The following is a 144,179-nucleotide window of genomic DNA, read 5'->3' as shown; positions in this document are numbered from 1 at the left end:
CTCAGATCTTGCTGGGGCTCAGCTTGCACTGTCAGGGAAGGAGGTTTATATCAGCAAAAAGGCGCCCAGGTCAGGATTTAGAAGGGCTCAAATTAAACTGACTTCCTCTAAGCCACTGCAGTGGAGTGGGGAAAGACCTTCAACTCCAATAGAAAGTCAAGAAATAGAAACCAGCTGGGTGTGTCCTGTGTGCTCTTGTCACTGAGATGCCAAAGGCCCATGAGGAACATTGATTGGCACCTGTTGGAGCAGGATTTTATTTGTTTGGAAACCAGGAAGCTTGATTTCATCTCTGCATATGGTAGGCGAGGGTAGAAATTTGACTTGGAGCAGTGATTCTGAAACCTAACTGCACATTCCAACCCCCAGGAAGCTTTAAGCACTACTGATGCCTGGGTCCAGCCCCAGGGATCCTGCTGTGGTCCATCTGGGTGCAGACAGCACATGAGGGTTTTTTAACTCTAATGTACAGCCTGGTGAGTCTTCCGTGCAGGCAGGGCTGCAAACCACTGGAGAGGAGAGATGAGCGAGAACTCAGTTTCTCATCCTCTAACTATTCCTAATGTTAAATTTCATTGATGCCAAGACGCAATTTTCTTTTCACATTTTAGCACCTCTGAAATAAGAATGTCTTTAGAATCATGATGATAAGACAGGACTGCATTATAATTTAGTTGACAATGCTCTTCCTGTCTTAGCGGAGTATGAAATAATGGTGTGTCTCATAATCAATGATGTATTTGTTCTTCTTCTCAGGGAGGAAAAGCAGTGTTCCTAAACGTGAATGTGCGTCAGAATCACCTTGAGGGCTCTTAGAACTCAGATAGCTGGTCTCCGCCCCCAGAATCTCTGATTCAGCAAGTTTGGGGTGAGCCCCAAGAATTGGCATTTCTGGTAAGTTCCCCAGTGCTGCTGGGCAGCTGGCCACAGCCCTCATTTTGAGAAGCACCTGGTTAGTGAGCAGACCTGGGTAGAGACAAAGGTGGCAGTTGACACAACTTTTGAGGGACGGGCTGTGCTAAGCACTGGACACTTATCCTCACAGCAACTCCATGAAACTGGTGCCACGGTTCCCCCATTTTTCAGAAGAGTAAACTGAGTCAGTGAGGGGCTAGGATAGCCAACACATGGCAGAGGAGGAGTGCTAGAAGATAAAGAAACAGTGTGGTTGGCCAGAAGGACTGGTGAGGCCACTGGAGCCAGGGTGATCAAGCAAGGCTTCTCTGAAGAGGTGGCATGTGAGTTGAAAATTGAAATAAGTGTGTGAAGAACTCGCAATGAGAGGAGACTAGCTTTTTACTATTTATGTGTGCTGAATACTGTGCTAAGTTCAACTAATGCTTACAACGGCCTTTGAAGTAATTACTCTTATTATGTCTATTTTCTACATAAGGAAATTGAGGCTTGCTATAGAATGAATGTTTGTGCTTCTCTCAAATTTGTATGTTGAAATCCTAACCCCCAAAGTGAGGGTATTCAGAGATGGATCTCCGGGAGGTGATTAGGTCACAAGCATGGAGGCCTCATAAATGGGATTAGTGCCTTTTTGAAAAGAGGCTCCAGAGAGCTCCCTTGCCCCTTCCACCACGTGAGGATGCAACGAGAAGAGCGCCATCCACAAGCCAGAAAGCAGGCCCTCACCAGACACTGAATCTTCTGGCCCCTTGATCTTGGACTTCTCAGCCCCCAGAACTGTGAGAAATAAATATCTGTGTCATAAGCCACCCAGTCTGTGGTGTTCAGTTATAGCAGCCTGAACCAACTAAGACATGGCATAAAGAAGTGAAGCAACTACCCCACCAGAAAGTCAAGGGGCCAAGATACAAAGCCAGGAGGTCTGATGCAATAGTGCCTGCCTTCAGCCACTGCATTTACAAACTCCCAGGCTATAGAAGATGGGAGTGGTCACAGGAGGCACTGCACTGTAGGGATGGTGTTGGCTCTGGTGTCAACCAGTTCTGGGGTTGAATCCCTGGCATGGGACCTTGAACAAGCCACTGTACTTCTCTGATGTTCAGATTCCTTGCCTGTAAAATGCAGAAAGGAACAGCAACTCTGTACACTGTTTTAAAGACTTAGTCAGTTGATATGTACTTAGTCCAGTTCCTGGCACATATGAAGCACTCAGAAAATGGCAGTCATCGTCACTAGTGCTTTGTGTTGTGATGGCTTCCAGCGTAGCCTTTCAGCCAGACACTGGAAGGCACCCAGGGTCATCAGAATTGCCCATCTGATGTAAATCCAGGTTTCCCCACCAGGACATCAGCCTCCAGCAGTTTCACTAACGCTCACTCCATCTTTCACAGCCTTGGAGGAATATCAAACAGATCCATCCTCTACCAACGGCTTCCTGTCCCTCGGCTATGAAGTCTTTCTTTCCTTGTGACTGTGCTTGAGTGATGGGGAGTGGATGAGGGGCTGGGCTGTTCCATGTGGGAAAAGGAAGCTGAACGCTTCTCTGTTCTCGTCTTCCTTAAACCCAAACTTCTGCTCGGTTGGGAATGCCTTAGCAAGGAAAACACAAATTTTCTTTTCATCCTGTAGCTGTTTCTTTTTGGCTTTGGTCAGAGTTGGCAGAATTGCCATAGGTTTCCAGCCAGAATCACAAGGCAGTTATCACACACGAACACACACACACAGCTTTGTTACTGAATCGTTTCAGCCACTCAGCTTATAAATTCCACATCCTCTAGCTTTGCACCACCTGCCCTCTTCCTACCCACAAGGAAACCCAAATCCAGTTCCATTTGACAGATATTCACTAAATGAGTGAGTTTCCAGACCCAGGCCTGGAGCTGCTGCAGGGAGACTCAGGGACAGTTCCAGAGGAGTCCCTGCACCTGAGAAATGCAGTCTTGTGCAGGTCACACCTGGTCACTCTGCTTTCAGCCTTCCGTGGTGTGATGGAGACAGCTAGCTGCTCATCAAACGTGTCCTCCTCCTCCAGTCACACAGCTGAGACACATCCCCAGCCTCCTTCACAATGAGGCATGACCCTGTGTTATGGGATTACATTCTGGGTCACAAAAATTTATATGTTGAAGTCTTAACCCCCAGGACTTCAGAATGTGACTTATTTGGAAATAGAGTCTTTGTAAATGTAATTAGCTAAAATGAGGTCAAACTGGAGGAGAGTGGGCCCCTAAACCAATATGACTGGTATCCTTACGAAAAGGGGAAACTTAAAGACATACACACAGAGAACACCATGTGAATGTGAAGGCAGAGATTGGGGTGATGCTTCTCCAAGCCAAACCACGCCAAAGATCACCAGCAAAACATCCAACACTGGGGAAGAGGCATGGAACAGATTCTACCCCAGCACCCTCAGGAGGAGCCAATCTTGCCAACACCCTGATCCTGAACTTTCCAGCCTCCAGAACTGTGAGACAATAAATTTCTGTTGTTTAAGACATCAAGTTTAGGTGACGTGGAAGCCATATGTTGAAGAGGCCACGGCCTCCATCAGCCTGGGTCTCTGCGTGACTGCATGGAGCAGAGCCACCTACCCCCAATACCAGCTGGATTCAAATTACAGACATCGACTTTTATTTAGTAAGCCACTGAGACCTGGGGATTTTTCTGACCATCTTGTTTAAAGTGGCCAGCCCTTATTTCCTTTCATAGCATTTATCACAATTTATAATAATGTTTTTGGTTTGCTTACCTACTTATTTTCTGCCTCTGCCACTAAGTAGTACGTTTTACAAAGTTGGGAGGCACTCCTATTTGTTGACTGTGGCTAGGCCAGGGCACAGCAAATGGCCTAATGCCTAGCAAGTCCTCCTTCCATATTTCTGGATGGGATATTCCTTTTGGTTCCGAAATGGTCAGGGAAGCAGGCTATGGCTACTCACTGTGACATAAAATGACCAGGTTGTGAGCAGGCCTGGGGGACCACTGTCTTTGAAGGGAAGAAAAGAAGAAGAGAAAACCTCAGCAAGAGAATGATCCCCAGGCAGAGTCTGAGAAGAGAAACTGGAGTTTCAGTGGGGCAGAGCAAGTGTGGGAAGGCGTGTGGATAAGATCACATTCCAGCAAAAGACAAGGCTCAGACAAGGGCAGGAAGGAGCGGAGGACCCTGTGTGTTCTGAGAACAGGAGGACAGATTATGTGACCATGTACAGGGAGAGGTAATACCAGGCAATACAGCTGGAGAAAGTTGGAGGAGCCGGACTTCGAGGGCCCTGAAAGCTCAGATGAATTTTCACTTAATCCACCCACTGTTGAACCTCTGAGATCACACCTCATAGAAAGAAACACATTGCACATCACAATCCAAGGCACACCCATTCATGTCTTAATAGAAGAGAAACAGCAGTCTCAATAAATGGCACAGGCTCTTATCATTAGAAAACAACCTGTTTGGTATTTTCTATTCTAATCCACACTCCATATTTTTAAATGCTGATCTCTTTCACTAAGTGGATTTCACTATAACTATGGGTTATGATCCAGAATTGGAAAAATCACTGCTGCTGGCCGTGGAACTGAGTGCTAAAGCTTGAAAGGAATGAAGAGTCCTTTGGGTGGACTCTGAGCCAGGGAGGGAGCCAAAGAGACCATGGACTGAGGGCAGTGGGGCCAGCCCAAGGGAGGTGAGCCTGGCACAGGGCAGTGGTTACGGAAGGCATATCCCAGAGTGACATCCTGTGAGCAGGGGTAGGTCTGGGGATTTGCAGGAACTCAAGTGCAGCAAATAGCTATCTCGTTATAAGGGTTTGGCTGAGCAATGTTGGGGAGTCCTAGGCCAGGCCACAAGTAGCTGTGTGCCCTCCTGAGGGAACTTGCTGATGGATGCTTGGCTGGCATCTTTAGAAAAGAGGGTTTGCTGAGGTGATGGGTAAGACCAGAGGTGTAGAAGGGAGGTGTATGAGCACGTCAGCCTCAGGAGTGGCCAGTGTCTCAGCACTACCCTCAAGGGGACTGGCAAACCCTCAACACAAAGAAGGGCTGGTGTGTGTGTGTGTGTGTCTGTGCACACGTGCGCATGTATGTATCTGTGCATGTGTATATGAGTTATGTGTGTGGGTGTGTAAATGTGTGAGTGTGCATGTGACTGTGTAAGTGCGTGTGTGTGTACGTGTGGGTGTGTGTGTCTGTGTAGGGATGACACATATGAAGGCGGCACTCCTTCCCACCACAGGTGTGACATCTTCAGGAAAAGATGCCCTCCCTTAATTACCCCTCAGGTGGTGGCCTGGCCCCAGAGCATAGTGGGAGGCTTTGGAGTCAGACAGAATCATCAGATCAACCCCTGACGTTGCTCTTTACTCACATGTGACGAGCCAAGTTACTTCTTTCTGAGCCTCAGTTTCCGTATCTGCAAAGTGAGTTTAGCAATTCCTTCACTGCAGGGTGGTTCTGAGAGGTCCTTCACGGTAAGGTATGGAGGCTTCCAGAAGGAAGAAGTTCTGAACTTAACTTAATTCCCACTGGGGCCACTTGAGATGCTCTGCCTCCTTCTAAGCCTCTTTCACTTGTGGACACTGCTGTGGTAGCCATCCACTGCCCTACAGGTCTTTCCTCAATCTCCCCTGTGACCCTCTTTCTACCTTGGCTACTGACAGATTTTTGAATGACAGAACAGGGCACTAAAGTTCACCTCTGCTTTTCCAAACATAGCCCCTCTGAGTCTCCACATCTGCATCTGTGCAATGGGCACAAGATTCATCATGCCTTCCTTGGCAGGGTTGTTGTGAGGAGCTGGAGATTTAACACACTTGGAAGGGCATGGTCATCTGCAAAGAAGCTCAAGTAGTGACAGGATAATGGGGAACTGCAGGGATGTTGGTGACTCAGGCAAGATGCTGACAAACTCCCTGCAAAGAATCGGGCACCCAAGACAGCTGGGGCAGCTCAGGACATCGGGTGTGGATGCAGTCTGCCAGTAGCTATAGAGAGTTCCCTCTTTCCTTCACTCCTTCCTGCTCCTCTCCCATCTCTTGCCCATATTTAGATTTGGACGTGATTCAAAAAAGGGGAACAGAGATTGCCCCAAAGAGGGCCCTGGATGCTCCCAGACAAAAGCCCTGTAGATCATGCACCTTACGGCCTCCTGTCACCTCCTCTGCCTCCAGGCAGGGCCCATGGCAACACCTAAAGTAAGGTCTCCACCATCCCCACCCCCTAATCTTTGCAGCCAGCTCTGCTCCCTGAGCAACGGGGAATAAATACACAGCCTTCAAGGGTTAGAATTCTCTTGGATTCTTGCTGGCACCCAGTTTCCATGGCAACCTGAAACTCTCCTTTGCCATCTTCAGGAATGTCATTAGGCTGTGAGGGGGAGGCTGCAAACAAAGCCACGATGTGTCAAGCTGCAGCAGATGCCAAGGAGGGCAGCGCTGGGGGGCAGGAGCCCTTTTTGTGGCAGGTATTTTTTTTTCCTTTGAAATAAAATACATAAACCATTCCATTCCATCAAACCAACTAAAGCTTCTGTTTTTCTAAGGAAAAAAGCAACAAAACTAATAACATGTGCCTCAGTGCCAGTTAAGGGATTGGAAAATATATGCTCATATTTCAACACAGACACTATAATAACCATAACGATCCTGCTTGCTTTGTCACATTAAACCCTCCCAACCACCTATTCTATGGATGAGAAAACTGAGTTTATGAGAAGCAGAGCAACCTGTCTAAGGTCACAGATTAATGTGCGGGGCATGGGGATTTGCAGTCTCCTCTAACACTGAGTTCCATCCTCAGAGCCTGCTCAGTGCTATGGTCCACTCCCCAGAGTGGCGCTTACAGGAGATAGTGGCCATGTCATAAGCACCTGATTCAGGACCCAGGTGGGGAGAAGGGAAGGGGTGCTGGATGCCTTGTTCACTTTCCATCCTCAGGCTGTGGTGCTGATGCAAACCTTGAAGAAGCCCAGGGACACAGTTGTCTCTGGAATCTACTCTCACACAATCAAGATGACTTGAACCTCCTCTACTTTGGTCTCCCTAGCTTCCATCTCTTCACCCCAAACCCCCTCTTTACTGAGGGCACAGGGTCCATCCAAACATGCTCTGGCCACATCATCCTGCCTTTGCCTCGACAGCACAGGGTGAAGTCCAGGCTCTCAAGTCTCATCCTCAGAGTCCCTCCTGGGGGTTCACAGTTGACTCCCTAGTATCATACCCCAGAAGTATGCCCATTGCTTCAGCTAGCCAGCCTGAGCTTTGCATGATTAACCAAACACCCCGTGCTTCTTCTTACCTCTTTCCCTGCAGCCCTTGGACACTCCTGGTTGAACACTCACCTTCAGCCTGTGCCACCTCCCTTGGGAGGTCTTCCCTCTCCATCTCCACACAGATGTAAGAGCACCCTCCTCTCAGCCTTTAAAATATTTAGGCTTATAGCACTTACATCATTTACTGAAATTATTTACTAACATATTAGTCCTCCACTAGACCGGGAATGCTTTGAGGGCAGAGGCTGCAGCTGGTTCATTACTGTGATTCAAGCATGTAGCAGGTGCTCAGGGATTTGTGAATGGTTGACTGGCACATGCACCCACACACATGCAGGAGGACAGTGAAAAAAAAGAAAGCATGCAAATGTGAGCAAAAGTTGTTTAAAGCTAAGCCAATGAGAGATGGTACTGGGATGGGCTATTTTTCTCTGAAAATCTCTTTGGAGTTTTTGGAACATGATTTGCATGATATAAACAAGTCTGATCTGTTGTTGCACCAGTGACCAGGCTCATAGCATGGCTATCTAGGCATGCTCAAGGACTGGAGGCATCTTGTCTTGTCTTGTTAAGCACCATTAACATCTCTGGATAGTCTACACACTTAGAGAAAAATCTATGGCCTTAAATGCATTTATTAGAAAACCACAGAGGTTGACAAGAAGGGGCTTTAGCATGCATCTTTTAGAAAAAGGCAGAAAAGAACAAAATAACCCACTCTCTAAAGCAAGGGTCCCCAACACCAGGGCCACTAGAAACTAGGCCACAGAGCAGGAAGTGAGTGGCAGGTTAACGAGCATTACAGTCTGATCTCTAACTCTTGTGAGATCAGCAGCAGTATTAGATTCTTATAGGAGTGCAAACCCTATTAGGAACTGTGCATGTGAGGGAGCCAGGTTGCACATGCCTTACAAGAATCTAATGCTTGATGATCTGAGGTGAAACAGTTTCATCCCAAAACCATTCTTTTCATCCCCACTCCCCACCCCATCCATGGAAAAATTGTCTTCCATGAAACTGGTCCCTGGTGCCAAAAAGGTTGAGGACCACTGCTCTAAAGGGAACAATTTAAAAGGATGAAAGCAGAAATTAATACAACAGAACACAAGCAAAACAAAATCAGTAGATTTGATCAATACAACCAACGATGGCTCTCTGAAACGATTAATATAATAAACAAATTTCTGGCAATTCTTATTAAAAAAAAAAAACCAGAAAGACCATATTAAAAAATAGCTTAGAAGTGACAGAAGGACAGGAACCCTTACAGATAAGGGTGATATTAGAAATATATGTAAGAATGCTTGGTACAACTTACTGTCAATAAATGTGAGCATCTAGATAAAATGAATTATTTCTTAGGAAAATATAAATTATTAAAATAATTTTGGGAAGAGGTAGAAAACCTAAATCAATTAATAAACATAGAAGAAATTAGAAAGTTAGCCAAAGACCTACTCTTTTAAAAGCAAATAAATTCAGATAATTTATGGCAAGCCTTACCGAATTTTCCAAAAAGTTGTTACTTATGATACATAAACTGAACATCAAATAAGGTGAAATCATTTCTCCGTCATCTCTGAGAAAAACTCTTGACATCAAAATTGAAAAAGGAAGTAGTAGGCTATATTCACTCAGAAACATAGATATAACATGACCAATCAAATATTAGCAAATTAAACCTAGCAATATATTAAAATAATAATGCCAAGGATATTTTACTATGTAATATTTTAAAAAATTAACATTGATACAAATGTTAATATTAATACAAATTCTCAACTTACTAGATTAGAGAAGAAAATATCCAAGTTAATACAAAATATTAATATTAATACAAATATTAATATTAATACAAATTGCCATCTTAATAGACTAGAGAAGAAAATACTCAAAAACACTTGATCAAATTAAACACCTAAATAAAATCATACCCTAGTAGTTAATGCTTAACAAACATCAGATGTACTGGTGAAATATAGAAGCATTCTCTCTTAGGACTTGAACAAGTAATGATGTTTTCTGTATCATTCTTGCTATATAACATTGTTATCAATATCTTAGCCAATGCAATAAGGCAAGAAAAAATAAAAGAATAAAACTTCAAATATGGAAAATTGTCATTATTTGTAGGCATTAATATTATCTTCCTAGAAAATCAGCTAACAAAGTAACAAAACTAATAAGAGAAATCAGTAAACAGGTAGTAGATACATGCACAACATTCAAAAATCAGTAATTTCTGTTACTACATAATAATCAATTAGAAAATCAAAGTTTCCATTCATAATAAAAACAAAGAAACATACATATATTATCTAGGAATGAACCTAATAAAAACTATGCAAGAAGAAAATTATTAAGCCTTATGAAACAAACGTCACAACCATTTTAAAAACCTTACATAATAAAGATTCACGGCATAATCCTAGATGAGAAGACAAGTTGTAAAAATGTAAAAATTTTCTCCACATAATCTTCATATTCAATGCAACCCCAATCATAATTTGAGCATGACTTTTGATAAACTTGACAAGTTGATTCCAAACTTCCCATAAAATGAATACATATTATTAGGGAAATTGTCAAAAGGAACAATGATATGGAACTTGCTATACCAACATATAAAACCATACTACAGAACGGGCACAGTGTCTCATGCCTGTAATCCCAGCACTTTGGGAGGCCGAGATGGGCAGGTCACCTGAGATCAAGAGTTTGAGACCACCCTGATCAACATGAAGGAACCTCATCTGTACTAAAAATACAAAATTAGCCAGACGTGGTGGCGCATGCCTGTAATCCCAGCTACTCGGGAGGCTGAGGCAGGAGTACTGCTTGAACTTGGGAGGCAGAGGTTGTGGTGAACCGAGATCTTACCCTTGAACTCCACCCTGGGCAACAAGAGTGAAACTCTGTCAAAAACCAACCAAACAAACAAACGACAAACAAGCAAACCTGACTACGAAGCTGTAGTAATTAAAAGTGTGTTTACTGACTCAGAAATAGACAACTGATTAAAAGAACAAAATAGTATAAAAACAGATAAATACATTGAGGAATTTTTTATGCTAAGATATGGCCTACTCAACAATATATCTCAGTAGAAAAAAATGAGGGTGATCATATGGCTATATCATGTGAAAAATAACGAAATAGTTACTGACATAGATAGATTTCCAGTACATATTGTAAATTGAAAAAAGGGAAAATCATGGAGCAAGGTGCACACTGTAATTCCATTTCTGATTTAAGATGTGGGCACATTTGCACAGGTTCGAATGTAAATGCATAGAAGAGAGTCCAGAAGATGGATGCCAAATTGTTTACAGTGGACACATTCGGGGTGCAAATTGGGATGGAAAGGGAGATGTAAAAAAATTCTCACTCTGCTTTGTATTCTTTTAGATTATTTTAACCTTCCACACTGAAAATGAATTCATTCATGATTTGGGTATATTATGCATTAAGTAACAGCTGTTCAGGAAAAGAAAACTAGAGAACAACAATGCCTACAGAATACGGCTGGAGCTGTGACGGCTCAGGAAGCTCTCCGAGCTGACCCTCTTCCTCTTCCTCACGTGTCCGGCTGTGCACAGGCACAGTCCTTCCTCTCTAAAGCCAGTTCTGGCTGCCCCCACTGGAAGTGGCCTCGGATGCCCATTCAGTTCCCAAGCCTGCCTTCTCTCCTGGACATCCCTTAGCTGCATCTGCCCCACTCCTACTCTGAGCGATGGCTCAACCAGCCCAAGGGGGATTCAGGCCCTCCCATCTGAAGTGCGCAGAAATCGGATGCCAGGGCCCCTGTTTCAGTGCCCCTGAGCAACGAGCATTCCTCCCCAGAAAGTGAGATGCCACGTGGCCACCTCCGGACCACCAGGTTCTGTCATCTTTCCTCCTCATTCCCTGGCCTTCTGTGTCGTAATTATCTTCGCTCATCAAACTGTGTTTGCCACTAGAATGAGGAAGAGCAGGAAATTGGTTTTTGTTTATGGTTTGTTCTATCTCCGGCCCCTAGAAGTGTGCCTGGCCCCTGGTAGGCACTCAATAAATACTTACAGGCTGAGTTCAGGAAGTCACATGACCTATTTTAAATTCACCAAAATGGGGTCAATTGTATTCTCTTTTGGGAATGTTGGTATGGAGCAAATATAAAGAGAGCAGCTTCCTCGGCCCAGCCCAGGTCTGAGTAACTGTGCCCCGGAGGGGTTGAACCCTCATGTTTAGAGCTCCGCTGTGGACACACCTCTCTGATTTCTGACCCCTCAGGGCTGGGTGCAGGATGCCCTTCTCACTCATGGTAGGCCCTGTCTCCCTTCTTCTCCCCAGAACAACGTATCTTGTGGGCTTCGGGCCTCTAAGCTATAGTATCCACTTCCCGAATAATGTAATCACCAAATCCTCACGTGAAGACAAGTCAGGACTAGGGCAGCCAGCCCCATGAGTGGCTCCCAGGACAGCAGTCACGGGATGTGCATTTTTTTCGTGAGCTTCATCTCATAAATTTCCCCTGTACACCCTGGCCAAGGATTCATCAGACTAAAGATTTTCTGTATCTCCTTTCCACAACCAAACTCAAGGAGAATTTCTAATTTTCTTCCCGTCCCCTGTGCTCCGTGGCTTTCTTTCCCTGGGTTTTGTGTCACCAAAAATATTGATTCCTTGAGGAAAAAGCCACAATAGATCCAGCCCTTCCAGAGGTCTTAATGAGGAGAGTGCCTGCCAGCTGGAGCCACTGTCATCTGAGTCTCAGTAGGAGTCCAGGAGGACTTTGTCAGAGAACACAGCCAAACACAGCCCCCCGGGGGAGACTCTGACAGGCACCTCAGGAACTGGCCCACCTGGCTCTGCGTCAAAAGCTCTAAGCAGGGCAGCCAGCAGCGTGGAAAAGCCAGCAAGCTTATGTAGGGAGGAGAAAAGCAGTCACTTTGAAATCTGAGACTTGGGGAAAGAGAACAAACTCTGCTGGGCCTCAGTCATCCCATCTATGCAATGGGCATAATCACCCTTGTGTGCCGCAGTTCTGGGCCTATCATCTAAGACCATAACAATCGTGAGTGTGACCAGCACAGACAGGGAGCCTCAGAACCACTTCTTCCCTCCAGACTTCTCCTATAACCCGGACACTAATCCCTCCACCAAGAAAATGAGCCTCACACACAGCTTTGGTTGTTTGGGGGTTCTTTTGTTTTTTTGGTTTTGGAGGGTTTTTTTTTTTTTTTCGTTTTTGTAATCCTTGGAAAGTGTCCGTTCAAAGGTCAATTTTGAGCACAGACTGTGTGCTTAGCACTGGGCCAGAGCAGCTTGGGAGATGATAAAGAAACCTAAGAGGTGTTTGCTGCCTTGTCAGAGTTTACCATTTGCTTCAGGACATAAAATTGAGTATTTGCCAGCAATGAGTGTTCGATCAAGGCGGCTTTTACTCAGAACCCCTGGGAACAGGGTCTCATGCAGCCTGCCACCAGCCGTGTCACATGGCTGGTGACAGCCTCACAATGCCTGGTCCTGTATCTGTAGAAAAGGCATATTAACATCCACCCTCTTGGATCATCATGTGACTTTTAAAAAGCATCCACAAAATGATGTTGGTGAAACATTTAATAACGTGCTGGGCATGGGGCAAACACACAATAAATGCTTTTTGAAATTTATGACCAGATAATCCAGGAATAATTATGTGCCACCGCAGTCCACATACAGTGGAGCCGTACTGGAGGGAAGCGAATGTGAAATGCTGAGAAACCCGGCCACTGCTGCGCCGTCCTCACGTCTCCATTCACCTCGGCTTTTACAACTGTCCTAGATTCCTCCATGGCCAGGAGGCAGGGAACGCAGTTAGGCCGATGGAGATGTGCGGGGAGCTAGACACATTTGGGTTCTAAATCCAGTTTCACAAGTGGCCTGCAGTGTGACCTTGGCTGGTGGTCGACCTTCTGCATCTCTACACCTTCCTTGTCTATAAGACGCCAATAATGACAGTCCCTTCCTCACAGGGTGGTGGCAAGGATGAAATCATGTAGGATGAGTGAGACTAGAATGCATGGGCATCCAGAGATGGGAGCTAATTTCGTCGGGAAAGCTCCGGTCCCCAGACACATGGTGAGAATGCCAGTTCTGTTCCTCCTTAGAAATGGGAGTTCCCTGGGGTGCTGGGGAGGGGCAGGGAAGAGAGGCAGGGGAGGGAAGGAAGCAAGCAAGGTGAGAGACGCTCACACATGCAGTGTGAAGGGGTCTGGGCGCGGGAATCAGCATCACACTAAGAACAGGAAAGAGAGAAACGAGGGCCAGGAGCATCCCAGAAATCCTTCAGTCCCTGGCAAGTTGGAACAGCCAGTCATGCCAAAGGCATGACTGCAGTAGCAGAAATGGCCCAGAGAGGCTGGGCGCAGCCAAGACGACAATGCGGGAGAAGCAAGGGGAGCATCAGAGGGCCCTGGAGAAGAGAGTGAAGTCCCAAGGATAGCATTTCGCAGATCCTGAGCCATGACTCAGAGAAGAGCTCAAGACATGGGCATTTGCTTGTAGGGACAGCTGATCAACCACCTCCCTAGCTCTACACAACCCTAGCGTCGTGCCTTGCTGGTGGCGTTGCACAGACATTTCCCAAATCAATGAAATAGGCACAACAATGTCACCAAGAGAAGAGATGCTGGAAGAAGTACTTGCCGTTCAGCCCAATTCATGAGAGCCTGGAAGAAAACTGAGAAGCTCAGAAGAAGGCAGGGCATAAACACTAGAGGACAGGCATGAAGACTAAAGGACAGGGCAAGAAAATGGAGGCATGTGCCCAGCCGCCAGGCAAGGAGGGACTGATGGTTGAAATCCTCAGAGGGATTTGTAATAACTCACATGTGCTTAACTTCACAGTTTAAAGAATGTGACTATGGGCCAGGTGCAGCGGCTCACGCCTGTAATCCCAGCACTTTGGGAGGCTGAGTGTGTGGATCACAAGGTCAGGAGTTCAAGACCAGCTTGGCCAATATGGTGAAACACTGTCTCTACTAAAAATACAAAAATTAGTTGGTCGTGGTGGTGGGCACCTGTAATCCCAGCTACTTGGGAGGCTGAGGCAGAAGAATTGCTTGAACCAGGGAGGTGGAAGTTGCAGTGAGCCAAGGTTGCACCACCGCACTCCAGCCTGGGTGACAGAGTGAGACTTCATCTCAAAAAAAAAAAAAAAAAAAAAACCAAAAAAGAATGTGACTGTGATACCATGAAATATATATTTGGGCTTCAACCCGGTTTCCTGGTATACGACTCCTAAAATCCTTAGAAACTCCAAAGTGTTATGTTTTGTTTGCTAGTGAGTTGACTCTTGGCTGGGCACCCCTAGATAACTTCACGATGGAGCTGGTCACCAGAAAAACCAAGGCAAGACTAGAGGGTTGGGACTTTCAGCCCCACCCTCCATCCTCCACAATGACCATTGGTTTATTCAATCCTGCCCACATAATGAAGCCTCCATAAAAATCCAAAAGTACTGGGTTTTGAGAGCTTCCAGATAGATGGACACGTGGAGGCTGACAGGATAATGAACAAGAACTCATTCATGTGCTGGGAAGTTGGTGCACCCCAGCTCCATGGGGACAGAAGCTACTGTACTTGGGATCCTTCCAGATTTTGCCCTATGTATCTCCTCATTTAGCTGTTTATTCGTATTCTTTAAATTATCCTTTGTGATAAACTGGTAAATGTAAGATTTCCCCTGAGTTCTGTGAGCAGTTCTAGCAAGTTAATGGAACCCAAGGAGGGGGTTGTGGGAACCCAAGTTGAAGCCAGTCTGTCAGATGTTCCAGAGGCCCAGACTTGCAACTGATGTCTGTAGGGGGACAGTCTTGGAGACTGAGCCCTCAACCTGTGGGATCTGATGCTGTCTCCGGGTTGATAATGTTGGAATTGAATTAGAGGACACCCAGTTGGTGTCTGTGGCAGAACTGATTGCTTGCTTGCTGGTGGGGAGAAATACACATACACATACATTGGGTCTCAGAGGTCTTCCATGTGTCATTTTGGTGTGAGAACAGAGGAGAAAGTTTGAGTTATTATCATTATTTGAGACGGAGTCTTGCTCTGTTGTCCAGGCTGGATTGCAGTGGTGCTATATCAGCTTACTGTGGCCTTCACTTCCCAGGGTCAAGTAGTTCTCCTGCCTCAGCCTCCTGAGTAGCTGGGACTACAGGCATGTGCCACCAGGCCTGGCTAATTTTTGTATTTTTAGTAGAAACAGGGTTTCACCATGTTGGCCAGGGTGGTCTCGAACTCCTGACCTTAGGTGATCTGCCCTCCTTAGCCTCCTAAAGTGCTGGGATTACATACGAGCCACAGCACTCGGCCAAAGTTTGAGTTTTTCCACTTTCAGAGACTGTAACTTCCTAAACCGTGACAAGCAGTTACAGTTTTGACGATAGCTTTAACATTTCCAAGCACTTTACTTCTATAAAACACTGACAGCTTTTATCTTATTTAAGGCTCACAGCAATCTATTGTACAGGTGCAATCTCTATGCATATTGTACAGATTAGGAACCCGAGGCTTAGAGAGATCAGCTTACTTGCCCAGGAGCAACAGAAGAGCTCAGTAGTTGGTTATGTCCCAGGTTCCCCTCTTGATGTCCAAGAGGAGTGTGTCCCACGTGAAGATCAGTCTATTGGCCAAAGAAAGGGGAGTAAGTGCTGGGGAGATCAACACCCAAGTCCACACTCCAGGGCACCTCTAGGTACACACTATAATCAAACACTTGCCTTTAGCATCAGCTGCATTCAATGAAATCCAATCTAAAATTAAGCCTTGACTAAATCTTTTCTCATTTTGGTTATAGAGTCATTAAAAGTAAAAACCGTTCTAGATGCAAAGTCATTGGCCATACGCTCCATATGCCCCAGCTCCCAAAGGCATGTTTTTACATTTCACATTTTCCCCAGTTCTGCTAAAATAGCCACTTTTGACCATTAGTAAAGAACTCTCTCTTGCAACTCACAAAACCAATTTTTTCTTTCTATGCCCGAGAAAATGGGGTGTGTAATTATAAGAACCTAATTATCAGCTCTTTCAAAAGAGTCGGGATGCTTGGGCTCTGTTTGTGGTGTTGGACCCAATAGCAGTGAAAACTTTATTGCACAATATTATAATTATTGTAATCAATCATGCTACCCTCGCAGTACTAAATGGTGACCTTTTTTTCTGGAAAGAAAACAAAGTGAACTCCTTTTCTTTTTTATTTTATTTTTTAAGTTCCGGGATACATGTGCAGGATGTGCAGGTTTGTTACATAGGTAAACGTGTGCCATGGTGGTTTGCTGCACCTGTCAACTCAGCACCTAGGTATTAAGCCCTGCATGCATTAGCAATTTTTCCTAATGCTCTCTCCCACCCAACAGGCCCCAGTGTGTGTTGTTCCCCTCCCTGTGTCCATGTGTTCTCATTGGTGAAGCCCTTTTCAATGACAAATAAGTAGCAGGATGGGAACCAGTTAATTTAGCAGTCTGAGTCATACAGGCGAGAGTTCCCCGTTTTGCCCTGACTAGCTGTGTGACCTTGGGCAAGTCACTTAACATTTCAGAGTCGTAGTTTCCTCATCTGTAAAATGAGGTTAAAATGACTTCCCTCACTTGGCCATGTGAAGTCAGCAAAATAACACATGCCAAAGCAAGTCCCAGCGTGTCTGGCACAAAATAAGCACTCACTAAATGGTAGCGTTATTCACATTTAATGTATTTAGATTATTTTATTGAATGAGGATGACGGATTGAGAATGCTCTTAGTAAATTGTAAGCTCCTCTCCTTTTTGTCCAGCTAAGAAGTTCACTTCTTAGACTTGAGGAAATCACCTCCTCTTCCCCCTTCATCCTAGGGAAGCCCAGATCGTAAAGCTCAAAGAGATATGAAAAGCCCATCAGCACGACTTCCTGAGCCTCAGTTTCTCCGCTGTAAAACTGGCTGATCCCTACCTCACTGGATTGTTGTAAATATTGGTTCAGGGATATAAAACGTCCTCCTCCATGACCAGCACATAGTTGTTGCTCAATAAATGACAGTTTTCTTCCTTTTGGTGCCTTCTGTGCCAGCAAGAATCCTGTCCCTGCTGGAGCAGAGGTGAGCTGACCTCTGTGAGGTCACTCTGCTGGATAAAGCTGGAATGTAAACTCCGCCTCGGGCTCCACTCCTGTACTCCTTCTAATGGTCCACAGCCATCTCATTCATTCACTCAACAAAAATCTACTGAGTGCTTCCCACATGCCAAGCTGTGAGCTGGGCTACTGCAAAGGTCCAGGCTTGACTTAATGAAGGCCAGATCAAGGCCGGTGGCACCAGTAAAAGCTAAGAGGCAGCTCCTGTCTCTTCTTTCTGTGCCTCCTCTCCCTTCTTCCCTGCTTATTCTCCCTCTCATTTCTTTTCTCCAGGGCTTCACCACCCACTCACACAGCCAGCCACATTCAGATGAAGTTAATAATCAGAGTGTCAGCTTTAAATATAAGTTAGCTCAAGGGGGAGAGAGCCAACCTACTCCCCCCTTCCCCCCAACAAAAAAAAAAAAAAACTGACAAGAGGAATATTCCAATTGAGCTAACGCATGACCACAGTCCATGACGCAGTTGTAGGACACCAGTTCATCTGCTGGTTCTTGGAAGAAGTATTTATGAACGTCTATTAGGTGTCAGATTGTTCTTTTTCTGTAAATGACAAGAGACTGAATATTTAAGGCTTGACAGCTGTACAGCTTCTATTGCAACTACTCAAGGCTGTTCTTGTGACATAAACAACATGAAAACAAGTGGGGTGACTGTGTTCTAGCACAACGTTGTTTATAAAAACAGAAGGTGGGCTGCAGCTTGCTCACCTCTCTCTAAACTCCAGGACACAAAAGAAAACAGGGCCCAGGCCCCTTCCTCATGGAGGTCAGAGTCTGGAAACGAAGATAGACAAGGAACCTGCACTGGCATCAGAAGAAGATAAAGGCACGATGATAATGATAATTAGTAGTTCGTGATATATCAAGCGCCTACTCGGCACCAGACCCTGTACCTAAGTCACTTCATGTATCTTTCCAACAACACTTTGAAGACAGTATTCTTTATTGGCATTTACAGAAGAGAAAAATCAGAGTGACATGACTTCCCTGAACCACATGGCAGTGATCAGTGTTCACTGAGATTTGAACAGGTGTGTCTGACTCCAAAGCTCACGCTCTGAAATGTTGCCTCTCTATGGAGGCACAAGGGAGGGAGGTCTCTAACTAGGTCACTTGGCTGGAGCAGGTCACTAACCAAGGTGATGATTCTTAAGCTGAAACTTCAAGTTCTTATCGAACTTTCCCAGGCAGGAAGCGGGAGGTGAGACAGCTTTCAGAGGCTGAGGAGGGAGAGCAGGCAGGAGAGCCCCCCACACCCCACTTCTGGCCCCTGGACAAAGCCAGCATTGACAGGAGGAAGCCCTGCTAAACTGGGAGAGCCTGAGGGCAGGGCCTGGGTTTTGTCCACTTCGTCTCCCTGGTGCCCTGGAGAAGGCTCTAGAAAGCCTGCCGAGTTGCAGGCCAGTTGCCTCACCAAAGGACACACAGGGTATGTGACTACGTGGGGCAGGACTCTTCAAATTCTTGTCCCCGCCCTGCCCCTCCCACCCTCCTAAGAGTGTCTCAGCCTGGACACTCACTCTCACTACTATGATCCTCTACTTTCTAGTACGTTCCAGTCCATACTGTGACCCCAGCTGCCACCCAGCCTCTTGGTCACTGAGGCCCCAGGACAGGGAGCCCTCCACAAACCAGAGAGCCCCATTCTGCACTGCTCATGGGCAGAGGACATTAGCATCCATGGGGTCATGTGACCGAGGACAATTCCTCTCCAGGGATTCCTACTCCAGGAGACAAATTTTGAGGGATGTAACAGTCCCCGGGGCCAGTACAACCTCATTGAATAAACGGCTGCCTTGTCAGTTAGCCCAGACCTGGAGTTGGCCCTGGGCAACATTGCATGGAGTCCCCAGTCCCTGTGTTGAAGTTTTGCACCCATCTGGCTGCTGCCACCAGCTGCCACTCTGGGACCCACCCTCCTGCCCTGCTCTGGCCTCCAAGACAGAGCACTTGTCACCACCTGACATACTGTGTTTTTACGTGTTCATCGTGTGTTCCTCAAGAAGAATGTGAGCTCCACGAAGGAAGAAACTTCATTTTGTTCACTGCCATATTCTTTAAATACTACCTGGTACATGGTAGGTATTCAAAAAGTATTTGTTGAATGAAGGATGGATGGAAGGATGATGGATGGAAGGATGATGGATGGATGGATGGATGAATGGATGGATGGAGTGTGATGGATGGATGGATGGAGTGTGATGATGGAGTGTGATGGATGGATGGATGGATGGATGGATGGAGTGTGATGGATGTATGTATGTATGTATGGATGGATGGATGGATGGATGGATGGATGGAAGGATGATGGATGGATGGATGGATGGATGGATGGATGGATGGATGGATGATGGATGGATGGATGGATGGATGGATGGATGGATGGATGGATGGATGGATTGTGATGGAACTGCTTTAAACCCTGACTCCACACCAGATTTACTATGTGACAGACAGTGAGGCAGTTCACCTCTGAGTCTCCTCAATTATCAAACTCAGGGGGTAATAGCGTTTAGCTCCCTCACAGGACTGGAGATAAATGCTTCACAGATCATTTTCAGTAGGGCCTTCAACTAATCAGGACAGCTGTTGGGCCGATTGGAACTGACTCGGGTAGGCCAACCCAGTGCCAGTCTTGCTCACAGATAAGACCATCCACATAAGGTGCTGGCACCCTTTCCATTGCATGGTGGTAAGTGCACAGTAAAATGCATCTGTAACACGACGATGCCCAGCATATATATTCACTCAAAGAGTAAAAGCTGTTTTCACTCACATTATTTGTTTTATGGAACTCTCCCCATTCTGTAAAGGAACATAATTCATATTCCTATAACAACTTGTGAGGTAAGTGTCACTAATCCCATTTTATTTTTAACTGTTATTTTAGGTTTGGGGGTACATGTGAAGGTCTGTTACATAGGTAAACTCATGTCACAAGGGTTTGTTTTATAGCTTATTTCATCACCCAGGTATCAAGCTTAGTACCCAATAGTTCTTTTTTCTTCTCCTCTCTCTTCTTCCACCCTCCACCCTCAACCCTCAAGTAGACTCCAATCTCTGTCGTTCTCTTCTTTGTGTCCATGTGTTCTCATCATTTAGCTACCGCTTATAAGTAAGAACATGTCGTATTTGGTTTTCTGTTCCTGCGTTAGTTGGCTAAGAATAGTATCCTCCAGCTCCATCCGTGTTCCTGCAAAAGACATGATCTCATTCTTTTTTTACAGCTGCATAGTATTCCATGGTGCATATGTACCACATTTTCTTTATCCAGTCTGCCACCGATGGGCATTTAGGTTGATTCCATGTCTTCTCTACTGTGAATAGTGCTGCAGTGACCATTTGTGTGCAAGTGTCTTTATGGTAGAATGATATATATTCTTCTAGGTATCTGCCCAGTAATGGGATTGCTGGGTTGAATGGTAGTTCTGCTTTTAGCTCTTCGAGGAGCTGCCAAACTGCTTTCTACAATGGCTGAACTAATTTACACTGTTCCCATTTTAAAGGTGAGTAAACTAAGAATGAGTGCAATCAAGACACATGGCAAGTCACACTTTATTCATTTGTTCAACAAATTTTTTGAATGCTTGCCATGCCATGTACCAGGCACTGTTCAAAAGGCAAGGGATATAGCAGTGAACAAAACAAAGTCCCCGTTCTCAGGTAGCTGGCATTCCCATGGGGAGGGACACACAATGAATAAACAAAAATATAAAATATCAGGAGATGATCAGAGAAAAATAAAGCTGGGATGGACAGAGACTGTGGCCAGACAGGACTTCTCTAAGGAGCTGGCAGTAGATGAAAGAAAATGAGGGAGTGAGACATGTGGTCCAGCCAGGGAAAACAGCACATGCAAAGGTCCTGAGGTAGAGGTGTGTTTGGGTGATGTAGGAGCAACAGTAGTGATAGAGAAGAGCTCCAGGAGGTTGCCGGGAGCCAGATTGTGAAGGGGCCCAGGCATCCTGTCCAAGGACCTGCTGGCTCAGCTGGGCACAGCTGAGAATGAGAGTGGCCCCAGTATCCCCATGCTCACCCCTCCACTGCCCATAGGGTGGGCTTTCCTGAGCGGAGCAACCTCCACAGAAGCCCAAAGCAGAGAAAGGCAGGTCTGAGTGCCCTGCCCTCAGGACTAAAGACCACCTCCTGCCTCCCACTGAAGGAGCAGTGGCAAAAGCAGAGCTTCTCACCCACATAGGCTGCTGCAGCATCAGGGTCAGCTGTCACCAAAAGAAGTTAAAGAGGGAAAAGAGCTTCCTTTAAAAGAAACAACTCACAAAGAAACATTTATTTCCTGGTAAATCCTAATTGGTAAAAGCAATATCAGTCAATGCTTCCATAAATAAAACATCATATTCATCTTTTGTGAATCCATTCTGATTTCGCTGTTTGCCAATACTATGAGTAGATGTGTGTAGAGGGGAAAAAACATCTAGGTTTACTTATTTTTTTTTTTTTAGTGAGTTAAGTTTTTGCCTATTAAAAATGTAGTTTTCAGAAATTGTTTCAACTAATGTCAGAAAAAAATGCATGGCTCAGATGGAATACATTATCTTGTATTTCTTCTTTTCACCCTATAATGGTACCTTTATGAGCTTCCTAGGAATCAAACGTAGTAGCCTTTGATCACATTGTGGAGAGTTCCGGCCCACAGCACTGATTCATGTGCAGATTGCTTTCCTGACACATGTGCCATGCTGGGGTGGGAGAAGGGATGAGCAGAAGAGGGGTCCAAAGGGGCACACATTCTAAATCATTGACACTGAGCTTGCTGCCAATCTGTTTCTAGATAAATTTATGGATGTGCCACAAAAATCTGCAAGGCATTTTAAAGAGACAGGAAAAGATATATTCCTTTTGATGGTATCCAGAGGCCAGAAATAAGTTTCCTGACATCGTCTCAAACAATGGGTCCAAAGCGTGTCATTGCCCTTCAGGGCTTCTAGCTGAGGGACTGTGTGGAAGACAACATGGGTGGTAGGATTTGGTCTATATTCAGAAACTCAGTTATTCTCTCAAGGGAAAAAGGCAGGCTGTAGAGATGCCAGAAACTGTAGCTGTATCTGTTGGCAAGACTTTTCTCTTGTATATTTATTTGAAGGAAAGATATCATAAGAGAAGCCTGAGCTTATGACATTGTTTCCTGCCTTCATGCCTTTATCGTGCTGATCCTTTTGCCTTGGATGCCCTTGCCCATAATTTCTGCAAAAAGAACTACTTTTTCTTTAAGAATAAGCTTGGAATTCTGCTTACAGGATGGTGAGTTAAGTCCTAGCAGACATCAATCCTCCCAGAAATAACAACTATAAACTATGGACAGAATATAAAAAGCAACTACATTAAAGACTCTAGAGAGTGATTAAAAGCAGGCAAATTTTGGAGGGAAGCCAAAATGTTGAAAGGACTGGCATCGGGTGAGTTCCCAGTTTTGCAGCTTTGTCTCAGGGAGGGTTGTAATCTCAGAGTGGGGTAAGGCAGCTGAAGCTCTGACAGGAAACCCACAATCTTTCTGCGGGAAAAGAGGACAGAGGTTAGCGTGGCCAGGGCCACCAGAAACTAAGGAGGGGAGTGAGGATCCAGGAAGGGAAAGATGCAGAGAATGGGGAGACCCAGGTTCGATATGTAAACTTTATCCAAGTATCTGGCCACGTCCCTGAACCGTGCATGAATGCGACACACTCAAAGTAGCCCAAATAAGGATTGAATCCAGACCAGGGAATTGAGCTACCATCCACTACCATCCACTGCAGGCAAGTGAGAGATCACAGTTGGAATCTAACTATCTTCTAAAACAAAAACATTAACATTCTTGGGGGGAATATAACAGAAAGCCAGAGTTCCTGTTATATTCCAGAGTTTATTATTGCGCAATAATCAAAATGTTCGGGATAAAATCAAAATAACTCACGATATGAAGAACTAAGAAAATTTGACTCATTTGCAACAGAAAAACTCAACAATGGTGAACAATATGGTGACTCTGATGTTTGAATCATTTTTTAAAATTCTAATTTTGCTCAAGGAGGTAAAAGAAAATATATCAATGAATAAAAAGATAGGGAACACCATCAGAGAAATAGAATGTGTCTGTATGTCTGTGTTTACCACGTAGAAAATCAAGACCTGAAAAATAGCATGTCTGAAATCTAAAATACACTTGCTAGGTAATGATGAACTTATAGCTTTAGCTTAGAATTCATAAAGCTAGAAAGAGCATTTCTCTCACCTTTATAAAAACGACAAAATTTTAGGCAACCTGAAAAACACAAAATGTTTTTCTTGAATTTATCACATCCAGACACTGGGCATACTATATTCGAACTGCTAAAAACATAAGAAAAAGACAATGTGTATTCTGAGAAAAACCTGAGTAACCAAAGTAAACAAGTAAATAAAACAAAACAAATGAATAAGAAAAAGTCAATATATTTAAGATAGCCAGGGAGGAAAGAGATAAGACTAACTCACTGCAGACTTCTCAGTAGAAGCTATGCAATCCAGTCAGGTAGTGTGATGCCTCCAGCTTTGTTCTTTTGGCTTAGGATTGTCTTGGCAATGCGGGCTCTTTTTTGTTTCCATATGAACTTTAAAGCAGTTTTTTCTATTTCTGCGAAGAAAGTCATTGGTAGCTTGTTGGGGATGGCATTAAATCTATAAATTACCTTGGGCAGTATGGTCATTTTCACGATATTGATTCTTCCTATCCATGAGCATGGAATATTTTTCCATTTGTTTGTGTCCTCTTTTATTTCGTTGAGCAGTGGTTTGTAGTTCTCCTTGAAGAGGTCCTTCACATCCCTTGTAAGTTGGATGCCTAGGTATTTTATTCTCTTTGAAGCTATTGTGAACGGGAGTTCATTCATGATTTGGCTCTATTTGTCTGTTACTGGTGTATAAGAATGCCTGTGATTTTTGCACATTGATTTTGTATCCTGAGACTTTGTTGAAGTTGCTGATCAGCTTAAGGAGATTCTGGGCTGAGACGATGGGGTTTTCTAAATAGACAATCATGTCATCTGTAAACAGGGACAATTTGACTTCCTTTTTTCCTAACTGAATACCCTTTATTTCTTTCTCCTGCCTGATTGACCTGGCCAGAACTTCCAATACGATGTTGAATAGGAGTGATGAGAGAGGGCATCCCTGTCTTGTGCCAGTTTTCAAAGGGAATGCTTCCAGTTTTTGCCCATTCAGTATGATATTGGCTGTGGGGTTGTCATAAATAGTTCTTATTATTTTGAGATACGTCCCATCAATACCTAATTTATTGAGTTTTTAGCATGAAGGGCTGTTGAATTTTGTCAAAGGCCTTTTCTGCATCTATTGAGATAATCATGTGGTTTTTGTCTTTGGTTCTGTTTATATGCTGGATTACATTTATTGATTTGCGTGTGTTGAACCAGTCTTGTATTCCAGGGATGAAGCCCACTTGATCATGGTGGATAAGCTTTTTGATGTGCTGCTGGATTCGGTTTGCCAGTATTTTATTGAGGATTTTTGCATCAATGTTCATCACGGATTTTGGTCTAAAATTCTCTTTTTTTGTTGTGTCTCTGCCAGGCTTTGGTATCAGGATGATGCTGGCCTCATAAAATGAGTTAGGGAGGATTCCCTCTTTTTCTATTGATTGGAATAGTTTCAGAAAGAATGGTACCAGTTCCTCCTTGTACCTCTGGTAGAATTCGGCTGTGTATCCGTCTGGTCCTGGACTTTTCTTTGGTTGGTAGGCTATAAATTTTTGCCTCAATTTCAGAGCCTGTTACTGGTCTATTCAGGGATTCAACTTCTTCCTGGTTTAGTCTTGGCAGAGTGTATGTGTCCAGGAATTTATCCATTTCTTCTAGGTTTTCTAGTTTATTTGTGTAGAGGTGTTTATAGTATTCTCTGATGGTGGTTTGTATTTCTGTGGGATCAGTGGTGATATCCCCTTTATCATTTTTTATTGTATCTATTTGATTCTTCTCTCTTTTCTTCTTTATTAGTCTTGCTAGCAGTCTATCAATTTGGTTGATCTTTTCAAAAAACCAGCTCCTGGATTCATTGAATTTTTGAAGGGTTTTTTTGTGTCTCTACCTCTTTCAGTTCTGCTCTGATCTTAGTTATTTCTTGCCTTCTGCTAGCTTTTGAATGTGTTTGCTCTTGCTTCTCTAGTTCTTTAATTGTGATGTTAGGGTGTCCATTTTAGATCTTTCCTGCTTGCTCTTGTGGGCATTTAGTGCTATAAATTTCCCTCTACACGCTACTTTAAATGTGTCCCAGAGATTCTGGTATGTTGTATCTCTGTTCCCATTGGTTTCAAAGAACATCTTTATTTCTGCCTTCATTTCGTTATGCACCCAGTAGTCATTCAGGAGCAGGTTGTTCAGTTTCCATGTAGTTGAGCGGTTTTGATGAGTTTCTTAATCCTGAGTTCTAGTTTGATTGCACTGTGGTCTGAGAGATGCTTTGTTATAATTTCTGTTCTTTTACATTTGCTGAGGAGTGCTTTACTTCCAACTATGTGGTCAATTTTGGAATAAGTGCGATGTGATGCTGAGAAGAATGTATATTCTGTTGATTTGGGGTGGAGAGTTCTGTAGATGTCTATTAGGTCCCCTTGGTGCAGAACTGAGTTCAATTCCTGGATATCCTTGTTAACTTTCTGTCTTGTTGGTCTGTCTAATGTTGACAGTGGGGTGTTAAAATCTCCCATTATTATTGTGTGGGAGTCTAAGTCTCTTTGTAAGTCTCTAAGGACCTACTTTATTAATCTGGGTGCTCCTGTATTGAGTGCATATATATTTAGGATAGTTAGCTCTTCTTGTTGAATTGACCCCTTTACCATGATGTAATAGCCTTCTTTGTCTCTTTTGGTCTTATCAGAGACTAGGATTGCAACCCCTGCTTTTTGTTTTGTTTTGTTCTCCATTTGCTTGGTAGATCTTCCTCCATCCCTTTATTTTGAGCCTTAAAGTATAATAAAAAATAAATAAATTGTTACAAAATATATGTTAAGTTATATGCAAAGAAGATAGCTTATCAACTACCCTTGTTAAAAAAAGAGAAAAAAAGAAAGAAACCACGCAATCCGGAAGATAATGGAGTGGTGTTAAAAAGAGCTGAAATAAAAATACTGTCAACACAAAATTTTATACCCAGCAAATATGTTTTTCAAAAATGAAAGAGAAATAAGGGTTTTCAGACAAACAAAAGGAGAGAGAACTCACAGCTGGGTGATTTACATTACCAAAAGAGAATTAAAAGATCTTCATCAGGCAGAAGAAATACGATACCAGACAGAAACTTGGAGCTGCAGCAAAACAAAACAAACAAACACTGGAAGTAGAAGCAAAGTGAAATATAAAAATTAGGGTTTTTTTTTTTAATTTTTACCTGCCTCAAATGACAACTGACTACAGCAACAAGAGTAGCAATGTATTGTGTGTTTATAATACGTATAAAAGTAAAATGTACGGCAACAGTAGCACAAAGGATGGGAGAGAAGAATTGGCAGTATACTGTAGTAAGGTCCTTCTACTACAAACAATTTAATATTGAGCAACATAATATTTGAAGATAGATACTTCTACTACTCTTTAAAACTATTAAAAGAATTAAAAGACAAGCCACAGAGTGGAAGAAATTATTTGCAAATCACATATCTGATGAGGAACTTGTATTCAGAATATCTAAACAACTCTCAAAATCCAATAATAAGAAAACAAATAATCCAATAAAAAGCATATAAGAATTTACATAAGGGAAATGCAAATTAAAGCCAAAATGAGATACCACCGCACACCTATTAGAATGAATAACATTAAAAATTTTGTGAACTTACAATAATACTAAATATTAGTGTGGATGGGGAACAACTGGAACTCTTATATACTACTATAAGAATGTGAAATGGCACAGTCGCTGTGAAAATAGGTTGGTAGCTTCCTATAAAATGAAACATACACTCATCAGAGGACCCAGTCAATTTATTTCTAGGTATTTACATAAGTGAAATGAAATGTATGTGTAAATGTCTTAGTGGCTTTATTTGCAATCAACAAAATCTAGATACAACCTTAAATATTCTTTTTTAAAATTTTAATTTCGTTTTATTTTATTATTTATTTATTTATTTTGAGATGGAGTTTCGCTCTTATTGCCCAGGCTGGAGCGCAATGGCATGATCTCGGCTCACTGCAACCTCTGCCTCCCTACAACTCTAAACATTCTTCAACTGGTGAGCGAATGAACAAACTCTGAGACGTCATACAGTGAAATATTACTCAGAAATAAAAAACAGCTAACTATCGATAGATGGTTGAGATTCCACAGCATGAATGAATCTTAAATTCATAATGCTAACTGAAAGGAGCTAGACTCATAAGGCTATATACTGTATAATTCCATTTACATGGTATCCTGGAAAATACAAAACCTGTAAGGATAGAAAATACATTCATAGTTTCCAGGGGCTGAGGGTGGGACACAGATTGACTACAAGAAGGATGGAGGAATTTGAGGAGTGATTAATGGAACTGTTCTACATCTTGATTGTCTATCTTGATAACCTTAGCAGCATTATATAATTGTATACATTTGCTAAAATTTACAGAACTGTGTACTAAAACAGGTGACTGTTACTGTATGTACATTCATGACTGTATACTTCTGTCAAAATTCATTGAATTTTACATTTTTTCATGGATGCAATGTATTATCCATAAATTATAACTCACTAAAGTTTTTTTGTAATCCAGCTCAAATTTTGTGCCTTCTGTAAAGCCCTCCAAGCTCCTCCCAACATTGTGAATCTTTCCCTCTCTGGACTCCACTGATATGTTATACAGGTTCCTTTTACAGTACTGCTGTGTGGTTCTGAAACCATCTGTCTCTCTTCCTAAGCCTGTCATGTCTCATTTTCTCCAACTCTCCCACAGAGTCTGGAATTCATTCTTTCAACAAATACGTGATCTGCACCTATTGTGGGCTAGTCAACAGCTGTGCCTTCATGAAGATTGCAGCATAGCTGGAAAGAAGAAGAATAATCACGTAAACAAATGAATAAAGGTAAGTTCTCAGAGCCTCATTTCTTCCTCTATAAAATGGAGATGATAATAACCATCGGGTTGTTATGAGGTTTTCATGCAGCAACAGAACAGTGTCTGACACACAGCAAGCACTCAATAAGTGTTCACTCATATTGTTATTACTGAATATTAAATTGTTAAACGTAATTGCTGCTGTGACAATAGCTGGGAAGAAAGTTAACCTGATTCGGTGATAGAAATAATGAGAAAGAACCTACTTTAGAAAGGGTAATCGGGGTGCCCTCTCTGAGAGTGGACACGGAAGCTGGAACCTGAAATAGGAGAAGGTGTCGGCCAGGTGAAGTGTACTTCCGGCAGACAGTACAGCCAAGATGAAGTCTCTGAGACAGGGAATTGAGGGACCCCTTGGAGGAACCGGAAAGAAGCTGGGCAGCTTTAGCCCAAGGAGGAAAGGGGCGAGTGAAGGAGGTGAGAGAGAAACAGAGGCCCCTTCACCAAGGGTTTATGGGCACTGGCATGGCTTTGGTTAATATTGGATGGATGGAGGATGGATGGATGGATGGAAGGGTGGATGGATAGATGGACATATGGATAGATGAATGGAAAACCACGCAATTCAGAAGCCACACAGATGTGGGTGTGAACCCTCTTTGTCTCTTGGCACCTGTGTAATTAAAGGCAAGTAGCTTTCCCTAGCACAGTTTCAGCTTCCATATCTGTTATTAAAACAGTGTTAATAATAGTAGCAACCCCACATGATTATTGTAAGAATCAAGTAAGATCATGTACAGAGTCTACCACTTAGTAAATAATTTCACTTTTTTTTTGAGATGTAGTTTCACTCTTTTTGCCCAGGCTGGAATGCAATGGCGCGATCTCAGCTCACTGCAACCTCCATCTCCTGGGTTCAAGCGATTCTCATGCCTCAGCCTCCCAAGTAGCTGGGATTACAGGCGTGCGCCACCATGCCTGGCTAATTTTTGTATTTTTAGTAGAGATGGGGTTTCTCCATGTTGGTCAGGCTGGTCTTGAACTCCCGACCTCAGGTGATCCACCCGCCTTGGTCTCCCAAAGTGCTGGGATTACAGGCATGAGCCACCGCGCCCAGCTAATCTCACTTTTCTCCCTCCCCACCGTATGTAAGCATGTGTGTATTTCTCTCTCCCATTCCCGTGTGTGTGTGTGTACACACGTGTATGTGGGTGCATGTGTGTATCTCCCTCCATGCTTGGTATAACCACCATGGTCAAGAGCTATGCCTCAGCTTGGCCAGACCAGAAATGCAACTTGGTGAGGGCCCCTGGAGTTGACTGGGCTCAGAATCTGTCAGCCTTGCCAGACACGGATGCATGAACCAGAAGTCACATTTTGTCATTCCCCGAAACAGAGAAAGGCTGGGTCATTTGGTGAGGCACTCTTGGGAGTCATCAGCAGCTGACTGAAGGCAGAACAGGGCAGGAAACAGACTGGTTTCAGTTGCAAAGCAAGGGGAGAGAATAGACAAGAATAGTGAATGTGCATTGAGTTATTCTTATGGAGGAAGCACTTGGCATCAATTTTCTCTCTCTCTCTCTCTCTCTTTTTTTTTTTTTTTTTTTTTTTTTGAGACAGAGTCTTGCTCTGTCACCCAGGCTGGAGTGCAGTGGTGCGATCTCTGCTCACTGCAACCTCTGCCTCCTGGGTGCAAACGATTCTCCTGCCTCAGCCTCCTGAGTAGCTGGGATAGGTGCGTGTCACCACGCCCAGCTAATTTTTGTATTTTTAGTAGAGACGGGGTTTCACCATGTTGGTCAGGCTGGTCTCAAACTCCTGACCTCGTGATCCACCCACCTCAGCCTCCCAGAGTGCTGGGATTACAGGCGTGAGTCACCATGCCAGGCCTGATGTTCTCATTTTATCCTCACCACAACTCTAGAAGAGTTCTATTTTTATCATCATCTCCATTACACAGATAAGAAAACTGAGGCTCACAGACGCTGTGTTATGCTTCCCCGCAAGGTGCTCCTATTGGATGAGGTGTGTGCTGAGATAGCCTTGATGCCCTCAGCACTGGACATAGTCAGCCCCTGACTATGAGCAAACTCATCTGCTTTCTCTAGGGTGACGAATACATTTGATAATTTGCTGAATGTGTCTTGGCAAATGGTGGGACACATCAGGATAATCAATTCACTCCAGAGCCCCGCTAGTCAATGGTGGAGGGGATTCGAGTCCCGGCAGTCAGGCTCTCAAGCCCACCCTCCACGGTAGGGAGAGCCTGCTATGCACACACCCTGGGCCTGAGTTCTAGCTCTGTCCCCTCCCTGTCCTCCTCTCCCGTGGCAGGTTGCAGTCAACCGTCACCCTACTTAACCCTCTCTCAGATCTGATGAGGAGAGTGATTCCATCCACTGTGCAGATGGAAAAGTTGGAGTATCCCTCATCCCCATTTCCCCTTTGTCAAGCCTTATTCAGACTGTGCCATCTCTGCCTGCCCAGGGCAAAGACATTGAGTTGGGGTAGATGGCACTTGGGATGGGGTCTGTTCTGTTTGTAGAACTGAACACTAAAAGGTCCGTTGGAAAACTGCCCTTCCAGAGCCCTGGAGCACGTTCCGGAACTTTCTGAGGCTCTTGGTCAGCAGTTCTTTTGTAGGCTTTGTGACCACCTCCTCAGCCAGCCTTCTAGGCTCAGCTCCAATGTCACCCTTTTGTCTCAGTCCAGAAAGAACTAGTGGTTCTCTCCTCCTCACACCCACAGCTCCCTTACAGAAGCACCCTCCTGGAATTACAGCTAGCTGTGTGTCAGCTGCATCTCATGCTGGTAAAAACCTTGTGGGTAGGCACACCTGGGAAGTGGAGGGCCATACACAGGTCTGGGATTTATGCGGAGACAGAATTAACAGAACTTGGTGATTAGGTGGATGCGGGGAATATGCTGGATGAGAGAGACGTGAATACTCTCAGCTCCAGGTTAAAAGCAAAAGGGGGAAGATGGTGCCATTTGCTGAGAGGGATGGAGGAAGGCAGTTGGGGCATCTGTGGAGGGGTGATTAAAAATCTCATTAGGGGGAGAAATCCCAGCACCAAACCTACAATCTCTCAGGAGAGCAATCTTGACATGCAGTTAAGACCTTTGGAGACCGAGTCTTCCAAGTAACCCCTTTGTCTCAAGTCACTGACATTTCAGGGTCTTTATTTAGATGATGGAAGTATCTAGAAAAACTGGGTCCATTTTTGCATTTCTTTTAGTTCACCAGCAATTTTCAGTGTGTCTAAGTTCAACAGGGCTCAGGTTGCTGGAAAATCACCCTCCCTTTCAATTCTATCCGACATCTAGGGAATGTCTCCATTGGTCGTTGGGATGGGACAGAAGAAAGTCAAAATCATCCAGGGTTCTGGGCTAGGGAAAGGGTCAGGAGGCCCGGGTTATGACCCCAGGGCCACTTCTGATGATGGCACCAAGCATGGAGTTCTGTTCTCCAGGCCCACCCTCTGAGATGCCCTGGCTTGCTGGGAAATCTTCCTGCTTCTGCTTCCAGGCCATTCTTGGTGACTCTTGTCCCTCTCTGAACAGAGCAAAACATTCTCCTCTCCCTTCCTCAGCATCCAGTTCACTCCTCAATTACAGCAGCTGCCACATTTATCTACCATCATTCCTGGTCGGTGTCATGAAGTGCCATGAAAGAACTTGAGACTCAGACGATTTAGGGTCCCTATCCCAGGCTCTGACTCTTCACATGTGTGACTCTGGAGAAGCCTCTTTTCCTCTTTGAGTCTCTATCCCCAGTTGATGTGACATTTTAAATGTGAGAAGAAAAAATACACATAACTGTTTGTCATCATGATAGGCACATGGTAAGTGCACAATAAATACTAGGTCTTTGTCCCAAGAAGACAGAGAGCTCCAGGGGACAGGGACCCTCTGCATCATGCATTTCTGAGGACCTAGACTTTGCTTCCAGATTGAAGTGTGTCTGTGTCCTGGCTCTGCCTCTTATCAGGTGGTTAAGCTTAAGGCAGATCATTTTACTTCTTCGAGCCTCAGTTTCGTATTCTCTAAAATGTAAAATTTTATAATCTGTAAAATAGTGACGTTTGTTAGGAAAAATGTGAATGAATAATAAATGTGAATCATGTGACAGTATCTGGCACTTACTCTTATAAAAGGCTCAAATTGTTGAGCTAAGCCCTTGAAACCTCTATGAAGTCAGGAACTGTTTCTATCTTGCTCAGAACTTTATCCTCAGGTCTGCCATGTACAGTTACACAAGTTGTGCACTATACTATTCCAGAGCATCCTTCATACAGACTTTGGTATGAATTGTGCCCCCTGGAGTTTGCAGTGTATCATCCCTGCCAGCACAGTGCCTGGCATTGTTCCGGGTGCTATGAACAGGACTAATTCCTGCTTTCATAGAGATTATACTATCATGGGGAAGGGAATAATAAACAGGAAAATAAATGTTACCAATCAATAAAATAGGGTGATGTGATAGAGAGTGAGTGACTAAGAGAGGGATGACCCCCACATAGAGAGTGACATGAGCTGACATGAGTGACATGAATGTCGGCCATGCAAAGATGGAGAACACAAAGGACAGAAAAGCAAAGGGCCTGGGACAGGTACAAGGGTGGAGAGAGGTTGGCAGAGGGCAATTCATCTCGAGTAAGCAGTATTGGGTAGGAAGAGCACGTCCTTCAAGGTCCTCTGGGAAGCCACGGAAAATTTCCATCAGGAGCTGGACATGATCCAATGTGTGATTTATAAAGGGGAGAAGGGGATCAGGGAACCAACCAGGAGACTAATGCCCACACCCTGGCACAGAAGGGCCACTGAGACCAGGGAGGGGATATTAGAGTTCGGAAGAAGTGAATCTAGTCTGTCATGTCAGAAGAGGAGGAAGTAGGAAGGCACGGAAGTGTAAGATGTGGAAGAGAATAGCGAAGGGCTGCCCTCAGGGGTGGACAGGGAGTTACCGAGAGAGATGGGAAGACTGAGAGAGGAAGAGGTTGGGGAGGTTCCAATGCCAGTTACGCATCCCAGTGGAGATGCTTAGTGCTGAACTGGTGCTCAATAAAACCTGTTGGATGAATGAAGAAATTAATGAATGAGACCCCAGGTCCTCCGTAATGTGGAAGTCATAAGCCTCGCTTTTGTGAAAAGAACATGAGACTGCAGAGGTCATGGGTGGAGGAAGTTGCTCTGCTGCTGCCCTGGAGAGGGAGAAGTGGTCTCCCCTGCCTGCCCCTGAGCTGCCCCTGAGCTGCCCTGCCCTGCCCCAATGCCTGCCCCTGCCCTCCCTGCCCACCCTCCACTCTGTGTTTAGAGATCTCTGACTTCCTTCTTCAAGTGTCTCCTGCCCCTCTTCCTGAGAAGAGCCACTGCAGTCCAGGGGTCCACAGCCCCTCTCAGCCCAGGGACACCCTGCCCAGCTCCTCGGGGTGCAGGGTTAGAGTGGCCAGCCTGCTGAGGGTGCAGAGGTGAAGGCAGTGGTGCCAGTTCCCTGACCTATGAAGGAGCAATGTATTTTGGTTGGGGCTTGGTTTGGGGTCGGTGGTCCTGCTGAGCATGGTGTGGAAGGAAGAGGCTCCTGGTGTCCTGGGCAGAGGCCAGACCCATGCTGGGCAGGGCTACAGCTCACTCTACCTGCTTTTCCCATAACTCCTCTCCCCCACAGTTCTCCACACACCCCTGCGCCCATGCTCTCACCTGGTTGGCCTTTTCTTTCTCTGGCAGGTGTTGTCTCCAAACTGAAGGTGTCTGCGAACACCATGGAAATGTGACTATGTCAGAGCTCTTATTTCTGTGCAGTTTGATTTTAACTGCCCTTCAAAGAGACCTGGGGCTTCCTAGCAGAGCCATGGCACCAGATGGACTCGGGCTTGGATCCTGGCACCGTGATCACAAGCTGTGCCACCTGGGGCAAGTCACTTCCCATCTCTGAGCCTCAGGTTCCTCACCTGCAGAATGGGCTGTTTGTAAGACCGGAGTGCTTGTTTGATAACATGCACTAGATCCTCAGCTAAATGTCTGGCCTGGAATAGAGACAGAGAAATATTAATCACCTGCTTCCTCCCAAATCAGTGTAAGATCAAAGACCCCAGAAGGCTCACTTCATGAATTCTAACACTCACTTTTCAGATCCTCATTCATTCAAAAAGTACTAAATGGCCTCTCCCCTCTCCTGTGTGCCGGGTCCTGGGCCAGGTGTTGGGGTAGATAAAGGGGTGAGCAAGACTAGAACCTCAGTGCCTGATAGAGGAGAGCCCTGTGAATTGCAGAGGCTGGTGGATGGAGTCCTGGGAGCAGAAAGACCCCACAGTTTCAGGGTAGGAGGGTAGGCTGTGGGGATGAGGGAGTTCTGAGCTGAAACCTGAAGGAGGGGGAAGAACAACCAAGGTCAAGGCAAGGAAGTCACCTGCTCTGAGGCAAGAAGATCATGACATTCAGAGAACAGGAAGGAGAAACGGTAAAGAAGGAGTGAGGGTATGGAGATGAAGGAGTGTGATGCCCGAGGGTGGGCCATGGCTGGAGCACAGCGTGATGTGCTTCATGTTTTCCAAACAAACCCCTGGTTGTGTTTCAGAGAACGTGTTACAGTGGACAATGGATGGAGCCGGGAAGAAATCAAAGCCGAATTCCTCATGCTCTCCAGAGCCCTGGAATCAGACAGGCCTAGGGTTCCCTCTCAGCATTACCACTTCATGTTTAAGTGGACGTGGATAAGCCCCCTTTCCTCTCTAAGTCCTGGTTTCTTGTCCGTAAAATGGGAAGAGTTTAGAACATGCATCCTGAGGCTGTTAGATGTTAAACAAAATGAAATGTGTTAACCCATGCAGTGACTGGCACGGAACAAGCCCCCAGTAAGTGGAAGTTGCTATCATTGCTGCCTTTCTCTCCCCATCACACACAGATGCGCTCCTTGCTCTAACATGCCCATGGACTCTCATAAGAACCTCTCCAATTTTTCCAGCCAGTTCCAAGTCAACCACTGTCAGCAGCCCTGGGTTGGGGGTGAGCGGAACAGAGGCCTCTCAGGATTCGTGCTGTAGCTCGGTTGCCTAGCAACAGCATCAGCATCTGCATCATTGCAGAGCCAGGCTGCATCAGGCACCAGTCAAAACAAAGGCAGAAGAAATGAGTCACAGCCAGGCTGTGGGAACTGGTGGGAGCAGGGCCTTGTTTTTGGCAAGAATCAGATACACCCAGAATCTAACTCTGGAGGGAAGCCCCCCAGTTCTAGCTTCCTCTGCTTCCCTAGGGAGACCCACATCCCTCCCAATTATCTGGGCCTTCAGGTATGAGGAGGGGACTTAGAGTGGATCTGAGTGGTATGCTATAGCCCTCTGCATACATTGTACATTCAAGGTTTTCAGAATAATGTTTATCCCCAACTTACAGCTGAGAAAGATGAGACTTAGAAAAGATTTAAAGTTCAAGTCTTTCTTTCCCCATAGACCATGCTCAGTTCCCTCGTCCACAATGGTACCAATGCCTCCCCAGCCTTGCTCCCCAGCCCTGACTCTACTGAGCTCAAGACACAAATAGTCAAATGCTCATCGTCCTCTCCCATGAATGAACTCCAGGCAGCTCACTCAAGAGCCTCAAAGCTGTACTCTTCATCCTCCCCCATCCAGCTCCTTCTCCTTCTAAGTCCTCTTCTCACAAGAGCACCAGCAGCTACCCATGACTCGCACCTAATGAAGCAGGTGTCATCCTGGATGCTTCTCTTCCTTGTCTACCTCAAGGCCAATTTGATCCCAAATCCCAGCAACAGTCTTCTCCACAGGCCTCCTCTCCATTCTCAGGACCAGACCTGGCCATGGTGTCCTGGACCTGCATCCACCACCTGGTGCGCAGACTCAGCCGCCCATCCCTCTCCACCCTGCAGCCCTGTCTAAAGGTTGCATCTGCCCTCATCATTCCCTGTGATGGCTCCACCTGCCCGCAGTTTGAAACCCGTACTTCTTACCAAAGCCTTCAAGGTCCTGCACAGTCTCTATGCCTGCTGCCTACAATAAACACACACACACACACACACACACACACACAGGGACCCCCCCACCCTTAACTCCTGACACTCTGAGTGACTGTGCTCCTCAGTGTTCCCTGACAACAGGTGAGCAAAAGACACCTGATAACCTTAGCCACTGAGGCCCGTCTCTAACCCACCAGTTTTCCAGTAAAAACATCCTAAGTTCTAGGTCAGGTGCAACTCATCCCTGATTCTGGATGCTCCAGTCACCCTCAGGTGGTGCCTGTTTACACCTGAGACTGACCAACAATGTCACGTCACTGCTGAGGGTGTAAGGTGGCCCGTGGAGGCAGCAGGAGGACCCCAGGCTTCTGGACCAAGATGACTTAGATTTGAATCCTAGCAAGGAGTCTTACTAGGTCCACGACTACAGTGGTTTTAAAATGTGTCCATGCATTCTTTAACACTTCCTTCAAAACTTAAAACTTAGTTCTCCTTCCTTTGGGTGTCTGCTGGATTTAGTGATCCACTTCTAGCAAACAGAATAAAGTGGAAATGATGGCACGTGACTCCCAAGACCAGGTCAGAAACTTTGACTTGGCTGTCTGTCTCGGATCACTCACTCTGGGCAAAGACAGCTGCCATGTCATGAGGATGCTCAAGCAAGCCCAAGAGGAGGGTCCCATCGACAGACAGCTAAGCCCTGAGGCCTCTTGCCAGGAGCCGTGTGAGTGAGCCATCCTGGACGCAGGTCTTCAGCTCCACCAAGCCTCCAGATGCCTGCAGCACCAGCCAACATCCTGATGACAGCCTCATGACAGCCCCTGGCCCAGAGCCACCCAGCGATTCCATTCTCCAATTCCTGACCCACAGAAACTAGGAGATAATAAGTGTTTGTTGTTGTAAGTTGCTAAGTTGCTGTAAATTTAATACACAGCAACAGATGACTAAACAGTATCCTAGAGCACATCACTTCACCTCACCATGCCTCCATCTCCTCACCTGTAAAACAGAGTTCATAAGAACATATGTATACTGGTGTTCAAAAGATTAAAAGAATTAGTAACTGGGAAACACTTAGCACAGTGCCCGGCATGTATTAAACTTTCGAAAAATATCAGCCTTCATTTTGTTTACTATTGTTTATTATAAAGGATTTATTATTTGTTTCCAAAGACTCCAAATAAAGCCAAACTCAAGAGGCTGGTCCTCCATCCAAAATGGTGTTACCAGCTTATTGCATCTGCCACCAGAAGCCTAGATACTGATACTGTGATTGCTGAAAGCCATTGCCATTATTTCTTCTCTCTCTCTCTCTTTTTTTTTTTTTTTTTATTTCCATGAGATTGAGTCTTGCTCTGTTGCCCAGGCTGTAGTGCTTGGCACCATCTCGGCTCACTGCAGCCCCTACCTCCAGGGTTCCAGCGATTCTCCTGTCTGAGCCTGGAAATCAAATAGTGACCCTTCGAATGGTTATTGAAAACCCCATCATCTTGTTTGTTTGTTTGTTTGAGATGGAGTCTCGCTCTGTGGCCAGACTAGAGTGCAGTGGTGTGATCTCAGCTCACTACAACCTCTGCCTCCTGGGTTGAAGCAATTCTGCTGCCTCAGCCTCCTGAGTAGCTGAGACTACAGGCGCCCGCCACCACGCCAGGCTAATTTTTGTATCTTTAGTAGAAACAGGGTTTCACCGTGTTGGCCAGGATGGTCTCGATCTCTTGACCTTGTGATCTGCCCACCTCAGTCTCCCAAAGTGCTGCGATTACAGGTGTGAGCGACCGCACCCGGCCAGAAAACTCCATCATTTTTATAGCCCTTTGTCCTAGGTCTTATCAGTGTGGGGACAACAGAACATGGGGGAAAGGCTAGGGCACCCATGTGAGGCTCAGCACGTTAGATTTTGAAGTTCACGCAGCAAAGCATGGGCCAGCTTTCACACACCCTCGAACCTGGCAAGCAGGCTGGCAGAGCTCTCAATGAGAAGAAGGTGGGGCTTTCTTGCTGATGTCAAGGAAATGAAGAAATGAAAGGCCTCCTGTGCACCTAAAAATGTCTTGTTCCCATGGTCTTACAATGAGGAGTCCAGAACCTGAGAGGGGACAGCAGAGCCCCACATCCTCCCTCCCATCCCCCAGTCTCCTCTGTCTCCTTGCCGGGGAGGCAGGATGCTCAGCCTCTCCTCACCTATCTGCTGATAGAGCTTACTATTTCCCAAGACAGCCCTTTCCGGAACCTAGATTTGGGAATGAGAACCTGGGGTTGGATATTGGGTTCAGCTGTGTGAACCCGGAAAGCCACTGCACTCCGTGGGTTCCAGGTGCCCTTCCTACAGACAGGGCTCGTGATCTCACAGTGCTGCGGAGACTCAAATACGGCATTGGCTACTAATACACTTTAGAAACGGCAAAAGGCAAAGCAGCAAAAGGGAAGGCGAGGGTTATTTTTGTCATAATTACTGTTATTATGAGGATGTCACATGGCACTCATTGTTCTGGAGCTTCCCCTGATATTGAACCCACATTTGTTCCCCTCTGGCACCTACTCACCAGGTCTCTCCACCCGTAGGGTAATTGCAGTGGTTGTGGTGAGAAAGATAAGCATTTGTCAGCTTTGTTAAGACTTGAATCCAATCTGAGAATGACCATTCTGGAAAACATAAACCCAGGGGCACTCACTTATGACCTTGCTACCAGTCACAAGGCCACATGCATCAAAGAGAAGGAAGTACACCCGTCAGTCCTTCCCCTCCTCCTTTCTGTCAACAGGCATTCTAGTGTCTTCTATGACAGATACAGAGAGACCTCCTCAGACCACCCAACATGCACCCAGCACACACCCCCAGCATTCTCTCCCTGCTGGTTTCCTCCTTTCTATAGCACTCATCACCAATGGATAGTATCTCCTTCATCTATGTGTTTGCCTATCTGTACTGTCCTGCTAGAGTGTGAGTCCCTTCCAAGCAGAGACCTTGTCTGTCTTGTTCTTCACTGAGTTGTCAGTGCCAGCCGGGGCCCTGGCAAAAGAGACACATGCCTGTAGAATGAATTTATAAATAAATTATAACAAGGTGCAGCCTCTGCACCCAGAGAACCTCTGTATGGTGTAGAACAACCGACAAGCACACAGGCGATAGGAATTCAGTAAGATTAATGCCGTGACAGCAGTTGAATAAGAAAAAATAGAGACAAAACAAGATGAGGGAGGAACTCTGTCTCAGCAGTGGCCAAGAAGGCTTCCCTCGGGAGAGACTCGAGATGGGCTTTGAGAGATGAGCAGGAGTTAGCCGGGTGGGGGAGGACATTGTGCACGTAAAGAGCCAGGGGGTCAAACAAGGAGATGTGTTTGCAATTGGACACATCATTCCTTGTGGCTGGAGCATGGGGTTTACTGAGAATCTGCTGAGCAAGGGCTGGCCCTGAAATGCAAGGTCAGGATGAGTGGCCCTCATCTCAAGAGCAGCGGGAAGTTCTGAGAGCTTCTGAGCAGGAGTGTGGTGAGGTCAGATTTACAGTTGGGAAGATCGCTTTGGGGCAGTGGGGAGGAGAGAGGAAGAGAATGCAGGCAGGAGATCAGGGTGGGAGTAGGGCAGGAGAGGGGTGGAGTGTCCTGAACGAGGGCCTGGGAAGGAAGCTAACAAGACCTGGAAATGAGGAGGCAGGAATGAGCTTCCAGAGTCAAGGTGAGAATGAAATCATGAAAAAGAAGACCTAAGAAAAATTTAAATGAAAAATTTGACTGTATGATTTTAGCACAGGCCTAGATTCCTAAGGAAAAATGGGAGGGGAAGAAACAATCACGTGTGGATACCTACTATGGGCCAGGTGGTTCCCATGCACTGCCCAGTCAGTCCATGAGTGGGGCGTCCCTACCTCCATTTTACAGATGAAGAAACTGAGGCTCAGAGAAGTTGAAAAATCCATCCAAGTTTTCACACGTAGGAAAGGGGAGAGCCAAGAATCAAATCCGGTTCCTTCAGACATCAAAATCCAAATCCCCTACACTATACCACCTACCTCCCAGATCAAATCTGGTTCCTTCAGACATCAAAATCCAAATCCCTTACATTATACCACCTACCTCCCAGAAAACTCAAGGGGACGAGTGTCAGAAGAAAGGGAAGAGAGGAAAGTAGCAGGGGAGAAAGCCATGCTGCTTCGGAGCTTGGCCTCTGTGAAATTCTTCCTTTCTCGTTGCCAAGCTCGGTCTTGTCTAAATGTCAATAGTAAAGAGAACAAGTTGCCCTTTTTCTTCCTTGCTAATTATCTTCACATTAAAAATTTGTTTAATCCTTCTCCATTCCTGGATTCAGGCACTATTTTCCTTTTTGTTCATATAAAGTGAGATTGTGGAGGCCTAAACTCTGACCTATTTTCTCTCTCTCTCTCTTTTTTTTTTTGGCACCAATTGTTGGCAAACCTTGGCTTCAAAAGTGAGAATTTCTGAACAGATAGTCTGAGCTCTTAAAAGGAAAAAGAGAAAACTGTCCACAGTGGCTCACGCCTGCAATCCCAGCAACTCAGGAGGCTGAAGTGGGAGGATTGCTTGAGGCCAAGAGTTTGAAACCATCCTGGGCAACATAGAGAGACCTCATTTCTGAAATAATTTAAAAATTAGCCAGATGCAATGACACCTGGCTTTATTCCCAGCTATTTGGGAGACTGAGGTGGGAAGTTCACTTGAACCCAGAAATTCAAAATTATAGCAATCTGTGATTGTGCAACTTCTCTTCAGCCTGAACCACAGAGTGAAACCTGTCTCTGTAAAAAAAAAAAAAAAAAAAAAAAAAAAGGTGGCCAGGAGCAGGGAGATGGAGTGGGGAGGGAAGAAAGAGCTCAGATATTAAAACCCAAGAAAGGGCTATTCCTCCAGGCACCTTATGTGCAAGATTGTTGAATCATAATTTATCACCATTCCCATTTCACAGGTGAGAAAACTGAGAGTCAGAGGTGACACTATTCACACAGGATCACACTAGTAAGTGAAGACCAAGCCTGTCACATCCATCATGAAATATAGCCCACATGGGCTTTTCATGTGATAGGGGCTATGACCATTGAGCACAATATGGAGACTCAATAAATGTTTGCAAAATGCAGTCGATGGATGAATGTAATCTTTTTCACTCTAATGACAACTTTTTATTTGTATTTTCGTTTCCAAGTATAGCACATTATACCTAATGTTTATTTCATCAAAGTTTGTTGAGAAGAGTAACAAATCATGTTGTAACTGGTGCAGAAAGGTGGAACAGTTTCATACTGTATCCCAACATTACGCCCACAAAACAGGGCCATTCCAATCCCGCAGACCTCAGTTGACAAAGGGTGGACGTCATGAAGGCGGGCTGGCACAGAGCCACCATGGAGAAGACAAGCTGCTTGCTCACCAAAGCCATCTCTCTCCCCAGCTAGGCACATAGGAAGACTCCATTTGGACCCAGCTGAGGCCACGTGCCTGGTAAAGGGAACAACAAGGACAAAGCCCTTGAGGCAGAAATGAGCAGGGTGAGCATTTGAGGAATAATAAGAAAGATGTGGTATAAACACACCGTGAAATATTATGCAGCCATAAAAAGGAAGGAAATCCTGCCATTTGCAACAACACGGATGAATCTGGAGGACATTATGTTAAGTGAAATAAGCCAGACACAGAAAGACTTTATAATTTATAATTCCACTTATATCTCTATCTAAATACTTTATAATTCCATGTAATGGAATACTTTATAATTCCACTTATATCTATATCTAAAATAGACAAACTCATAGAAGTAGAGAATACCATAGTGGTTGCCAGGGGGTGGGGGCAGTGGAAAATGGAGAGTTGTTCAATGGGTAAAAAGGTTAAGTTACGCAAGATGAACAAGTTCTAGAGTTCTGCTGTGCAACGTCGTGCCTCTAGTTAGCAATACAGTATTGGGCCCTTCTGATTTTATTAAGAGGGTAGATCTCATGTGAAGTGTTCTTACCACAAAACAAGAAAAGCAAACAAAAACAAAGCTACACGTGAAAACTTTGGGCTGGGCTATGTCAGTCACCTTGACTGTGGGGATGGTATCACAGGTGTTCGAAGATGTCCAAACTCATGAAATCATACACATTAACTATGTGCAATTCTTTATGAAGAGCACCCCAATAAAGCTGTTTTTGAAATGCATATTTTTGTGTTTTGGATCCAAAACAAACTGCTCCTTTTGCTTTGGGGGTAGAATAATCTTTGCAAATTACAACTGGTGTTCTACACCCATGTTACTTTCCCTGGTCTCTGTCCTCCCTTACCCCTTCCCCTCAGGACTGTTCCGGAGCTTAAAGCAGAGAAAATGGAAAAACCTAAATTCTTAGCGGAGGGAAACCCCTTACAGCACACAAAACATTTAGGAGAAAACATGAGGCTCTACAAGCGAGACCTTCCCCTCCTTTATAGCTTGCCACCCCTCAAGTGCCCGCAGATTTCTCCAGACTTGGAGCAAGAAGGTATCAGAGGAGAATCAAGACACTTCAGGGGAGTCTTAGAGAAAGTGCTTTGATCTCTGCTCCAGACAGCCCCAGGAAGAGATAAATATCTTCAAGAGGTTTGTGGGATCCCAGGGCAGAGACCTCACAGGAGTACAAGGAGGCTGAAAGAAACCACAAAAGCCAAAATGCATGGTATGTCTTGGAAACAAGGCCCCAGACAGGCTCACACAGATGTGCTGGTGGCCAGGGGCTGCAGAAGTGGTGAAATGACATCCAAGCACCCTGCCAGCACCCAGCAGAGCCTGCACATCTGAGAGGGCAGCCTTGACCCATTCTCTCTGAAGAATCAGCAGATACCGGGCTGGTCCTTCACAACCTAAGTACAAGGGAGATGCCCCACTAGTGTTGCTCTTTCTACTTTTATGTTTCTCGCTATCCTTATACCCTGGACCTAGCCACCACCTCTCCCCTGAATTGCCACAGCAGCCTCCTAACTTACTCCCACCCTCACCCTGTTACAGCTGTTTCTTCCCATAGTAGCCAGAGTGATCCTTTCAAAACATAGGTTAGGTCATGTCACTCCTCCTCTGCTCAGAATCCCCCAGCATCCCCCTGGTCTCACTGAGCCCAAAAGGCCAATCCTTTCTGTGACCTACAAGGCGCTACCTGCCCACCCCTTGGGCCTTGTTTCCCAGTGATGTCCCCCTTGCTCACTCAGTTCCAGCCACCCCACCCTCCGGGCTGTCCCTCCAACATACGGAGCTCACACTAGGGCCTTTGCACGTGCCCTGGAGTGCTCCTAGGCAGACCCGGGACTCACTCCTTCAGTTCTTTCAGATCTTGGCTTAAATACCACCTTCAAATCCTGTCCATCATTGCCCCCACTCATTCACTCTCCACACTCTGATCTCCATAACTCTTGTCATCTGACAGATGTTTACTGGATTTCTATCCTCCATCTTCACCCCTATCAGAATGTAGCTCCAAGAGCATGATTTTGTCTGTTTCTTTCATGTCTGAATCTCAAACACCTAGGACAGTGCTTGATGCTTCAGATGTGATCAATGAGTTTTTACTGAATGGACAAATGGCCCATGTTGACAGATAATCAAGGGCCAGTGGACTGGGATCCCGAGTCTTGAGTGAATGTTACCAAAAACCAGAGAAGCCAGATCCTCAAGGTGTGTGTAGTATTTGAGACCTCTAGATCTTAGATGTCAACCTAGGAGAAAGTAGGGGAACATTTGATTGTGTCCACCACCCTAACATGGAGGCTAGAAGTAGAAGTCATGTAAGTTATACAAAATGAGGCCGTGTTTCTTGCGCTGTCTGTGGGCTGGGAGCCATAGCAGGGGCGCTTTCCTGGAAGCACAGCCCCCAGCCAGTTGGTGGTGACCCATCGACAGTCCTGATGGCCTTGCTCTTGGACGAGCTCACCTGTTTCCCTCCTTCCAGCACACTGGAAACAGGACTCAATCCTTACTATGTGTTGGCCCCTGGGCTGGGAGGGCACTAGGTTACTCTCAATAATAATTATTAGACTTTATGGAGCATTTACAGTTTCAGAAATTGTACTAAAGACCTTTACTAGATTATCACCTTTAATCTTCCCAATAACCTTGTAAAGTTTGTACGGCTTTCACTGTTATTAGCCACACATTACAGATGGTCCCTGACCTAGAAGCACTCCAAGTTCCACGGGGGAGACAAAGACATGAATCCGTAATAACCATATGATGGGAGCTCATGCAGAAGGAAGCACAATGCTGCAGGAACACAGATGGAAAGCTGATTAATTCTCTTTAGGGTGGGGGTCAACAATTCTACCTCCTGCAGCTACTACAGCTCTCCCAGCTCCTTGCTTTTAAGGGCCTCTGAGCCTGCTGTTCCCTGTCTTGAAGACACTCTGCCCTTGGTTTTTCAAATGGCCAACTCCCTTTCATCTCCAATCACCCTCTCACACCTCCACCAAAAGTAAAGCCCCTTCTCCCCATCTCCATTACTTCCCAGGACAGTAGTTGGTCTGTTTCCTAATCTTGTTTGTGTGGATCTCCTTCACTAGAATGTGAGCTCCCTGGGGCAGAGACCCTGCCTGCCTTATTCATCACTGTATCCTCAAAACCTGATTGAGTGATTGACACAACGTAGGTGCTCAATAAACATGTATTGAACAAAGGCCTGCATAAGCGTGTGAGCAAATTAAGTAAGTGAAATTATAAGAGGCTCAGTAGGCTGGGGGAAGGCAGAGAGGGAAGAGGAGAACATTCCAGATAGAAGAGAATGCTTAGGCAAAGCTGGAGAGAGTTTGCCAGAACTCTGCAGAGGGGGCATAAGGCCTTTCAGAGGTATCCTCTGCATCACTCCATTCAGGGAACCTCATGGTCAGTATCTCATCACCTTCCTGGCAAACACATCTTAGCAGAGTTCTTAAAACACTCTAGATTCTCCTTGATGTGTGATGAATGAATGAATGAATGACTGGGAATCATCCCAGCTGAGCAAATGAGTAGCTGCATAGGGTGGTGCTGCCTCTCCAGGCATTCCTTTCTCAACAACCAGTCTCAGTAACTGGTTAGTTCATTCTTTTTCTCAGTAGCCTGTTCACTAGAGGTTCTAATGCCAGGCAGACCTGGTTTGGAATCCCAGCCCTGCTACCTACCATGGGCAAGGTGCTCAGCCCCTAAACCCCGTTTCTGTACCTGCAAATGGAGTTAACAATACCTAACTGGTTGCTGTGAGGATTAGGTGAGATGAGGTCTGTGAAGTTCTCTGAATAATGGTTGGTACAGAATGAGGGCCTAATAAATAAGAGATGGATGGATGGATGATGAACGGATGGATTGATGGATGGAAAATGGATAATGAATGGATGGATGGATGATGGCTTGATAGATGATTAATGGATGGATGGATGATGACTTGATAGATGATTAATGGATGGATGGATGGATGATGGATTGATGGATGATTAATGGATGGATGGATAATGGATGGATGGATGATGAATGGATGGATGGATGGATGATGGATGGATGGATGGATGCATGGATGGGTGGGTGGGTGAATGATGGGTGAATGGATGGATGATGGATGGATGGAAAATGGATGGATGGATGGATGGATGATGGGTGAATGGATGGATAATGGGTGGATGGATGGATATATGATGAATGAATTGATGAATGGAATATGAATGGATGGGTAAATAATAAATGAATAGTTATTTTTGATGAGATCTTGGGATTTAGCGAATTTAGGACAGCTAGATGCAAGACAGGGTGCACATCCTCCTCCCCAAGCATCCTGAGAGGTAGTGCTTTTTAAAAGCATAGATGTGAGCTGAGAAGGAGCCTTACCCTCACACCTACCCTCTTGGCATAACTAAAGCAGGAGTTTGGAGCGCACAGGCCAAGGATGTGGGTGTGATGATCTCCATCCCCCTGTCCTGTCCTCACCCCAAAGTGGAAATAGCCAAAACAGCCATAGGGCTGTCTGCCCCACAGGGGCAGGGGACTTGAGGCTGGCCCTCAGAGAGCTTGTTATACCTTTGCAGATACAGTTTAGTAGCTGAGAGAGTGGGCTCTGGAGCCCAACTGTCAGGGTTTGAAAGTCAACTCTGCTTTTTATGGAGTTCCTTGAGCAAGTGGCACGACCCCCACATCATGCCTTGGTTTCTGAATCTGTAAATTGAGAATAATAATGGCACCTGCCTTATTGGGTTGTTTTACGGATTAGTGAGTTCACACATAGAAAGCATGAGAATGATACCTGGCACACTACAGATACCCAATAGATACCAATAGATGTTGGCCAAGAGTAAAAATGAAAAGATGTGCCATTGGCCTGGCACGGTGGCTCACACCTGTAATCCCAGCACTTTGGGAGGCTGAGGCGGGTGGATCACAAAGTCAAGAGATTGAGACCATCCTGGCCAACATGGTGAGATCTCGTCTCTACTAAAAAATACAAAAATTAGCTGGGTGTGGTGGCACACACCTGTAGTCCCAGCTACTCGGGAGCCTGAGGCAGGAGAATCACTTGAACCTGGGAGGTGAAGGTTGCAGTGAGCCGAGATCGTGCCACTGCACTCCAGCCTGGAGACAGAGCGAGACTCTGTCTAAAAAATAAAAATAAAAAGATATGGTATTATATACCTAGCCCTAACTTAGCATCCACTCTCTTCTAGGTCCTGAATGTGGGAGATAGATAACCAAGATGTGATTGCAGCCTCCATGTGGCTGCAGCATAGGGAGGGAGGCAGCTGGGTAAACAGACAGTGGCCCCTACTCACATGGCTGCCATGATGGGAGAACTATTAACAGGGTGTGAGTACCCATGGCAAGGGCACTCAACTCAACCAGGCAATCCAGAGACCCTTCCTGAAGGAGGTGATGTACCTCAAATGGCAAGGGGGCTGAACCAGGAAGAGGAGAGGGGAAAAGCATTCCAGGCAAAGGCAATGCATGTGTAACAGTCCAGAGGCACACCCAGGACCTGGGAGGAGGAGAAATACACAGGCAAGTTGGGAAGTGATCATTGATAGGACTTTGCAGACACACCCCATGGAGTACAGGAAAAGCAGACAGCAGCAGGAGTAAAGGAACATACAGTGTAGTAAGAGAGATGGAAACCTAGATAAGCAATAATAATACCTGGGAGGCAGTGGGAGGAGGCTGCGGCTCAGGTACACCCAGCAGCTGGAGGAAATCCTGGGTAAGCATGTGAGAAGAGTTGGCAAGAATTCTGAAAGGACACAATGACTGTGACAGCTTTCTTTCCTTCCACCAAGAGGTAGCATGGCATGGTGGCATGGCAGTTAGCAGTGCTGGTTCTCAATTCAAATCTTAACTCTGCCGCTTAGCAGCTGTGTGACCTTGGCCAAGTCACTAAACCTCTCTGTGTTTCTCATGCGATTGCAAACAAGATTTAGAAAAACTTTAGCATATTTAAAGCACTTAAACCAGGCCTAGCACAATGCTCTACCTGCTATATGTGATTCTCCATTTATTTGGCGTACCTGCATTAGGCTCTCCTGGCTGCCAGACCCAGTTCTGATCACTGGAGACATTGTAATAACTCAAACAGACAAGATTCTTGCCTTTATGCACCTTATGCCCTAGTGAGGGAAGACAAGCAATAGGCACATAGACAAATAAATGAACGTGACAGATGATATGTGCTAGCAATAAGTGCCATGATAGAAATGAAACAGGGTGGCAGGGCGGTGAGTGATCCAGGAAGAGTGGCCTGGATGGTGTACACAGCAAAGGCCCTTTAGAGGTGACATCTGAACTAACTCCTTGAGGGTGAGGAGAAGCCAGCTGGGGACAGAGTTTTGAAGGTTGTCAATGGCAGGCACAGTGACCCTGGGGCAGTGCTAAAAACTCAGCTCAAGGCTTCCCACAAGGAAATCTTCCAAGACCCTCCCTAAGATGGGAACCCACTTGGCAAGATCAAAGAGGAGAAAGAAGATAAGTGTGGCTGGAGCACAGTTCACATAGAAAACAAGGCAGGAGAGAATGGTGGAGAGAAAAGATATTTGAGTTTTATCCCAAATGCAGTAGGAGCCACGAGACGTTCTGCTTTGGGGAGTGACGTAGTCAGACGTGGTGTGTTAGAAAGACCACTGTCCCATGCAGCTGTTCAGTTGAGTACTGCATGGGTTTCTAAGGCTGCTGCGACAGCGTGGCTTAAAACAGCAAGAACGGATTGCCTCACAGCACTAGAGGCTAGAAGTCAGAAATCAAGGTGCCTGCAGGGCTGCAGGAAATCCCTCTGAAACCTGCAGAGAAAGTTTCTTCCTGGTCTCTTCCAGCTCCTGGCTACTTGCTAACAATCTTTGTCGTTCAGTGGCTTGCAGCTGCCACACTTCAATCCTCGCCCCCCATTCTCACGTGGAGCTCTCCTTCCCGGGTCTGTGGCTTCCTGTGGCATTTTTCCCTTCTTAGAAGGACACTAGCCCTTTTGGATTAGGGCCATCCTAATGACTTCATTTTAACTTGATCATGCGTAAAGACCCTCTTGCCAAATAAGATGATATTCACAGGTGCCCGGGATTAGGACCTCAGCAAATCTTTTTCGCCGGGGATGGGGGGGACACAATTCAACCTGTGACACGTGTGTCTAATATCAGAGTTGCTTTTGACCCAAATTAGCAGGAATCTGTAGGCCAAAAGATACAGTCTTGATGCTGGCCGGGAAGAAAAGTTAAAGACCTATGAGAGTTGCTTTTAACATATTCTAAGCACAAGCATTCGCCTTTAAGGCCTTCTCAAAACAGTACCTGGTGGGGTTTGTTGCCTGAATCCAAACAGCTGCCACCTTCCTGCCGATTCTTATGAATCAATGATCTTTACTCAAGGACTGTAAAATCCCTGAGACTACACTTTCCTACGATACCCAATGGTCCCAAACTGAGGGAGGGGTTTCATGGGATGTGGTATTTCCAGTGTTCAAACTGGGACAGTCCCAGGCAAGCTGAGACAGCTGGTCACACTAAGTCTTACCTGTGCAGTCTTGGGAGTTGCTTTCTTTCTGAGCGCCGCTTCCTTCACTTAGAAAGTGAGGCCCAGCCCTGTACGCGCTGCCTGCAGAGTGCAAGTAAGGCTCCTTGGGACAGCCCGGCATCTTCCTGATCTATTTCCCAACTACCGGACCAAAAGGAATATCGGTGCCTTCGAACGCTACTGTTATCTCAGCCATATCATTGAGCACATCAACTACCGTTTACCTCACACTTTTCAAAAATGGACCAGAGAGGTTTACTTAAAACTTTTTAAATAAAAAGTTTTATTTTATTTAAAGAGGAAAAGATGAAGGACGTAATGATGAGGGGTCCGTAGCGATCGGGAGTGGGAACGTCTTTGGTGAAGAATGGCACATGGGTAAGAACATGTCTGTTTTAGAACATGGTTGCAGAAAACAGAGGCTGGGACAGAGCAGAGTATTGGAATCAAATAGGGAAAAAACTCAGAGGTCTTATCATTGAACAGGCTTATTTTATCAATGAAGCAACAGAAGAACCCAAGGGAGGTACCCAGAGGTTACTCCCCCAAGGTCCCCCAGTGAGACTGTGGCAGAACTGGAACCCAGGCTTTTTGGGGGGGAGTTCAGTGCCCTCCCCCACCTTTCATCTCATTTTCAGTCTCTTCTGCTCAAACCTCTAGTGAGACCTTGTGGAGTTCAGTATAACATCTAAAGATGAGTCTTACTCCTCTCTTGAGCCTTCGTGTAGGGCAAATAGATACTTTCCCAGCCCTCAGTCCTTGCAGTGGCCGACTGCTACGTGAATTGAGAGTTTGGGAGAGGAAATCTTTGTTGCTGTCATGAGTATTTATTTTCTTCAATAAACTCTGGCATTGCATTATGAAAGCCCTAAAGTATTGATATTCATCACGATTTGGAGTCCATAGAGAATCAAATTGTTTGCACAAATCCCAGTTTATAACTTAGAGATTTAAAAATAAACTGCCGTATTTTGGTTCAAACTCCAAATGAAAACCTTTTATTCAGTCTGGGGTGACCTGAATTCTGACCTTCACTGAAATGTAAATATTATTTACTTTCTTCTTGGGTCCAGAAATTCATTTCATTAAGTCATCCTAGCCATTTTGAAAAGGCTAATTTAGCATGGCAGCTTGTGTAATACTAGGGAACCTGCTCCAACGTGTTGCCCAAATGTTTATTTGCAGTAAAACATTCACATACTTCATCACGGACACACCAATAATTTTATTCTGTATGGACAATCAAAAGGAAGCTCATTATTCTCACGCCAAATCTGGTGCTCCTCGTTCGTGGCTTCCCCATCCTAGCAATACCAGCACAGTCCACTTAGGTGTGCAGAAACACAAGAATGCATCCCTCTCCTTCACCCTCCACATTCAATCCCCCACTCGTCCCATCATTTCTGCCTCCTCCCATGTGTCCCTTAAATCTGTGGGAATCATGTTATTTCCAGACTTAGTTCAAGTCTTATCTTTTTTCTTTTTTTGTTTGTTTGTTTTGAGACAGGTCTCACTCTGTCACCCAGGCTGGAGTGCAGTGATGTGATCTCGGCTCACTGCAACCTCCGCCTCCCAGGCTCATGCGATCCTCTCCTCCCACCTCAGCCTCCTGAGTAGCAATGACTACAGGCATACACCACCATGTTTGCCTAATTTTTTGTGTATTTTTTGTAGATACAGGATCTCATCATGTTGCCCAGGCTGGTCTCAAATTCCTGAGTGCAAGCAATCTGCCCACCTCAGCCTCCCAAAGTGCTGGGATTACAGACGTGAGCCTCTTATCTGTTTTTCACCCAGACTTTTCTAGTGGCCCCTAACTGGGTTCTCTGTCCCAGTCCACTCCTGTCTCTACTGCCTAGACTTGTGATCAGACATCTTCCAAGTGTCTGCCTAGACACCCTGTTTCTTTATTTTAAAATTTTCTCCTTCCTCCCTGATTTTTTTTTTTTTTTTTTTTTTTTTTTTTTTTTTTTTTTTTTTTTTTTGAGATGGAATCTTTCTCTGTTGATCATGCTGGAGTGCAGTGGTATAATCTCAGCTCACTGCAACCTCCACCTCCTGGGTTTAAGCAACTCTTCTGCCTCAGCCTCCAAAGTAGTTGGGGCTACAGGCTCCTGCCACCACACCTGGCTAATTTTTGTATTTTTAGTAAAGACGGGGTTTCAATATGTTGGCCAGGCTGGTCTCAAACTCCTGACCTCAGGTGATCTGCCCACATTGGCCTCCCAAAGTGCTGGGATTACAGGTGTGAGCCACTGTACCCTTTCTTCCCTGATTCTTTATTAGACTGAACTCTCTTAGTACCCAGCCTACTATGTCTCATACACAGCTTTAAATATGCATTGATTCGAATGAAATAGGTAATATTGCTTTGTGTGTGATGCATTTAATTTAGATACATTGTGCCATGGGGTTAATTTCGTTGGGTTTCCTACTTGCTTCCCAGTTGTGTTGCATGGAGACCTTTCCACGCAACTGTGTGTACACCTGATTTGTGGTTTCTGGCTCTTGCACGGTATCCCACACAGTGTGTATCCACCACATTGTGCTTGTTCTTGCCCCTAATGACAGACACCCAGGTTGCCTTCAATGCTCTCTTCCACTTCCACACAGAGCCTAGCAACAACTACCCTAGTACATCTTCCTTTGCAGACATTGGAAATAATTGATCTGGACTATATGCCTAGGAATGCGCTAATTGGGACATAGGGCACAGGTGTGCTTAATTTTGCTAACTGTTACAGGTCACCTTCTAGAAGGACTCTGCCAAATTATATTCCAGCTTCAGAGCAGGAGAGCTCTCGTCTCCCCACATCCCCACCAGCACTTGGCATTATTCACCTACTAATGTTTGTCAAATTCATAGATATAAATGGATTATCTCATTGCTGTTTGCATTTTTGTTTCTCTCATTACTAGTGAGTTTGGGCCTCTCTTCTCATATTGTTTAGCCAACTAGATTTTCCTTTCTGTGTAGGAACAGTCCATCTTCTTTGCCTAATGTCTTCTTGAGTTCTTTTCTTTTTTAATTGATTTGTAAGGGTTTTATATATATCAGAAGTATCAGTAATTTGTTGATATGAGATATTGCAAATACCTTTACTCAGTCTGTCATTTATCAATTAACATGATGGGTTTTTTATTGAGAGTCTTCTGATTTAATGTGAAAATCATCCACTTTTTTCTCTCTGGCTTGTCAGGATCTCTGTTTCTCTCCAAACTTACTCCTGGTCCTAAATACATGACTGTAGCACAGACAGTCATCTGCCTCCAATGTCATCTTGCCTTCATGGATATAAGTGATTGTGCACAGATGGGCCCCTGACCCCACTGGGACAAGGACCCCATTTCTAGGGAATGTGAAATTGAGAATCAGAGTAAGTCAATCATGCCCCAAGTGGCTATAGAATTTGGGAGCTATTAGCGTCCATTTTCTACCGGGATAAAGCTGGTCTGCAGAGAAAACACCAAAATACAGTAGGTGTGTGAAGAGAAACGGAGAGGGAACAGAAGTGGAGGGTTTCCTGAACCCTCTTTCCATTCTCTGATCCCTAAGGCCCTGCTCCTAGAAACAGTGCAGCGTCTTCCCAGCTTGTATTTCTCAACCACCTTTCCAAAAGGTAATATTTGGGCATTCGAATACCACCCCTATCTTAGCCCTATCCTCACACCGCACCAACCACTTACTTGATACTCTTCTTTAAATTGAACAGATGTTTGCTTAAAACTTTTTATTTAAAGAAGAAACTGCATATCAAGGCTGTAAACAGAAAATTAGCAGCATCTGCTATACCCACAGGTAATGACAAAAGTAAATATAACTAAAACAATATAAATATTAGCTAGGTACCATTACGCATTAAAGAAGGAGACACAGAGAAATGTACTAATATAAAGTAGATCTAAATTGAGACCGTCTCTTTAATGTATCAAAATGTATAAAGATTTGGAAGAAGTATATCCTTTTCTTTGTGTGACTCAATATTACTTAAAGCTTTTTCCCCAACCTCCTAAGAGCATCTCCCTATCTCAGGGGTGCCTTTAAAAGCTAGTGTTCTAACAAGTCCCCTCATTTCTTCCCCGATAGCCTTTTTATTTCCCTTCTCTTTAACCTCTAAAAGGTTTCTGGTCACCACAACCAAAAACACGTCACAACAAAGTGAGGTATCTGCAGTTAAATCGACTAAGTTTTCTGATTTATCATGAAGAATCAGGCTGCTGGGAAAATGGCCTACATTCCCTCCCATACTCCATTGGCCAGAATTCAGTCATATGAGCCCTTCTAGGAAGAGGTGGGAAATGTAGTCCAAAGCTCAACCACTGCTTTCTGCATCAATTCTACCCCATGGAAGACATGCATGAATCTTTTGTGAACCATGTCTGCTGCACATTGTCACTAGCAGCTAGCACACATGCTATAGGGCATGTTATAGGAGCTCACATGAGGGAGAAAAGGAAGGAAGAGAGACAGGAAGAGAAGGTGCCCTATTCTTTCCCTTTAAGTGGGAAAAATGCTATTCACCTTGAGTCTTCACTCTTTTAAATGAGTGTGAGCTACTTTTTCCGTAGATGTAGTGATATTAGCGTAACTCAGTGAAAACTTAATGGTTTTACTGAACAGTCTCACTTTCACTCCCAGCATCTCTATGGCAGTACATGACATATAGATAATTCCTGAAAGGTCACCTGGAAAATAGATTTGTATAAATTAAGTCCTGTCTTCTTCTGGCCCTCATTATGTTATCAAAGTCACATTTCTCTGGGGACATATTTCCAAGGCATGTCATATTGAAGAAATTAGCTAAACATGCTTGTGTGTGTGTGTGTGTGTATGGGAGATGGGTGTCTAAACAAATTGCAGCATAAAATGTCCTAGGACTAAGAATTACATTGGTGTTGCATGATTTCCTAAGGCTGCCTTAACAAAGTGCTACACACTGGATGGCTTATACAACAGAAATGGATTGTCAGACATTCTGGAGCCTAGAAGTTCATGATCAAGATGTTAATGGGATTGGCTTCTTCTGCTGGCTGAGAAAGAATCTGCTCCACGCGTCTCCTCTAGCTTCTGCTGGTTTGCCATCAATCTTCCGAATTTCTTGACTTGTAGATACATCATCCCATCTCTGTCCTCATGTCTCTGTGGTATTCTCCCTATGTGCGTGTCTATCTCCATGTTCAAATCTCCTCCTTTTAGAAGAGCGTCAGTCATATTGGATTAGGGCCCACACTTAACTTCATCATTTTTACAGTTCCTATCTCCAAATAAGGTCACATTCAAAGGTACTGGGGGTTAGGCCTTGACCATATGAATTTGGGGAGGATTCAACCCGTAATAGTCTTTGTCTCAAAAATCAAAATGCTCAAAGGAAAAACAGTTGGGGCCATGTAAGAGAGTCAAATGTACGGCGCCAAAGTCAACCAGCCTCTGTCACGTCTATCACTAGAGACTAGCCAACACTTGATGGTTTGTTCAACCTTACTTCTCAAGATTTTAAATAACTACTGACCTCTAAAAGGGCAGCCTTTGATCTTGGTGAGATTATCAAAGTTGTGTGTCAGAGGTGGAATTCCTGGATTCTAATCCATACTTAAGTCTGAACAATGATGTGAACTTGCACATGTTATTTGAGCCTCTCTGAACCAGTGTTTTCTCATCTGTAACCCAGGATGATGCATGCCTCATAAGATCAGTATGAAAACCCAGTGAGAAAAATACCTGATAAGTAGCTCACAGCAGGCATAATGCTAAATTCATAGTGCTATCAAGTGGTGTTTAAGACAGACCAAACAAACTAGGCATGGAAGGAATATACCTCAAAATAATAAAAGCCATATGTGGCAAACCCACAGCCAACATCATACTGAATGGAGAAGAGTTGAAAGTATTCTCCCTGGGAACTGGGGCAAAACAAAGATCCCCACTTTGGCCACGTCTATTCAACATAGTACTGGAAGTCCTACCCAGCACAATTAGGCAAGAGAAGGAAATAAAAGGCATCCAAACTGGAAAAGAGGAAGCCAAACTATTGCTGTTCGCCAATGATACGATCTTATGCCTAGAAAACTCTTAAGAGTACCTGTAAAGACTCTTAGATTTGATCAACACATTCAGTAAAGTCTTAAGTTACAAAATCAATGTTCATGAATTAGAAACCCTTCTATACACCAACAACAACCAAGCTGAGGATCAAATCAAGAACTTAATCCCCTTTTGACAGCTGCAAAAAAAATAAACTACCTTGGAATACACTTAACCAAGGAGGTGAAAGATCTCTACAAGGAGAACTACAAAACACTGCTGAAAGAAACCGTAGATGACACAAACAAACAGAAACACGCTCCAGGCTCTTGGACTGGAGAATCAATGTCATGAAAATGACCATACTACCCAAAGCAATCTACAGATTCAACGCAATTCCTTTCAAAATACCAGCATCATTTTTCACCTAATTAGGAAGAACAATCCTAAAATTCATATGGACCCCAAAAAAAGGGCCAAATAGCCAGAGCAATCCTAAGAAAAAAGAACAAATCTGGAGGCATCACATTACACAACTTCAAATTATACCACAAGGCTATAATTACCAAAACAGCATGGTACCAGTATAAAAGTCAGCACATAGACCAATGGAACAGAATAGACAACCCAAAAATAAAGCCAAATACTTACAGCCAACTGATCTTTATCAAAGCAAACAAAAACATAAATCGGGGAAAAGACACTCTATTTAATAAATGGTGCTGGGAAAACTAGATAGCCCCATGTAGAAGAATAAAGCTGGATCCCCATCTCTCACCTTATATAAAAATCAACTCAAGATGGATCAAAGGCTTAAATCTAAGAACTGAAATCGTAAAAATTCTAGAGGGTGAACAAGGAAAAACTCTTCTGGACATTAGCCTAGGCAAAGAATTTATGACTAAGACCCCAAAAACAAAAATAAATAAAGGGGGCCTAATTAAACTAAAATACTTCTGTACAGCAAAAAAATATCATCAGACTAAAGAAACAGTCTACAGAATGGAAGAAAATATTGGCAAACTGTGCATCTGACGAAGGACTAACATCCAGAATCTACAAGGAACTCAAATAAATCAGCAATAAAAAACAATAATCCCACCAAGAAGTGGGCAAATGACATGAGTAGACATTTCTCAAAAGAAGATATACAAATGACCAACAAATGTATGAGAAAATGCTCAGCATCACTAATGATTAAGGAAATTCATATCAAAGCCACAGTGAGATACCACCTTACTCAGCAAGAATAGTCGTTATTAAAAAGTCAAAAAACAATAGATGTTGGTATGGATGTAGTGAAAATGGAACGCTTATACACTGCAGGTGGGAATGTAAATTAGTAAAACCTCTATGGAAACAGTATGGAGATCTCTTAAAGAACTAAAAGTAGACCTACCATTCCTTGCAGCAATACCACTACTGGGTATCCAAAGAAAAGTAAGTCATTATATCAAAAAGACACCTGCACACATATGTTTATTGCAGCACAATTCACAATTGCAAAGACATGGAACCAACCTCAGTGCCCATCAACCAATAAGTGGATAAAGAAAATATGAGATACATACCCCACAGGACACTCTCATCCGTAAAAACAAAATAATGTCTTTTGCAGCAACTTAGATGAGCTGGAGGCCATTATTCTAAGTGAAGTAACTCAGGAATGAAAAACTACATATGGTATGTTCTTACTTATAAATGGAAGCTAAGCCGTGGGTACACAGAAGCATACAGACTGGTATAATGGACTTTGGAGACTCAAGAGGAGGGAAGATGAAAGAAAAGTGAGGGATGAAAACTACATATTGGGTACCATGTAAACTACTTGGGTGATGCGTGCACTAAAATCTCAGGCTTGGCTGGGCCTGGTGGCTCACACCTGTAATTCCAGCACTTTGGGAGGCCAAGACAGGCAGATCACCTGCAGTCAGGAGTTCAAGACCAGCCTGAACCAACATGGAGCAACCCTGTCTCTACTAAAAATACCAAATTAGCCAGGCGTGGTGGCACATGCCTGTAATAGCAGCTACCTGTGAGACTGAGGCAGGAGAATTGCTTGAACTAGGGAGGTGGAGGTTGCGGTGAGCTGAGATCCCGCCACTGCACTCCAGCCTGGGCAACAAGAGTAAAACTCCGTCTCAAAAAATATATATATATATATACACACATATATACACACACACACACACACACACGTACACACACACACACATATATGTATATGTGTGTGTGTGTGTATATATATACATCAGACTTAAACCACTACACAGCTCATCCAGGTAATCAAAAACCACTTGTACTCTAAAAGCTATTGAAATTTTTCAAAACAATTTTTTAAATAAGATAGGCTTACTTTAAAAGAGTAGTGCTGTGAACAGCCATGCACCTACCACCAACATATCATTAAGATTTGGCTGCATTTCCTTTATCACATATCTTTCCATCTATCCATCCCCTCCATCCATTTCTCTCTTGTCATTTTTATGCATTTCAAATTAAGTTGCAGGCATTGACACACTTCCCCTTAAACATTTCAGCATGCATCTCATTAACCAGTGTTCAATATTTGTTTCCAGTTCCTTTTGTAGTTCGGGGTGAAATTTAATACAGTGAAATGCACAAGTCTTTGACAAATGATATCCCTGTAAAACACAAACACCTCTCAAGATACAGAACATTTCCATCATCCTAGAACCTGCCCAGTTAATTCTTCTCACCCATCTACCCTCAGAGGCAGCCATTGTCCTAATTCCTATCATTCTAGTTTGGCTGTTACAAAACTTCGTGTAAATGGAATGAGACAGTATGTATTCTTTGGAGTAAGGATTCTTTCACTCAGCAGAATGTGTTTGTGAATCATCCATGGTTATTATGTAATCAAGGCTCGTTCCTTCTGCTGCTGAGTACTATTCCATTATATGGATGTATCACACTTCCTTTACCCATCCTCCCACTGATGGAGGCCTGGGATGCTTCCACTGTTTTGGCTAGTGTGGAAACACTGCTATGGATATTCTTATACAAGTCTTTGTGCAGACATGTGCTTTCCTATTTCTTTCCTTTTTTTTTTTTTTTTTTTTTTTTTTTTTTTTTTTTTGAGACAGAGTCTTGCTCTGTCGCCCAGGCTGGAGTGCAGTGATGCGATCTCTGCTTACTGCAATCTCCACCTCCTGGGTTCACGCCATTCTCCTGCCTCAGCCTCCCAAATAGCTGGGATTACAGGCGCCCGCCACCACGCCTGGCTAATTTTTTTTGTATTTTTAGTAGGGACGGGGTTTCACCGTGTTAGCCAGGATGGTCTCGACCTCCTGACTCCTCCTGATCCGCCCGTCTCAGCCTCCCAAAGTGCTGGGATTACAGGCGTGAGCCACCGCGCCCCGCCGTGCTTTCCTATTTCTTGGGAGTGCAAATGCTTGGTCATAGGGTAAGTATATGTTTGGTTCATATATATAGGTACAAACTTCCAGAAACGTTTTCCAAAATAGTTGTATCATTCTACACTCCCACCAACAAATTTCTAAGATTTTTAAAAAGGAAGATCACTCTGGTGCCCTCTAAGGAAGACAGACTTGAAAAAAAGTGCTCAGCCAGGTGAGTGACTGGCTGGGAAGTTTTGCAATATTCTGGAGAAGGATGACAGAAGCTTGACAGGTACCTCCGAAGTCACAAAGACATCGCTCTTCTTTTTAAAAAGTTGATAACACAGCATAATTTTTTTCTCTGTGTGCTCCAAATAATCCCAAACTACTACCAAGACACCAGACAGAGTTTAGAGAGAAAAGACCATTCTTAATTTAGATGATAATTTATTGGGACAAAAAAAGACCTATAAATGTAGAATATTTTAATATCCACATCACTGTATTATTTTATTAACTCTAAAAAGGCTTGACCTATTTATACAGAGGGGAACCATCTGGGCTGGGAGATGAGACTATTTCAGTGCTGTTTCTCTGTTCTTTCACCCGGCAGCTGTTGCAGGGAACACTGGCCTCCTTAGCAGGCCCCTCTGCAGCACGGATTTAGGCTCAGGAAGCTGAGCCTGGGGGTGGGTTCCAGCCCTCTCAGTGAATCTGTGAACCTTTTAGCAAGCTGTCCTCATTCGCCTTTCCACTTGTGTACCTGAGAATCATCAGCTAGGTGGAGCAGACCCCAGGATGGCACACAAAGACTTAGGTTTGTTGTAGGGAATCAGTTTTCAGATCTTCAGCTTCCAAAAGCCTGGCTTTCAATACAGGGCCTCTGGCCATTTCCAAGGCCTGCCTGCACTTCTTTCTCACCCCGCCCCTGCTTCCCAGTCACCCTTCTCCCACTTAGCAAAAGTGAGAACTGCTTCTCATTATTACGACAGTGCTTTGGTACAGGGGGCAAGTTCTCCAGGCCCAAAAAGGGGGAAAGATTTGAGAATGGACAGCTCCACCACAAAGCAAAAACAGTGAGTGAGGAATACTGAAGCAAACTGTTTGCGGGGCTCCTGGCCGACTTTATTCAACCATCTATCTATCTCTGTCTGTCCATCTGTTTGTCTAGCTTAGAATTTGGAAATGGGATACTTGTCTCAAGGTCGAATGTATGTGAACTCGGCAATGAGGTCAGGTGTTTTCCAGCAGACGGTTTGATTTGGCTGATGGTTTAAATAGACAGCCTTGCCATTTACGCTACGTGGCAGACATTTTTTGAAACTGAAACAGTTAAATGTGCTGCTTCAAGGTTTCAAAGAAACTATATTTAAAGCCCATACTTAAATGCAAAAAATCGTAAGTTATATCGTTTACAAGTGTTAAAATGTGTGATTTTAAAACTTTACATATCATCCTAAAAACGTGTTAAGGGAAAACATAGTTTTTAAAATTATTGTTGTTTTAGGGGACATTGAATAAAATTGTTTTAAGAACACTGCCCGAGCTTATCCCCCTTCATCCAACTGGCTTCTCAAAGCATTTCTTCCAAATAAATACAGTGCTCTTCTCAGGAGGAAATCTGGCAAAATGAATTCTCCCCATCCCTTTGAGTGGGAGGAGGGGTGTGTAATGAAGCTGTCCCTTTGCTTTCAGGAAAGGAAATTCATTTGCAAAGAGTTCGATCAGCCACAATAAAGCTGTCTGATGGGTCCGGATGAAAGATAGGCATTTCAGGGCACCACAGAATCACATGGTGTGCTTCTCAGCTGTACGGATTTTCCAGGCCTCAGCTGAAAGCAGCTTTCTTCCCACAGCTGCAGGAAGGCACTGCAGGTCAAAACCCAAGCAGAAAGTACTGCTTGTTGCTTTTCAACGATGCAGAATCTGAAGCCCCTTTGCCTTCTTCACTTGGGGGGCAGCGCTCTCTCCAATGAGAAGGCGTCTGTCTATACCAGCAGTCGCCCTCTCCGCTTACTTAAGGAATGTGGCAGAGGATGCAAATGAATTTCGGGTTGGCTTGAGCCCAGCTTGACCAGCTTTCATCCGGGTTACTGAGAAAAGGGTCAAAGAACTAATTAAAAGCACCACTTCTCATGCTGGAAAAAATACAATAATGACTTTAAAAGACGTTCCTCTGTTTTTTGTTCCAAATGCAATTAAATGTCAACTACCTTTGCTGATTTCCAGCTCAAATTGCTGACGCTCTTTTATCTCACTCTCATGATTACAAAAGAGGAGTTTGAGAGCTACCAACAAATATGTAAGAAAGAGAGGTTGTTTTCCAGCTCATCGAGTCCAAACGAAGTTTCTCTCCTCTTGTTTTGCTCCTGGCTGGCTGATGGTTGGGTTGCTGTTGTGGATGTGACTGTCAGCATGATGATGTTATTATTGTCTGTGGACTGTCCCCTCTGTCACTACACTGCAAAACCCCCAGCATTAGAGGCTGTGGTTTACTTCCTTAACATGGTCCTCTCCAAGCTTTTTGTAACCCTATGTCCAGCCGCACCAGTGTTCACTTGGGAGCTTCCTAAGGGCAGGGCCAGGCCCTCCCATCTTTTATGTCCCCACCATCTGATCCAAGCAGTATGGGCACTGCCTAAATGGCTGTGGGACATTTGTAAGAATGAAAGGACACCATTTTTTAACTGTTTGGCATCTGTCACTATTGCCTTGAAGGTGGGGGTCTGCATTTTGGTCATGGCTGGCTTCTCCATTCCTAGAAGCCCTGCATGTGGTTGGAGGTCAGTGGATGCTGAATTGAATAGATCTGCTCAACTTTGTATTTATTTTATTGTAATGATTTATTTAAAGTCATCATGTGCAGTTTAGAGAAAGGGCACAGGCCGGGCATGGTGGCTTACACCTGTAATCCCAGCACTTTGGGAGTCTGAGGTGGGAGGATCATCTGAAGTCAGGAGTTTGAGATCAGCCTGGCCAACATGGTGAAACTCCATCTCTACTAAAAATACAAAAATTAGCCGGGCATGGTGGCGTGCATCTTTAATCCCAGGTACCCAGGAGGCTGAGGCAGGAGAATTGCTGGAACCTGGGGGTCAGAGGCTGCAGTGAGCTGAGATGGCACCACTGCACTCCAGCCTGGATGACAGAGCAAGACTCTAAAAAAAAAGGAAGAAGAAAGAAAGAGAGAGAGAGAAGGAAGGAGGGAAGGAGGGAGGGATGGAGACAGGGAGGGAAGGAAGGAAGGAAGGAAGGAAGGAAGGAAGGAAGGAAGGAAGGAAGGAAGGAAGGAAGGAAGGGAGGGAGGGAGGGAGGGAGGGAGGGAGGGAGGGTACAGCGTTTGGAGTCTGTATAAAAAGTACCACAAATGGTGGCTTAAAATGTATTTCACCCAGAAACTAATTGTCTCGCAGTTCTGGAGGCTAGAAGTATGAAATGAACGTGTCAGTAGGGTTGGTTCTTCCTGAGGGCTGCAAGGAAGAATCTGTTCCATGCCTCACCTCTCCCGCCCTGCCCAGCTTCTGGTGGTTTCCGGCAATCTTTGGGGCCCTGGCTTGTAGATGCATCACCCCACTCCTCTGTCTTCACGGGGCATCTACCCTGTGTCTTTGTCTCTGCATCCAATTTCCCCATTTCATAAGAACACCCGTCAGAGTGGATCAGAGCCCTCCCCAGTGGCCTCATTTGAACTTGAGTATGTCTGTCAAGACCCTACCTCCAAATAAAGTCACATTTTGAGGAACTGAGGGGTGAAGGCTGGAGTATATCTTTTGTGGGGGACACAATCAATCCATAAGAGATTTAGACACCCCTGAGTCACATCATGATTCCGTGAGTTTCTAGCAGGGTGACCACATACTCTTGTGTCCTCAGGAAGATACCTGGGCCACTTGTTTGTTTTTGTGCAATCAAATGTAAAGGAATATTCTTCCTCTACTTCTACTGCATCTTAGAGTTTCAAAGACACCTGGATCCTTTCTCAAATGATCTTCACAGCTACCCTGTGAAGATCAAGGTATCCACAGGGTTGGTCCTTTCAGAGGGTTGCAAGGAAGCATCTTGGGATTCTTATCCTCATTTTGCAGATGAAGAAAGTGAAGCTGGAAGGGTGATATGACATGCCCATGGTCTCACAGCCAGAAAGCAGTGGAGCTGGGATTCAGACCCACTATCTGTCTGACTCGAGACCCGGGATTCTCTACATGCTACCAATTTGCTGATAGCATCTTCATTTTCTCTCTCAAGAGCTCACTGGTCTAAATTGTGTTGTTTTTTATCCTTTTTAATTAGTTGAACAATTTGCATAGAAGGGAATAAATTATCAACATTGGAAGGCACATCCTCCTAATCAGATGTGTTTATTTAAAGTGGCAGGGGAGAAAGCCAGCCAGTGGAGATGTCAGTGATGCTGTAGTCCTGGAGGAGACTGAGGCTGGGAGAGGGCTGCAAGGAGGCTGGAGGAGGGCAAAAGGGGCACAAAGGGGCCCCATGCCAAGGTGCAGGGGCATGTGCCCGGCACTGGGCTGCAAATCAGGTTCACCACTCTCTGCAGGTAACCTCTCTGAGCATCCATTTCTTCATCTATTCAATGAAATAATCATGACACTTAGGTTTCCTGTCTGGAAACCCAAGTGGTTGGTGAAGTCATCATCCAATTTAAGGAACACAGGAAATGGACCATATTAGGGGGAGATATGATGAAGGTTTGGGGGGACGTGTTGAGTTGGATGTGCCTGAAAGGATAATTATAATAGCCAGCAGGAAGAAGTGTCTATGGGTATGAATCTCAACAGAAAGATCAGAGCTGGAGACAGACATTTTGGAGTTTTGGGCATAGAGATTATTTTTTCATCTATTGATTCAAACATCCATCCAGCAATTCACAGACAAGTAATTGGAAGATAAAAATAGGTTGTGGTAGTTCTGTGAAAGAGGGATATACAGGATTCGAGGAAACTACAATGGAGGATGCTACCTAGTTTGGGAAGATCAGGGAAGACTTCCTGGAAAAAGTGATGCTTGAACTGAGTCCTGAAGTATGAACTGGAACATGTTTGATGGATGAGAAAGCTTGGAGGCCAAGGCATTTTCTGGAGAGAGCTCACTTACAGGAGAACCAGGTTGAGCATCATGAACCCAGCCATAGTTATAACCAATCTTAAACCAGGTATGGTGTCCAGAGGGAAAATGGGTTTCCTTTGTGTATTGGTCAGGGCAATTCCACTGTAAAAAGTAAAACCCAAAATTCCACTAATAATACTGTAAAAGTTATATTTTACTCAGGCAACAGCCCGACGTGTGCAGCTTTGTGTGGCTCTCGTCCACCCAGAGATTCAGGGATCCAGGCTCCTTCCAACCTATAGCTCCATCATCCCCTAAGGCCTAAGAAGCCTCAGCTTCCAGATATTACAGGATAGGGAGGGTTGGTGTAGAAGACAGAATAGACAAGCACCTACCAGTTGCTTAAAAATGACATCCTAGAATTGACATATATCACTTCCACTCACATCTGAGTGGTGATTCCTAGTATGTCATCAAGCTTGAAGCAAGAGGGGCTGAGAAAGAAAATCCCCCACCAGTCACGGCCTTCCCGGAAACAAGTCCATGCTGTGAACAGGGGCCATGAAACACTCTAAAGAGCCAGAAATCTCTGTCACTATCAGCATCAAATTGAGTAGCAGAGGGAGCACAGAGAGCTGTGCAGGAAAGATTACTTGGTTGCGGCAGGGCTCAGTGGGAAAGGGTGATGTGGCTGGTTTGCAGAGCCTGCCATGGGTGGAGGTAGGAACAGGTATAGTGTGTGTCAAGCATGACAGCTGTTACTCAGATTTGCCTTCAGTGCAGCCCCCGTGGAGTCATGCATGGGTCCCACGTGGAGTAGGGCAAAGGTAGGGGTGCTGTGGATAAAACAGAAAGAACAAAGAACCATTTTGGTTAAAACTCTGTTGGATACTGGAAGCAAAAGCAATCCCGCAGTGGGCCCCTGATAATGGAATGAAGTTCAAAAGAAAAAGAGTACCTCTGGCTGAGGAGGAAGGATCTCTTGAGCCCAGGAGTTCAAGGTTGCAATGAGCTAAAATCATGCCACTGCATTCCAGCCTGGGTGACAGAGCCTGTCTCTAAAAAAATAATAAATTAAATAAAACAGAATAAATAAAGTAAGAATGTCATCTTCACTTACTCCACTGGATCCTGAGGCAACAGGAAACTGCAGGAACTCCAGGGCATCTGAGGAGCTGTCCAACAGAGCCTGAGAACATCTGGGGCATCCATGGAGCTCAGAGGAGCAGCCAGGTCCAGCAGGTACACACCTGTTCCTGGGCACATGTGAGAGTCCACCTGGGAGCTCCCAGAAATATCTGCAGTGGGCTGATGAGTGAGGTCTTTATAAGGGGGACAGGATCCTGCATGAGCAGATGGGAGTAGGTATCTATGACGTTTAAGAGATTATTGTTAATAAGACCTCATTGTTACTCTAAGTGGTGAGGCCTTGGGAAACTCCGCTTAAATATAATACAACACATTGCGCCCTCCAAAAGTGTTAGCCTTCAGAAAACATGAAGTGACTTTATATATGAATCCTTACAATGAAACACGAAGATGCTATACTCTCAAACACAATGTTAGTGACTCAGAAAGCGTCTCTAACAATGTCAGAAATTCCAAATGCCAAAAAAAATGTATCTGAAGTGACTTCACATGTACACTAGAGATGAATGAATAAGTAAATATATTGTAAATAATAGAGACATATTTCCCACTGTCAGAGAAAGAAATTATAAGCAAGTGAAGAGGGAATCCTGGAAAAAAACCCCTATGGTTTTGCATTGGAGTAAGAGGGATTAGAATACTCATGTTTGTGTGACATAGAGAGAGAGAGAGAGAAAGAGAGAGAGAGAGAGAGAGAGAGAGATAGATAGATAATAGATAGATAGATAGAGAACAGATAGATAGATAGCAGACAGACAAATAGACAGATGTATACACAGGCTAGTATACATCCATAACTTCCTAGCTCTGTATACCAAGAAAGCATGGAAGCAATGGCACCCCTGCAGCAGTAAGCACAGCTAACATCCAGAACTGGGTTTCTAAATGTCATTCCCTCATCAAAGGAACCAGGGCTCCCTGGAGACACAATCGATCCCAGGACTGAAAGGGGGAAAATATAAGATAAGCCTGGAGTATCTTGTGGTGCCAGAAAATTAGGAACTATTAAAAAAAAAAAAAAAAAAGGGATGTGTCAAAAAGACACATGAGCTAAGCTGAAAGAGCCCTCAATGACAAAATTGGAAACAATTTGAGCAACAAAATAAAAATCGTATTGGATTTTAATCCAAAGAATAAAGAAATATTTACGAGTCTACACTAATATAAATAAATGATTGAATGAATAAATGATTGAATAAATAAATGTGGAGATGGGACAACTCTTCCTTAGAGGGGAATTCCAGTCAATAAATGTACAAGAAATGGGAGAGACAGAAGTACTATTAGAACACTGTAACAGTAACTGCTGCAGGTAAGACCCATTGATAAACACTAACATTCATGTGTGAAAGAAGAAACAGAATATTTTGCATTGTCCTCAAAGGAACTTCCCTCAAATTTTTACTAATTACAAAGAAAAAAATGTAACTTGTAATAGAGAAACCTGGCAAATACCACCTAAACCAAGGGATCATGGTTAACTTTGCCAGTAATAAGACATATCAATATCTTGTACTCGTGATATGACGCTCTAAGAAGGGCACCTCTGTGCAATTCTTCCTCCAAAATCCATATCTTCAGTGTGATCATGGAAAAACGTCAGACAAAATTGAGAGAGAGGCTACAAAGAACCTGATCAGCACATCCAAAGTGTTGAGGTTGTGAGAGACTAGGTAAGGCAGGAATTGTCACAAATCTGAAAGGACTGAGGAGACAACTAAATGCAATCCAGGAGCTTGGATCAGATCCTGAAACAGAGAAAGGATTTTAGTGGAAAGACTGGTGAGATTTGAATAAAGTCTGTAGTCTTGTTTTTTTATTTTATTATTTATTTATTTATTGCTTATTTTGAGTTCATGTAAATAATTTAATCAAAATGGTTTTGGAAAATGTGACAGAGACCTCAAAGCAACACTTTATTTGTAATCTTCAAAAATGATGTATTTGTGCCCATCAATGATAGACTGGGTACAGAAAATGTGACATATATATACCAAGGAATACTATGCAGCCATAAAAAGGAATGAGATCATGTCTTTGCAGGGACATGGATGGAACTGGAAGCCATCATTCTCAGCAAACTAACACAGGAACAGAAAACCAAACATGGCATGTTCCTACTTATAAGTGGGAACTGCACAAAGAGAACCACATGGACACAGGGAGGGGAACAACACACACTGGGGCCTGTCAGGGAATGGGGTCAGGGGAGGGAGAGCATCAGGATAAACAGCTAATGTGTGCTGGACTTAATACCTAAGTGATGGGTCGACAGGTGCAGCAAATCACCACAACACGTTTACCTATGTAACAAACCAGGACATCCTGTACCTGGATCCCGGAACTTTTCAATGAATTTTTTTTTAAGATGATGTATTTGTGTGACTAAATGCAGCAACTGAAAACTGTGAGTTGACATGAAGAAAATGGGGCAGCCTGTGGCTTTGTGTTGGGGTCCATGTGGTAGATGACATGAGGCTGCCCTGGGAGGAAAGGGACAGGACCTGGGAGCTTCCTGAAGGTGGGCAGGAGGTAATCCATTTCTCTGTTGTAGTCATTTCAAGGCCGGTACCTTATTTTAACCCACAACAACCCTATTGGTGGAGGGCGGGGGAGTGGTGGTATTTACAAGTAATTCCAATTTACAGGTAAGGAAACTGAGGCAGAGAGATTGATCCACAGTAGCTACAATTTGTCGAGTTCCTGCTCTAGGTAAATCTTTAAACACTACGTCATGGAGTTCTCACAAAACGAGGTAGGAACAATTCTTATTCCCATTTTAAAGATGAGGAACTGCAGCGTGAAGAGAGGAAGGAAACTAGCAGAGGCAGGTGCAGGAGTCGCACTGGGTCCCAGGGTCGCCTACCCTCCTCCAGGGTCCGACCTCTCCTTGTGCCACCGGCCACACCCCCAACACCTGGGCCCAAACCCAGCAAGGCTCTCACCAAGGGCCTGGAATTGAAAAATAAATTACGTAAGCTCAGTCCACAGCCTCTAGACAACATTCCCTCGGAAGGAGAGAGTGAGGCAGAGACAGAAAAAGAGAAAGAGAGGAGATAGTGAGGAGAGAGAGGACTGGGGAGTGTCCAGAGAGAGAGGCGCAACCATCTTTGGGGGCAACTTTGACTAAGTGAACTCTAGATCTGTGTTTCCAGAAACAGGTCATTTCTGACAAAAGGACAGACTCAGATAAACAGCCTGCTCTGCTAGACTGAGTGAGCTATGGGAAACGGCGTTGCCGTTGCCGTGGAAACCAGTCCTTTTCTCTCCACTGTTCAGCAGTGCTATTTTTTAAAGAGATGGTATTGTGTACTGCTTGGAAAAATTATTGGGGATCAATTTCTTCTTCTTCCACATGACTCCCCATTTGGATTAGAGCACATTGCAGGAGTTGAGGGAAGATAAATTGACCAACAGCAGTTCTGACAGGTGGCCTTTCAATTTTCCAGAAAAAACATGTATCTCCCTAAATACCTTCTGATCCGATTGACCGCTGGGATGACTCCGGGCGCCATCACTGCTTCTCTCCAGTATGTAGCTATGGGCTGCTCTTTCATCTCGCCCCTCCTCTCCCCCAGCCTGGACTGTGAGCCCGGGGCCTGGACTTGAATCTTTGCCTCTGGCACTGGCTTGGGGGAGGCACCCCAGCAGCCTTATGAGCAGAAGCCCTGGGCTTTCCCTCCCGAATTCTCCTGTCTCTCCTCCACCCTCTCAAATTCTTCCTGTCATAGTGCAACCCGTCCTTCAAGGCCCAGTTCCAAGGCCAGGTTCTCCCAGAACCCAGGCTGACACCCACACAGACATGCCCTCCTGCCTCAGAATTTCTTGCCACATGCAGGCCCAGCCCAGTCACCCTCTCTGCACAACCTTCATCCTGTCTTATCTGGGGGACTATCTGGGGAGGTTCCAATGTTGGTGAATAGATTAAAAAGCATGCAAAATACACAAACAGAGCTTGATCTACAAACCAAGGTGCTGTTTTTAGGATCATTGCCTGGCTCCCCTGACCAGCAGGGCTCTCTGTAACAGCCCATCCTGCAAAATTCAGAGATGTCCCTAACCAAACCCATTTGGTTAAACTCTTCTAACTGATGCCACACTCTTGGATACATTCTTGGGAAGAGTTAGGCATTGTTGTCTATTCCGATAGAGGATAGCACTATATTCCGATAAGGATAGCACTTGGCCCCAGAGTCACTCCTAAAACAGAAAGATCTGCATCCATCTCCTGGCCCTCTCTTTCTCCCTCGTTTCTACTCATTCACCCATAGCCTGTTCATTCCAGAGAAGTGACAGCTTTCTTACTTTTTGAGGCACTGGAGTGGCAAATCCACTTATGACAGAGTGTTTGTACATGTGTTCATTAAGCCTTTCACTGATTCTGTGTAATTGAAAGAAATGTTGGGTGTTTCTGTGCTGGCTATGTGGCTCAGCCAGGCTTTGTGGGTGGGATGCCAGCGCCGATCCCTGCACTCTCCCACTCGCCATCTCCCAAAGCCGGGCTGGAAACCAGAGGCTGTATGGGAGTGGGCAGGGTTGTCTGAGGCCCTGTGCTCCGCAGCCTGTGCAGCCCCAGCAGGGTGGTGCTCCCTTCTCTCTCCCAAACACTGTGCATGTTCAGCCCCAACCCCTAGCACAGCAACCCACTTGGAGCCTCAGCTTCCAACTCTGCCCAAAGTCAATCCTGGTCTCTTCCTCAGATGGCCTGCCATCCATGTTAGAGGAGATGTGTGAGCACAAACTGTAACCTATAAAGCAAGATGCAAAGATGCATGGTCACTGCAGCATGGCACAGTGCTTAAGACCCCGGCACCAAAAAGGTGTGGGCTTCAATCACAGCTCTGCTGCTCACTGACTGCGTGACCTCGAGCAAGCTGCTTCGCCGCTCAGTTCCTCCAGTTCTTCGTTCCCAAACGGGGATGATGATGACGAAGTGGATGGCAGTGGTGTTGAAGGTGGGAGCACCTACTTCACAGAACTGGTAGGAGGGTTGTAGGAACGAAGACACATGAGGCATTTAGTACTCGGCATGGAGCACAGGGCATTTCGGTGTTGGCTTTTCCTCACAGTCACCACTGATACCGAGTTCCGGCTGAGAATCAGCTCATTCACTCTTAGAGCTGCAACTTCACTTTCTGGAAAAGCACTAGACAGTGTTGCTCAGGGTCTAACGTGGAACAGAAGTAGTGTGGGGGTGCAAAGCAGTCCCGCAAGCCCGGGTTTGGACCCCCACTGCTCTGCGACAGCCCTCGTACGGTCTCTTTTTCCCCTCTGAGCCTCCATGTCTTCATCTGTCTAGTGGGGTCAATGTCCCCTACCTGCCAAGGTCACGCTAAGCCCGAAATGAGCAATTTAAAAAGGCATCCTCCACATCTTCCTCCTCAGTTGTGGCTAACCACCAGTTGCATTAAGTCAAGGGCATCACTACACCTTTAGTTTCATATCTGACTCCATCGCCAGACTTCGGGGCAGTGATTCTGTGTCATCCGTTGCTGTATTCCCATTCCCCATGCCCAGCACAGCCCGGCCCTAGAAGCCGCCCAGTAGGCATCCACTGCATGAAGGACATTGAGCTGGCAGATAAGCAGCCGAGTACACCTCTCGGTCCTTCCTTAGGACCACAACACCATCTTAGGCCCCAGTGACCTGAGGATGGACATTGCCCTACAGTCCAATTCTAGCCCCAGCCCAATAGGACACTGTAGGGCTCACCCTGCCCTCTGGGACCCTCACCCCCAGCATCTTCCCCATCAGGCTCACTGAGCAGCAGGTAAAAGAACGTTGCAAAGGAAGGTCAAGACTCTCAGACACATCTATCTTTATTTGTTTCCTGTCAGAAAATTTCAAGAATTACACCAAAAAATACTTCAGCCTCTGCTGCCTACTGACAAAAATACACCACAAAATTATAAAGCGTTCAGCGGTTTTGCTAGGGACAATTTGTTATTCCGCTTTGGATGACAAATGAATTTACAGGTGACTCAGGGTGATGGGAGGTTGGGGGAGAAGGGAGGAAAAATCAGATGAGAGCGTTTGGCAGGATAGTTTGAGCTATGCTAGTCCTAGTACCCAGCTGTTGCATATGATGATTTCAGCAACACAGCAAGCCACAAAAAAATACCCTTTACATGACCTGTCGGAGACTCGTGAGGAAGCAGTACCACATCTCAAATAACCAACTCTCCCAGCCGGTTCTGGCCCTGTGGGTCCTGGAGCTGACACCCTGCAGAACTGGCCTCCCTGAAATGTTTATGAGAGGCAGGGGAATGCCTGATACGGTTCCAGGGAACTGGGAGGCCTGGTCAAGGCTGGAGGCTGCCTCCTTGTCAGGAGCTTCTAGAACTCAGTTGGGGAGTTTGGACAAATGTCCCCTTTTAACACAACGAAGTGGGCAAAAGACAGTCCCATTTTTCAGCTTCCTTTAGAAATGATTTGGCATTGTGGCGGCCCTGATCTTCAGATCTCTTCCTGGCTGTCTTCCTTCCCTCCCTCTCTCCCCGCTGCTGTCTCATCAACATGGGCAGTATCCAGGTGTGGATCTAGAAAATGCAAGCAAAAGACAAAGAAACTCTGCCCACTCCTCAGCATTTGCTGATGCAGAACCCACCGCCGCAGGGTGAACATTCAGAGCCCAGGTCATGTGGGTCTGCCCAGGTCCTAGTATGGAGGCCCAGAAAGTTTGTGCTCATCTTGCAAAATGCACCAGAGGACAGTACATTTCACTATGGGTTATGTGCATTCTGGGCTTAGTAATGCCAAAATCAGTTCTTCTCTCCAGCTTGGCCATTCCTCATTTCCTGCGTTCCTACCCTGCACACAGGCTAACCGAAGAGTCCCAGTCTGTGTCACTCACATATTCTGCACCCCTGAACCCCCCCCCCACTGAAGCTACGTTTTCTTATCTAAGAAGCCCACAGAGTCTGTGCTCATCACTGCCCTTCAACGTCTTCAGATGGAGCCAGTTTAATGTTTTTTGTTCACGTTGTTTCTTTCCTTTTCTGCTGTTACATTTTCCTAACAAAGAATAAGCAGTGGCTTTAAAAATATCTTACATGGGAACAATCAACACGAAACATGCCTTTGTACATGAGCCTGACTCGGGGACGAATCAACAATACCAAGGAACGAAAAGAAATATCGGTTCAGACAACTCCAGCACACACCATGTTTTCGGTGCGCTCCTCCCCCCACCCTGCCCTGCCCCGCCCCGCCCCGCCCCCGCCCCCATATCCCAGGAGTACAGTGTTGTCTTGTAACTGGAGCTTGGCTTAGCCAATGGGGGTCCTCCTCTCCACCCCGCCCCCCATTCCGGCTGGGGCAGGCCTCTAGTGGCCCTGGGTCTTGGGCGGCTTGGGCTCATGGATGACAGCGGCTGCCGACAGCCACGGCCCGATGGCCCGGGCAGTGCTCTGCTTGGCCACACTGTAGTGGCTGATGACTGTGTAGAAGCGGCTTCTGGAATTGGGGTCCTGGGAAGAGTAGTACGCATCCAGGGAGGCTGGGATACAGCGTTTGTGCTGGGGAAGAAAGAGACAGAGTGAGGGGTCATTCAGCAAACTGCTTCCAGCCTGCCTAGCAACACAGCCACCCTGACTAGGGCGCAGCTGCACTGGGCTGTCGGCCAGAGGGCAGGTGACAGCTCCCGACCTGGCCTGGCATGCAGCAGCCTTCCCAACACCAGCGCCAGCACAAATACCAAAGCTCCACTTAGAAGAAGCCAGACCACCCGAACCTGATACTGACACTGATTCAAGGCCAGCCTTCTCTGCGCACTGACTGTCCGGCTCTAGTGGATGCTCCAGGGAACCCCACAGATTCCCTCTAGCTGGCTGATTCACCTATCCTCTGGTTGCCTCTCTGGGCTGTTGTTCATGGCCAATGACTATTTATTTCCTCCATTTTACACTTGCATCTCCTTTCTCTTATATCAAAAGTCTTGCCGAGTGCGGTGGCTCACGCCTGTAATTCCAGCACTTTGGGAGGCCAAGGTGGGCACATCACGAGGTCAGGAGTTCAAGACCAGCCTGACCAACAGAGTGAAACCCCACCACTACTAAAAATACAAAAATTAGCTGGGCATAGTGGCGCATGCCTACAATCCCAGCTACTCAGGAGGCTGAGGCAGGAGAATCACTTGAACCCAGGAGGCAGAGGTTGCAGTGAGCTGAGATGGTGCCACTGCACTCTAGCCTGGGTGACAAAGCGAAATTCCATCTCAAAAAAAATAAAAAATTAAAATTAAAATTTAAAAAAGTCTTGGTTCCTAACAACATTCATGTAATGATGTATTTGCATTATCCTACAATAAATATAGAACAGTCACAAAACAGCACTTATATTACTACTATGAGGTAATGAACCTGGGGACTACTGGACAAACTTGGAGGTTTCCCTGCAGCTCCATGTGTCCTTAGAATACACTCCACCAAGGGTGGGAGGTGAACATGCTGTCAGCTACAACCGGTTGAAATATTTATTTTCTTTGCACGTTTATGTCCTTAACTTGATATAGAGCTAGGTTCTTTAAACAACGAACCTCTTGCTTTTTCTCATTTATTTATTTTTAAATATGTCAAACATTTACATATTTCAAGGACAAATATTTAAGAAGATAGATCCGAAGAAGCCTTGTGTCCATCCCTTCCTCCTGATGAACCATTTTTATTAATTTTTAAAATTTATCCTTCCTGAATTTCTTTCCAAAACAATAAGCAAGCAGCGCTCACCTCCCCTTTGCCCACACACAGGCAGGACCTTCCTTCCATCATTCATCCTTACTATCTAAAAGAGCGTTCTCTGTCCATGTATGTAGGCTTTCCTTCCTTATTTTCCCAGTTGTAGTGACGTTTGCTGTGTGGATGTGTCACATTTTATTCAACTGTCCCCTACTGTTCCCATTGTTTTGAGTCTTCCTGAACCTCAGCTTCTTTTTTTTTGAGACAGAGTCTTGCTCTGTCCCCCAGGCTGGAGTGCAATGGCGTGACCTCAACTTACTGCAACCTCTACCTCCCAAGTTAAAGTGATTCTCCCACCTCAGCCTCCCAAGTAGCTGGGATTACAGGCATGTGCCACCACGCCTGGCTAATTTTGTATTTTTAGTAGAGATGGGGTTTCTCCATGTTGGTCAGGATGCTCTCAGAACCTCAGTTTCTGACCACTTGGAGTGTAGTCTAGGAAGCCAGATCTGAACCCCCTCCATGGAAGTTTAGGAGGTCAGATTACACCCCCGGTGGAGTGTATTCTAAGGACACGTGGAGCTGCAGAGAAACCTCCAAGTTCGTTCAGGAGTCTCCCGGTTCATTATCTCTTAGTAGTAATATTGGTGCTATTTTGTGACTGTTCTATATATATTGTAGGATAAGGCAAATACATCATTACATGAACGTTGTTAGGAGCCAAGACTTTTGATATAAGAGAAAAGAGATGTAAGTATATAATGGAGGAAATAAACAGTCATTGGCTGTGAGCAATGGCCCAGAGAGGCAACCAGGTGATAGGTGAGTCAACCAGCTAGAGGCGGTCAGATTAGAGTGTAATCCAGGCAGTGCAGAACCGAAGGATACACATTTTCAGGCTGGCACACTTCCTATTTGATCTCCCCACATCAAAACATAATTACTGTGATGTCTTGGAAAACCCTCTTAACTAAACACTCTCTACGTTTAACTCCTCATGTGTGAAATGGGAGTCAAAGAAACCGTATTTCTCAGAATGGTTGTACAGCCCAATTGAGATAATGTTTAAGGAAACATCCAGCAAAGGTTCTGATGTATTAGAGATACTCAGCAAATGGTAATTATAAATATTAATAGCATCAGCTGTGTTCGCTCTGAAACAGACTCTGTCTTTACTGCAACTAACATTTGTTGAGAGCGCATTATCTAATAGGCCCTTTGTTAACTGATTTTACTTAAATTCTCTCCTTAAGGTCTCCCAAAAATCCTGGGAGCAGGCATTATCAGCCCCCATTTTTCAGGGGAGAAAATGAGGTTCAGAGGGGCAAGGAGACTCCCGGAGGTCATGCAGCAGGTTCCGTTCTCTCAGAGGAGTTTAATCAGAGTGTGGGTCAAGGGGAGACTTGGAGACAGAGCTTCAAAGAACCTCAGAGGCACCAGCCCTGCCTTCACGCCTCTGGAGGGCCACTGCAAGGGTAAGCAAACAGCCATTGAGCCAAGAAGGCCCACACCAAGCCGAGCTTTTCCAAAATGGAACAGTCCATGTCAAGAGGTAGTGAGCTGCTTCCCTCACTGCTGATGTGCCGTAGAAGCTGGACCATCTCCTGACCCTGGAGAGCACCCTCTTGGGGGAGGAACTCTACTGCCTACTGGAGACTGAGTCCCTCAGGAAAACTTGGAAACTCCTTGCCAAACATATATTCCATTTTAAACAGTCAGTAGGGAGGTTGTCATACTCAGAATTTGGACACCAGTGAAGAGAAGACATTGATTAACTCTCTTACTGAACTTGAAAGTGACCTGGGGCTACCCAACCACCTCTTACCTTATAGACGAATCCCTCTGGGCAGCTGTGGTCATAGGTGAAGGCTTTGTAAACCACCAGGAACACGATGCACGCAAGGAAAGCTAGGGCCAGGCTGACAAGGATGGTGACCTGGAGGAACACAAAATTGAGAGTCATCCAGCCTCAGTCTGCCCACCTTCAGTATCTGCATGCAGCCTTCAGAGCCTAGGACTGGCAGGCAGCATGGTGTGCTAGAAAGGGGGACAGGTCCAAGGAACTCGCTCTGTCTTGGCTTTGTTAGTAACTTGCAGTCTTAGGCAAATCACCTGTGCTCTTTGGGCCTGTTTACCCCTTCTTCAGGATAATCTCTGAAGCTCTGGTTTTGTTTTGTTTTGTTTTGCTTTGTTTTGTTTGTTTGTTTGTTTGTTGTTGTGAGATGGAGTCTCACTCTGTCACCCAGGCTGGAGAGCTGGAGTGCAATGGCGCCATCTCAGCTCACTGCAACCTTCGCCTCCCGGGTTCAAGCGCTTCTCTCTGCCTCAGGCTTCCAAGTAACTGGGATAACAGGCACCCACCAACACACCCGGCTAATTTTTATATTTTTTAGTAGAGACAGGGTTTCACCATGTTGGCCAGGCTGGTCTTGAACTCCTGATCTCAGGTGATCCGCCTGCCTCCGCCTCCCAAAGTACTGGGATTACAGGCATAAACCACTGTGCCCAACCGCTCCTTTCTGATTTAACATGTGATTTCCCCCTCATTTTACTTTTCCTGATAACTATGTGGGACGTAGGGGGGTTGATCAACAAGCCATCACTTTCAGTGCTTCCTGCTTTCCATCCCTACCCCATGCCACCACTGGTGCATTCCAACCTTGGACATCAACTGCTTCTTTCACCTTTACTTGGACATCTAACACACTTTCAACACATTCCCAAACCAAATTCCCGCTCTCCTCCCAACCCAAACCTGCTCCACCTGCATTCTTCTTCATCTCAGAATATGTCAATTTCACATTTGCAGCCACTCAGGCCAAATATCCTGAAGTCATCCTTGACTCCCTTTTTCTCACACAGCACATCCAATCTACCAGAAGAAACTATCATTTCTGCCTTCAAAGACACCCATAACCTGACCACTTCTCACCACCTCAATCACGTCCAACCGGGTGGAAGCGATCATCATCTCATCTGCGGCATCTAACAGCCTTCTAACTAGCAGTGACTTCCCTGTCCTCGAGGGTGCATTCAGCACACAGCAACCAGACAGAGCCTTAAAAAATCTAAAACAAAGCAGGGGCCAGGTACAGTGGCTCACACCTGTAATCTCAGCACTTTGGGAGGCCGAGGTGGGAAGATCACTTGAGGTCAGGAGTTCGTGACCAGCTTGCCCAACATGGCGAAACCCCATCTCTACTAAAAATACAAAAAAAAAAAAAAAAAAAAAGCCAGGGGTGATGGCAGGCACCTGTGATCTCAGCTACTGGGGAGGCTGAGGAAGGAGAACTGCTTGAACCTGGAAGGTGGAGGCTGTAGTGAGCTGAGATGGCGCCACTGCACTCCAGCCTGGGCGACAGAGTGAGACTCCATCTAAATAAATAAATAAATAAATAAAAGCATGGCCCTTTTTTGCTCGAAAGCATGCAGTGGTCTCCAGCTCATTCAGAGCATAAACCCAGTCCCTACCCACTATCTGAAAGCAACCTTTAAAAAAATAATACAACACCAAACTAAGTGGGGGCACCATCAGGATTCATCTGAAACCAGTCACTGGTTAACGTCAGAGGCATCTCTAGGCTTGCACTGACCCCATCCCACCACCTATGTACACGGGGGCAGGGATGCCCCCACAATGCTGCAGCATCTAATATTACAAGCAGAATTTGTGTGTGTGTTATTTTTTAAAGCCGGTGTCCCTTTCAGTCAGTTGGCCCAGAAATATGGCAGGATTCTTCTCACGGAAGAAAGGTTCTTTTTGATTCAGGAAAAGAATAAAAATAACTTTGGGAGTGTCCATGCCATGTCTTTTCCACCCCAGGGCATGTTTATAAGGAAAGAAGGAGACAGGAGTCTACCTTGCTCCAAAAATATAAAGTTGTTTGTTGGCAGTTTTAAATACTGGACAGCAGGAATTTGAAAAGGAAAAGAGGAAGATGGATGTGGGGAGGATTCTGTCCAAATCTCATGGGCAGACACCATCCATGAGCAATTCCTAATGAGTATGTGTATGAAGTTTTAGGAGAGTACTGTTTTTAAGCTACGGTTGACACAATGTACTGTCCATTCTCTCCATTACCCCAAGCCAGCAGTTGAAGGCCGTTGCATGCTTATCAGCCTCCTGCCTTGGATTGCAGTGATAACAGTATGGGGCGAGATGGTGCAGAGATCAGTCCAGTTATCACACAGGCAAGAGGTGGAGCCGAGATGGAGAAATCAAGAGAAGTTGGACTTAAAGCAAGAGATACCCTGAAGACACACACGCACCCTAGGAACCTCCTATTTGAATAGTACAGGAAAGGGGGCCACCCAAAACCACGACCCACAAACGCTGAGGACCCAGGAACACATGATCAAGTCTACATGGAGTAGAGATATAAAAAAATTTTAAATGCCCAGATTTCCCAATAGCCGAAAGGTAGAAAGAGCCCAAATTTCCATCCGCTGATGAATGAATAAACAAATTGTGGTCTATCCATGCAGCGGAATGTTATTCGGCCATGAAAGGGAAAGAAGGACCAGCTGCAGATGCAGACGGCCCTTCCAAACCTGATGCTGAGCCAAAGAACCCAGATGCCAATGGCCACATGTCATGTGATTCCATCTGATGAGCTACCCAGAACGGGGAAATGCACAGAAGCAGGTGCAGACTGGAGCCTGCTAGGACTAGGGGGTCTGGGGGGATGGGGAATGACTGATAAGGGGTATAGGGTTTCCTTTTGGGGTAATGAAAACGTTTTGAAACTAGACAGAGGTGATGGTTGCACAACATTATGAATGCACTAAATGCCACTGCACTGCTCACTTTAAAGTCGTTACGTTTATGTTACATGAGTTTTCTCTTAGTTTTTTAAGATAAATGCCCAGAGTTTAGGCAGCAGCCTGGCACCTGCAGCTCTGCCCTGGGGACAGGGAGCCAATTTCCTAAGTGGTGACCCTTTCTGTTAAAGGGACATTAAAATCCTGCTGGCATCCCGTCCCCGCAAAGAGAACACACCTGGGCCCAGCCAAGAGAGTTGCCTATAGCCGCAGGCTCATCCAAAGACTACAGTGCAGCTGCAGAGCTCATGTGTGCGCGGGAGGGAGTTCAGAGCCTCAGCCCCAGCCTGCCATTGCCTCCAGCCTGACGATGCAGAGTCTGAGGGAGCTGCTGGAAAGGTTCCCATCCCAATGACCACGTGCAACCCCAAATCTTGCCTAGGCAGAGTCCCAGGCCTCTTGGGAGACTCAGGAGCCGGGCAAGACCTCCCAACACAGGTATGGACATGCCCAGCCAGGGCTGGATGCGGCCCCTGGTCAGCAGCGGGTTAGTAAAGGGGCACTAGGAGCTGGTGCAGGACCCAGCAAGCCCGCCTGTGGGACAGGTTCCCTTTACAGGGTGGGCTGCTCCAACTGCTAACGCCCCCTGAGTTAAGAAATCCCAAATAGGAACTGCAGGGGCTGATTCACCAAAGCGCCACCAGGGCTAGAGAGCCCGAGCACAGAGCAGGCCTCCAGCAAATGCTTCTGGAAAAAGACAAGGGAGGGAGGGAGGTCCCTGTGAGGTAGTGGTTTCAAACCCTGCTTCACATTAGAAGCAGCTGAGGAGCTCAGAAATGCTGATGCCTAGGTTGTCACCACCCCCATGGGTTCTGATTCCATGGGTCCAGGACAAGGCTCTCCAGGTAATTAGCATGTGTAACCAGGAAGAGCAGCGCTGCTCTAGTAGGACTACCTGTGAGTGGTTCTCAGCAGCTGCACATGTTAGAATCCCCTGGGATTCAAACGTTTCAAATGATCCTGGTGCTCTAGCCCCACCTCAAACCAATTACGCCAGAGTCTCTGGGGGTGCAGTCCAGGCCTCGGCATGTTTTGAGGCCCCCAGGTGGTCCCCACATGCAAGCAGTCCTGTGTGCTGACACTTGCCGGGTGTCCTCCGTGACTATCAGAGTCAAGGGCCTAATGCTGACTGGTTGCCACGGGTACAGCCCAGCCCGTGGGATTCACTTCCGCCAGCCCGCACCACATGTTCCACGACCCCAGAATTAGGCTGAATGGAGGCTGTTTTAGCTGAAGGAGAATTTGCCTCCCTGTCCTGAATTTTCGTAACTTCTGCAACTAAAGGCCAATCATTCCCTAAGAGTCTGGTGAGGTCACACAGCACGCTGTGGTGAATCAGGCACAGGCTGTCTCTTGGGGCCTCACAGTCTATAGGGGGAGGGAGAGATAGACTGATGGGCGCAGACACTTGCAACACAGAGGTGACACCATGACAGGCCATCAGCACAGGGGGCTGCTGGACCTAACCAACCTGGGGGTGGGGGCATCAGGGACGTCCTCCTGGGGGATGTGACATCAGAAGTGACTTCATGGAAGAACATTAGGATCGGGGAGAAGAAGGCTCTGAGCAGAGGAAATGGCATCAGCCATGGACAGAACATGGAAAGCACATGGGCTGTTCTGGAAGCATCATAGGCCTTGGCATGACTGGCCCAAGGGTGTGAGTGATGGGGAAGCCTGGGGGCCTGGGCAGAGGGCAAAGAACAGATTACACTTGGGCTTGATCTTAAGGACAACAGAGAGCCAGTGACGGTTCTAAGCAGGGAAGTGACAGGGTCAGAATTGTTTTGGAGCAATGTCTCTGGGGCAACAGAAGGCCTGTTTGCAGGGGGATGGCTGAAGGCAAGGAGGCCAGTGGGAAGGCTGATGTAGTAGGGCGTGTCTCAGGTGCTGAGGCCAGACAGGGCAGTGAGGTGGAGTCAATGGCCTAAGATGTCGTAGGAGGTGAGCACAGCACTGCGAGACAAGAGGAGGAAGGGTCGGCTCAGGCCGGCGAGTTTCACAGGTGGGCTTTCTGGATTCTGGATGACGGAGTTGCCAGTGATTGCTGGGGTGGGGCAGGAGCTGGGGAGTCCTCATTTCGTTCCAGGGCGAGATTTCCTACAGGCAGGTTTCAGTTCTGCGAGGCATCCTACTGCCCCCGGCCTCCCTTTCTGGTGGATTTGTGAAATTCAGGGGCCCCACGTGCCTGATCCCTGCAACAAAGCTCCCGCCATGCCGGGCGAGCCGAAGAGGGCTGGGGAGGGAAACTCCCACTTCCCCACAAAGCACCTCAACATGAAAGCCGGACTCCGCATCAATATTTATTGACTCGGTTTCTATAACCTCCATCCTCAGAGACGTTCTAAAGCCCTTGGTTTCAGCTCTTGAATGTAACAACCTGAGCCTCGCAATAAACAGCTCGCTAGTTCTCCTGTGCTAGATTGGAGGGTTTCATTAGAGGCACAATCCTCACCACGGAACACACTCTCTCTGCACCCGTCTCCCCTCATCCACTCACTCAGCCACTCGTCGTCCACTCAGTGCGAGTCTATTAAAGGGCCTACTGTGAGCTGGATGCTGTGCACAGTCATGGCCTCAAGGAGTTCACAGGCGGGAGAGTCAGACATTCAATGAGCAAATCACCAAAGAAATAACCACAAACCAAGCACTGAATGTGGTCTGAACAGAGCACACGAAGGTTGCTCTTTGATGGGGTGGTCCTGGAAGCGAGAGGGGACTGGGCTCCAGGCAACCCCAGGCCAGAACATTCCAGGCTGTCCAGAGATCCTACAAGGAACAGGAGCTCCAGGTTCCAGAGGGCCTGGAAGGAGCAGTCTGGTTGTGACAGAGGGGACAAGGAGGAGAGAGCACTGAGGTGAGGCTGGAAGGAAGGCAGGGGTCAGCCCTGTAGGGTTTTGGAGGCCAACATCACCCTTGTCCTGCCCAAGACAGTAGCTCCCCACAGAGGCAGCCTTGGTGCTGTCGGGGTAACACCTCCGCTCAGCCTGCACCCCCCCAGCCACCCTCCAGTCCCATGTACCTCTCCCCACTGGGTCACACTGTCCCCTCCAGCCCCGGCACCCTGAGAGTTCCTGCAGTTGCTTCTCTGGGCCTTGGGCCAGGCCTGGAGCCCCCATGTGCCCTTCCTCAGCAAGGAGAACATCTCCTCAGCGTTCAGCTCCAGCCCTGAACCCCAATCTGTCCCTGCTCTGTAGCTGGGGCCTGCTTCAGCTCCTCCTCCACAGGAGCACACTGCATCCCCATCACCCCTCACGCCTCCCAGCCACCTTCTACTGGGAAGGCCTCGGGCAGCAAGCGAGTCACACCCTTTTCTCTGTGCCCAGCACAGTGACTCATACAAAGTGGGGATCAGACACATTTCCTGACCTGCAGAGTTGAGTTGAATTAAGACCAGAGAGACAGAGAGAGACAGACACACAGACATACACACACAGACACACACAGAGAGACACACACACAGAGACACACACACTGAGAGAGAAAGGTACACACACAGATACACAGACACACACACAGAAACACAGACACAGACACACAGACACAGAGACACACACACACAGAGACAAACACACACAAAGAGACACAGTTACACACAGAGACACACACACACACACACACTGAGAGAGAAACACACACACAGAGACAAACACAGAGACACACACACAGTTACACACACAGACACACACACACACTGAGAGAGAAACACACACACAGAGACACACACACAGAGACAAACACAGAGACACACACACAGTTACACACAGAGACACACACACAGTTACACATACAGAGACACAGAGACACCACACATAGTTATACACATACAGAGACACACACACTGAGAAAGACACACACACACAGACATACACACATACACACACACAGCCTCCCCCCAGACATCCACGAGCAGACAGCCATGCAACCTGGCCCAAACCATGCCGTGTGCAGACGGAGTGGTACACGGAAGCACCTGTGTGTCTCCTGTTGTCTTCCCTCTCCTCAACCCCGCCACCTGACACATGTGCCCAACAAAAGCACCTTAACCTTGAGGAGAATCAGGGTTTGGGTTGGCACCCACGAAGACGCACCCACGATTCTTCTTCAGGCTTGTGAGATCCAAGAGAGAAGAGAGGAAGAACTCAAAATAGAGCACGGAGTTGGCGACTCCGGCAAAGATGTGCCGGGACTACAGTCACAGCGACCGCTGCCCCATGACCCTCCCTCCATCTAATCCCAGTGGCAGGAGTTGTAATCAAAATAACAGAGGCTAAGAGTTATTGGGGACACAGTGTATGCTATCATCACAATCATATGAAGTAGAATTATTATCCCCATTTTGCTGATGGAGAAAGTGAGGCTCTGAGAGGTGAAGTGACTTGCCCAAGGTTCCCCAGTCGGTAAGAGGTAAGTCCAGAAAAGGCACCAAGGTGTCTCATGGGCACCTTGACTTTGCCATGCCCATGACCAGCCTCAGCTGTGGCAGAAGGCAGCACTGCCCACTGCATCTGGGGCCTGACTCTGCAGCGACCCCTGCCTCCACCTCTCCCCCAGAGCCATGCCCAGTCAGACACCAGCTCTGCCAGCTTCTGCCTCTGACATAGCTTATTTATCTCCCCTGCCCCCGTATTCATCATAAGCCCCCTGGCCAGACCACCGTCACCTCTCCCCTGGGTGCAGCAGCCTCCATGCTGCTCCTTGGCCTCCAGCCTCTAGGACTAGACTCTCCAACAAGCCAACTTGGTCACATTGCCTCCCTGATGAATGAGTTGCCACACCTACAGGATGAGGGTTCATCTCCTTGGCAGAGCAGAAAAGGCCCTTCTGGATTTAACCTCCACTCCCCTTTCAGTCCCAACCCTGGCCCTCCAAGCTCCAGGCACCCCAGTGTTCCCCACCCCCATCATCTTGCAGCTGCTGGTCTCTGCCTAGAATGCCAGTTCCCACTCCCCAACCTGTCAAGTCCCTGCTCACCCTAGACGCAGCTCAACTATCTCCTCCCCAAAGTCTTCCCCAAAAGTCCTCAGGCAATGTTGAGCCTACCCTGTCTGATCACAGCTCTTCAAGACACTTCTCCTAGGGCACTGTAATTAACCTCACCTGTCTGCTGCCCCTCTCAGGACACAGTCTGGGGTAATACTTCCCACTTCCATTTACTAGGCACCGATTGTGCCAGGCACTGTTCTTGGCACTGTACACGGATTTGCTCTTGCAAACCTTACGACAGCCTTATGAGGTAGGTGCTATTGTATCTTCATTTTTCAGATGAGAAGACTAAGGCACAGAGAGGTTGCATAATTTTCTCAAGGTCACACAGCTCATTAAGTAATCCAGCCAGGCATCTAATTCTATGTAGCATGGCCTGGGCTCTTAGCCTATGCCATGCTCCTCATAGAGCTTGGGCTGAGATATTTTATTCACTAATTATTAACTGGGCACCAACAGTGTGTCAGAGATAATTGCACACATTGGGCATACAAAGAGGACAGGGGAGTCCCTGCTTGCGTAAAGTCTACCTTTAATCTTTCGAGTGAGTTTCCTTTTCTGTCAAAGGAGAATCATAACACCACCAGACTGTCAGAGCACTGAGGGTTACATGGGATAATGCATGCGGGACCTGACAGAGGGTTGAGTGGTGGCCCCCGAAATATATGCCCATGTCCGAATCTCCAGAACCTGTCAACGTGATCTTATTTGGAAAAGGGGTCTTTGCAGATGTAATTAAGTTAAGAATCTTGAGATGAAATCATCCTGGATTGTGCAGGTAGGCCCTGAATTCCAGCAGTGCCCTTATTAGAGACATGCAGAGGGAGACAGACCCACAGAGAGAAGAGAAGCCACATGAAACAGGAGGTGGGATTTGAGTGACGCATCCACAAGCCTGGGAACACCTGCGCTCACCACAAGCCAGAAGAGGCAAGGAGAGATTCTTTCCTGGAGACTTCGGAGGAAATGTGGCCCTGCCAACACCTCAGCTGTGGACGTCTGACATCCTGAGCTGTGAGAGAACAAGTTTCTGTTGCATTCAGCCACACAGTTTATGGTCATTTGTTTTGGCAGCTCCAGGAAATGAATACAGTGCCCCCCGCCCCTCCGCAGTGCCTGGTATACGTGCTACAAATGTGGGCTCCTCTGTTCCCCCATATTGTCTGCCATGCTCCTCAGCATGGACTTCAAAAGCTCCAGCCACTCAGGAAGACTGCCATATGAACTGCTCTTGCATATCTTTTCAGCCACTCTCCCCTTGGTGAACTCCTAGTCATGCTTCAAAGCCCAACTCGCCACACCACCTCCTCCGATAAGCCTTCCTTTGCCTAGTTGTGCTCTCACTACACTTTCTGCATCTATCTACCACTTAGCACTCAGCCCACTGAATCATTGTTCGTTGTGTGTGTCATGTGGACAGGGACCAAATCTTATTCCCAACTTCCAACTCATGACCGGGCATGGGATAGGGGAGATGGTAATTCATTCCCTAGCCCATACCTTATCCTCATTTTTGGTACAAAGCACTGGCTACAGTGAGTTTTCAGGACCCGTCTTAACTGTTCTATAGCTTGGCAGGGTGACTGAAGGGAAGAGAAGAATCCAGTTGGATGAAATCACTGCATACGGTCATCTGAAGTATAGTTTGTCTGATACTGGAAGAATTCTTAGTTGATCCTGAAGTGGCCTCTTTGTCTGCCTACTGTGCCCCTCAAAGATGAGAGGCTTCTTTCTGACAGCTGGGAGAGTTGGACCCTGAATTCTGGAAAATATTTAGGCAGTTCTCTGCAGTAACTATGGCCACATCGTGACAGGGGTCAATCTCGCTTCTGCTTCTGATGAGCTGTGTGACCTTGGGTAAGATGCTTCATCTCGCTGAGCCCCTTTTTCTTCATCTGTTAAATGGGAACCAAAAAAATCAATCCCACCCCATAGGATTGCTGTGAAGATTAAATGAGATGTGCCTATAAATTGCCTGGCATTATTGGCCCAGCCTATGGGCTTACTTGATAATAACAGTCAATCACGTATTGGCTATTCAGTAATGAGCAAGGCATTTGGCAAGTGATTTTTATGTATGATCTCCTTTAAACCTCATGGTAGCCCTGGAAGCTGAATTATTACCTGCATTTTACAGCTGTAGAAACTGAAGCACAGGGAAGTTTAGTAACTTGTCTGAGGTAACATGGTTACTGAAGGAGGATAGCCGCTTAGAACTCTGGAGTACCTCATTCTAAAGCCCTCAACCCTCACCATACCTTAACTGGCATTGTGATACATATTTTCCTGTCCTGCAGCTACATTTGCTTGTAACAGTGCAATGAAGCAGGAAACCATGCACAATGCATACTGTAAACTTATTCTAGGAAGATATGTCACCACCCAGGTAGAAACCTCAGGAATTAGGAAGACAGTGGAGAAAACCAGAAACCCTTCCACTGTCAAGCCAGGATGCTGATCTAGGACCCTCATTATGTCAGGAAACATGAACTTCATTAACACTCAGGTACTGCCACATCTTGGCATCACAGTGCACAATAAACCAGTCTTTTTTATGAAGAATGCAAACCCTGGAAACCTCAAAGTAACAGAACCACTCACATCAGGGAAATTAAACTTTGTGGGGAAATAAAAACAGAGCGGCCAAACAGACATTTGCCTTCTGTATGTGGCAGCTGGCACCTCCAGAGACAGAATTGTTCCTGGCTGAGCCCCAAAGATCCTGACAATGGGGCTTGAGCAGAAAGTTCAAAGGGGTTGCAATCTCAGTAAATTCTGCCCAGATGACACCTGGGTTTTCCTAATGCTTCCCCTAGTACCAAGTAGTGAATGAAGCAGAGCCTTCAAAGCCAGAAGGTCTAGACTGAAAGCCCAGCTCGCCACCTGCTCACCAGTGAACCTGGGAAAGTTGCTTACCCTTTGGAATCCTCAGCTTACTTCCCTGAAAGGTAGGTGACACTGACGGCTGCCTCACAATAGCTGTTGGATGGCAGGGTGTGGTAGTGCATAAAAGCCCTCAGGATAGGCCTAGCCTATCCTAATAGATGCTCAGCCTTTCCCGGGAATGCCTTTAGTTGATTAGCATACGCAGAACGCACACATGCATTACAATACTTCATGCCGTGGCAACTCCATGGAGTAGCTGCTATCAATGCGCCCACGGTACAATGTTGTATCAGACATAGATGGAAAGACTTTACACATGTGAGGGGCAGGGTGAGGATTAGAACTCAGACCTGTCTCACTCAGAAGCCCAGCTGGCTAACCATATGTTAGACTGCCTATAAACCTACAATGACATTACCGTTCATTTTATTAAAAATATATTTTTAATAAATGCACCATTATTATAAGAACAATATTGAAAATCCAAAAGGAAAAACACCTATCATAATCCTGCCATCAATCCCCCACATGCTTTTACAGGCTTGCTTCCTGTTCCCATCGACATGGATCCCAGCTTAAATCTTGATTCCTTCTGTTCCACTCCATTTTACACACTGTGACCCCCCCAGCTTTGTATAATCACATACAGCATCCTCACGTGCCGAGTCTGGGCCACCTCAGAATCAAGACAGGCCTTGACCTCACCACCTATACGATGGCTCTAAATCAGTACGCTAATGTACAAAAAACTGTGATGAGGTATAATCAAGATGACTAATGCAAAAGGAAAGAGTGCCACGTAAATGCTAAAGTGACAAATTAATGCTTCTTGTTGTCATTGTTGTTATTTTTATAATTGTGCATCATTTATGAATTTGGTTCGGCTATCTCCTCAGTACGAAGCCAATGAGTATTACTCTGTGTTGCCTGGGTATTACACTGTATTACATCTGTGATCTGTCCTCCCCAACCGACAGCCCCTCAAGGGCAGGGCCATACCCTCTGTGTTTGAGCTTCCCCAGGGCCCGAGGGCCTCACCCTTTAAGGGTTTTGCTGATGATTCATGTTAATGGGGCAGAAAAGCACCTTTCACATGGATCATTTCCTCTCTGACCCTTCCTGTCTCCCCGATCCTAACCATTCTCCCTGTAGGCCACCAAAGCTATCTTCTTCAACTACTCTTCTGAACACTGCATGCTGGGGCTGAAAGCCCTCCCCTGACTTCCCATCTCCTGGCACAGCAGGTCTATGACTTGACTAAGCATCAGAACCATCTAAGGAGACTGGTAAGATGCAGACTCCTGAGTACACATAGATTCTGATCTCCTTGTTCTGCCATAATACCCAGAAATCAGCATTTTCCACACAAATACAGGAGGTTTGAATGCAAGTAGCCTGGAGATTGTCATTGGAGTAAGACAATGTTCAAAATCCTTTGTCTGGCTTCTGAATACAGGAGGGCAAAAAACTCACATCCTTAAATCGTCAGCTACTCAGCGCTTGACAAGTATCATCTCACTAAGTCCTACCCAGGACTCCATAAAGCAAGGACTGTTGATATTCCTGGTTTTCAGATGGCAAAACTGACTGGAGATGTTGGGTAAATTGTGGATTAAATAATGGATTATCCAGCCCATTAGTAGTGAAGCAAGACCTAGAAGCCAGGTTTGCCTGGATTCAAAACACGTATTATTTCCTTGGCACTGTGCCATTTCCATCATCTGGCCCCTGCTTACCGGTCCCACTTCACCAGTTGTTCCTGCCCCAGACACACACACACACACACACACACACACACACACACACACAGACACAACAGTCCTAGTTCCTGGAAGTTCTAGGCTGTCTGCTACTGGCATGCCTTCCACGGCCTCCCACTTAGACGGTGCTCCACACACACAGCAGGAAGCCTTCCCAGACTTCCCCCGTGAGCAAGGTCCCCCCAGGTTCCCAAGGCCATCAGCTCCAGTTGCAGCCACACATCACATGTGCTATCACGGCCATGTGACACGTCAGCTTGCCCCAGCAGTCCATGAGCTCCTCAAGAGTAGGGCCTATGCCTCAGTGGCCGCCTACCCAGCTCTTGGCCTGGGCCTGCACAAAGGGCACACAGGTGAACTCGGAAGAACTCACATCTATTTGCTCCAGCCAATTCCAAGAGACAGGCCCCTCTTGAGAGCAGAGCCAGACCCTCCCCCTCAGCCCAGAGGGCCATCCGTGCAGATCCCGGCTCCAGTCAGAGGCGCACAACTGTCTCGCTGCATCCCCGCCAACCCTCTGTCTAGACACAGCCTGCATTACCATCTCCATGGAGACATGAGCCCGGCAGCCCAAATAGCTTGTTCCATTAAGCTACTTCCATTCCTCAATCCCCTTTCTTGGCAGAAAAGTTGATGAAAAGAAAAAAAAAAAAAAAAAAAAAGAAGGGAAAGGAAGAAGAAAAGAAAGAATCAGATCAGCAAAGTTGGTTTGGAAAATTAAAAATCATCTCCAAATTTCAATGTGTGGCACTGCTAGGCATGCCAGTGGGGGCTTCCCTGCCAGATAAACTATTCCATGTCTCCCTGTAATTCTTGCAAGGATAAGAATAATGCCTGCTAATACCAGAGTCTAGCATACCCAGCATCTCCTCTGGACATAAGTCAGCCACGTTGGGGAAGATGGCACTTCTGCCCCTGTGCTCAATTTGCTACTTTGTCCATGAGGAGGAAGGAATCTCTACCTTGTCTTCTACCTCCCCACCCTGCTGCCCTAAACAAATACACACAGACACCCTCTACCTAAGAGGAGTCTTGGAGGGCGTTTTTAGTTCACGTAGTCAGCCTGAGATTGGTACCCTTGGAAAGGTCTGCAGGCAAGACTGGCCCCTTGGCTGGTGTCTGGGAAGCTGGATTTTAAGAGTGTTCCCACCACCCCCAGAACTGATAGGAGTGGCTCACCCTGCCTCACCTGTACTTACAACATGGCTTCTGTTGAACACCTGGAGTCTGAAACTTGGGTGGGTGTTGAGCGAAGAGTGCCCATGTGACCAGCCCCCAGTGAAAACCCTGGAGACAGTCTCTAACCAGCTTTCCTGGCGGACATTTCCCACGCGCCTCTGAAACTGCTGCGGGAGTGAAGCGCATTCTCCACGATTCCACTGGGAGAGGATGCTTGGAAGGTGCCTGGTTTCCCCTCAACGTTGCCTCACGCTCTTTTTTGTTCTTTTGCTGATTTTGCTGTGTATCCCTTTGCTGTAAGAGATGCATACAGCCATATGCTGAGCGCTGTGAGTCCTCCTGGTGAATCACTGGACATGCACATGGTCTTGGGGAGATGCCCCTGTGCTCAATGTGAAGGCAGGAGAAGGCATTCCGTATCTTACTTTTCAGAGTTGAACTCACAACTAGCTATGCTTTACCAGGGACCTGTGCCTTAAAAGGCAGGCACCAGGTTCCAGCCCTTAGCCTTTCTCTTCCTGCCTCCCAGAGCCCAGGCCCCACTGACATCTCTTCCTGGCTGAGTGTGGTGGTTCGTGCCTATAATCCCAGCACTTTGGGAGGTCGAGGCAGGAGTATTACTTGGGGCCAGAAGTTCAAGACCAGCCTGGGCAACATAGCAAAATCCCATTTCTACAAAAAAGGAAAAAGTAAAAATTCGCTGGGGGTGGTGGTGCACGCCTGTAGTCCCAGCTACTCAGGAGGCTGAGCTGGGAGGATCACTTGAGCCCAGGGAGTTTAAGACTACAGTGAGTCGTTCACTCCAGCCTGGGCAAGAAATCAAGCAAGAACTGTCTCAAACATGCTAACAACAAAATCCCCAAAATCTCTTCCTTTCCTTCTTCCCTCATGGGTCAGGATGAGGGTAAGAGTCTTATTCTTCCTGCATAGAGAAGCCTGGGGTATCCTTTTTTGGGCCAGGCTCCTCTGTGCAGGCAGAATAAGACCCTTTTCCTCTCCTTCCTGTGGCATCCTGACCCCAGCTATCTTTCGATGAGCCTGACACTAAACACAGGAAAAAAGATACACTCTCTCCTACCTTCCACCTCCTGGGTTTCCCTCTGGTGGCGGCGTACACTTTGGACTGCCTCCTTGCACTGCAGGATGAGACCCCTCTTTGGGGTGAGGGTGGGCACAATAGGACAGGAATCTGCAAATTCATTGAGGGCCCTTTCCTGAGCCTCAGCCCCAGCTTTGCTTATCGGAGGTGCTGCCCCTTGGGGTTAGGGATGCTTGCCAGGTGAATACAGCAGTTCTTTGTCATTTGGGGCTTGTCCTTATAGATAGACCTCCTCGTCAGTGAGCCTTAGAAGGCAAGAGTGGTGGGATTCCAGCACCCAAAGCCCTTTTCTGATCCCTGTCAGTATCACTCTGCAGATGGGGTCATGACTGACCCCACGTCCACTCGGCCCCTTCAAGGGGCTCACCAATTTCACCTTTAAATAATACCTAGAAGCTCCCATGTTCCCAGATTAGGAAGTATGTTTCACTGTGACTTCACCTTTGCATCCATCTGTTCTGTCCTGATAAAGAGAAAAACAGGTCTTGACCTCAGCTTTGGCCTGAAGCCAGAAACACCCAAACTTAGATTCCCACCCATCACTTTCTGGGTCTCTTATTACATTTCCTGGGCTCAGCTGTCTCATCTGGAAATGAGAATCCTAATAGCCACCTTGAAGCACCGATGTAAGGAGGAAATGAAATCTTTGTGTGGAAATGCCAAGCCCAGCGCCTGGCATAGAGCAGGTGCCCAGAGACCAAGGATCTGGGAGAAGGAACACGCCTTAGGACCTAAAGTCTTGTTCCCTCTCCCTGTCCCGTAGTTCCCATGTTTCAAATGAGTTTTTTTCATGCCAAACAGACTGCATTTATTCAATATGAATGAATTCATTCTCCTGTTTTGGATTTATCAGACTCATGCACATATCTGAGAATAGGAGATAACCAGGGTGACCACGAGGTTTCTGTTGCTCTATTTGGCCTAATCAGAAGAAAAGAAATCGTTTCCTCGGGGTGTTGTGGAATACTGGAATGACACTGAAGACAGCCTTTGCTACTGGCCAGAGCTGGTCTGGAGCCAGTGTAGCTTCTGGGGGCAGACGGACTCTCCGTCTGCAGCTTCTCCCACTACGTGACACCTGTGTGACTTTGAGCAAGATTTGTGACATCTCTACCTCAGTTTCTTCACTCACGAAATGGGAATTAGAATACTCTCTCCCACCCCAAAACACTGAAAGGTGGAACAAGATCACGGAGCTCACCTGTCTGGCTTCAGTCTGAAACAGTGTGTGTTGGGTAAATGGCATCTAAGTCAATATATCAGAACAATTCCTGTAAAGATCCTCTCTTGGATAGAAATGACAATCCTGGCCGGGCGCGGTGGCTCACGCCTGTAATCCCAGCACTTTGGGAGGCCGAGGTGGGTGGATCACGAGGTCAGGAGATCGAGACCATCCTGGCGAACACGGTGAAACCCCGTCTCTACTAAAAATATAAAAAAATTAGCCGGGCGTGGTGGCGGGCGCCTGTAGTCCCAGCTTCTAGGGAGGCTGAGGCAGGAGAATGGCGTGAACCCAGGAGGCAACAGAGCTTGCAGTAAGCGGAGATCGTGCCACTGCACTCCAGCCTGGGCGACAGAGCGAGACTCCATCTCAAAAAAAAAAAAAAAAAAAAAAGAAATGACAATCCTAAAATGGCAAGACAGGTTTGGGAGGTAACATCTGTGGAAGGCCTGTTTACTGCCCATTGTTCTGTCTAATCCCTCAATGGGGGTCAGTCCCTAAAGAAGGAGTTGGCTTTGTCTGTGGGCTGTGCTCTCATATCCAAGATGATTTCATTGGAAAGGCTTAAGATGCATACTAGAATTTACTAAACATGATGTAGGTATTTTAACTTCATTTCTTATTAACATTTTTTTTTTTTGAGACAGGGTCTCCCTCTGTTACCCAGTCTGGAGTGCAGTGGTGCGATCTCGGGTCACTGCAGCCTCAACCTCCCAGGCTCAAGCGATCCTCCCACCTCAGCCTCCCAAGTAGCTTGGACCACAGGTATGTACCACTATGCCCAGCTAATTTTTTTATTATTTTTTGTAGAGATGGAGTCTCACTATGTTTCCCAGGTTGTTCTCAAGCTCTTGGCTTCAAGTAACCCTCCTACCTCAGCCTCCCAAAGTGCTGGGATTATAAGCATGAGCCACCATGCTCAGCCTCATTTCTTACTAGTAATTTTTAAAACCAACTCTATAAGGTAGATCCTGTCATTTTTCCTGTTTTATACATGAAGAAAATGAAACCCAGAGTAGTTAAGTTACCTGCCTATAAGGAAACTCGGTTAATGAATGGAGTAGCCAAGATTTGAATTCAGGTGTGACCCCAAAGGCCATGTGTACCTTCTACTTACTCCACAGCCTCTGGAGTGGCTGTATGATTGTTGCAGCGTGGAATACACGGGTTCTCTGCATCCTCAAACCAAAAAGATTGCATTATCATAATGTTTGGTCAGCTCCCCAAGGAAGCCCCCCAAAAACCCATTAAAGAAGCCCATTCTCTAGGGCCTCAATGAATCTAAGTAAATTGCCTTTTGAAAGTAAAAGGAAAATGAAACATCTGTGGCCTCAAACTGTATATGAGCAATAATTCAGGAGTCTCTTTCAGAACCCAGAGAGGAAAGCTCCCCGTGGGAAGAAGGAGGGGTGCAGAACTGTGATTCCTGGGTGTAGAGCCAGAAACTCATTAATACTTGTGGAATCCTTGAAAGAGAAAAAGCACAGTTCAAACTGGAATATTCCAAAGCAGTAATTCATTTCCCAAATTAATGTGCTGCGGTGTAATCGTTAGGAAGAAGAGCGAGGGTCCGAGGGCCCTGCCGATGTAGGAGATAAATCTCTGGGCTCCCGAAATGTTTTTCATTTTAAAAGTTCAAGCCATCATTCAACATGGGCCAGAGAATATTAAGACCTTTGACAGTGAACCTCTTACAGGATGGAGAAGCTGAGGCCTTAACTCACAAGGTTGTGCCTTTATAAGGTGACAAAGCAAAAGCAAGTGCGTCATAGATGGAAACCTGTTTACCTGGATCTCACTGACCTGTTGAGAGGAAAGGAGCCAGCCTGGCCTGGTGACCTTCTCTGTGCAAGCAGGGAGCAGGCACACACCACCACCGAGTGAAGAGGCTGGTGTGGCATGCGCAGGACCTAGAGGGAAACTGCCCTATTGACAGCGGACAGCAGCTGCACAGCTCCAGACAATCACTGTCAAGGATGGGAACGAGATTCTAACATGGCCGATCTGATTTTTCAAGAAAGGTAGAGATCATGAAATTACACGGAATTTCCCAGTTTTTAAATTGGGGATGGTGCTTTTGTTACTTGTATTAAGCCTTTCAACAACGCTGTCTGGTTGGGCTTTTCATCCCTATTTTAGAGGAAATAAGTTTCCAGAAAGTGATTGGCCCGGGGTCAGTTAGCCAGCAATCACCCCAGTCTGTTCAACAAGGCCCAGGGTGAGGCCAGGAGTGTGACTTGTCGGGGCTGAGCCGGGAGCTGGCTCCCAGCTGGCACCATGGGCTCCTGTGGCCAGTTACTTTACAGGGCAGGGCAGGGGGTTAAATGGGTCTGAAACATGCGTCCACAAAAAATCTCCAAATAAGTACAGGCCACCACCTACCACAATGGAGGGATTTGAGAATATAGAGGAGAAGGAACTAATATTCATTGAGTATCCCTACAAGCCAGGAGCTGGGCTTTGCGTGCATTGCTTTAGTTTAAGTCCAAAATAACAACAGTGGTTTGACGAAGATGTCATTAATCCCCATCTGACTGTGGCAAGGTGAAAGGACTTCCTAGCCTCACACAGCCAGACCAGATCGAGCCTCTTCTTTCTGACACTTGCTCAATACACCTAGGCCTTCCTCTGGCCTGGGATGTGGAGCTTTCATCCATGAACTTGTCAATCATCAGCACTTGGGAAAAACGATCCAAACAAGAAAACCCTCACAAGTCTCACCAGGGTCATTTTGTACGAAGTGAAACTCAGGAAATTAAGATGTTGTTGCAAAGCCTTGCTGTTTCCACAGGCAATGATTGTAGCTACAAATTTGTCCCAATGGAGGCAAACGGGTTTGGAGCAGTGAGGTCATGAAGCTTATTTACTGCTGCCATGATGAAAAGTTAAATTTGTTATTAAGAAAATGAAGGGCTAGCAAGGGTTCAGGATACAGATGACATAGCAGTTTAGTTTTGGCTGTTCAGAGCCTGGGATGCAGGCGCCTAAAAGGGAACCAGTCTGAGGTGGGAGAAGGAGAACAGGCTTTACCATCAGACTAGGATTTAATCTCTGCTCCACGATTTCCTGGCTGTGTTACCTTCAGTACACGATGCCACCTCTCTGAGCCTCAGTCTCCTTATCTGCATCTCATTGGGTGGACTTCCAAAGATGCTGGATGTAAAGCTCCCATAAATGCTGGATATTATTACTGTCATTGTTACTTAAATACACGCCTATGGAGTCACCAATAGAGCCAACCATTTGACTTCCTGCCACTAAAATAGGCGGATGCTTGGCTGGACTGCTTAATTTCATCAAGATGGTCTGGTGAGTCACAGCCTTAATTAACTTTCCCATGGTTTGATCAGGGCAGAAATCAGACTCTTGCATTTCACCCACTCTTCCTGGCTCCAATAAAGATGGACATGCACAGCCTTATCCACCATTCTGACTGTACAAAGACAAGAAAATTATCCAGTAGACACAGGAGTGCACGCACAGCCAGCCTGCAAGGCCACAGAGACATCGCCACAGAGCATTAGAGCAAGAGCCTAGAACCTAATGAAATTATCTTCCCTCAGCCAAGCTGCCTGCCACAGCTGCAATTTGAGTCCCCTGTTTGTGTGCTTATTCAACCATGACCCCGCAGCCCTGGCAGGCTGAGTGGGGCCTCACAACCCAGGGTGGGGCGTCAGCCCGGGAGGGTCTTCCTTTATGCAAAGCTCTTCCTTGAGGGGCTATGGATAAACCACATGGCTGGAGGTGAGTTTCAGATCTGCGCTCCTTCCTGGACACAGAAAATAAAGCAGGACAGGAGATGCAGAGAGCGTGGAATGCTCTTCCAAGGAGGGAACTCGCATCAAGCCAGCTGAGAAAGCCAGTTTGACATTCACCTGTGGCAGACCTGGATTTTGACTGAACTGCTTGCTCCTTGAGGCCCGAGGCCCTGAGGACTCATCTCGGTAGCCCTTGCATCTGGCCAGGGCTTGGCTGCAGTAGGTGCTGGATAAACCTATGCTAAGTAAAAAATGCCAACTAACTTGTTTCACTTATCTTATCTTTATTACACTTCCGTCTTTTTCCAGAAACGGCTCCAGGTTGAGTGCTCACACCCTGCTCAATTCTACCCTGAGCACTTTGCTTGGTTTCTCCACAACAATATTGTGATAGGTATAATTATTGTTATTCCCATTTTATAGATGAGGAAAATAGTAATGGAGGAAATGGAAGGAAAAAGGTTGGCCATAAGTTGGAAGCAGGTATGGTAACAGTGTCTCTACTTGCAGTAGGCGGGCAAGACATATGGCTCAAGGTTTTCCAGAAACCTGACCAATGATAGGAAATGGGTCAGTGATTATAGAGTCCAGAAGATAAAAACAAACTGATTGCTCAGAAGATGCAAAAATGGCCCCTATCTAACGCAAGTGGCCTTGGACGAGTCACTTCTCTCTCATTCTCTATCTTCTGTACAAAGGGAGTGATTACAATAATGTCCCCATCACAGGGCAGTTATGCAGGTCAAGGAAGTAGACTCTGCCTAGAACCCAGAAGATACTGTATCAATGTTCGTTCTCCTGTCTTTTTTGTGGCCCTTTGTTCTCCCTCCACTTATTGAAGGCAGCATCTTGGAGTGTGGGTGTTTAACTACAAAGTCATTGGCAACCAAGCAGCTGCCCAACTAGCTCATCATTACCTAAAAAGAAGAAAGGAGCTTTGCAAGGAAGCTTTGCAAGCACGCCAGCTCCTGAATTTCATGAGCAGTGGGCAGCTGAATGGCGAGAAGCTTGAAATGCACGTAAGAATGAAAGGGGCCTGCAGCACAGTCCACCTCTTGCCACCCTGTTACAGTGCTGTGCCCTGGGATATTCAGGAAAGTCATGCTGTTCCATCATCTCCTGCAGCCGAGAAACGCAATTGATTTTCCTGGCCTCATTTCTGTCATAAAGAACAGTTTCCCCCAGGGATCCCCAGAGAACTAAAATGGAGAAAATCTCATTCATATTTTACCATGTAAGCCAAAGCCTAATTGTTCACTGGACAATAGATACAAGCTGAATGCCTAGGCCTTCGCTGGCCCTGGGCCTGGCACATGGGATGCAGGGATGACATATACATGGTGTCTGCTCTCAGGAGAGACTCATAGAAGGCAAGGTGAGAAGTGATGTGATGGAGATGGCATGGGGGAGTGGGGCTCCTGGGCCATCCTGGAAGGAGAGAGTAAAAGGGGGATGCAGGTGGAAAGAACAGCCTGCATTCCAAGGTGTGGATGTTGGGGTGGCCCATGACGGTGAAAGACAAGTCTTGGATGGTAAGCAGAGGCAGCCTGAGGAAGGAGCACAAGGTTCAGACTGAAGAGTTTACTGGGCGCACTAGAGAGCTAGTGGGTCTTTAATATCCAGCATTCATGGACATGTTCCATTGGAGCTTTTAAAATCACTTTGGCAGCTTGGATGAAAATTGATTGGAAGGAGTAGATTTTGGAATTAGGAAGACCGGTCAAGGGTTCTAAAAATAATCTAGACTTGAACAAGTGTCCCATACCCCATAGTACTTCATAGCCCAGTACTCAGCTAGGTATTTTGGGAGATACCAAAACAAGGCAGTAAACGCAGATTTTCTGGGTGCCAACTGTGTTTTGATGCTTTACATATATTATCTAAGTATGACAAAATCAGATCAGTGTCTCCATCTCACAGGTAAAAGACCCAAACTCATGGAAGAGAAGTGAGTCACCCCACAGGGCAATCCATGTGCTCTACTCTGCAGACCGGCAGCAGAGAGGGAAGCCAGACTCAGATGTAGGAAGGGAAGACAATGTGTTGGCTCAGTGTGTGCAGCCTGGAGTAAGCTACTGAACTCTAAATCCAAAGATGACTAATGTAAGCCTAAAGGGTAATCTGCAAATACTGCTCCATTAATATTCAATGATAAAGGATATTGCTTTAGAATCAAATTCACATAAATGGAAGCGTCAGCTGTACGTCAGCACCCTGGGAACATTAAATTGTAGGCCACGTCTTGTACTTCCAGGAATCACCCACACCATCTACCCCAAGGCTGGGGACAGGGAAGCTACTCTGTAAACACTTATCGACTGAATGGGGCCACTCTGAGAAAAATTGCTGAAGGGAGTTATAATTAAGAGAATGGCAATGGGTGCATTTCCAAATGTAATCTTTCAAAGCTTCAGACAGGTGGCCGGGCACAAATGAAATTTATTTGTATATTAATTCTTCACATATTTACTGAAAACTACCCACATCCTTCCAAATGCTAAGATGATTTTGTGGGTTAATTCTGTTTTTAAAAATATATATAAAGAAACAGATTATTTCTCTACTGTCAAATTTTCCAGGACATGGAGAAAGAAGAAATGCAGGTACATTCTCTTTTTTTTTTGAGTCGGAGTCTCACTGTCGCTCAGGCTGGAGTGCAATGGTGCCATCTTGGCTCACTGCAAGCTCTGTCTCCTGGGTTCACACCATTCTCCTGCCTCGGCCTCCCAAGTAGCTGGGACTACAGGTGCCCGCAACCACACCCGGCTAATTTTTTTTATTTTTAGTAGAGTCAGGGTTTCACCATGTTAGCCAGAATGGTCTCAATCTCCTGACCTCGTGATCTGCCCGCACACTTTAAAAAAAAAAAATGCTTGTACATTTTTTTTTACAGAGGCAGAATGACATTAATACAAGACCTGATGAAGATAGCACACAAAAAGTAAAACTCAACACAACCTCACAATATTAATAAAGCAAAAATTTTAAATACAGTAATGTATTAGCAAACAGAACTCCATGGTACACCATGACCAAATGAGGACATGTAAGAATGGCTTAATATCTGAAAATATATTAGTATAATTTACCCTAATGCCGAGTCAAAGAGGACAAACCATATCACCATGTCCATAAATGCAGAAAGGGCATTTGCGGGCCGGGGGGGAGCATCAAAAAGTAAATGCTAAAACACTAGAAATAGTAAATCTGAAAGTACTGACCACTGCAATTAGACAGGAAAATGACATCAGGAGTCCAGAAATTGCAAAGAGGAAATAACATAAGAAACTAAATAACAGAAAAAGAGAAGCAATATTAGAATTACAGGCAGATGGAACAATTGTATATTCTTTGTAAATACAAAGATTCAAAATTTTAAACAAATTATTAGAAATAATAAGAGAAGTTGGTAACTGTCTGGTGGCAAATAAATATACAAAATTCAAAAGCATTTTTATTAAGTATAAATAATACCCAGTTAGAAAAAATAATGAAAGAAAAGATTTCTTTTACAATACCAATAACAACAACAACAACAACAACAAAAAACAAGTAAAATACTTTGGAATAAACTTAACAAGAACTGCAAAAATGATCTTAAAGCTCAACTGAAAGTGATGAAAGTCTTCAACAGATGCGATCTTGTTTCTGGACAGAAAATCTCAATATTTTAGGCCAGGTGTGGTGGCTCACATCTGTAATCCTAGCACTTTGGGAGGCTGAGGCGGGCAGATAACCTGAGGTCAGGAATTTAAAACCAGCCTGGCCAATATGGCAAAACTCCATCTTTACTAAAAAATACAAAAATTAGCTGGGTGTGGTGGTGCGTGCATGTAATCCCAGCTACTGAGGAGACTGAGACACAACAATCTCTTGAACCTGCGAGGCAGAGGTTGCAGTGAGCCGAGATCACACGACTGCATTCCAGCCTGGATGACAGAACAAGACTGAAAAAAGAAAGATAGAAAGACAAGAAAGAAAGACAAGAAAGACAGAAGGAAAGACAGAAAGAAAGACAAAGAAAGACAGACAGACAGAAAGAAAGAAAGAAAGAGAAAGAAAGAGAGAAAGAAAATCTCCATATTTTAAAGATGTAGCATCTCCTCAAATTGAAATCCATAAATTTATGTAATCCAAGTAAACAGTAACAGTAGCAAAATATCCACATATATATAGTTATATATAAGGTTAAATTATACATAGGGTTATATATAATGTTATATATATATAACATATATAAATATATATATATATTTACCTGCAAAAGTGAAATGCAAGAATGGGTAAGGAGTTTCTAAGGAGTGAAAGGAATGAGAGAATAATTTACACAGATATAAAGATGTATAACAAAGCTGTAATTGAAAGAATTTGGTATACAATAACAAAACACTGTCAGATCAATAGAAGAAAAGAGAGAACAGAAGCAGATTGAAACCCATATGGAAATGCAGTATCTTTTTTAAAAGGTTGTATGTCAAGTCAGAGAGGGAGAAGATTAATAAATGATCTTAGAACACCTGACAAACTACCATTCAAAAAGAGATAAACTTGGATTCCCAGCTCACTCTTCACACAGACAAATTCCAGATGAATCAAAATTGTAACATATAAAACACAATCATAAAAGCACCAGAAGAAAACATAAATTTAGGGTGGGAGATGGCCTTAATTTTTAGAGTCAATGTATCAATATTTTCCCTCATGCCTTCTGGAGTCTGATTAATCTGAGTTAAAGCAAAAGTTAGAAACATTGTAGAATGGAAAAAGCAGTTACACCATAAACAAAACCAAAAGGCAAAGGACCACTGAGGAAATACCAAACAAGGGAGAAAAACTAAGTCTGTGGTTTTGGGAGATAGCAACACAAATTAGGAGGAAGGAACAAATGATCCAGCCAGATACGAATTTTTCCAGAAAAGAACCAATGATCAAACAGGCAGTAAGAACCCAAAAAGAAGCTCAAGCTCACTAATAATGAAAGATGTGCACGGCTGGGCGCGGTGGCTCACACCTGTAATCCCAGCACTTTGGGAGGCTGAGGCGGGCTGATCACGAGGTCAGGAGTTCGAGATCAGCCTGGCCAACATGGTGAAACCCCGTCTCTACTAAAAATACAAAAACTAGCTGGGCATGGTGGCTGGCGTCTGTAATCCCAGCTACTCAGGAAGCTGAGGCAGGAATTGCTTGAGCCCAGGAGGCGGAGATTACAGTGAGCTGAGATTGCACCACTGCACTCCAGCCTGGGCAACAGAGCGAGACTCCATCTCAAAAAAAAAAAAAGAGAGAGAGAGAGAAAGACATGCAGACTTCAAGAGGAGGGGCCATTTGCTACCTATCAGATGGGTAGGACTTAGAGTTGGTTAAAACCTGGTGACAGCACACGGGGAGGAGCAGCTCACGCTTAGGCACTGTGGGGAAGTAGAGACTGGTGGAACATATTTGGAAGGTAATTTGGCAAAATTTATTAATTAAAATGGAAGGTGTATATACCCTCCGGCAAGGTTTTTAAGAGTGAAGACTCTCATGCCCTCCACATACACTTGCAGAACATATGAAAGGGGTGTGTGTGCGCATGTGTGTATGTGTCTTAGTCCATTTGGGCTGCTATAACAAAATACCATAGACTGGATAGTTTAGAAACAACAGACATTTATTTCTCACAGTTCTGAAAGTTGAGAGACCTAAGATGAAGGCACCAGGAGATTTGGCATCTGGGACGGGCCCACTTTCTGGTTCATAGATGGTGCCTTCTATCTGTGTCCTCACATGGTAGAAGGGTAGATCAAGCTTCCTGGGGCCTCTGTTATAAGGGCACTAAGCCCATTCATGAGAGCTCCACCCCTGTGAGCTAATCACTTCCCAAAGGTCCCACCTCCTAATACCTAATATCAACTTGGGAGTTAGCATTTCAACACAGGCATTTGGGGGAAAACACAAACATTCAAACTGTAGGGGTGTGTGTGTAGTTCACTGGAAGGAAGTTCACTGCAGCTTGATTTCAGCAGCAGAAGGCTGGAGGCTAGAACAATCGTGGACTAATTGAGAAAGATGATGAAACATCCTCTGTCTACAGCCATTAACAAGAATAAAAAGGATCTCAGTGTGCTGATGTGGAAAGAACTCTGAGATATATTAGTAAGAGAAAAAAGCAAGGTACAAGAGGATGTGTAGAAAATGGTTACATTTGAGAAGATGAACGAGGAAGTCAAGTTTGTTTAAGTGTGTGTGTGTGTACTGTACATATAAGACCTTCAGGAAATGTCCTGGATGAGATCATAGGAACACAGGAAGCTGCTCCTGGACTAACAGAACTTTCTGCAATGATGGAAATGTTCTCTAAATTTGAGCTGTCCAATATGGTAGTCACTAGGCTCATGTGGCTACTAAGTACTTGAAATGTGGCTAGTGTGACAGAAATTAAACTTTAAATTGTATTTTGTTTTGACCAATTTAAATGTATGTGGCTACACGGGGCTAGGGGCTTCCAATTTGGACAGCACAGATGTAGACAACAGGTATTTTTTGTGAGAACTATGAAGGAGGGAAAGGGAGACTTTAATTTCTCAGTAAATGCTTTTCTGTACTGTTGGGATGTTGTGCGTTTGTATGTTATTCTTATTTTAAAACAAAGATTACTGACCACCTACTGTATTCGAGGCCCCAGAATGTATAGGCATAAGGGGCTATACACTGAGTCAGGGCAGTTTCTGTCCTCAAGAGCCCAGGCTTTCATAGGACCAGAAAAGCGCAGGTAAGGAAATAACGACATGAAGGAGGGAAAGATGACGAATTCTGCCCAGTGAGTAAGGTCCCAGCAAAGGAAATGGTCAGTCCTTTCTGAAAATGGGGAAGAGAGGTGGGGCTACTAGGAAAGGAGGTGATGTTCCAGCCAGTTTTATGAGATGAATAGGTGGCCACCAGACTGTGGGGAGAGAAGAGCATTCGGAGTAGAAAGAACAGCTACGCGGAGGCATAAAGATGAAACGGGGTCCAGTGTGTTGAGAATTCCATAGGTCATTTAGCTTGTTGGGAGGAGACTGAAGAGATGAGCAAGAGACGGGCTTGAGAGACCAAGTATAGCAGACGAAGGAGTTCAGATTTTTCCCTCATGACCAAGAGCAGCCCCGGAATGGTTTGAAGCAGGGGAAGGAAGTGATCGCCTGTGAGTTTCAGAAGAGACACACTCTGACTGCGGCTTGACATGTCAAAACCGAAGACAGGAGCTGGAAATGAGAAGGGCAGTTGAAATATCTGCAAGATTTATTTTTATCCTCCTCTATACAAAAAAATAATTAAGCTATTTATAGACCTAAACTTGCATTCAGTACATTTTGCTTTGTGCATGAAACAATCATATTGGGTCTGTTTAGAGTTGCGCAGTATCGCGCTTCCTGCGGCTATCTCATTTTTTATTAAGCTTCCTACAACCTTGAGAAGTCTTTTTGTCTTTACCTCTTCTAATTTTTCTAAGGCTTCAGGTCTCTGGGAGATTGCTAGGAAAAGACACTGAAATACCAAACAAATCTGACTTATCCTTGATGGCGTGACTATGGTGTGATTTCTGGTTTTAGATCCAGCGAACATGCTGGTAAATCCTAGAGCAAGGCTTCTCAGCATTTGGGGCTGGACATTGCTTTGTTGTAAGGAGCTGTCCTATGCAGCATAGGATGTTTAGCTGCGTCCCTGGTCTCTACCCACTAGAGGCCAACAGCACCCCCACCCCCAGTTGTGACAACCAAAACTGTCTCCAGATATTGCCAAGTGTCCCCTGAGAAACAAAATTACCTGCGACTGAGAACCATTGTGCCAGGGCCCCTGTGGATGAACTCACCCAACTTCCTCATTTTACAGATGGGAAAACTGAGGCCCAAAGACTGAGACCAGAAACCAGGTTTCCTGACTCAGTTTGGAGATTCTTTCAGAAATTAGAAATTTTTTTTCTTAGCCTCAGAGAAAGGCAATACAAAATAAAGTTGGAGGAGTTTTCATTCAAGTCAGTTTCATTAGCTAAATATTCATTCATATTTAGCTTTTCTCTCTCTCTCTTCATCTCTCTTTTTTTCCCTGTCTCATATCTTATATATGATTCAGCCTTGAATTTCTGTTTAGTAGCCTGGTTTTCAAGCCACAGGTGCTACCCAAATTAATGAAAATACTTTTTTAAAGACTATGAGAACACCTACCCTCTCTACTTGTAGCATTTTCATTTTTCATTTGCTCCCAGTGAAAGAAGTTAAGAGGAATGTGTCCCATCTGGATTAGCGGCTACTGCATGCCAGGCGTTGTCCCAGCCGCATCACAAGCACTATCACAATGGTTCTCTCAAGTGGTGGGCACCGCCATTCCCATTTTACAGAAGTAAAAACTGAGGCTGATGGAGGTGAGGTGACTTGCTCAAGGTCACACAGTCCAGTGCATTATAGAGAACTAACAATCAAACCAGGTCTGTCAGATTGCAAAGTAAAACTGGGTCCAGGTTGTTGAGAATTAGAATGAATTAACGATGATTACCCAAGTGAGGGTTGAAACCCCTTAAAGAACCAAATGCCCTCCCAGTTACTTGGATCACAGAGCTGAGCACTCAGCATCCCCTGGAGGAAGCGAGGCCTACATGGCAGTTGCTACAACAACTCGTTTTCTTATAATTATAGAACCTGGTGGCAACATGAAAAGCTGCACATCCAGTCATCTTATTATGGCCTTCTTCTGACAGTTCCAGGAGCTTAAACGTCATCAATGTTTTAAGAATCACATTTAATAGAATCATGCGTTGCAGAAGCAGAGGCCCAGAGAATGAGGAAGCCAGGAGATGAACCCTCCCGCCTTGTGACTGGGAGTGTGGAGCAGGTGGCATGACAGACCCTGGGGAAAATGGCATCTCTTTCTTGGGAAATTGTAGCTTTTCTTTTTCCCTTTTGGCTCAATGCATTTCAGGACTCGGCCAAACAGTGCATTCAAAGAGAAAAAAGAGGACGAGAGAGCCAACGCAAAATTAACCTAACACTCAGCAAATAACAGGGATCTGCAGCAAAATTTTAGTATTCTTGCAACCACATTTCAGTTTAGCTTAATTTAGCCAATTCCCCAAATGTGCAGGGTTTCCCAATTTGGAAGATGGTATAGATAAAAGAATACACATGTATGCATACACACACACACACAAAACCACACGTCGGTGCACATACCCCTCTGGGTCAGAAAAGTCCGACTCCGCCCCCTTATTGGCTGTGTGACCCCGGGTGGCTTAACTAATCATACTGATCCCCAACTTTCTCATCCGTATATTAAAAATATGCCTATTACATGAGTTACAATAAAGATAAAATGAGAAATGACTCACGGACTATCTGGCACATAATAGAAGTTTAATAAAATAAAGTTGTTATTATTTATTACTGCAAATAATTATTTTTAAAATGTTGTTTTACTTTGTGTGAGTATCTTCCTTTTATTACTCCAACCAAGGATTTGAGAAACCTTTAGGAGGCCCTCTCTTCAGTGGCACCTTCAGCAATCCAGCCAGGGAGCAGAACTCTAGGAAAGCTGATGTGCTGTCTCGGCAGTGAGGAGTAGGAAGAGAAGGAAAAGTTGTAATGCTGGGACCCTAGGACTTCCAGTGTGAAAGTGGGGAGTCAAGGACCGGTTCCAGGGGAGATGAAATCTAAGCGGGGTCTCCAAGCAGAAAACATGGATAGCAATGGAGGCGGAGGACACTGCGTGGGCAATGCTGGAAGTGTGAAAAGGCATGGCAGTTTTGCAGTGCTATGAGAGCCCCAGAACACTGGGAGTGCAGGAAGGGAGTGGCAGAGGGACAGGAACCAGCAGCAAAGCCCACCTTTGGAAGAGCCTGCAGTGCCGTGCTAAGAACATCACACCGCAGCTCCTAGGAAGCAGGAAGACATCGCAGATTTCTCAAGCAGGAGAGTCATCTGATGAACTAACCTGGTGTTGCTCATATTTCATGAAGGGGCGGGACAGAGATGGAGAGCTCTGAGCTGGCACAGTGGAAAGGGTAAGCCCAGAGGAGCAACTGAGCTAGGGCAGCGTCCCCTGGGATGGAGGCCCACAGGTACCAGGCATACCTGTGGTACCAGGAGACTCAAGCTAGGCAGCAGCATCCATCTAGCAAGAGACCCCCCCCCTCCAGAAATGAAACTACCATGCAGCTACAAGAGGAAGCTCACATTTATCGAGCCACTGTGGAACAACTGTGTTAGCTTACATTGCCTCACTTAGGCCTCCCACTAGGTCTATGATGGAGCCATCAGCCGCCCATTTTGCAGATTGAGAAACACAGGTTCAGAGAACTGAAATGACACATTCTAGTTCACAAACCCATGGGATCAAACCCCTAACCCGTGTATTTCTTCCATATTGCCTTTCCACAGTGGTGTGCTGAGAAACCAGCTCTTGGGGGGAAAGGAGGAGATCTGTAGCCTTTGCTGATTTCCATGGTGTAAATACTCCCACCATGATTGATTTCAAGCTTCCAGCAGCTTCACAACTGGCTTGCAAACTTGGGAGAATCGGCTCTCAGGAGTGGGTGTGAGTTACTCCAGCCCACCCCTGCAGGAGTCCCATAGGAAACAAGAGTGCTCCCTATACCCTAGAAGTCTTCTCCTACACTATGTTTATTAACAAGTGACTTGCTTTCTTACAGCATTTACTTACCAATGTTTGTTTGGATCAATGAGAATGTAAAGCCGGTAACAAAAGCCCATCCTTTTGCTATGGGGTAGTCACTGAATCACCCTGTCTCTCATCAAACCCTACGCACATTCCTCCTAGGGCAGCGCCATGTGTGTTTTCTCTCTCAGAGGAATGCTTTGTTAAAAAATTAAGCCACAATTGCTTTGCAACTATCAATTAATAACAGCATATATTTTTGAAGGTCACTCTAATAGTACACTCACAAAGTCAGGAGAAAGCACCCGGACAAAAGCATAGGCCAGCCTCTTCAGTCTGATTTTCAATAAAACCCTGGCCAGAAGTGAAATAATAAACATGAAACACTCTGGCACCCTTTCTCCACCAAGTCCTCATGTGCAAATTCTTTCCATGCCAAATAATGACTCTGCTCCTAACCCAGCAGGCAGTGTTTTTAATAACTTGCCTAAAAATGTTCCTCAAAATTAAAAAGAAAGAGAGAGCAATAAAAACCAAGACAACAGATAATAAAGTAAAATCGCTTATCTCCATTTGCTGCTGTCAGCAAATATTAGAATCCCATGAAATGAAGGCCCTGGAGTTTTGATGAAAAATTGGTAGAAGCAAATGGTGAAGCTAGAAATGTTGTCTCACCTCCTTAGGAATGTGGCATCAGAAAGAGAGTTACGAGGATGTGTTATCAGCAAGAGTTCAGAAGAGAAGATAGGGCCCTGATTTTAAATAAAGATACTGGAAATGAGGCAACCAGAGCTGTTGATGTGATCGAGGTGGAGTTTCTTGGTCAGCCATAAGGATTGTTTTGTTTGCTCATTCACCTCCTCATTCATTCATTCATTCATTCATTCATTGGAGACGGTCTCACTCTGTTACCCAGGTTGGAGTGCAATGGCACAATGCGGCTCACTGCAGCCTCAACCTCCCAGGCTCAGATGATCCTCCTGCCTCAGCCTCCTGAGCAGCTGGGATCACAGGCATGCATCACTACATCCAGCTAATTTTTTGCATTTTTTTGTAGAGATGGGGTTTTGCCATGTTGCCCAGGCTGGTCTCAAATTCCTGGGCTCAAGCAATTCTCCCACCTTGGCCTCCCAAAGTGCTAGGATTACAGGTGTGAGCCACCACACCCAGTCTTATGCATTTATTAAGGGCATTTTTTAGTGCTTCACCCGGCCAGGTGCCAGCTAGCTTCTTAGGGTACAGAGACAAAAAAGATACCATTCCTGCCTCAAAGAGCTCCTGGTCCAATCAGCAGGAGACCTAGTAGGTAACTCACTGATGCCAACTCTGTTCAATTGGTACTAGAATGGAGGGTCCTATAGGACGTGCAGGAATCCAAAGGAGAAAGGACAGGCTATGCATGTCAGTGCAAGCAAGACTGCACAGGCCCAGGCCATGTGCATTTGGTGTTGAGGGATGAATAGGGAGATGGCCCCATGGCGGGCAGGAAAGAATCCAGCTAGAAGAGACGACACAGACAAAGGCAGGGAGGCCTCAAATGGACAGGATCCTGAGGGAAGGGCCAGTGCTTCCGGGAGGTGGATGCACCTATGGGAGAGGCAGGCGAGCAATGGAGACACAGCAATGCCACTGTGGGGGATGTGCTCTAGAAGGGGAGGAGAAAGGACTGGGGCTGCTGAGGAAAGGGGCCAGGGACCAGGGAGAAGACTAGGACAGGCGGTGATGTGGGTTGAACCAGAGTGCTGGAGTGAGAACAGAGAAGAAAGGACAGTCACTAGAGACTTCCAGAGGGAGAGGGGCCTGGCTCTATGGCTGCTAGATGCGGCGGCCAACAATGAGGAGGCTGGTTTCTCTGTTTCTCCCTGCTTCTTCCCCTGTTAGTGTTGGAGGGAACGTGAGCAGGGTTGAGGCTTGAGACAGGGAGCCAAGGCCCCCATTTCTTGGCCCTAGATTATAAAAGGAAAGGAGAAGGAGCCACTGGCAGGTAGGTGAGCTCAGCAGCATCCTTGGGGAGCCATTCCTGTGTAGCCGGGGATTCCCTTCCACTTAGCTGCAGCCTCCGTTGAGCAACCTTCCCTGACCCTGTCTAGGCAGGCAGGTGGCCCAGCTGCACAGCCTCCAGGGTGTGGACCTGAAACAGCTCACTCCACCTCTCTGAGCCTGTGTTCCTCATGTGCACATGGCGTAATAATCTCGCCAGCCTGGCGTGCTGGGACCATTCAGTGGGGTAGTGCACATAAAGTGCTAGTCACAGGCAGTAGCCCAAAGAGTGGAATGGATCGGTGAATGGATGAAACAGCAAAAAATCCACACCTTCTAATGTTAGCCTGAAACTTCAGCTGGGGTTTTATTTTTGTTTTACTCGCTGCTGTTTGTTGTAATAAGAGCCCACTGACACTGGTTCTTTTTCGTTGTTGTTGTTATTGTTGTTGTTTTTGTTGTGACTGAGTCTTTCTCTGTCGCCAGGCTGCAGTGCAGTGGCTCAATCTTGGCTCACTGCAGCCTCTGCCTCCCGGGTTCAAGCAATTCCCCTGCCTCAGCCTCCCAAGTAGCTGGGACCTACAGGTACGCACCACCATGCCAGGCTAATTTTTTGTATTTTAGTAGAGATGGTGTTTTACCATGTTGGCCAGGATGGTCTCCATCTCCTGACCTCGTGATCCACCCACTTCGGCTTCCCAAAGTGCTAGGATAACAGGCATGAGCCACTGGTTCTTTAAAAAGGACTGGCCCTCTCATTTCCAGTTCTTGGCCCCACCTCGTTTTAATGAGAGAAAGATGAGCTCTGGTCCCCTTTGGACTAAGGTGCCCCTCCCACTGCAGCCCCACTGGATGTGCTCTAGGTCTGGACCTCAGGCATTCCCAGGATCCTTCCCGAGTGACTGCACACCCTCCAGTCTGAGCTGGCCCTGGCCAGAGCTTAATGAGGCAGATTCTCTGAATGCTGGATCAGGGTGTGGGGTCAGGGATGCTCCTGAGACCATCCCAAGAGACAGGGCCCACAATGCAACACACCCAAAGCCCGCTCCATGCAAGGCCAGTGCTGGGAACTGGGAACACAGAGATGCACCAGACACCTCCCTGCCCCCCAGGGATCAGAAGCTAGAGGGGGCTGCAGGTGCAGGATAGGCCAGGCAGAGGACAGTGGGAAAGGAGGCCTCATGACCCTACAGAGCCCAGAGGAGGCCCCAAATCCAGCTAGAGGATCAGGAAGGGTCCCAGAGTTGCTGACTCCAGGAAGAGAACAGCTGAGAAGCCGCACAAAATGTTTCTTGTCTAATCCACACATTTGTTATCTCCTTCAGGGCAGGGGTTTTGTTTTATCCATCTTTGTATCTCCCAGCAACAGGCATTGAGCCCAGGCCAGAACCAATATTAAATAACGACAAAGAAGAAAAGGGAGGGAGACCAAGAAGGAGGGAAAGAAGGCCACAGCTTGGCCAGGACAATGGCAAGGTGACATCAAGTTGTGGCAGAGAGAACGGGATATGGAGCCATGGAGCAGAGTCCTTGCTTTGTTCTCACATTTCCTGGCTAAGCGACCTTGGGAAAATCACCCACTTCTCTGAGCATCAGTTTCCTCATCTGTAAAATGGGGATAATAAAAGTACCTACTCCCCAAGATTGTTGTTAGGCTGAAAAGCAGATGTAAAAGCATATTTAAGACATCATTATTATTCATCTTATAACTGAAGTACTAAAAAATAGCCTACCAAAAAAAAAAAAAAATGAACAGACTGGGGGTGGTGGCTCACACCTGTAATCCCAGCACTTTGGGAGGCCGAGGCGGGAGGATCCTTTGAGGCCAGGAGTTCAAGACCAGCCTGGGCAACAAAGTGAGACCCTATCTCTACCAAAAAAAAGACAAACCTTTTTAAATTAGCCGAGCATAGTGGCATGTGCCTGTAGTCGCAGTTGTTCAGGAGGCTAAGGTGGGAGGATCACTTGAGCCTGGGAGGTCAAGGCTGCCATGAGCCATGATCATGCCAGTGCACTCCAGCCTTGGTGACAAAGTAAGACCCTGTCTCAAAAAAAAAACAAAAAACAAACAAACAAAAAAACCTACCCTTACCGACAAGCAAACAAGCAAACACCTGCCTCCAGGAATCACTGTGGGAAGCCACAGACCACCCATGAATCCTGACAATGAACTCAATGAACAATAAACTGGCTACCCCTTGAAATCTTCCTCCAGGTTCTCCCTGTCACGTTCCCAGGGAGAAAAGCCTGCAAAGAGAGGCCCAGAGCCCAACCAACAAACAAAATCCAGCTAATTAGACAGGAAGCTAAAAATACAAGAGGAAGAAAAAAGATATAAATAGGAAGGAAAGAAAATGGTCATTTATTAAGCCCCTAGAGTGCACCAAAGACAGACTATTCATTAATATTGTCTGGTTTTATTAATGAAAAATTGGGAGCTTGGGACTGAAGAGATTTTTCCCAAGGTCATGAAGCTAAGACACGGCAAAGCCAAGATCTAAGATGCCCAGGCGAGCCTGGCCTCAAGCCCAGGTGTCCCCCTGGAGGACAGCTGTGCCTCTCCACAACTTAGCACCAGTGACTTCCAAATCCAAACTCAGTTCCAACTCACAGACTAGCCTGGAAACAACCAGGCCTGGCAGCATGGCTAGGTACATAAGCACCTTCCATAGCCTCAGTATCCTCCTCAGCACCAGCACCTTCCATAGCACCAGCAACCTTCAGAGCACCAGCAACCTCTAGAGCACCAGCACTCTCCTTGGCACCAGCTCCCTCCATAGCACCAGGATCACCATTACACCAGCACCCTCCATAGCACCAGGATCACCATTACACCAGCACCCTCCACAGCACCAGGATCACCGTGACACCAGCACCCTCCACAGCACCAGGGTCACCGTGACACCAGCACCCTCCACAGCACCAGGGTCACCGTGACACCAGCACCCTCCACAGCACCAGGGTCACCGTGACACCAGCACCCTCCACAGCACCAGGGTCACCGTGACACCAGCACCCTCCACAGCACCAGGGTCACCGTGACACCAGCACCCTCCACAGCACCAGGGTCACCGTGACACCAGCACCCTCCACAGCACCAGGGTCACCGTGACACCAGCACCCTCCACAGCACCAGGGTCACCGTGACACCAGCACCCTCCACAGCACCAGGGTCACCGTGACACCAGCACCCTCCACAGCACCAGGGTCACCGTGACACCAGCACCCTCCACAGCACCAGGGTCACCGTGACACCAGCACCCTCCACAGCACCAGGGTCACCGTGACACCAGCACCCTCCACAGCACCAGGGTCACCGTGACACCAGCACCCTCCACAGCACCAGGGTCACCGTGACACCAGCACCCTCCACAGCACCAGGATCACCTCCATAGCACCAACACCTTCCACAGCACCAGCACCCTCCATAGCACCAGAATCACCACGACACCAGCACCTTAAACAGCACCAGGATCACCATGACACCAGCACTCTCCACAGCTCCAGGATCACCATGACAACAGCACTCTCCATAGCACCAGGATCACCAAGACAGCAGCACCCTCCATAGTACTAGCACCTCCCACAGCACTAGGATCCCCATGACACCAGCACCTTTCACAGCACCAGCATCTTCCATAGCACCAGGATTCCCATGACACCAGCACCTTCCACAGCACCAGCACCTTCCATAGCACCAGGATCACTGTGACACCAGCACCCTCCATAGCACCAGCACCTTTCATAGCACCAGGATCACCATGACACCAGAACCCTATATAGCACCAGCACCTTCCACAGCACCAGCATCACCATAACACCAGCACCCCCAACATGGCACCAGCACCTTCCACAGCACCACGATCACCATGACACCAGAACCCTATATAGCACCAGCACCTTCCATAGCACCAAGATTCCCACGACATCAGCACCTTCCACAGCACCAGCACCTTCCACAGCACCAGGATCACCATAACACCAGCACCCCCAACATGGCACCAGCACCTTCCACAGCATCAGGATCCCATGACACAAACACCCTCCCCAGCACCAGCACCTTTCATAGCAAAATCAGTTTTAGAGAACCCCTCGCTCTCAGATTAAGAAAGAAGGAAGGGGGCCGGGCGCGGTGGCTCAAGCCTGTAATCCCAGCACTTTGGGAGGCCGAGACGGGCGGATCACGAGGTCAGGAGATCGAGACCATCCTGGCTAACATGGTGAAACCCCATCTCTACTAAAAAATACAAAAAACTAGCCAGGTGAGGTGGTGGGCACCTGTAGTCCCAGCTACTTGGGAGGCTGAGGCAGGAGAATGGCGTGAACCCGGGAGGCGGAGCTTGCAGTGAGCTGAGATCCGGCCACTGCACTCCAGCCTGGGCGACACAGTAAGACTCCGTCTCAAAAAAAAAAAAAAAAAAGAAAGAAAGAAGGAAGGGTTTTTTGTCTGCATGTTCCCATTTTCTCACATAACCCTGATGATATTTCAAGTCTGTGGCCCTTTACAATGACTGCAGGGCCTCCTCAGTTTCAGAAATGACAAAAATTCCAGGCAATTCTTTCAGTGAATCTTTCTCTATTCATCTCTCCCCACCCTGCTCCCTTCTTTTCTCTCTCACAGTATAATTGCCATGAACTGCTTTCTCCAGGTTAATTTTGAAATTCAAATCACAAGCTGTCCCCGATCCACGAAGGGATTGGAATGAGAAGGGGTGCACCTTTGCTGTTCCCAGGGTTCCCTCAGCCTCGGGCAATGTATCTGCGGGGTGACCCAGTGACTGTGTAACAGCACCAAGCTCTCTAACTGTAAATTCCCTGACTCCAGCCCTGGTTCTCTGGTGGAAATCTCCATCCTGAGCTCCAAGCCTGTTAGTTCCAAGGGTGGTCAGACCACCTGCTTTCCCCTCCCCACCCATGGACTCCGGGCACCTCACACTCAGAGCATCTCCCCAGCTCCCTACCTCAGCAGCAGGTAGACAAGCCAAACACCAACGAGTCCCTCAATGCCCTTCCTCCAACCAGGAGCAAGTGCTGTAAATTCCACCTCCACAGCAGCCCCTCCCTGGATCCTGAGCCCCAGCTTGCTGACTCAGCTCAGACCCTCAGACTCTTCTTAATTACCTCCACGCCTCCTCCCTAGCCTCCCTGCATCCACCTCTGCACCTGCAGGTGCATCCTTCACGGGGCTCAGAGGGAGTTCTCTTTAAGAAAGCGAAAAACCAGGCTAATTAATGCTTGCAGCTTTACATAAGCACAAGAGAATCTGCTCCATTCCTCCCATTTTGTTTCAAGTACAGGTCCCCCTCTGCCCATGCCTGACAGTCAGGGCTGACAGAGGGCTGCCCCTGAACCACAAAGCCCTTCTTTCCTGACCCCCAGGACTAATTGAGTCAAACTGCATGGGGGTGGAGAACTTCTACAGGCCCTGGTCCCTGACCCAGCACCCCTTTTTCTCTTAGCTGACTCATTTCGGTTCCACCTACTGCACGCATCATGGCTGAGCAGAGAGGCCGCCAGACCCTGGCTCTGCACACTGGCTCTGCCACTTGCTGGTGGGTAAGCATGTTGTGTCACCTCTCGGAGCCATAGGGGATTATATCAATCTCTCACGGAGATATGAAAAAATAGCCACATCACCAAAACTTGTCAAATAAGACAGAAAAATAACCATAGCCCTACATCACTGCTAATAACACAGCCATGGACAGCATTTTAATATTAATACATTTATTTCCACGTTGTTGTTCCTCTGTATTTGTAATTTTTCATAGCTCCAATCCTAGAAAGCGTACAATTTTAATCTCTGCTTTACTCACTCAACATTCTCCCTTTAAGTATTTGCCCAAATTATTGCACTTCATAGCCATCATTTCAAATGACTGCTGGATACAGGATTTCATTAAAAACTCTTAACACTCTGTTTTTTTTTTTAAAAAAAGCACACTTAAAAAATAATTCTCATTTTTGCCTGATTATTGAAATAATTAAGTGCACATTGCATAAAATTTGGAAAGCATAGAAAAGTAAACATTATATGAAAGTATCTCGTAAACATATAATTTAGAGAAAACCACTCTCTGAGGGAAAAAAAGGTAATTCTGAAGAAACTGTGAAGTAGTTCATCATGTGGATGTGTTCTCATTTATGAAATCACAAGCAAGTTGTTGAAAGTCTAGTTTCCAGGACTTTAATTTTATAGCTAGTACTGCAGTAAACATTCCTACATGTGCACCTGGGAATATTTCTTGTGATCTCTTGCCAGGAAGACAGGTCAACTTGACCCCGCGGCCTGGGGCACCAAGATACCCCAGGCCTCTCCTGCAAGCTCTGTGCTCATTCATGCAGGTACCTGCTTATTCCTGCAAGTACTTGTGTGCAGCTGGGTCTTGGTCCACTTTCACTGGACCTGTGCTGTGTGGCAGACACTTAAAGTACAATAAAAAAGTAAGACCAGCGGCTGCTCTCCAAGAGGAGGGTGGCGTCCAGGGAAGTTCCACATTCCAGGGGAGGCACACAGAGGGACCACACTCCTCTCCTGGGCCACATATTCAGCTGCTTCAGTATTCATTTAGTGGGGAGAAAAATAGTCAAAGACAAACAAACCCACATGTTTCTCCCCGCATACACTTCCATTCCCAGATAACCAACCACGAGTCATGTTCACTTTCAAAGCTCCCGGTCACAGTTGACATAAAAAGGTTACTATTAATTGTGCACTTATCCTGTACAGATCCAAGTTCTCTGCATGTATTTTGTACTTCATCTTCATAGCAACCCTACTATTATCTCCATTTGATAAGTGAGGCTTGGTGACTCGCTTGTGGCTACACAGCTAGGACAAGGTGGAACCAAGGCTCAAGCCCAGCCAGGCTGCTGCATCGTGCATCCACAGGACCACTTGTTCTACTGCCTCCAGGGTTGATTGTTTGCCTCCTAAGTATTTCAGATCTGCCTGCATCTCTCCACCCACTCACCAGCCTTATCTGATCTGCCACTGTTTTTTGTGTTTTTTCACTTGAATGACTGCAGTAGCCTAATAGTGGCCCATATTCCCTTTCATCCACTACACTCCATTAGCCATGTAAAAGCCAGCATACTTTTTCTAAAACACAAATTTAATCATGTCCCTTCTCTTCCTGAAGTCCTTCAAAGGCTTCCTGTTGCTTTTAGTATTAAACCCTAAATGACTTCATATAGCCTTCAATGCTTGGAACTGTCTGTCCTCCGCCCACTTCTGCCTCATCTGTGTCTGCTCCCTGCACCCTCCTAGAGCCCAGCCTCACTGTCCTTATTTCTATTCAGGGTTTCTATTTCTGTTTCTATTCAGGGTTAGGGCTAGCCTCCTTCCCGCCTCAGGGCCTTTGCACAAGCTGCACCTTCCTCAGCTGCCAGCACCTTGTACCTACTTCATACCCGCTTCCCCACCCACCTCAGCTCCTAAGTGACTTCCTCAGGGCATCCCCTGGGGTTCCTCTTTCACCCTCACAGAGAATGCTTTGTGGCTCCTTCATGCAATTCGTCACAGCTAGCAACATATTCCCCAGTGCTGCTCGCGGCGCCTCCACCAAGAAACAGGAAATCAACCATTAGGGTTTCACCACCAAGAAGCCAGCTTTTCTTTCCCCACCATTTTTTTTCTCATATTTGTTGCAACCAAGGACTAAAATGTGAGTTACTTACTGCATTTCCATCACATTTCCTGGAGATTGTGACGAAAAAGCAGGAGGAAGGGAACAGGAGAAAGGAGAAGGAATAAAAGAGGCATTTATCAATTATGAGATTTATCAGAACATTCCAGAGTACACAAGAATATGACAGACCTCAGAGGCAGAGTTCTTATTATTTGATTAAACTCAGTGACCAGACCGTACGGCTTCAAGAAATCCTTCAGAAATAGCCTGCGTCATTTCCCCACCGACAGCAGTACTTGCTCCAAGCACAAGGTGTGCTGAGCTGGCTGGAGCCAGCCTCACCTTTACTCTTTCTATTATGCCATCAAGAAACTGACCGTAAATTCAGCAATTTTCGGCACCCGGAACTTCCCTTTGTTCTTCTGTTCCGGCTGATATTCCGTTCTTGTCTTCACAATCACCTGAAAGATTTAATCAGTGTGTTAGCATGCATGGAGACTTGAAACATTTTCCTTCCTTTTTTTTTTAGTAACCAGAATTTATTACACATGACATAAAGATCAAAAAAATAAAGAACCCCTCCCTTCAAACACACATCAGAGAAAATTCAAATTACTCATAATACTTCCCCATTCCAACAGAGACAACCCTAGGTAACAATTTTGATTACACCTTGTTAGATATTTGTATAGACTTATATATGTACATATTGTTATATATTTACTATTTATGAAAACATATATTTTATGAGATGAATTCATACTTTATAGTTTATAACCTGCTTTTATCACACAACGCTATATTTTTCTTCAATTTTCCAATGTAAACAAATACATGATTTTATTTTGCCTTTTGGTATAGTATAACATTTCACTGCATGTGTGTACTGCAACTGATCTAATGAAACTTTAATTGTTATACATTTAGGTTGCCTCCACAGTTTTGATTATATAAACAAGTTATGGGATTGTTTGTAACTCAAAGGATAAATGGAGGGGATGGAGGGGATAAACACCCAATCTCCATGATGTGCTTCACATTGCATGCCTGTATCAAAATATCTCCTGTACCCCGAAAATATATATACCTACTATGTACCCACAAAAATTAAATAAATAAATATGAAAATAAATAAAATAAAATAGAAAGCTATGATGAAGATTCTGTTTCCAAACCTTTGTATACACACTTAATTCCAATTTGATCTGGGGACTTGTAAGAAGAAAAATATAAAGTTCTGTTGAATCTGTTGTATCATCTTATTTTTCTAAAGTCTGAATATTTTTGCAGAGGTGGTTAACATCCTATCAAGATATGCTGTCAACCTGACAAGACATTTATGTAACTCCATCCCACTGCGCAGGCAAAGTGAAAGAAAAAGAAACCTGACAGATAATCAATAACTATTGCCAAGTGCTGCAGTGCCATGGGGAACACAGAAGCTGTCTCAGCCTCAGGGTCTCACCTGTGACAGAGAGTAATTCTAATCATATCCCTATTTTGTAAGGTTGCTTTGAGAGTTAAGTGAGATGATAATGAGCAATATTTTTGAACCATTTATTATGTGCTGGAACTAGATCAAGCACTTCATATGCCTTACCCACCTATCTCTACTATTTCCACTCTCCTAACAAGGAAACTCAAGCTCAGAGATGCTAAGTCACTTGCCCAGGGTCACACAGCTAAAATGAAGTAATCTTCTAACCGTGGTCACTCCTACTTCCCCGTATGATTTAAATTAACAGAATTTTCACTGAAAACGCCCACCAACTTTCCCTGGAGACAACAGTCAAGGGTATTAACTAGAGCAAGAATTCTTCTATGAAGAACGTCCTTCAACATCTGTGAGGCATGCCATGGACTCAATGCAGCTCAAAAAGGAAGGGATAGGGACAGCACTACCACACACGAAACATCTACCAGGTGGTACCTAAACCCAGCTAACCTATGGCTGGACTTACGGGGGTGAAGGAGGCCCTGGGCCCCAGCCCATCAGCACCCCACCCTCTCTTACCTCTAGAACACATTTCCAGATGGAAATTCTGCTGTTGCATCCCACCCTCTTTGCAGTCTGTTCCTCCAAACAACAATAAGAGAGCCCCCGGCTTCCTGAAACAGGGAAGCAATGCAGCCAAACATGGATGAGCGCTTACACGGGGTGGGGCAGAAAGATGCTCTGTGATTTTTATTTTCTTCCTACCCTCTAGGCCAAAGAATAGGAAAACAGAAGCTCCTGTACCACAGTTAAGAAAAATAATTCTCATACTTTGTGCATTTACTATATAGCACGCAGTGAGCATTTGACATGCCTTATCTTACTTAATTCTACACTATAAAGCAGATACCGATATTGTCAATATTGTAGGGGAGTGTACAAGTGTGGGCTGAGTTCAAATCCTGGCTCCGGCCCTTACTAGCTGGTGACCTTGGGTGAGTTGATGAAGCCTTCTGTGTCTTGATTTTCTTAACTATAAAATAGGGAAGTCACCATGACCACCTCGTCGGATTGCTGGGAGGCATAAATGAGTTGATACAAGTTAGACATTTAGAACATTAATCCAGTAACGTCTGGGTGCTATCACATTTTCTTCCATAGATGTCTGAGGCAGCTGTAGAGTGGAGCCTTGCACCTGTCAGGCTGCAGGGTCACGCTACCCAGCCTATCAAGAGCAATGCAAGGACTTCTCAAGAACAAGGCCATCCAAGAATGCCCCCAACTGACCTGACTAAAAAAAAAGAGTTTGAAGTCCAGGCGCAGTGGCTCACGCCTGCAATCCCAGCACTTTGGAAGGCTGAGGCGGGCGGATCACAGAGTCAAGAGATCGAGACCATCCTGGCCAACATAGTGAAACCCCATCTCTACTAAAAATTAAAAAAAAAAAATGAGCTGGATGTGGTGGCACGCACCTATAATCCCAGTTACTCAGGAGGCTGAGGCAGGAGAATCACTTGAACCTGGGAGGCGGAGGTTGCAGTGAGCCGAGATCGTGCCACTGCAGTCTGGAGACAGAGCGACACTCTGCCTCAAAAAAAGAAAAAAAAAAGAGTTTTGGGAGAGGAATAGAAGTTTCCTGGGAGGACAAGACAAGGGAAGACAGTGTCTGCAAAGTGAACCACAGAGCCAAAGAAACAAAGGGGTGAAATAGCATGAGATCTACAAGGACCCACTTTGCTGGCATGTGAACTGCAATTCGAATGCGAGAGCTGGAAGCTAATGTAAACAAAAGAGCAAATGGTAAAGCTCCTAGGCTAGTTCACAGCAACCTGGGATGGACCAGATGAAAGAACATACATGCAGGTGCTTTGTGAACTGAAAGGATATTCTACAAATTCCAGTTATTAGAAATATTTTGTACGTCACTAGATCAACTGTCAGATTATGAAGTGGTAAAGAAAATTTAGATGTCTGATTATTTCTCTTAATCTACAGTTTTAGAAATATTCACAAACTTGGATTTATAATTTTATCTCCCCATGTATGTGTGTATATACACATATGTGTGTGTGATATATATATATATAACGCATCTATTAACATATATATAATACATGTGTTTCCCAGTCAGCATGAGCCACAACCCTTGGGGTAATAACTGCTTTTTGTGGTAGGCAGCATTCTAATTTGGCTCCAAAGATTCCTGCCCCATGGTGTTCATGTGCTGTGTAATTTCCTCCCTTTAGAATGTGGGCTGGACCCGTGGTTATGATGGGCTAGTCCCTCCCATGATTACACTGTGCTATGTAAAACTCCAGCATAACAGACTGGAAAGAGATTCTCCACTGACCTTGAAGAATTAAACTGACATGCTGAAAGCGAGCCATGCAGCTAATACCTGAGGGCAACCCTCAACCAGGAGCCAACAAGAAAACCAGGACCTCAGTCCTCCAACCACAAGGAACTGAAATCTGCCGACAGCCTCAATGAGCTTGAAAGAGGATCCCAAGTGTCAGTGGGAATGCAGTCTGGCCAACACCTTGATTTCAGGCTCATGAGACCCTGTGCAGAGAATCCAGCTAGCCTATGGCTAGACTTCTGACCTATGAAAACTGTGAGATAATAAGTTTGTGGTTTTTAAGCCACTTAATTTTTGGTAATTTGTCACACAGTGATAGAATACTAGTCCACCTTCCCACATTGCCAAGTCTATCTCAATCATCTCTTGGCTTGATCCCTTCCTTTCTAGATCCACAGTCCTCCAACTGGTCTTGAGCATCTTCACATCAAATGTTGTACGCAAACTCAGAGACCAGTAAAATTTTTAAAAAAATATTAAGAAGTACTTGCTTCTTAGTCTTTCTCTCTCCCTCTCTATTCTTATAAACATCCTTCCCTGAGCTTTTGAAAAAGCTCAAAACCATTTCCATTCTGTGCCAACTTAAAAGACCCCATATTCTAACCAACATGTTGAGGCAGGAGACAGAACTGAAAAAAATTACTGTCAGAACAAGGCCACGAATAATTGTTACAGGCAATATCATTCTCATTCTCATAATAATAAAGAGTTTGAGGTTGATTCTCTAGCATCCATCTCTTTCTTCAACCAAAAGCTCTATGATATTACTTTCAGGAATCCACCCCTGCCTCACTGTGTGGCAGCCATGTGGTTCAGTGGGATTGACCCCTTCCTCAGTGACAGTGATGGTCCTTAGTGAAATTGAGCCAATCAGGGTCCACCATCCTGTTGATCACACAATTTGATTGACTCAGACATGGGCATGTTACCCAATGTGGACCAATGAGCTATGAGGTAGTATTGACTAGTGTCTTGATGAAAGAAGCCTGGCAGGTCTTCATGAGTGACTCTTCCTCTGGATGGTGTGGTGAAGTCTTGAGTCCTGGAATTGTTGCTACCTTGATGGGAACCAGGAGAAGAACGAAGGCAGCACACAAAGAAGGGCAGAGCCAAGAGGAACCCAGAGAAATGGAGCTGGGTCCAGATGACATCCTACCCTGGGATTACACCATGCCTGAAGTTAGACCTACTCTGGGATCCACAGTTATGGGGCAAATATCTACTCTTTGGGCCTTAATCCAATTTTGGCTGGGTTTTCTGTTACTTGAAACTGAAAGCTTTCTATCTGATACACATGTCTTCCAAGAAAACCCAAGAAAATGAACTGAAAAGCGATTAGAATTTAGTAAGGTAGCCAAAACTAAATAAGTAAACCAAAATCAATAGATTTCCTAGGTGTCAGCAAAAAGTCAGCTCAAAAACATAATGGGTCCACCAAAAGATACAAGAACATTCATAGCAGCTTTGTTCCTGATAGCCCCAAACTGGGAACATCTCAAATGTGCACTAACAGCAGAATGGATAAATTGTGGTTTACTCAGAAAATGGAATGTCTCAAAGCTATATTACATATGCATTGATGAATTTCATACACATTACATTGAACAAAAGAAATTAGACACCAAGAGGTTTTTATATACTGTGTGATGTCATTTACATCAACTTCAAGTATATGTATAATAATTTATATGTATAATATATTTATCATAAAAATACACCATTTGCCCAGTCATAGGGTTAGAGGGTACTGAAGTTAGGCAGAGTTGGGGCCATAACCCTCTCTTCAAATCCATGTCCTGCCTTGCCGTGAATCCCTATGAAATTCTACTTAGGCTCTGAGTGACTTTCTAATGAAAACAGTCCCTTTAGTTTCAGGTCCTCACTCCTCAAACCACAAAACTCAAATACAGGCCAAGAGACAGGCGGGTGCCTGACACCATGTGAGTCCTCAGTCATCTACTCTTCTCTTTAGCTAAGCCACATTTTCTCCAAAAGCAACTCAGGCTGCTACACAATATTTTATCTTCATCCCGAGGAAGTGTTAGCTCTTTGGAACTCCATCTCCATTTCAAAAGGTCTTGGCCTGTTTGCCTGGAACAAATGGACAGTGCTCTGCCTTCATCTTCTTCGACCTCTCAGTCGTTTTTGACAAGCTTGTTCTCTCTCTCCTCCTTGAAAGGTTCTCCTCCCTTGGGCCCAAGGCAGCCTCTCTCTCGGTTCTCTTGCTGGCTCACCCATCAGACCTCCTCAGTCTCCACTCCAGGCTCCTCCTCTTTCTCTTGACCTCTCAGTGTTGGGATTTCTCAAAGCCAGCTCATGACTGCTCTTCTTTACATCTACAAGACCCCTCTGCATGTTCTTACTCCCATCACTTCCAAGTTCATTGGTTTTTTTGTTTGTTTGGTTGGTTTTGTTGTTGTTGTTGTTGTGGTTGTGGTTGAGACAGAGTCTCACTCTGTTGCCCAGGCTGGAGTGCAGTGGCATGATCTCAGCTCACTGCAACCTCTACATTTTGGGTTCAAGCAAGTCCCCTGTCTCAGTCTCCCGAGTAGCTTGGACTACAGGCATGTGCCACCACACCTGGCTAATCAAGTTCATTGTTTATCCTCATGACTCCCAAATTTATACTTCCACTCACATGTCACTCAACACTCAGATGACCCTACTGGACATTCACCCTTGACCCTCCTGCCCCAGCCACTTCACTCTCAACATCTTCATGCCCTGTAATCCCCTACTTAGAAGATAACAGCAGCATTATCCAAACCACTGTTTGTGTCAAATCAAACACAGATACCTCTCATGATTCCTCCCTTCTCTTTAGTCTCAAAATTCATTCCATTATTCCACCCATTCCAGCTCCAGCTTCCTCAAAAATTTCCCTTAAATCAACCCACTCATCCAGTTGCACGACCTCTACCCCAGTACAGGACATCGTCATCTCTCTTTGGATCTTTGCCCTGGACAGCTTCTTTGTTTCCAAACCCAGGGGAAAGATCCCTCTATATTGAGGGAGAGACAATACCAGTAAACCTTCAGAAGACATCCAGGAGGCCAACACCTGAGGCAACTACAGAGAAGCAGTTTTAAGTGGCCAGGGAACACGATGGCTGAGGTGAGTAGGTGACAGGGAGGAAGCTAGAGAGGCACATAGAGGCTCTGAATGCTATACTAGGCACCTTGAAGATTAATGTGAGGGCAGTGAAGAGCTGAGGAATGACTGTAAATGAGAAAATGGCTTTGCAGGTATGCATTTCAGGCACAAGAGAGGCCTCTGGCCACAGTGAAGGTACACTGCGTGGGGACCGGCAGAGAGCAGGGAAAATACAGCCCTACAAAGTCACTGCATCACTGCAACCAGCCAGCTAGAGGACTTGCATAAAGCTTGGTGTTTTGTTCCTATGGAGTAGAGCCAGAAACATTTTCCTTCTATAAACGATAGAGTCACAGTTACATCTTTTTAGTACTCTGAAAGGGAAAGCATAAGAAATGTTAGCCAATCGTAATTAATTGTACCTTGGAGTTATCAGCGTGCATAGGCAAAGAGAACAAGAAAGGAGAAAAATAAATTTGCAAAGAAAGCCTCTCTTCTAGACATTCTTTTTCCCACAGTTAAAAGAAAATGGAGCAAAACAGAGCCCTGAGTGCCTTGCCTATCAGCAGAAACGAGAGAAGAAAAGAGGAGAGGGGAGAGGCAAAATTCCTCCTACTCTTTGTATTCTTTAAAGTGGGGTTTTATAGATGTTTGGAAAAATGAAACTCCAGGTTTTCAAATACGATTGTGGATTTGGGCAAAGCAATAACTTTGTATTCTTTCCATATTTACATGTTGGATCCCTATTGTCCTGTCAGCTGCTAATATGAAGAACATAATTTAACATAATTGGCATTGTGAAAATGGGATAAATTATTCATCCCTAAAGGACCCCTCGTCTGGATATAATTCCCATTTCACTGGCAAGGCCAGATAATGCATGGTGGTTCAGATGGTGCAAAGTACAGATCATAAAAATTTAAAATACTACTTCCCAGGATTATCAATAATGAAGAGGTTCCCACATGGAGAGGTCCGAGGATTGGCAGGAACAATAAATAAAAGTGCAGAAGTGCTGACAAGGAGCAAGATTGTATTTTTATGAGCTGGACTTGCACAGTCCAAAAATAGATCTAAGCTGTACCCATCATCCCTGGAGCAAAGAGACAGGTTCAGAGCCAGGACAATGAATGGCTGGCACTGAGTCCCTACTATGAGCCAGGCATGGTGCCGGGTGCCCTGCTGATGTGGACTCATTCAATTCTCATCATTCTCCTGACAACATTCTCTCCACGCCTCAGTTCTCTCCTTCAAAATCATTATTATTATTCCCATTTTTCAGATGAGGAAATTTAGGCTCCAAGAGTTCAGTCGCTTGCCTGTGATCAAATGACTGGCCTCGGGTTGAGCTAGATTCAAACTCAAGAATATCATACTCTTTCCTACTAATCATGGTTTGGGGTTTTTTGTAAAGGTACCCACTACATGCCTGGCACTGTGCCAAACACTTTACATCCTATATCTCAGCAAATCTTCTCCATCATTCTGTGAGGTAAAGGTAATCATTCCCATTTTACAGACAAGGAGCCTGAGTCCCAGAGAGCAGAAGTGACTTCATAACCTTACATGGCCACTAGGAGGCAGAGCCCAGACTTGAACCCAAGCTCAGATCCAAGTGCCACCTAACACTTGAGCTCTGATCCTGGGGAACCAGGACATAACAGGGAGGCCATAAAAACTGTGGAATGAATGAGTGAACAAATAACTTCTATTTCTAAACAGAGAAAGCAAAGTTGCCCAGATGGGGCCTGTGTCCTTAGTTGGGAGCTTCCCCCATTTGCACCTATCGCTCCTCACTCCACAATCCCTCTTTGGATTCGTGTTTTCTCCTGGGCCCTTGAAGGTTGGTTTTGGGCCCCGAACACAAGGTAAAATGTCAGTGCTCAAAAGACTTAAGTGGCAGTGTTGTCCAACCCCATCAATTCACAAATGGGGAGACTGAGGCGCAGAGCGGGAAAGGGATGTGCCACAGGTCACACAGTAAGACTGGGTCGGAAGCGGGTCTCTAGTATGAACGCCATCTCTCAGTCCAGAGCTCTTTCCATGGAATAAACTTTGTTTTTCTTGCTGGGCCTTTGCTTTCTCAGAGGCTGTATAAAAGCTAGTCTCAAACGAACTACCTGCCTCAGTAAGTCTGTAACTCCCCACTTCTACGGCAACGCATAGCACGGGGCGAGACGAGGTACTCTCCATGGGATCCTCTACGGGGGACTTCCAACTCCTTCTGCTCTGAACAGAGGCAGGCTGCCTGGGCTGGAATCATTACAGTGGAGCCCAGAGCGCTGCCACCTGGGTCTTCCACAGTCCGGAGGCCCAGGCCATGTCACTGCTCACCTCTCCTTGCTGCCTGGGGTAGCCCTGTGACCTCCAGAAACAGGGAACCTGATTCTGGGACTAAACAGATAATGTTAAGAACAACAACAATAATAATTACACCATTGCATTAAGCATGTACTATGTGCTAGGTGCTATGATAAACGTTTGCTATGTATTTTCCTCATTTTATCTTACAACAAACCTCAGAGGAAGACGTTAGTGTCATGAGGAAACAGAGGGTCACAGTGGTGAATAAACTTGCCCAGTGTCACAGTGCAAGTAGGTGGACGTAGGATTTGAATTCAAACTGTGCTGTTCTGACACCTCCCTGTACAGACAGAGGCACTGGCTTCACTGTGATCTCCCTGCGTGTGAAAGTGAACAAGTTACATCCACTCCCTGAGACCATTTGCCATCTGTGAAACGGGGGTGAATTCTTTTTATAGAAAATCTAAGGCCAGGTGCAGTGGCTTCCGTCTGTAATCCCAGCACTTTGGGAGACCAAGGCAGGAGGATCAGTTGAGGCCAGGAGTTTGAGACTAGCCTGGGCAGCAAGACTCCAGCTATAAAAAGTATTTAAAAATCAGCCTGGGTGTGGTAGCATGTGCCTGTAGTCCCAGCTACTTAGGGGACAGAGGCAGGAGGATTGCTTGAGCCCAGGACTTCGAGACTGCAGGGAGCTATGTATGATCACATCACTACTACACTCCAGCTTGAGGACGACAGAGAGAGACCCTGTCTCTAAAAATCAATGAATAAAATTTGATGCATTCTTATGGTAAAAAAAAAAAAAAAAAAAAGATGAAAAGTATAGAATCAAATTCTTCAAATGGAACGCACCTACTCCCATCCCCATTTCCCAAACATTTAACAGTTTTCTATGTGTCCTTCCAAAACCGTCTTACGAATTACAAGAATAAAACATGCTCACACTGTGTGTGTTTCCCCAAATGGGATCACTCCACACCATTCTCTTTAAAGCTGTTTGGACGAAGCAGCGTGTCTGTTACATCTTTCCACGCTGGCACATGCAGATCAGCCTCACTCTCAAAACCTCTGCTTAGGCTTCCGCCTGCGTGCGCCAGAGCTCAGTTAACCAGGCCCTTCTCAGGGAACAGTCCAAGTTGTTCCCAGTTCTTTTCAATATATAGTGGCCTTTGCATACTTGAAATATATACCCATAGGGTAACTTCTTACCAGTGAAAAGCATACCAGTCCAATGCTATCCACAGTTTACATTTTACAGACAATGTCCAAATACCAGTACTCTGAAAAACACTGCATCACATTACATAACCAACAGGAGCGAATTGAGGACAAGTTTGCCCCAGTGTTGTCAACATGAGGAAATATCCATTTTTTTTTTTTGCGCCAATCCGGTAGGTAAAAAAAGTATATTTTGTTTAAAATTGTGTTTTTAAATTATACGGCATTTTTGTTATGTTTATTGTCATTACCTATTTGCAGGATCTGCCTAGTCAGAGACGTTGTCCCAATTTGAGATTCATCTCTTGAGATTCTCTGAAGAACCAGGGGGCTCTAGGGCCTGGAGCCTGCAGGGATGTGCATTTCTGCTGTTCCCTGGCGAAAGGCTACGTTTCTCGTATCTTGTGTCTCGGGGAGAAAACGAAACCCTGCAGAAAGCCCAGGGAGAGGCCCAGAAGGCACACAGGCCTTAGGTCCCCTTTCAGGCCTCCCCTGCAGAGCATCATCAGGCCCCACACCGCCCCACACCCACCTGTGAAACCCCGTCCTTCCCAGCATGCCCCACTTCTGCAGTCTCCTTCTAGAGCTATCATCTTCAAGAGACATATTCTAGATGCCCAGTGAAAGAAAGGAAACTATCTGTGCGCTCCCTCAGTATGCCTTGCACTGAGCTGGGCCCATTAGACAACTGTCACACTGTTTCCCTCACCGGCACCCTCTTAGGTAGATATTATTACCTGTTTCAGGGCTGAACAAACTCAAAGCCCAGAGATGCTAAGCAATGTGCCTAGAGCCACACAGTAAGTAAATAGCTTAGCTGAGATTTGAACCAAGGTCTCTAGGACTATAAAGTGCATATGGCCTACCATGCAAAATTTAAAACACGCCGTACATTAGTCATTAGTTTCTAAATATCTGTGTTCCTCTCCTCCCACAAGCAGGTAAGCGACCTCCTCCAAGATGCATAAAGACTTAATAATCAATAGAAAGAAAAGAAGTGTTTGCCCAGAATGCAGCAGCAGACCTGCCGATTATGGTTCACCTGGGGCTCTGCCAAGGTGGGTTGTGCCTGTCTGTGGTTTGCTTTCTGCAGACCTGCCACCCTTCCCAGCACACCTGCATGCAGATCTTGGCTACACCGTTTTCCTTTGGTGCACCCTAGGACGGCCTTCCACCTGTCTTAGCCTGTTTCTGCACCTGTAAAACAGGGATCATGGTAGCAACCTCACAGGGGTTGTGGGGACACCTGGTTTATTGTGGCTCCTTAGATGAACCAAAGGCAGCAAAGCACCAAAGGCATGTCCTGAAATTTGATGTCTGCAGACTAATGCTCCAGCTTCGCAGGAGCTTGCTCCCATGGCCTGGAGAAAGTCACCTAGATTTGAGTCTATTCCCTCAGCTACCAAGTAGAGAAATTGAGTCCAGTTTTAAGCTAGGCAAGAGGGGGATCAGCCAGTAATTTCCACTGCCCACTGCATGCCAGGCCTAAGGCTACCAGGATGACACAGTCTCAGGTCTAGCTGGCGCCTCAGGTCTAGTGGGCAAATGGAGCAGAGAAAGCAAATTCTCCTCCCAACCAACCTGGCACCATGTCTAAATGCCATCAGCCTTCCCACCCCACTGCCACTGCCCCACTATCCTCTCCTCCCTGAATGTAGCAGTGGCCTTTTAGCTGGTGTCAGACCCCCCCCATTCCTTTCTTCTACTCCCGTATTGGGGGTGCTTCAGACAACTCAGTCACCCCTGTTTTGGGGGACACTAATCTGGTGCTGTGTGGAGGACTGATTGAACAGAAAGAGGTAGAGGAGGTCAAAAGACCAGGCATGAGACTGAGCCTGTCCCTTGTCCCTTGTCCCTAGGGTGGCTCACAGCAATGAGGGCAATCTTCCAAAAATCAAACTCTGATCCTGTGACTCTCCTGCTTTAAATAGCTTTTGAAAAAAAAAAATACACCGGGGCCCACATAAACCGGTGCCCACCCCACCTCATCTCTTAAGTCTCTCCCCATCATTTGACATCATCAGCCAACGTGGCCCCCTGATCATTCCTCCACCCTCCTCAGGGCTCAGTTAGGCCTGCTGCCTGACCACCCTGTCATTATAATTAGATCCCCTATATGTCTTATCTCTCCTTACATTACAACACCTTGTTCTTCCCTTAATAGCCCTTCCCACAATTTGCATCTATATGCTTTTATTTGTTTGATGGATTATTGGAAGTCTCTCTTCTTCGTTGGACTGGAAGCTCCATGAAAGCAGTGGCCAATGCTGTCTTTTCATTGCTGTGTATCTATGGCCTAGCACAGGGCCTGGCTCACAGAGGGTACTCTGCAAGACTTGCTGGCTGGATGGATGGGTGGATGATGAACGGATGGGGAGATGGATGGATGGATGGGTGGATGATGAACGGATGGGGAGATGGATGGATGGATTGGTGAATGATGAACGGATGGGGAGATGGATGGATGAATTGGTGGATAGATGGATAGATGGACGATGAATAAATGAATACCTCCCAGGGTGATAAGTACAACTACAGCTCTACTTATTGGTGGTCGAGGAAGGCGTTCAGGAGAGTTGCTTTCCGAACTGGGTTTAGAAAGATGAATACTGACATCATACAAGCAAAGGAGCCATAAGGGCATTCTGGGCAGAAGGAATGGCATGTTCATGAAGGAGAAGGCATGGAACATCCTGGGGAGTGTGCGAGAGTCTAGGACAGGGTTCCCCAGCCTTGACGCTGTTGACATTTGGGGCAGGATAATTCTTCCTAGGGGCAGGACTGGTGTGTCCTGTATACTGTAGGATATTTAGCAGCATGGCATCCACCCATAAAATGCCAGTAGAATCCTCCCTCTAGTTATGACAATGAAAAATGTCTCCAGACATTGCTAACTGTCCCCGAGGGAGACAGAACCACCTCCCTAGAGCACCGCTGCTCCAGGTAGGTCTGGCATGCTGACATTCGAGGCACAATGTGGGAGTGAAAAGAATGGAAGCCAGCAGGCCAGGTGGTGAAGGAGCTGGAGTGGCAAGGTCAGGATTCAGGGAGGGGATCTTGTGGGGTGAGGAGATGAGGAAGGTTTCCATGGGAGAGGTACCCAGGTACAGCCCTGGGGAGGCTTGGAGGCAATGTGGAGGACTGAGTTCCATGAAAGAGAGAAGCAGGAGGCCACTCAGGAGCCTGGCACTCCTCCCCAAGGCTGACACCAGTCTCTCCAGCACCAGGCAGGGAGCGAGCACTGGAGCCTCTGGTGTTCTGTCTGGGGGACCAGTCCAGGTCCCTTCCAGGTCCAGGAGCCTGCCAGGGGGAGGGCTTAAGAGGCAGGTGCAGCCACGGATGAGGGAGCCTAGCGTTTGAGGAAGCACTCTCCCAGAATGAGAGACTTCTTACTGAAGGCAGTGCAATGCAGAAAAAAAGCTGGAACATCAAGTACACTTCCAACCCCAGTCCTTCCACTCTTCATCTGTAAAGCTTAGGCAGGCCATTATATTGTCCTGAACCTCAGTTTCCTCATCAGTGAAATGGGGGCACTGAGACCCACCTTACAAGGCTGCTGGGAAGATTAACTGAAATAATCTGAATGCCCTGCATAGTCCCCTCCTTAGCCCAGAGCAAGTCTTCAGACATGTTCCACGAGAGGACTCCAGCTAGCCTCCAGACGCTGTTCTCTCGAAATTCAGACTTCATACTACTAAAGGATACTTAGAATACTGACTTTCAGTATTACAAGCACACTCTGTATTTTACATTTTCAAAAAGAAAAGCCATGATCTGACATTGGGGTCAAATATCCTTCCTTCTGATAACCATCTTAGCTTCAAATACTCACCATCTGACCAGAGCATAACCAAACGGCTGACAGCTGTGTCGGGGCTCGCTCTGCCTCCTCTACAAAAGTCCTGTGAGGTGAGTCCCAAAATTAGCATCCCCATTCTATGCACTAGAAGACTGAGGCTGAGGCAACTTAAGAAACTACCCTCCAAGTTCTTAGCCAAAGCAGGCTGGTAAGAGTTGGAGTGGGATTTGAACCTACCAAAAGAGGTGGCTTCAGAGTCCTTGCTGGTCATCTGGACACTATTCTAAGCATTTAGAGGACCTTTGGCTTCTTCAGCAACATTTACTTTTAACATTTACTGTTCTCATATTGGGGAAAAAAATGTAATTACTCTTGTAAAGATTCTAAAATCTAAATATTAGCACAGAAAACTGATAATACAATTCCCCACTCAGAGAAGACAGACTTAAGAGAGGGGAATGGACTGCACTGTGGGTCAGTGGCTGAGCTTGAGCCACAGACCACACGTGGGGACTCCCAGGCTGGCTCACTTCTCATCCTGCTGAGGTGGAAGGTTCTGGAACAGCACTGCCTGGGCTCTACATCCAGGATGCTTTCCCAGCTGTTTGCTGTGGGGAGCTACTTTACCCCTCTGTGTCTGAGTTTCTGTACCAAAGTAGATACTCCCTCACTGGGGCTTATTAACTTATTAACTCCTGAGAAGAAGAAAGAAAATTGCGCGCATGTATGAGTGAGTGAGTGTGTGTGTGTGTGTGTGTGCACGCGCACGCATATAGCTTAGCATCAAGAATTTAGGAAGCACCTGAAAAATGGTGACATTATACTTTATAGTTTTTTTAACCAGGCACTTTATATATGAGGCCACATCTAACTTTGTTCGGACCATTGTGAGGTAGGTGTGATCCTCCCCATATTACAAAACAGGAAACTGAGGCTGCCCTGGTGAAAGACTGTGTGGTGACAATCAGAGTGTCAAACTGGGTCCCCTGGATCTTTCAGGATAATTGACTTTCCCTTGCATGCTTGCAGGCCCACCATGAGAGACAATGCATTATCCTTCAGGTTTTGGGACAGTTTCTGGTACACCTGGACTGGATACTCAGTGGTTCTCAGACCTGCCTCCTCTCTCATTGAAAGAATAAAGCCCTGGGAGGTGGGTGGGAGCCTAAGTGTGTGGCGGGGTGGGGGGGATCAGAGACCATGATAATCTCTAGATGACCTGCAGGCATGTAGAAGGCTAGGGGAGAGATGACCTCACCACAATCCCTTTTCTTTGCACACCTCTTAGAGACATGCAGATCTGCAAGGCTATAGCTGTTGGCCTCACAAAGCCCCAAGAGAATATCCCTCCCTTCTCCTACTAACTTCTACTTATATCTGAGTTCAAACTCCAACATTTCTACTTACTCCTTCTGTGAGCTTAGATAACTCACCAAATTTTCATCTATAAATATGAATGAATAATCCCTGACTCCCAGGGTTAATGAGCATCTAAAACAATGGTCCTCAACTTTGGCTGCATGCAGGAGCCACCTGGGAGATTTCATTCATATTAATGCCCGGGTCTCACTCTCAGAGACTCTGATACAGTTGTTCTGAGGTGTGGCCTAGAAAGCAGGAGTTCCAAAATCTCCCCAGGTGATTCTAATATGCAGTTCAAAACCAAAAAGCTCTGATATACATGTAGCAGGTACTCTATTAATACTGCCCCTTCTCATCTCTTTAGTGTTAGTTACCTGTTCAGAATTTATCTTTAAAGGCTTTATCAGTTCCTTAGGATGGCTCTTAAGAATGCTCTCTGTCAGCCACCCCACCCTTGCACGTTCTCCTATTGACAATCTCTGCACTTTCAAAACAAACGATTCAACCCTTGGCCAATCAGCAGCCCCTTTATCTAGCTTTGGCTTCTCTTCCATTGATTGGTTGAAGCCAATTGGTTAAGACACACAATGCCCTCCTGCAGATGCCAATGGGAAACCAAACAGATGGAATGATCCATTGTTCGCTCTTCAGTCAGGGAACTCCATTACTGGCCTCCAAGTCTCTCCCTTACCGTGTACAAAAGCTCACATAATAAAACCCCAGGTTGTCCCAGGTGGACCTTAAATGATACTGTTTCTCCCTTCTGTGTCCGTAACCCCCACCCCACCTTTGTGTGAATGCCCACCTCCATTCTTCATGGACTACTCCCATGTCAGGAGATGTGCCATCAGCCAGTCACTCATTTCCAGCCACGCCTCCCCAAAAGACACTCTCCCGCAGTCATGCTGCTCCCCCAAAGCTCTCCATGCTTTGCCTTAAAAATGCCTTCCTTTGCCCAATCCATGGTCTGCCAGGAAGATTTTTTACTCACCTTTACAAGCCCAATTCAAATGCTCTCCTCTGCAGTCTGCCTAACCTGTCCTCTCAGCCCCATTCCCAAACCCTCTCCACCCCAACAGAATTTAGTTGTTTCCACCTGTGCACCCTCACAATCTTTGTAATGCTCAGGTGTAACATTTACCAGGATGAAGTAGATTAAACTGTCATACTAGAAAAGGTTTTTGTAATTTTGTCTTTTTATAACCAACTCCTAGTATAGGGACAGGGTCTTAGCAGGTGCAAACTGAATGCTTGCTGGAGTGAATCCAATCCTCTGTCCTCAAATCTATACCTGTCAATTTTTGAAAGACCTTCCCAAAATAATCAAGATGAATTTTCTGTCACCATCTAGAAGTTTATTAGTATTCACCAGCTGTAAGAAAACTTTAACAAGGAAAGATCAATTTGCTTGCCCATTTATGCAGATATAAACAAAAAATGAATAAACACTTACCATAAATCTGAAATAATACAAGCGATGTCTCGGCTCTGGAAGGAATAACTACATTTTACAAGAAAGGGAGCACATTTGGCAGATAAGGGGATGAAAGGGTTTGGGGTGGAATTTTTTGATGCTTTATTTCCTGAGATGGGGGGAGCCTGGGGGCCAATGGGCTAATGAGAGCAAAAGCACCTGCTTTACCTTTTCTGGAGCAGGCAGCTGTAAGTGATTAACCTCCAAGGGAGTGATGAGAGGGACGGTCTGGAAGCCATCCTCAACTGAAGGCGGCTTGGTTCCCTTCTCGCTGGGGTTACTGTTCAGCTTCACCATCCTTACGCCTTTCTTCCCAGACCTAAGGCAAGCAGTGGGATTCTGGTTACAGCAGGAGGTGAGGCAGAAAGAGAGGGCTGACGACAGAGAAAACAGCACTGTCCTCAACAGCTCCACTCAAGGGGCTTTCAATCTGCGATCAGTCATTGATCTTCCACTAGATTTCCTGACATGATTCCCACTGTCCAATAAAACTTCAATCATCAAAACATGCCACCTTCCCATGGGGTTCAACAGCACTCAAATTTAAGGAATTCAAGGAAAATCCTAAACCTACACACAAAAAAATATAAATGTAAAACAAATACACTTTTAGAGCTAAAGTGTTCACACAATGCCAGTAAAAAGATTATACTTAGTGCAAAATGAAGTCCTATTATACCATCCCCCCTGCAGCATGATAAATTTCACCTCACCACTCTGGTTGCTATTCTATTATGTTGGTTTTTCAATCAGTAATACCCTAAAACACAATAATACATTCAATGTCTCAGTGTGTACCCTATTACATCATATGTGGATTGTACATGAGGTGCAATTTCCTAAAATAAAAGCAAAAAAAAGGCTAGCTTGAACCTGATCCTGTTATTCAGCCATGGAATGACTCCATTTCCTCAATAGCGAAGGGCCATTTTTTTTGGTTCCACGGAAAGTTAGCAGCTCCCATATTGCAGGATTGCCAACTAAATAAACAAATCACATTTATTCATCTCCAGATCCCTCAGAAGTCTAATGGTGCTCCCCTCCCACCCCCAGAAGCTCAACACAACTGAATTTCTTCTCTCAATCCTGCTGATGGAACGTTTAGACAAAACAGGGTTGTTGTGGGGGTGAAAGGGTTTGCAAGATATTGGGGAGTGGTTATAGCAAAAACAAATGCCTACTTACTGTGCTGCACTCTTGTGGGGTCAGAGCAGATTCAAGCCAATTTGAAGAGGAGGAGGACGGCCGGGAGTCCTCCCTCCTCAGCCCGAGCTTGTGGTGCTGAAAGGACAGCGCCTCGCGTGTGTCTGGATCGGAGCTTCTGAGAGCAGGCGTGAGCGAGCGGGGAAGAGCTCCTGGCAGCTGCCTGCCTGCTTGCTCGCTCGCGCCCCCTCCTACCGGGGAACGCGCTCCCACACCATCTGTCATCTGGCACCACCTGCTGTTTCTTATGCATGACCACAACCACTGCATGGGGCAAAATGGTTTCAAGAAAGTGGGAGGTATTTTGGCCAAATCAAAAATAATAATAATAATATGCACCATATAGTAAGTAATTCTTGAACCTTTGGAAAACCTGGAAAAGCAGGCACATTCATTAGGGAAGAGATCGCCTCCTAAGACCTTCAAGAACAATATCCTAAAACACAGAATGGTTCAAGACCTCTACTGTGCTCTGACCCTGTGGTCAGGACAGAAGGGAAATATATTTACCGTGTATCTTTCATGAAGTGGGCACTTTTCCAGCCTCTTTCAGACTATTTCCCTCATTTGCAAAATGGGGTTTCTAATAGTACATACATGATGGGGTCAGTACAAAGCATGAAATGGGATAGCATAGGGAATGCATTTAGCACAGAGCAGCGACTATGGCGAGCACTGTATTCACATTTGCTACTACATTCAACATTGTACTCTGATCATACAGGTCAGCCAAGGTAACTAGAGCTGGAATTTGAAAGCTGATCGGTGGCCACCAAAATTTGTATCCAGCCCAGGACATTATATGGCTTCCAAGTTGGTGTCTGGAATCAGAGAGGGCCAAGTCCTAGTGTCTTCTCTACCAAATTCTGGCTGTAAGGATTTTGGACATTTTACATTCATTCTTTAAACCTCCCTTTCCTTATCTCTGGTGTAAGAATAATAATATCTCTCTTGCAGAGTGATTGTAAATATGAGAAGAGATTGTGCTCAAAGAAACCCTTTATTACTTAGGGACAAGGTTCTGAATGGCTGAATTATTTCATCCCTGGGGATTGCGCATAGATTCTCTTCAAATCCTCTGAGGTCAAGGCTGTTGCCACTGTCTTCACTAAGCTGTGGTTCAAGCCACTGATGGTTGTTCATTCCCAGCTGCAGTGCTGTTTATGATGCACTTCATGAGGCGCAGCTGTCTTGGCATTTGTAATAGGGTCCCCTTTTGCTTTCAAAAGTATTCTAGTTTATGTGATAAATTGTTAGGTCACCCTAGTTAGTGCTCATGTGCTGAGCACACACTCTACTAGCTAAAAGGTCAGGAGAAAACTTAGATATTATATATACTGTTCAGTAATGAAACATGTGGAGAGGGGCGTGTGTGGAGGGGGCAGGGAGAGAGAGAGAGAGAGAGAGATTTTCTGAGACAACAAGGGCTAGCACATCTGAGCTGCACAGGGCTATATTAGTAGAAGTATGCATATATATGATATGGGAGTGTCCCAATAAATGTTAGTCCTCCACTCTCTTCTTTCCGAAGACCTAGATGATTTTTCTGGTGCAATCATTGTGACAGCACAATGTGGACAACCACGTGGAGTCAATTGTGAGCGCTTGTGGTTAATCCTGTTATTGCTGCCTCCAGAGGAAAAAGAAATTCCCTTTGACATGTCTTGTGATTGATTCATATGTAGAAATCACACTTTTAATAATTCCAAGCCAAGCTTCTGCACAGCAAAGGAAACAATTAACAGACTAAAGAGACAACCTACAAAATGGAAGAAAATATCTGCAAACTATGCATCTGACCAGTGGTTAATACCCAGAATATATAAGAAACTCAAACAACTCAACAGCCAAAAAAAAAAAAAAAAAAATCTGATTTAAAAATTGGTGGCCAGGCATGGTGGCTCAAGCCTGTAATCCCAGCACTTTGGAAGGCCGAGGTGGGTGGATCACAAGGTCAGGAGTTTGAGACCAGCCTGACCAACATGGTGAAACCTCGTCTCAACTAAAAATACAAAAATTAGCCAGGCGTGGTGGCGGGTGCCTGTAATCCCAGCTACCCAGGAGGCTGAGGCAGGAGAATCGCTTGAACCTGTGAGGCAGAGGTTGCAGTGAACTGAGAACACGCCACTGCACTCCAGCCTGGGTGACAGAGTGAGACTGTCTCAACAACAACAAAAATAAACGGCAAAATACCTGAATAGACATTTCTCTAAAGAAGACATACAAATGTGTATATGAAAAAGTGCTCAATGTCCCTAATCATCAGGGAAATGCAAATCAAAACTACAATGAGATATCACCTCGCCCCAATTACAATGGCTATCATTAAAAGACAAAAATAACAAATGCTGTCATGAACGTGGAGAAAGAGGAACCATTATACACTGTTAGTGCGAATGTAAATTAGTATAGCCATTATGAAGAACAGTGTGGAGGTTCCTCAAAAAAATTAAAAATATAACTACCATATGATACAGCAATTCCACTACTGGATGTTCATTTAAAGGAAAGGAAGCCAGTATGTCAAAGAGATATTTGTACTCTCATGTTTATGACAGCACTATTCACAACAGCCAATTATTCAATATTCAATATTCAACCCAAGTGTGCATCCAACAAATAAATGGATTTTAAAAAGCTGATCTCTCTCTCTCTCTCTCTATATATATATATATATATACACACACACACTATATATATACACACACACACACACACACATATACAGTGGAATACTATGCAGCCACAAAAAAATAAATTATGTCATTTGTGGTTACATGGATGAACCTGGACATTCTGTAAAATGAAATAAGCCAGGTACAGAAGGACAAATACTGCATGATCTCACTAATGTGAAATCTTAAAAAAAAAAAAAAAAAAAAAAAAAGTTAATCTCATAGTAGTAAAGAGTAGAATAGTGCTTACCAGTGGCTGGAGATAGTAGGGAGCAGGCAAGAAGGGTTAGAGATTGGTCCAGGGGTACAAAGTTACAGTTAGACAGGAGGAATAAATCATGCTGTTACATTGCACAGTAGGGTAACTATGGTTAACAATATTGTATTGTATATTTTTAAAAGAGCTAAAACAATTTTGAATGTTCTCATACAAAGAGATGGTAAATAAATGATATGGACATGCGAAATAGCCTGATTTTGTCACCATAGAATGTACACATGTATCAGCCGGGCATGGTGGCTTACACCTGTAATCCTAGCACTTTGGGGGGCCGAGGCAGGCAGATCACGTGAGGTCAGGAATTCAAGACCAGCCTGGTCAATATGGTGAAACCCCGTCTCTACTAAAAATACAAAAATTAGCCAGACTTGGTGGCAGGTGCCTGTAATCCCAGCTACTCGGGAGGCTGAGGCAGGAGAATCACTTGGACCTGGGAAATAGAGATTGCAGGGGGCAGAGATCGTGCCACTGCACTCTAGCCTGGGTAACAGAGTAAGACTCCATCTCAAAAAAAAAAAAAAAAAATGAATGTATACATGTATCAAAACATCACACCATCCTCCATACATATGTACAATTATTATGTTAATTAAAAGCAAAGTTTAAAAAAATAATTTGAAGCCAGCGGTATTGAATTTAGTAAGGCCCAAGCCTGTCTCAAGGCAGTGGGAAATTCAGGTCTCCTGATATGTGAGGCCAGGAGAGAAGCTGCAGGAAGAAACAGAGGGCTGAAGTGATATGGGAAATTTTCTCCTGGTTGGCGAGGTCCTATTTTTTCTTCTTCCAGCTATTTTGAAATATACAATAGATTTTTATAAATTATAGTTACATTACTGTGAGAGGTTCTTAATACAATAGACTATTATAGTATAACAGACTATTTTTCTGCTATGTAACGGTCTTTTTTTTAAGAGACAGGGTCTCGCTCTGTCACCCCCACTGGAGTGCAGTGGCACAATCCTATTATAGATCACTGCAACTTCAAACTCTTGGCCTCAAGTGATCCCACTGCCTTGGCCTCCCAAAGCACTGGGATTATAGGCATGAGCCACCTATGCCTGGCCTGGAGTTCTTTAAAATATGTTTGTAGTTGAAAACAAAAATATGTTTGTAGTTGAAAAGAAGTAGTTATAACATCTTCTGATGAGGTATTCAATGTATATAGAGTAATATGTAAGACAACTGCAATACAAAGAATTGAGGCTAAAGGGACCAATATGGTAGGACTGTTTCTATATTCTACTTGAAGTGGCAGAAGTATTTATTCTAACTAAACTATGCAAAGTTAAATTTTTATATTGTAACCTCTAGGGCAACCAAAAATATACAAAGAGATATAGTCAAAATGCAATAGATCAAATGGGATACAAAAAAAGTTTCAAAAGAAGGCAGAAAAGGAGAAGGAGAGGAACAAAAAAAAATTAGGGGACAAGAAAACAAATAATGAAATAGTAGACTTCAAACATATCAGTAATTACATTAAATGTAAGTGGGCTAAACAAACTAATTAAAAAGTTTGTCAAAATGGAGAAAAAACACAAACCAAATATATGCTGTCAACAAGAAATTCACTTCAAATGTAAAAATATAAGTAGATTCAAAGTAAAAGTATGGACTCTGGGCTTTCAGCGCAGAGGAAGTCAAAGTGCAACCTTCTTCTGTCATGCAGCATCTGATTTCATCTAACACCAGCTGCCTCTTCCATGCCGTTCAGGTTCAAGCACACCAAGATGAAAGTCGTATACCTGAGGTACACTGGTGGGGAAGTCAGTGTCATGCCTGCCCTGACCCCTGAGATCAACTCCATGGATCTGTCTCCAAATAAATGTTGGTGATGACATTGCCAAGAAAGCTAGTGACTGGAAGACCCTAAGGATTACAGTGAAATGAACCATTCAGAACACGCAGGCTCAGATGGAGGTGGTACATTCTGCCTCTGCACTAACATCAAAGTTCTCCAAGAATCACTCTGAGACAGAAAGCAGCAAAAAATAAAATAAAATAAAATAAAATGAATAAATAAAAGTAAGCAGGGTGGAAATATCATTTTTGTTGCAATTGTCAGCATTTCCCAAAGCAGCACTGACATTTAGCTAGAGAACTCTGTGGAACCCTTAAAGAGCTCCTGGAGACTGTCCACCAACTGGTGGACTGCACTATTGATGGCTACCACCCTTGTGGCATCATAGATGACATCGACAATGGCATACTGGAATGTCCAGCTAGTTAACAACTACAAAGGAAAATATTTAAATGAAGGATCATTTGACAACCAAAAAAAAAAAAAAAAAAAAAACCAGTAAAGGGATGAAACAAGATACACCAATGTAACATTGACCAAAAGAAAGCTGGAGTAGCTATATTAATATCAAACAAACCATTCAGAGCAAAGAAGAGAGAGATAAAGAGGGACATTACACATGATAAAAGGTCAATTCACTAAGAAGACATAACAATGCTAAATGCATACGAACCTAGTAACAAAGCTTCAAAATGCGTGGACCAAAACCTGACAGAACTAAAAAGAGAAATAGACAAAACTGCAATTATAGTTGGAATCTTCAATACTTCTCTCTCTTTAATTGACTGATAGGGCAAACAGAAAATTCAGGAATATTACCATTTTGGACTGGATAATTATGGTGAGAGCTGTGGGGTAAGGCTGTTCTCTGTATTGCTGGATGCTTAGCAGCATCTCTGTTTCTAACTACTAGATGCCACCAGCATCTCCTCCTAAGCTGTGATTATCAAAAAGGTCTCCAGATACTGACAAATGTCCCCTGAGGGAAGTGGGGGAAAATCATTCTCAGTTGAGAACCACTGCTATAGAAGAACAGAACATCATCAATTAACTGGATCTAACTGACATTTATGGAATAATTCACCCAAAACAGGAGAATAAACATTTCTTTTAGTGCACATTGAACACATACCAAAATAGACCACATCCGAGTTATAAAACAAACCTGAAAAAAAATTAAAATTGAGATAATACAAAAAAACTGTTCTCTGACTATAATGGAATTAGACCAAAAATCAATGACAGAATAGTAACAGGAAAGTCTCCAAACAGAAGTTAAACAACATGCTTCGAAATAATTCATATATCAAAAAGAAAATCTCAAGAAAAATGAGAACACATGTTGAACAGAACAAAAATGAAAATACAAGATATCAAAATTTGAGGAGTGCACCTTCAGTAGTAATGAGAGAAAAATTTGCAGCATTAAATGTGTGTATTATAAAAGAAGAAAGCTTTCAAATAAATCATCTAACCTTTCACCCAGAAATAAGAAGAGCAAAATAAACCCAAAGCAAACAGAAGGAAAGACATAATAAACACCAGAAATCAATATAACTGAAAACAGAAACACAATGGAGCTAATCAACAAAGGCAAAAGCTGGTTCTTTAAAAAGATTAGTAAATTTGGCCAGGCCAAGTGGCTCATGCCTGTAATCCCAGCACCTTGGAAGGCCAAAGCAGGAGGATCACTTGAGCCCAGGAGTTCCAGATGAGCCTGGGCACCATAGGAGACCCCATCTCTACAAAAAAATTTAAAAATTAGTCAGGCATAGTGGCACATACCTGTAGTCCCAGCTACTCAGGAGGCTGGAATTACAGGCATGAGCCACTCAATTACAGGCATGAGCCACTTGGAAGAATCACTCAAGCCAGAGAAGTCAAGGCTGCAGTGAGCTACGATAGAGTCACTGCACTCCAGCCTCAGTGACAGAGCAAAACTCTATTTCAAAAAAATTTAAATTTAAATTTAAAAATTTGTAACTTTGATACACCTCTAGAAAGACTGACAAAGAGGAAAGATAGAACACACAAATTACTAATCTCGTGAATGAAAGAGGCGCTAATGCTACAGAGCGTGAAGACACTAAAAGGGTAAGAGACTACTACAAACAATGCTATGTACATAAATTTGATAAAGTAGATTAAATGGGCCAATTTCTCCCATAGACTAGCAAAACTTACTGAAGACGAAATGGTAATCCGAATGATAATCCTAACTATTAAGGGAATTGAATTTGTAGTAAAAATCTTCCCCCAAAAAGGAATCTTCAAACCAGACAGTTTCACCATGGGAACACATGTTTAAAAAAAAAAAAAAATGTATACAATCTCTTCTAGAAAACAGAAGAAGAGATAAACAGTTCCCAATTTATTCTATGAGGCCAGCATTACTTTCATACCAAAACCAAAGACAGTCCAAGACAAGAAAAATACAGGCCAATATGCCTCATGAACATACGTGCAAAACTTTTCAACAAAATTTTAGAAAATCAAATCCAGCAACAGACAAAAAGAATAATACACCATAGGCTTTATCCTAGGAGCAAAATTGATGAAGAGAAAAACATTTAATAAAATTTATGTCCATTCAGAATAAAAACTCTCAGCAAACTTGGAACAAAAGGAAACTAAGCTTGATAAAGGACATCTTAAAAATAAAATAAAACTTGGCCAAGCATAATGGCTCATGCCTGTAATCACAGCACTTTGGGAGGCAGAGGTGGGAGGATCGCTTGAGGCCAGGAGTTTGAAACCAACCTAAGCAACATAGTGAGAGCCCCATCTCTGCAAACAATTTTAAAATTAACACTATGTTATACTTAATAGTAAAAGACAAAACGCCTTCCTCCTAATATCTGAAACAAAGGAACACTCTCACCACTCTTATTTAGAACTGTACTAGCCAGTGCAATGAAGCAGGAAAAATTAATGAGGCATACAGATTGGAGAGGAAGAAATAAAACTGTCTTTATTTGTAGAGAACATAATTGCTTGCATTAAAAAAAAGTATTTTTTAAATATCTTGAACCCATTTAATATGTGGGTTTCACATTCATGAATATATGAATATGCACAATTTAACCAATCATATTTCTATTTACCAGAAATGAATAATTAGAAATCAAAATGTTTTTTACAATACCATTTACAATAGTTCCCCAAAATAAAAAACCTTGCTATAAATCTAGCAAAATACATATAGGATCTGTATAGTGAAAATTACAAAATGTTTATGAAATATCCTAAAGGCCTAAGTAACTGAAGAATAACAAGTTCACTAATTGGACATTCAACATAGTAATGATGTCAAATCCATAAAAATTGACCTATTTTTATGGTCAATTTTCATTAAAATAGGTCAATTTTCATAAAACGGGTCAATTTTCAATTCTAACCTCTGGCAGAAATTTTTGTAGATAAGGTTATTCCAAAATATAGAGAGAGAGGCAAAAAAACTATAATAACCAAAACAATTATTTTTAAAAAGAAAATAAAATTGAAAGAATCACACTATTCAATTTTAAGACTTACTATAAAGCTATAGTATTTTATACAGCACTGTAATGGCAATGGGATAGACATATAAATTAATGGGAGAGGTGAGAGAGCACAAAAATAGACCCACACAAATAATGGTCAATGGATTTTTGACAATAGCACAAATGCAATTCAGTGGAGAAAAGATGGTCTTTTTAAAATGATGTTGAATAATGAGCTTTAACCTAAACCTCATATCTTATATAAATATAGACTACACATCTAAAAGTGAAATATGAAACTAAAATGTTTGGAATAAATCATAGGAAAAAATATTTCATGTCCTAGGCTTAGGCAAATAGTTCATACACTTGACACCAAATGCAAAATCTATAAAAGATAAGATTGATAAATTGGGGTTCATCAAACTTTAAGATTTTTGTTTTGCCAAAGACACTGTCAAGAAAAAAATAATAAGACAAGCTAAAGACTTGGAGAAAATATTTGCAAATGTACCTGACAACAGACTTGTACTCAGAATATGTAAAGAACCCTCATAATTTGACAATAAAAAAACAAACTATTAAAAAGTGGGCAAAAATCTTGGATGGATACTTCATCAAAGAGTATGAATAGATAGCAAATAAGCACATTAAAGGATGTTCAAAATCATTAGCATTACAGTCCTGGAGATCACATAATTAATTTAATCAGCCTTTGTGTGAATGAATCTATTAGATTCCTTCCCAAGAGCTCATTTGCACAGGGAAGGAAATGTAGCATGATTAAACGGAAGAAACAAATTAAAAAAAAAACAACGAAGGGTGGGCAGGGCCAAGATGGCTGACTAGCAGTGGTCAGAGGCTCCCACTGAGAAGAACCAAAACAGCATGAGAATCCAGCACTGGCAAGCGAGGTATCCATATTCTATCATCAGGACTGACTAGGTGGTTGGCATGACCCACAGAGAAAAATGAAAAGCAAGGTGGTGTGTTGGCCCACCTGAGAGCCACACAGGGCAAGGGGAGTCCTCACCCGCAGCCAAGGGAGGTGGTGAGTGAGCATGCTACCCAGCCTGGGAAACTGTGCTTTTTCCACAGATCTGTGCAACCCCAAATCAGAAGATCCCACTTGAGAGCCCATGCCACCAGGGCCTTGGGTCCCAATCACAGAGCCGCACAGGTTCTCAACAGCCACTCAGCTGGAATCTACCTAAGACTACCAAGTTCCCTGGGGGAGGGTTGGCAGCCATCGCTGCAGCAGTTAGCTGCCTAAGACACTGAACTCCCAGGGTTGGGGAGAAGGGCGGCAGCCATCACTATAGCTCCAGTGATTTTTCCCTGCTGGAGGTGAGGAGACTAGATGGCTTGGTCCCAAGAGGTATTCCCCACAGCACAGCACACTGGCTGTTGCAGACCATGACCAGACTGCCTCCTCAGGCTGGACCCTGACACATTCCTCCTCACCGGGCAGGGCCTCCCTGCAGGAACTCCAGGAACTCCAGCAACTCTAGCCAGGGTCTTAGGGACAGAGCTCTGATTTCCCTGGGCCTGAGCCTCTAGAAGGAGAGGTGGCCATGGTCTCCATGGACCAGCAGACTTAATCTTTCCTTCTGCTAGTTCTGAGGAATCCAGGCAGCTCAGATAAGTGAGTTTCTCCCCTAATGCAGCACTATCTCTCCACCAAGGGATAGCCAAAGTGCTTTGTTAAATGGGTCCTGGTTCCCATGCCCCCCAGCTGGGTGAGACCCCATAAGAGGGGTTGCCAGACACCTTATAGAGGAGCATTCCTACTGGCATCAGGTTGGTGCCTCTCAAGATCAGAGATCCCAGAGAAAAGGCAAGTACCCATCTTTGCTGTTCTCCAGCCTCCTTGGGTGACATCTCCAGGTGTGGGAGATACCCAGATGAATAGGGCCTGAAATGAACTCCCAGCAAAATGCAGCAGCCCTACAGAAGAGGGACCTGACTACTGAAAGAAAAACGAACAAGCAGAAAGCAACAACAACAGCATCAACAAAAATCATCCCCACAAAAATCTCATCCAAAGGTCAGCAGCCTCAAAGATCGAAACTAGACAAACTCATGAAGATGAGAAAGAACTAATGATAAAACAATGAAAATTCAAAAGGCCAGATCATTCTCCTCCAAATGATTACAACATCTCTCCAGCAAGGGCACAGAACTGGATGGAGGATGAGATAGATGAATTGATAGAAGTAGAC

The 144,179-nt window shown here is 45.3% G+C and overlaps 1 protein-coding gene across 4 annotated transcripts; it reads right to left on the bottom strand.

The window, feature by feature from the left end:
* Positions 1–71,386: 71,386 nt before the first annotated feature.
* On the bottom strand, positions 71,387–133,941 carry NSG2 (neuronal vesicle trafficking associated 2). 4 transcript variants are annotated; one of them, XM_025387421.1, is made up of 5 exons: positions 133,702–133,941; positions 132,685–132,835; positions 115,849–115,932; positions 75,349–75,459; positions 71,387–72,365 (listed from the first exon to the last, which is right to left on the bottom strand). In XM_025387421.1, exons 2-5 carry the CDS (start codon positions 132,811–132,813, stop codon positions 72,174–72,176), a joined length of 516 nt encoding a protein of 171 aa, XP_025243206.1. In that variant the 5' UTR covers positions 132,814–132,835; positions 133,702–133,941; the 3' UTR covers positions 71,387–72,173. The 4 variants fall into 4 exon arrangements, with proteins under 4 accessions (XP_025243206.1, XP_025243208.1, XP_025243207.1 ...); XM_025387423.1 differs by having other exon boundaries at positions 133,698–133,845; XM_025387422.1 differs by having other exon boundaries at positions 132,685–132,890; positions 133,702–133,826.
* Positions 133,942–144,179: the final 10,238 nt, after the last annotated feature.

Source organism: Theropithecus gelada, chromosome 6, assembly GCF_003255815.1.
Source record: "Theropithecus gelada isolate Dixy chromosome 6, Tgel_1.0, whole genome shotgun sequence".
Lineage (NCBI taxonomy): Eukaryota > Metazoa > Chordata > Mammalia > Primates > Cercopithecidae > Theropithecus > Theropithecus gelada.
The sequence above is the reverse complement of the archived record's forward strand: the minus strand, read 5'-3'. Positions and strand labels throughout refer to the sequence as shown.

Coding starts and splice junctions, on each gene's coding strand:
- NSG2 (XM_025387421.1), bottom strand. CDS start 132,813: ATGGTGAAGCTGAACAGTAACCCCAGCGAGAAGGGAACCAAGCCGCCT. Junction 115,933..132,684: donor AGCTGCCTGCTCCAGAAAAG/GTAAAGCAGGTG, acceptor TAAATCTTTCAG/GTGATTGTGAAGACAAGAAC. Junction 72,366..75,348: donor CAGAGGGATTCGTCTATAAG/GTAAGAGGTGGT, acceptor TTTCTTCCCCAG/CACAAACGCTGTATCCCAGC.